Source organism: Strix uralensis, chromosome 5 (genome assembly GCF_047716275.1).
Source record: "Strix uralensis isolate ZFMK-TIS-50842 chromosome 5, bStrUra1, whole genome shotgun sequence".
Taxonomy (NCBI): Eukaryota; Metazoa; Chordata; class Aves; order Strigiformes; family Strigidae; genus Strix; species Strix uralensis.
The window spans coordinates 41,533,673-41,677,851 of NC_133976.1; the positions used below are offsets into that span (position 1 = coordinate 41,533,673).

The 144,179-nt window shown below is 39.4% G+C and overlaps 3 protein-coding genes across 3 annotated transcripts; all 3 read left to right on the top strand.

Moving 5' to 3' along the window:
* Nucleotides 1–4,612: 4,612 nt before the first annotated feature.
* RAB21 (RAB21, member RAS oncogene family) lies at nt 4,613–24,918 on the top strand. Its single transcript, XM_074870582.1, has 7 exons — nt 4,613–5,015; nt 12,176–12,235; nt 12,418–12,525; nt 14,076–14,139; nt 14,937–14,991; nt 15,428–15,516; nt 16,383–24,918. The coding sequence occupies exons 1-7, from the start codon at nt 4,869–4,871 to the stop codon at nt 16,520–16,522; spliced, it is 663 nt and encodes a 220-aa protein (XP_074726683.1). The 5' UTR covers nt 4,613–4,868; the 3' UTR covers nt 16,523–24,918.
* Nucleotides 24,919–33,362: 8,444 nt separating this feature from the next.
* On the top strand, nt 33,363–69,544 carry TBC1D15 (TBC1 domain family member 15). The gene is made up of 17 exons (XM_074870581.1): nt 33,363–33,531; nt 44,381–44,479; nt 44,723–44,797; nt 45,551–45,689; nt 47,272–47,482; nt 51,938–52,040; nt 53,025–53,222; nt 54,767–54,895; nt 56,756–56,859; nt 57,160–57,254; nt 58,667–58,783; nt 61,623–61,723; nt 62,471–62,570; nt 62,904–63,001; nt 67,719–67,835; nt 68,402–68,488; nt 69,187–69,544. Exons 1-17 carry the CDS (start codon nt 33,508–33,510, stop codon nt 69,391–69,393), a joined length of 2,004 nt encoding a protein of 667 aa, XP_074726682.1. The 5' UTR covers nt 33,363–33,507; the 3' UTR covers nt 69,394–69,544.
* Nucleotides 69,545–77,684: 8,140 nt separating this feature from the next.
* TPH2 (tryptophan hydroxylase 2) lies at nt 77,685–132,254 on the top strand. Its single transcript, XM_074870242.1, has 13 exons — nt 77,685–77,726; nt 81,538–81,828; nt 85,581–85,733; nt 88,010–88,193; nt 88,302–88,402; nt 91,541–91,608; nt 96,785–96,981; nt 98,749–98,884; nt 103,996–104,082; nt 104,304–104,430; nt 124,208–124,303; nt 131,604–131,737; nt 131,811–132,254. The coding sequence occupies exons 1-13, from the start codon at nt 77,685–77,687 to the stop codon at nt 131,983–131,985; spliced, it is 1,791 nt and encodes a 596-aa protein (XP_074726343.1). The 3' UTR covers nt 131,986–132,254.
* The last annotated feature ends 11,925 nt before the right edge of the window (nt 132,255–144,179 follow it).

Below are 144,179 nucleotides of genomic sequence, written 5' to 3' on the forward strand. Positions count from 1 at the left end.
ACATGTCGATGCATCTATGCATCACTCTGTCTTGCCCTCAGTTTCGCTCTTGCTTTTGCCCAGGTGTTCCTTTGCTAAAGGGTTTGAGGGATGTTCATTCCAGGGAAAGCAGAAAACTGAACAGAATATTTAGAGCCTGAGCAGAGCCTTTGCTCCTGCAAGTGAAAACACGAAGAGCAGGGGGTGGAGCAGCATGCTGCTTGCTGTTCTCAGGAGCGTCCAGGATGCTGCTTGACTGTGAGGGGAGCTATCAGGATCGCACGGGGATGGTATTTGGCATTGCCATATGTGCCACAGTGTATATATGAAAAAGATAATGCAAAGTGGCAAAGTATTCAGAACTGCTTATCCCGAGGGGGAATTACATTTACAGATCATTCTGCCCCAACATGGAGAATTTAATTTTCAAAAAATAATCATATTTTTCTTTACAAGAATAAATAACAGTTGTCCCTTGCTGGCGTTGTTTCTTAGCTAAAAAGCAGTTTCTATGTTTTACTTGTTTCTCCAAATTAGAAACAAATTTCATGCTGCACAAAGCCTCCAAGGACATTGATGAACCTGTCAAGTTCAACCCCACGGGTACATGGAGGCTCTCAGCCAGTGAGGGAGTGGGTAAAACATGTTCAGAAAAGGCCCTCTGGGTCAAGGTTCTTTCTGAATTATTTGTTCTTTTCTCTTCAGGTTCATATGCTTTGCTCTTCATCTTTATTATTCATCTTCAGAACCTGAATAGTAATTTTTCTTTTTGGAACACACCGCACCTTTTTACTACATTGACATTTCTTAACACGTGCTTACTGAATTATAATGATTTAAGCAACCTGAAGTATTGATCTCAGCCTAGATAAATATACCTACTGTGTTTTTGATGGGTAGGTTGATGTTACCTGTGATTGATTGTCATTTGGTAGAGCAGTGTTCACTGTCTCTCTGTCTAGACTGGGTGTCTGTATCAGTCATGTCAGAAGCACAAATACACACATTTCATTCTGAGCATCTCTTTCCTGCCAGTACTAAGACTATATTACTAACTTCATTTTAAGTGGTTTTTTTTGTTGTTGTGATTTTTTCCCCTGTTCTGATTTTTTGATTTTATGGACATCTATACAGTTTCAAGGAGTCACTTGATCTTATACACTGTACATGATTTGGCTGAGATTTCGTACTCTTTCTTTTCCAAGTAAATCTGATAAAATCAGAGCATTTTACTGCAGCTATGACAAATTATGCCCAGAAATATTCTCCAAGGGAAAAAATGCAAATATAAGACTGACACTGTCTGCAAAACAACTGCCACCTTTATAAATTAGAGGAAACTCATAATTATCCCAGAAATCAGTTGTGTGTTGTCAATGGCATGGGAGGCGTTCATGCTGTTGTAGGTTTGACTGAGTATCTCGTCTGTACAGCTACTACATGCACTTAAGTTTATACTGGAATTAAGACATCTAATATTTTTATAAGGAGATCTAATAATGCAAGCTGAAAGAACCACAATTTTCACTTTCAGAGATGACACTGTGAAGTAAAATGCTTGAGTAAAGTCTTACCAAGAATGACAAAAGGTAATGGCAATGGATACAATAGTGCAATTTGGCTTGGTATAACAACATGCAGGGTACTGTAGTTTCTTTGTGAAATAGAAAATATGTCTCAAAAGGCATTTCTCATGCAGATGTAATCAGCAACATAGTTAAAACAGAAGATCTGTAAAAGTATTTTTAGGAAGCTATGTAAAAAGGGGAAGTACACCAAATTAAATGAAAAAGAAGCATTATTTTCTCAAATAAGATGAAATAAAATAAACACTTCCCAAATTAAATTAACACTATTAAAATAAAAGTAACTTGATAACTATCGCAGATAGCTAAACCTGCAGATTTTCATGTCATATGTATCAGATTACAGTGAAAGTGACACTTAAGGTAGCTCTGACAGAATTTTCTGTTCTCAGACAGATCGGCTTTTTCACTTAGCACTGGTGGCTGAAGGTTTGGAAGGTACAGGACTACAGGACTACAAGAAAACCAGTAATCACAGGTTCCAGATGAGAGAGAGGAAAACAGAAATGATGGAATCGCAGCAGCCTACTGTCAGTAAGAAGATGCATCTTCTGACTCTGCATCACAGCAGAGGATTCTTGGAGAAACAGTCTGCCAGAATTGAGCTTCAGTTGTTGTCTTATGCTTTGCTGTGCCCTCTGTGAGAAAAACAATGCTCACAGTTATGCTGTCAGGTTCATTCAGCACATGGACTTCACATAGGGTGTCTTTCCTGTAGCCCTTTTCAAACCTTAGCTCTCTTTCTCACTGGGAGATAGTCTATATTTCCATCACAGCGTTCAGTATAATACTACACTTGACTTAAGAGTGATGAAAAATCACCCATGCAGAAAGAACCCTTTTAATCAGTAAGATGTAACTGATACCATTTCTGTTCAAAGGAGAACTGAAAAGTACAAATCAGGTGTATTCTTCAGTACAATCTTCTGCATTTATAATGTACGTAGAACCTGCTTTTGTTGAAAACAGTAAAAAGCTAGAAGAACAGGAAGGTTTTTTGCCAACAGTTTTCAAGACAGCCTTCCACACAGCCCTGTGTCTCAGCAGATGCATTTGTCACAAGTTACCCAGGAAAGTCTCAACCTGCTGGGCCCTGCAAGCAGCTTGAGCTCATGAGCATTGATTTCCACTGTCTCTGACAACCTTAATCCCAACCTGATCTAACTTCCTTTTTCTGAAAGAATAAACAACATGCCAGTTTTGCTGCCTGTACACAGAAGTCATGACTAACAGAAGCCAGCATTGCTTTCCAGCAAGACAGTATTTTTATAGTAACCTGCTGAAACCTCTTATGTGTTAATAAACTGAGTATTTATTTAAAGAAACAATACTGCTGAAGACTGTGTCTGCATTGATTTTTTATCTTGTCCCATTTTCTTTATTTACATCTGGATAAAATAAAAAGGTTTACTTTATTTACATCTGAAGAAAATAAAAACAATCCTTTTTGTATGCGAATGTAATATTGTTCAGTAACAAGGCTTCTTGCTTCAGGAAATTTGATCTTTGTTCTCCTGGACACATTCTCTGTTCTATATAATTTCTCATACAGCAGAGCATTAATACTATCTGACAAAGGAAATTGCAGTATGATGCCTTTTCATAAGAATTATTTTTCTTACCACTAAATGATCACTAGAGAGAAGTTATGCTGCAGATGTTTGGATTCGTTTGTGAGGATTGCTTTTATTTAAGGAATGATACCCAGTTTTATAAGGCAGTTATCTAGTTCTTGAGTGCATGAAACACTATCAGACCCCTACAATCAAGGAATTCAACAGAATAACACTTTTCTTGTGCCTTTTTCATCGCCTGCTCCCATATCTCCATTTTAAAGCATTTTATTATAGACTTTTTTTTGCAAATATTTAGAGACTCTTATAACTTAATTCACATGGATAGGGCCACTGAACATGAAACAGAACCCATGCTTGTGATATTTATAATTTGTTTGTTAGAGGTTTTGGCGTCCTGCTCGCAGGGAGATGTTTGGTAATATATTAGGGATATGGTGTAGCTGGGAACTGTCAATGTTAGGTTAATGGCTGGACTGGGTAATCTTCAAGGTCTTTTCCAGCCTAGACAATTCTGTGATTTGTTACATCAGAAAGCCTTAATATGACATTTAAAAGTGAATTCATATGTGCATATAAATCACAGAATCATAGAGTGGTTTCGGTTGGAAGCGACCTTAAAGACCATCTAGTTCCAACCCCCCTGCCATGGACAGGGACACCTTCCACTAGACCAGGTTGCTCAAAGCCCCGTCCAACCTGGCCTTGAACACTGCCAGGGAGGGGGCAGCCACAGCTTCCCTGGGCAACCTGTGCCAGTGTCTCACCACCCTCACAGGAAAGAATTTCTTCCGAATATCTAATCTAAATCTTGCATGGGTTTCCATCTCTACCGACGGTTTATTTCTAGATATGGTAAAGCTATTTGTTACGCTCGGGCCTGGAGCGTCACCCCCTCAGCGCTCTGCCTCGTGGCTCCCCCCTCATTACGTGTTTTGGGGACAGGCGGGTATTTTTACAAACCGCGCGGGGACAGACCTGAGGAGGAGCTCCCTCCCACCCCGCGGCGGACCTCTGCAAGCGGCTGCCTTCGCCCCAGCCGCCGCGCCGGCTGCCCTTCACGGGCAACGGAAAAACCCAGCCGCTGTCGGGAGGTGACTCACCCGCCTTCCCCCGGCCCCGCAGCCCGGCCTGCCCCTCCCTGAGGAGGCCGCCACCCGCAGGGCCGCCGGCGGGCGCGCACACCCACGCCCACGCCCACACCCACACCTAACTGACGCCGCTGCCCCCGCGGGAGCACACCGACGCCGGCCGACGCCGGCCGGCCCCGGCGCTGCCCGCCGCCCCGCCGGGGCGGCCTCTGGAGGAGGGGCCGCCGCTCGCCTCCCGCCCCGCCCCTCCCCTCCCCTCCCCTCCCCTCCCCTCCCCTCCCCTCCCCTCCGCGGCTCTTGGGCGGGGCCTCTCGCCGCCGTTGCGTCCACCCCTCCCATTGGCGGCGGCGGTCCCGCGTGACCCAGCGCCGCGTGACGTAGGAGGAAGAAGACGCCATTAGGGGGAGCGGGGCTGTCGGCCGCGGGGAACGTTGTTGGCTCTCGGCGTCTTTCCCCCGGTCTCCATCCCCCGGGGCCTCGGCGGTGCTTTCCTATCTCATCCCCGCTCCCGCCCCGCGAGTCCCCCTTCCGCTCCCCCGCGGGTCCCCGTCCCGGCGGGCGGCGGCGCCCCGCGGCCGCGGTGCGGACCGTTGATGTGAGGCGGCGGCGGCCCGGCTCGGCTCGGCGGCGGGGCGCGGATGGCGGCGGGGGCCGGCGCGGCGGCCGGCGGCCGCAGCTTCTCCTTTAAGGTGGTGCTGCTCGGGGAGGGCTGCGTGGGGAAAACCTCCCTGGTGCTGCGCTACTGCGAGAACAAGTTCAACGACAAGCACATCACCACCCTGCAGGTGCGGGCCGCGCCGGGCCGGGGGCGGGCGGGGTGGTGGGGGGGTCCGCTGCTCTTCTCCCCTTCCCTTGCGCACCCCCTCGGAGCGCTGGCCGGTGCCAGCCCTGTCCTGCGTCGCCCTGGGGCGCTTCCTGGCCTGCCTCTTCCGCCGTGGTGGTGGGGGGTGTTGCTCCGCAAGCCCGCACTAGGGTTTTAGTTCTCGTTGTCTTGTTTGCGGCTTAACGGTGGCCGGAGTCACCACTGCCGGTCTTTAAATGGTGGGTGCTCCCTGCCGAGTTTGCTGGAAGCTAATTTTCGGGTTCTTTCTACGCTTTGGACTTACGCTTTCAGTTTCTGGGGCCTTGTTTCTATTCTGAATACTAGCTGCTCGTTGTTTCCAGTTACCTATATGAATGTCTTAATTTGAATTTTGGAAAGTATGATTTGAAAATAATGCTGTTATTGTAATCATTGGTAGTGGACTGATGACTAATTGTTTCATATGTGCTGCATTTCTGTTAATTATAGTCTTCCTCACATTCTGGAATCTTAACACTTGAGCTACCTAAATACTATGGTTTAAAGAGAACAAAATGGCTTATGAGATTAAGGCTTATGATTTAATAACAGAAAAGATTCTTAAGGCCTACTTGCTTGTCACATTGTCTCCCTGAATTTTGGCCTGATTCTCAGTAGTACCTTCTGCGAATTTATAAAGAGCTAAACAGTGATGTTCCACTTATGAAATGTGACAGGGTGTCTGCTTGAAAGTCATGGGGTCTTACTATCTGTTAGTGCTGAATGGTATGTATGCCATGGTACAAAATAAAATGCGTATATTGTACATGGTCTCAGAAAATATGTTTTAAACTTCATGTTGTGGGTGGTATGTTAAGTTTTCTGGGATGTCTCTGCTTGCTTAACCAGTGTATTTGCAATTACACTAGTTGCACAGCATCTTCCTTAACAGTTGGGAGCATGTATATGAAAGTGTGGTTTTAGCACTGTAATGCATGCTGCTCTTAATTTTTTTTTTGTAAAGAAACAAACCATGCCACCATGTGGGCTGCTAGTGGGTTTTGAACTACTTTTGAGGTTCTGTGAATAGATAGTGTATGAGGTTCTACAGAATAAATTGTAGGTGGTGCCAAAAAAGAGCCTTAGGGTAGCTGTCCACTATTCCTGTGCATTTAGGGGTAAATGCTTGTAGGTTGGGTATCTCAGAAGTATTTAATAGTGAGACTTTACCTTAAAACCAAAGAAACATTAGAGATGCACTAGAAATGTCACTGTGCATGTTTTATAAACAGATACTGTTGTTTCAATTTTGCTATAAGGAGCTGAAAAGACCACGTTTTAAACTTCATTACCTCTGCTCGTACTCTGCTGTTAGATTAATCTATTGCTAGGTTTACTAGGCATGGTATAGTATTTATGGCAAGCTTACTGTAGCTCTGATTGTCATAGAGGTAATTGATACTTGCTATGCTACAGAAATTATTACTAGCTTGTAGGTGTCAGAGCTGCAGCTGAAGTGTAGCATGGAACAAACAATCATTTGAAGTGCCTTGAAATAATTGTGTATAGCTGAATTCTGATATCCCATGTAGAAAGAGAAGAGCTGAGTAGTTTGTCATGTGATGCAGCTCTGGTTTTGTTTTTTGTTAATCATGTTCTTTAAATTTGTAGTGGAAAACCTAAAATTAGAAGCAAAAAGTGAGTTGGAATACACAGGTCACAAGTGTCATAAAATGGACCTTTAAATGGCTCCAAAATGTTGACAGGAAAATGTCTCTAGATATAATGGCTTGAGAGCTTTTGGCTTTGACTCTCTGGAAGGGGGTGTGTGTGCTTGTAGAAGACTGGAAGCACATGCTCACACTTGATATACTGAGATTTTGTTTCTCCACTGTGATTAGGTTTCTGATTGCTACCTGTATCTTTTAACTGTCTACACTGTTTCTCATTTGCTTTTCTGTTCCGAGTCTCCTTAGCTGCTTATACATCTTATTTATTGTAAAATACAGTGTCAGTTGTTGTTGAATCTTACTGTACATCATGTGTACTTGTGAACTATTATCTTCATTGTTGTTTTTCTACATCTTACACTTCTAGAAGAAAGTTTTAGTAAGTTCTTCCACTAGCAAATTGAAACATCAGTTAAAATAAGGAGAAACTAGGATATCTGATTAAGCAATGAAGTGACACTTTTGGAAAACATATTTTTTTGATATTAAAGGCTTAATCTGATAAGGTGGCTTTGTTTCATGGTGTCGGTTCAGAGTATTGCACCAAATTACTCTTGTTCCAATAAAGCCAAAATTAGATAAATACTTAGCTCCTGATCCAGCAAAGGAGCCACAGAGATGAATCATACAAAAAGATTACTAGATACTGAGACAAGAGTGTCTCCATCCACAGGAATCTCTGATTTAGAAAAAAGTACTGCATAGTGCTGTATTCCAATATAATTGCAACAAAAAGGGTGGTGAGACTGTAGTCTTCTGGAAACTTCATTTACTGATGTTGACTGGTGCTGCCTGCAGTGTGAGCCCAGTGATGGGAAGGAGCGCAGGAAGTCTTTAAATTGGTCAGTGTGAATCTCTTATCTGATGTGTATCTATGCTTTCCTGTGTGAATTCAAACACTCAAGTATTATTGTATTGTGAAGTTAACCTGTGTACACCCAAATAGGAGACTTTCTTTTATGCTAGTAACAGAAGGCTTTTAGTGAAAGGGAACTGTTCTCTTTCCTCCATGCCCCCTTCTCTAAATGCTAGCTAGAGGGAAATGGTGAACTGAAACTTCCTTTGAGGTTAGGAGGCTGTTGGGATGGTTGCTGTAGTTACCTTAGCTTCAAGTCATGTACTTAAGATATGGATGACCTGTGAATTGAAATTAAGGTAGCCACTGATTCACAAAAGAAAACATTTATCTAGAATAATGTGAAAAAGCTGATGCAGAAAAGGTAGGGGGTTTTGCAAGCAATGACTACAATCTATAACCTTTTGTCAGACCTGGTGGGACAGTTAGAATTGGTTCCCATTGATTGAAATATCAAGGTCAGTGTTCTTATCTTGATAAAGTAATTCTAAGCTATAAATTGATGCCAACTGAACTGTGCTAGAATTACTCCAATAATAAACCTACTGTCAAACTTTTTTTTTAAAATTGGGTAGACCCTTTCTGTTAGTTACTCAAGATAAATACAACTTTTGTGTACTGATCTCAAATGAGTGGAGAACTGCAAAATATCCATCCCAAGAGAACTGCCGATGTGGTGCTAATCATACTATACAGATCCTGGTTGCTTTGCTGGACTTGTGTAACCTGGAAAAGCTATCTTGACTGTCTAAGATAGCTGGGGGCGGGGAGGGGAAGACAATGCAAGAAGGTTCAGTGTTATATGCAGTGTTCATATGCCTGGCTTGCCTCTGTTGAAGCTGTCAAGAGGCAGGTGACATACACTGGCTTTTATTCAGTGACTTTGAAGAGAACCTTTTCCAGCTGGGGTCTTCCTTGTGTTCTACTCAGGTCCCTTTATCAGCTCCTAACAGGGCCTGATGGACATGTGAAACTGAGCCCTTAGAAGAAAGAATTAAATGAAAGAAAAGATTTCACACAGGCACATAAAGAGAATGGAATTTTAGGTCTTATAATTGCATTATCCTTTTCTTCTAAGTGTGTAAGTATTCTTCAGACCAGTCATAAGACACTAGAGTCAAAATACCAAAATTAGTAGCTTACTTCAAAGAGTTGTTGACATTACTTACGTTTGAATTAACTGTGGTCCTATATATTTGTGGGTTTTTGAAAGTCCTAGCAAAAATTGTCATAGTAATGAAAATAACATAGAAAGGAATTACTCATTCTAAGTTGAGTCACAACTCAGACTTAAACCTGTAGTACTCAATTTGGTAAATTCTTGGGAGATTGAAAGAAATGTTGAATCCTCTTCTGTGTGTAATTACCTAACGCTGTCTAGCCTGTACTGATTACAAAGGCTTTGACACTCTTGGCAGCAGATTTTTTTTTTTTCCCTAAACTATGTCAAAACAGTAGTTAAGGGTCTTCTTTCCATGTTGGGTTCTTCCCTCCCCTCCCCACCCCCCCCAATTCAGAAAACTGTATAGTCCTGGTGTTCATGCGGTTACTTTTTTGCTCTCCAACTTCAGAATGAGTGAAGAGTAGCAACCTTGCTCTTCCATGAGACAAATGAAACTTAAAGGGATGCTGAGGGTGGGGTGGGGTGGGGGGTGTTAAAAGGTAGATATTGGGTGGTTTGTCTTTGGCATGTTTGCCACTGTGACTGTAAAATGCATTTTACTGGTGGTAAATATGCCAAATTTACTCATACCTATTAATTCAACAATGGAGCCTGCTAACAGTATTCTTCAAGTATATGAACACAGTGAAGAAGGAAGCATTTAATCTGTAATTTAGTATTGACGGTTTCTCGCAAAACGTTCATAAAGCCTTTCTGCTCGTTACTAACCATGACTACCTCAAATACCAGGTTCCAATCTTGTTATCAGGCAAGCTTTTTAGACAAACTTGCTTGTAATCAGGGTATCTGGTATAGGATATTGTCTCTGCCTTTTTGGTTAGGGGCCTAAGACTGTAGGTAGACTAAAACTTAATTAGTACAAATTCATCAAGTCTTAATACAGAGACCAAGTACAATAGCCCAGTGCTAAATACCCTTCCCGCAGTCTCCTGTGATTGTTTTTTTTAGGAAATACTAAAAGCCTTACTTGAATGTATGGGTCTCTTAATACTTGGGTATATAGGAAAGGAAGTACTATACTCTTACTGCTAAAAGGCAGTATTACTCTCAGAAGCTATAGTGACCTGAAGGACTGGTGATACTTAAGCAGAACTAAGTCTACTTTAATGTTTGCTCTGTCGGATGTCTGTGCTATTAATTGGACAGATGTGTAAAGCCATGATGATAAAACTTCATGGATACTGAGTTCTGTGGCTTTTTTAAATACAAATCCTGTTTCTGTGAAGGGTTTTCTGCCTTTTGGTTTAGAAATGTGGTTCTCAAAGATTTGTGAAATACGTATCACCTGAGCAGACTTGATTGTCAGTGTTGTGACAAAAGCAAACAGTGCTCAGAAGAGCTTTTCCTTTGAGATTTACAGTAGAGTATCAAGTACAGCAGATCAATAAAATACTATCAGATTGTGCCTGACCTTACCTTCTTTTAATATGGCCCAAGTGTCAGTGAATTAAAACTTCTGAAGTCATCTCTAAGCTTTTGGCTTTTAAACTCTGGTGTAGTAGAACAAATTATGATATGAAAACTAGACATTGATCAGATAATCCTTTGAGACAGCTGGCCGAAAGCCATAAACTACTTTATGCAGAGTTTTTGATTAAAGAATTAAAGTTTTCCTGAAGTTTAAGATTTGCTACTCTGCTGTCAAGCTGTTTGTTACAAGTTGGCTAGAGTGTTAAGTACTTTTAACATGCTGTCTGGAACTTTTTCTGAAGTTGACTTATGCCACTTCACTGTAGACTGAAGGGGTAGCATTAATGCTTTAGTTATGTTGAATACAAAGGTGATAATGATTAGTTCCTTTGCCATCTGCTCTTGGAAAGTTTCTGAGTGTTTTTCTTTCCTCAGGTCTGTCTTTATCTGTTCTGTTTATCAGACTTTGAGGAAAGCTTTTGGGGAAAGGTACAGTTTACTTCAAATAAGAAAAGTTTCTTGAATCATCTTACCTTAGGTCATACAGATGCTGGAGTTGGTGTTAGGAAAGTAGCTAAGAGCAGGAGCTGCTCTAGCAGTTGAATGTTGGATGATTTGAAATGTAATACAGGCAGCACTCTAGAGAGGCACTTTCATGGCAGTTTAGGCTGATGTAAATTGAACTACCATGATCTCCTCCTACATGCATGCTGGTTGCTTGGGTAGTTAAGTTAAGCAGCAAGCTGATTCAAGCAGCTGATCTGGCCTGTGACACTTTCCACATACACATGAATTTTAGTTAGTTCAATGCCTGGTCAGTGCTCATACAGAGAGCTGATGTTGAACTGCTACAGTTCAGCCTGAAATAATCTGGGATGAATGTGTTGTGAAATTCCACTGAGTACGTGTTTGTATCCAAATGCAGGTTGAGGTGAAGCTGAAAGGAAAACTGAGTTTAAGGCAAAAGACAGAAGTTAACCCTTGGCAACTGAATTGTCTGGTGTTAACCTGTCACTGCTAGTCTTCAGAATGGGGGGAGCAGCTTCCTAATGTATCAAGTCCTTCAGACCCTGTTCTAGCCTATTAAATTTGTATTAAATTATACCCCTTTTTAGCCACCAAATTATACACTTGGTAACAGAGGTGGTGTTTGAAAATGTGGATCATACAGGCTTGGAGAAGAACAGACATACTCTTGAATTACTGAAATTAGACTAACCTTGCAATATGTTCTGATCCTGTAAAATGTTTTCAGAATATAATGTAATGGAATTCTTAGAGCAGCTCGTATTCTGAGGCTTTTCCTATCCTGCTGCTTGGTTTCCTTTTGTGTGTTAGCTGAGAAGCATATCACTGAGCATTCAGGAACAGTATCTGGAAAAAACCAGACCAACAAACAACTGAAATGAACCACACCACTGCCCCCCAAAAAACCCCTCAAAACAGATGGGGAGAGTTGTGGGCTTACTTCAGTAAAAAAAGGGAAAAGATACAGACAAGGGAACTTGCATATTAGTATTCTGAGACTTCTAGTGATAAATTAAAACTATTTTATTTTTTTCTAGTAGCTCGCTAATAGTGAACTATTTTGACTAATTTTTGCAAATTAAAAATCCTGTTAGGCTGGTTCCTACCCAAACTTCATGTACTCTTGTGAAATGTCTGGAGTTCAGTTTAGACTTAATCAGTGTTGTGAATTCAGACTCTTTCCACACAGCTGTCTTATCCATCCCAAATCGTTCAAAACAACAGCAAAAAAATGTAGTAAATGATTGGCTTAAACCAAATTTATTTAGAACAGACTTTTGGCAAACTGTAGTGAAATGACTAACTGGTTTAGTATTGACTCAGCCTTCTGGCTTAAAGAGTATTTTGATCCAGAAATCTGTCTTTTATTGATTCAGATGTTTTTATTAGTAAATTAATTTGAAGTCAAATGAGACATTTGTGTGTAAAACTCAATTCTAATTTGTTTTGCTTTCCAGGCATCTTTTCTTACAAAGAAGCTAAATATTGGTGGGAAAAGAGTAAACCTTGCAATATGGGTATGTTTACTTTTCTATCTTCTTTCCCCAAGCTAAATAGAATACTTTAAGAAAAATTACTTCGTTTTGCTAGAACTCAAATGTCTGGCACTTCTGAATAAAGTAAAATTTCAAAATGTTTGGAGTTTCTTGAAGTATTGTTTGCTTTGTCTTAAGTGCTAACAAGTATATTTTAAATGCAGGATACAGCTGGTCAAGAAAGATTTCATGCATTGGGGCCGATCTACTACAGGGATTCTAATGGCGCTATTCTAGTATATGATATAACAGATGAAGACTCTTTTCAGAAGGTACTGGACAGATTTTTACCTCTATACGAGATGTAAACTGATTGAAAGATAATCTGGAATATTGAGTGTAAATGGGAATCTTCTGGTTTTGGCAATAGCAATACATATTACACCTGCAAATTTAGACCATATAATGGAAGTATACGTGTTATTACTATTCTTTTGAAGGCTGACTTTTTCAGTCTACTGCAGTTCTAGCAGGGTTATTCAAAGAACAACAGAGAAATAGATGTACAAGTTACCTGTGACAGGCTATAAACATAAACCAGTACTGTTGTGGTAGTATGTGATACTGATCTCTACTGAATAAACCAAATTACTAAAAGTTATTAAGTGACATGACCTTTTACAGATCTGAGAACTCTGAAATAGTAATGTTTCCACTATCATGTATTGCTTTCTCAGTGATAATAGAAATTTGTACTTCAAATCTTCATCACAACCTAAAATTTGATGGCTAATTACTTCATAGCAGTATTAGTTGATCAGTCTGAGTAGGTGAGTTTTTTCCAACCCTGTGTCAAATCAGTGCTGTGACTTTATAGTATGTTCCAGATGAAAACTGGTGACACTCTTTTTTTCTAAGTGAGTTTGTCTCAGATTAGTTTGTGGCAAACACTGTAGGATTTCTGTGTAGAGGGGTAAGAAATTGTGGTTGTATGGGCAAGGCTTGATTTAACAGTGATAGAAGTAGTATAAGGCTATAGTTCCACAACAGTTTAAGTAATTTAGATAGTCTGATGTGGCAAGTAAAGCACTTAGCTAGCAGTCAAACTCTTGCCCACCATCTGCAGAATTGTGATGACTTGAGTACTACTTCAACTTGTGCTTTTTAATGCTGAGCCCTACTTAATAAAATTCTGTGATACCAAAAAACCTAAATTCTCAGGAAAAAGAGGGAAGGTTAATCTGCAGAAGTTATTGCATAACTATGTCTATCATGCATCCTAACTATTTTTAGGTTCTTGAAGTGATTGTTTCTCTTCACAACTTAAATTCCATTAGACCTAAATTCCATTAGCAGTCCCCAAATGCAGTGATCATACAATTTAAAAGCATGACAACAAAATAGATAACAGATACCTTACCATCAGTTGACTTGACACTCTTGTCCCATCTGTTCTCTCAGGAAACAAACATCTGTTTATAATCTAACCTGAACAAGTCAGTTCAGGTACTTCTACCTTTAAAGTACCATTTGTGATCTGTCAGTAAGTGCCTGTTGATAAAAGATCTCATGCCTGACCTAAAGTGGCCAATGCAGTGAACTTGTTCTTTGGAGTGGGGCTAACACAAGTGTGGTGAGTTATATTTCTGGAGTAATTGAATAATTTTATCAAAATCACTTGCTCTTAATTTCAACTGTGAACTAAAAACCTGCTGAACAGGAGCCATGTGTAGCTATCTAAATAATATTTTGTCCACTTTTGTTGCTCTAAATGTGTTTGTTTCAAGTTCAGAGTAAACAGTTAATGAAGGAAATGGGTCAGTTCCGCAGTGCCTAAGCTAGTAGTATATCAAGAGTAATTAAACTTCTGTTCTTTTTGCAGGTAAAAAACTGGGTTAAGGAATTAAGAAAAATGTTGGGAAATGAAATCTGTTTATGTATAGTAGGTAAGTCCTCTTCTTAACATGTGGTTCTAACGACTGAATCAGAAACATTTCTTTTGATTAATAGCATCTTCCAGACACTGCTTTCACAGCTTGTATATGTGGAAGGGCATAATTTAATATTTAAAATTCAGTTGGAGCTTGAAGTTTCAGAGGATCACATTGAGGAAAATAAGAGTTAGTTTCAAAAAGTTATTTAATGACACACTGTGTCAGAAGTGCGTGGTACAGACACCTGCAGACAGTGGTTTAACAAAGAAACATAAACCTCAAATGTGTATTATCCTGTGTTTTTTACTGTTCTCAGTGTCATAGACTGGATGCTTGTCTGTCTTCATAATCAAGTGCTTGGAGAGGTAGAATGAGTCTTAAAGCTTGAATATTTTAATGCAAACAGAATGCAACAAATACTGCGTTTAGAATTAAAATCGGATCTAGTGATTAAAACACTTTCAGGAGGATAGATGTCTGGATATTCTACAAAAAATACCTCTGCAGCACAGATAAGTGCTAATAAATTACAAAAGAAAAGCAGAAGGCTGAATTGGTGGCTTATATGGAGACATTTAGCTATCCTGATCTCTCTACAGAAGTAGAACCACTTCTTCATTGCCTGTAAGTGCTTGAGTGAAAGGGGATTCTTAAATCATATTGTTGTGCTCCAAATTGAGACCTGCGTAAGAGCTGGTCTTTACAGGGACAGCTTGTGAGAAAATGATGGGGTACAGTGATTACATGACTGCTTGCTTTTGGGTAATTTTGGAGTACAAAGACTTGAAAGATCAACTTGTTTCCAACAGGTAACAAAATAGACTTGGAAAAAGAGAGACATGTTTCAGTGCAAGAAGCGGAAACGTAAGTCACACCAATTATTAATAGAAACAGTCATTGCCGAATTATGCTGGAGTAATAAACTTGTGATGCTGTTAACAACTGGCAGGCATAAACCAGCAGTGCCTAGCTGGCTGCTGTGTTAAGTGTTCTGTTTAGTATCTGAGTCCTGGAATGTCCTTACTGACCAAAGTGTAACTTGAGAGTTGTACATAATTAAAGTCAACATTTGAAGTTGAAATGCATTTCTAGATATGAAATTTTTTTCACTTCATCTAGTTTTTCACCAGTCATGTTGGTTTTAACCACATCATTCCCCTTTTGCATTAAATCAGCACGTGTAGATTAACTCTGAACTTGGAATAAAACTTCTTGTGATAATCTTTTTTGCTTCATGTAAAGTGGCTTAGAAAGATTGAGTCCTTGAGTACAGTGAAGTTTTGTATCTGCATTCCTACAGGTATGCTGAATCTGTTGGAGCAAAACATTATCATACTTCAGCTAAACAGAACAAAGGAATTGAAGAACTTTTTCTTGACCTTTGTAAAAGTAGGTATTAGTTTGTTGGTAAAGAGCTCGGTAACAAAATGCTCAAGGCTTCAGAATACTTAAAACTGTATAGAAAAGCTTTAATGTAAACTATTACTAAGAACTTACTTCATTTGAGTCTACTTCAAGCCACCTATGTACTGTAACATCTATGGAAGCTTGATGTATGGATGCTTACAATATTGCAAATTGATGTTTTACTCCAGAAATGTCTTTGTCATTTGTTGGAGTACTGACTCCTGTTTCATTCAGCATGTGTAAATAGTAACCTCAAATCAAACTTCATGTGACTGGCCTCACTATTGCCTGCTTCAAACTCTGTATTTCAACCTCTTTCAAAAACCTTTTTAAATTGTGTCAATTACAAATCATAAATTTGAAGTTGTAATGTTGCAAATTTTACATAAAGATCATGGAATGTAGGATAAAAACACAGGGAAGTTGTCCTATTCATTGTGTTCTTATGATACAAGAATTTAAGTAAAACTTCACCTGCATGTCTGAAGAGTAGTTGGAGGTTTTTTGGAGGGTGGGGTGGTACGTGAGGTTTCTTATTTGTTTTCTTTTTCAACAGAATGTTCTTGATATGGGTGGGTAAATGTAGCTTTTGAAGTACTAACTCCAGAACATCTGAGCACCTAAGGTCTCCCTTAGTCAACAGGAGCTGCTGGATGTTTGGTGCTTTAGGAAGAAGATTTAAGTATGTTCTTGCAGCTATGCTGTGTGATACCTGGGTACTTATTTCTGCATAATAAGTAGGAGAACCAGTCTTGCTGAACTTTGTGTATGTAACTCAAATAGATTAAGATCTTAGTCCTGTGTAAAAATGCAGTGGAATGTCATCTAATAAATTTCTTCCTTTACAGGAATGATAGAAACTGCTCAAGTGGATGAAAGAGCAAGAGGCAATGGTTCCAGTCAGTCAGGAATAGCAAGGCGAGGTGTACAGATCATTGATGATGAGCCACAAGTACAGAGCAGTGGAGGGTGCTGTTCTTCTGGATAATTATAAAACTGTGCATCACTGCCCTCTCGATATGAAGACTGCCATATTCCAAGTCACGCATTCTTTACCAATGGAGTAATAGAATTAACAGTATTTAAAAATAATCACATGTAATACTGCAGAGACCTTAAGTGCTAAACTAGTGGCGTCTGTGACCAGAGAATTGGCATTTTCTACAGTGGTTAACAAAGCAATTACCAATGGCCTTTTTACATATTTTTCTTTAATGAGGAATAATATGCATGTAGAAAAGACCTACTTAAAGGCTTCATTTATATTCTTTTAAATCAGATCATTATTTAATAACTTATATACATTGTTGTTGGAATGGTATACATTTTTGCAGCTCTTTGTATTTTGTGGTAGATTGAATTGTATCACTTCTAAAATGCAAATTGATTTTTTTTTTAAATTAGCAGATATCTGAAGTAATATTTTTGCAGGGCCTCCACAAGCCTATAACTGTCGACTACTTTGATATATTCTGTTCATCCTGTATGCCAAGCTGGTAAAATACGTTGTAAATTACATATTAAATATTTTATCTGCTTTTACAATTGCAGGTGCAGAAATATGTACATCAGTCTTGTCAGTGATTGTGAAGTGAATAAGTCAGTGAAAGATGCAAGCTTTTCATGTGTACTGTTGAATTGCTCATTCTATTCCCCCTACCTGAAAAGAGTTTTTTTGGTGCATTCATAGCTACAGCATTTTTTGGCAAGCAGCAGTATTTAGAGTACCCCTTTAGTGGGAAGAGAATGTTTCCTTAGACTGCTGTTTAACATTGAGGTGTTTGACTCCCAGCTAAAACACTTGGCGCATGTGTATGTCTTGCCTCTGTAGTTACTTTGGCCTCTTGGAATATTCCCAGAAAGTCAAAGCAACTTTAGCCCTCATATATCTGGTAGCCAGAAAACCAGATGCATGGGAAACTCTTAAGCTGCATTAATACATTTGTGTCCCAAGACAGCATTATAAACTATCAATAATTTTTTTCCCCTGTATTGTAGGACTTGAGTGAACAAATGAATTGGCATTAACTAGAAGTGATTCTGATTTGGAGTGATTAAATGGAAGCTATGAAACTTGCCAGATGTAATTGTTACTTTGGGGATGCTAGACAGAACTGAACTTACTCCTGATTTTCGTAAAGTGTTTTGAAGCCCACTTAAGGTTTGGGAGGAGGGTTTTCAGAAAAAGTGTATAAACTACTATCACAAAGGAACAGAAATGGTGGTAGCTGAAACTTCAACATGTTCTGTGCTCTGACTTTTTTTACTTAAGTTGTCATGCTTGGAAAAACAGTAAAGGTGATGTCTATGACAAAATAGAATATTCCTTGGCCTTCCTTTTTCTGAAGGGTAGTATTAGTATTGCATATGAATGCATTGAATGGTGTGGTATGCACAAAAGGAGTAGTAGTAACTAAGCAGTCTGAGAGAAGTGTGCAGTGTTCAATCTGATTTTTATTGTCTCTGAAATAATAGATGGCTTTGAGACAGACTGGCCCTGGTGCATTTTTTCCTTTTCTGCCTAAACTGTGATATAGATAGCTTAAGAGAAAGTATCATTGCTGTGCTTTTCTGACATGATTGTGTGCATGATGGACAAAGGTGATCTCTTCATGCTGATGAAGATAAAGTTTCTTGACTGCACAGAGTTTTGGTGTGAATCTAAAATTCATGATTATATGTTTGTGAATATATAGCAACACCATTAAGTTAACATTATGATATTATATTTAACTTAACGGTGAGCTTTGCCAAATTTGAAAAACAGGTCAGTTTGATCTTAACCCAATACCTTCAAATGCCTACAGTTAGATGAAAATCAGTCTTGTAAGTGATACAATATTGATACAAGGAGTGAAATTGGCAAGATTCTGTTTAAGACAGGAATCTCCTCATAATAGGAGTTCCAGATTCTTTGATTCAAATTCATTTTTTGCAGAGATGGAAAAAAACAACCAAACAATCCAACCTCAACTAGACTTGAGAGGCAGATGACTCATGAGCGTTTACCTACACCAGAGCATATGCGTTCTCTCAAGAGCAGAGCTTTCTGTCTTCTGTTGAAGCAGACAGATGCAATTCTAATCTGAAAATACTAGGAGTTTACCCAAGAGAATGTTATGTTTGACTACTTTGAAGTAGAAGCAGTATGTAGAATGTATCTTTCTGCCTGCACCTAAAGAATTTTTCTGTTAGTGTAGTGTGTGGTAGGGGCATTATGTGTGGCTTCTGTCTATTACAAAAATTACAAAGCCATGTTGATACTAACTGGTAAGTCTCTTACAAAATGAAAACTGTTACTGTTGAAAACTTCGGTGGTGTTAAGGAAGCCTGCAGTTTTGTATGACTAAAAAGGTTCTGGTTGCTATTAGCAAAATACTTTCTAAAATATATTCAGAAGTTACTTTTCTTGCTTAAGCTACAGCATGAAAAATACTCTCTGGAAACCTTCCTGTCTAAGATGCAGTTTGGTTGGACTTTATGGAATTTAAAGCCTCTGCTTAGCAGGGTGTCATTATATTACCTTACAAAAGTATAGCTTCATGAAGTCAGGGAAGTTGGTTTCCAAGACACAAGCAAAAATATGGGTTGTTTAGACTGATTAACACTGTTAGCAGACAAAATACATCAGTTCCAGGAAAAAGCATCTTTATTGAAGATATCTAGAGTGTTCTTTGCATTAAATATATAGGAAAGCACAGGTTTTCTATATTTGAGCAGAATCTTACTCAAGTAACCTGGTAGTACTACTGTGTGGCTTGGTTTTCAAGAGTCTTGCATTTGCTGGAATCTATTTAGATTGCCTGGTTTGTATGTCTTAAAACTTTTCTTGTTGTTAACTTCTGTTGCTGAAAACAAGCTATTTTTCTTTCTTCTGAGAAGAGTGCAAGAGAACAACTATGTCTGTCTTTAGAAAGTACTTCCATTGTGGGATAGATAGAACTAGCCAGACACCTGCTACAGCACGTAAGTCATTGAGCGTACTTCCTCAGAGTAAATCTTGACAAAGATTACTCATACACTATAATAATAAAGGTCTAACTTACTACAAATACCTTTCTAAACCAACTTTAAGTACTTGCTCACAGTCTTGCTGCTGCTGCTATGATTACTGGAGCTACCTATGAAACTTGATCACTTACTGAAATAAAATCTAACAAACCAAAGTCCAAATGCTTTAATGCAGCAGTATGTATCTCTTAAGTTATTTTTGGACACTGTCTTATTGCATTTAGACTATAGTTCAGAAGTTATGAAAAATCAAATGGACTGGTTCAGACAGGGGCACATTAATAAATTCACATGTGTAGTACTTGGAGATGAGTGTACCTAGCTGTAAATATTGGGAGTAATGACTTCATCTGGTTTGCAGTGAACTCGCATATCGTTCCAGGATGGGGTCATCCAATGTCTGGATGACCTGTATTGGCTGGTCTCTTGAAGCAGTCAAGTAATTAACTGTTGCCTTGATTACATGCTTTTCTTCAGTGTTCACGCATTGTCGACAGGCATTCTTACTACCACATTAAAAAGTACCTCTTAGCCCTTTTTATCCTGCCACTTTTATTCTAGGTGTTTAACTTGTATCTCTGCCTACAGCTCTTGAAGAACCTAGTAATTCCATTTCTACTTGAGATTCCAAGCCAGATGAAAAAAGCTTTGCAAAAAGGTATGAGGTCAAGGAAGGTGGTTGGAGCTCAAATGGAGTTCTCTGAAAATGTTGGATGCTGTCAGAAAAAGCAGTTTAAAGAAGGTAAGAGGAACGGGAGTTTTGCTTCAGGACAAGTAAGGTCAGGAATCTCAACAAGCTGAAAGTAGTTAAGTGTTATAAATGGTAGAGTATGGGAATAAGAGTTGGAGCCAGCCACCTCTTATTTTTGATGGTTTTTGTGAAAGGAGAAGTAGAAAAAGACAAGTGGGAAGAACTGAAGGTGCTGGTAAAACTGAAGGTGCTGGTATGGGCTGCTGAGTGAGGTGCTGAGTTAACCATTTCTTGGTGGAGTTGCTAGCATGTCCTTTTGGCAGTGGTAGTTGCCTAGTTCAGGACTTTCCTAAGGTTACTTCCTAGGTTGTTTTTACTTCGGTGAATTACCACTTTTGCTTCACTAAAGATAATACAACTAACTGAACAGGCTGTCAGACACAATACTAACCTACTTAAAACTTGATTATATGTTAATTTATGAGCTATTTACAGTTAACTGACTTTGTTAATCTTAATTTGCATCAAATGTTAGGAATTTTTTTCCTGACAAGTCAGGAAAGTGTATCTTGGCAGTGAGGATAACTTTTATTACAGTTGTGTCAAGAAGCTGCAGATGAATACTGAGATCCTTGGCTCTAGCTGCTGCACAAGCTCAACAAAGACAACCCTAAAACTAACTCTCTTTTAATGGTGCTGAGCACTTGCTTATGCTACTCTTTGGGGAATTCTGCTCAACACCAGCATTTTTCCTTTATTTAGGACAAAGTTGTGCATCTTGGTGATGTAGCCCTTTGAGTTTAGGCTTTTTCTACCAGATAACCATGTATACTCATCCCTCTTGCATTTGTGGAGCTGTCATTGCCCGCTCTATTGAGCAGAATGAGATGGAGAAACTGTTTTGGGAGTTATGGAGAATCTGCAATGTTTCTTGTCTTGAAATGGCTTGAAAAGTGAGAATCTATGAAACTGTCACCATTATGACAAAGGTATTAGTCTGTCCAAAATAACTGAAAATATTTTGGCTTGGAGAAAGTCATATTCTAATCTTACAAAAATGATAAATTGCTTTACTTCAAAATCAAAATTTATTTCAAGCTGATCTCTTCCAATTCTTAATTTTTTTCCAAGACTTAAGTTTACCAAACTTGGCCAAAACCTTCAATTGACTGCCGTATTCTACAGCCCTAAAATAATGTCAGTGACTGTAGGGAGGAGTTGTGTACTCATTCATATTCCACTGGACAGTTTGGAGCTTTGATGTATTTATTCAATACCAGGATGTTGAAAGATAGACTGCAAGAATAATTGTTTCCATCTATTTCCACTCCTTTGTGCACTTGGGCAAGCAGCATGACCTGATGCAGCTGCAGAGTGAATGTGAAAAGAGGGATTCTGTCCCTCTCTTCCCGTTTGTTGGCTGCACTGATAGTCATTGTTAATGAATTACTACTACAGGAAACATACGTGTTCTCTGCTTGCTTCTCTAGCTCTTCTAGACAGTGATAGGTACTACAGCAGTAATACCCAGTTCTCCTCAGTTTGAGAACATTGGTGGTTTTTTTTTTTTCAAGAGGAGCTTATTTCTCAGCAAATCTTTCTTTTTTTCAGTGTATCTAGTCTCACTAATCTCTTGCAAGGGGTTTTAATACTTTATGGTAGGTCACCCAGAAGCAATGCAGTTTGAAAATATGACAACAAAGAATGGTGAGTAGCAGTATTGCAACAATCTTCCCCAGCAATTGTTATATCCTGCCTCCAAACCAGTGAAGACAGAATACTGGAAGTTTAATGGTGAGTCCTTGTTACCTCTGGTACCTGACTCCTGACTCTTGAATATTGGACTTAGAAGAAATCCAAGTTGAGAGGATTGGAGAGAGCAAGGACTACTTTCTCATCTGTTGCCAAGTAGTTGATATCCTGTGACACATCCAAACTCATGTAACAGATATCTTTTGAGGTGTTGAAACTGTTATATTGCAGACCCTTCTTCAAGCTATCACTCCATTCCGAAAGGTCAACAAATTTGGGATTCACAGTGGAAGAGAACAAGTAGTTTCTCTTTTTCAGAACAGGAAACTTAAACTGCTTTATCAGGCTTTTCTTAATGGAAAGAGAATAGGAAAGCACTTGATACATAAAGATTTAAGTGCTGTCAGTGCTATTTGATCATTATAATCACTGTCTTACTGGATTTTTCTCATTAGATAAGCTCACTGAACTTACCAGGCTCAATAAAATAGAATACTTTTCTTTGAACCAGGAGAAAATGTTAGCAGGGTGAAAGCCAACACTGAAAAGGACACAGCATTTTTAATATCTGTTAACTTGACGTTGTCAAATGTTGTAGGAATATGCTATTTGGCATTTGTGGATAAATGAAACTTTGAAAAAAAAAAAAACCAAAAAACATTTTAAAACAGTATTTAGCAGAGGCTTCACAAACCTTAAGTTTCCCAGTGCATTGCTGCAGCTGGAGTTCTTAAATATGTCTTAAGACTATTTTATATACCAGTGCATTTACATGAAGATAGTTCTGTGATAAATTAATTCCAAATGATCAATCAGCTAGGGAAACAAGAACTTTAGCATGACTGTTGTTCTATCAATGCCAAATATTAGAAGTGAAAATGCATGAAAATGGAAATGGATCAATAGAAAGGGGAAAAAATGTGTACTGAAAATCAGTACAAGAAAACAGAGCTGGAAGTTCTTATTACTGTTATATCTGAAAATTGTTGTCTTATATTTTAGTAAGTCATAGAATTTGTAACCTGATGAACAATCTGTAATAAAGTGACCCTGAAAATTACTGGAGGTTGGGGGCAGTGGCCTGGCTTACAAAGAGATTTGGTAAAAACTGAGACTGCAATATGTTACAAATACAGTAACAAATTTCTGAACCCATCTGAGTATGACGTGATGAAAGATGGCTTTAAGATGTCAAACCAGGCTGAGTGAGGTTGCTCTGCATTATGCTAGCATATACCCCGGAGACAGTAGTGTGAGCAGGAACCCATCAAAATGCAGCTTTGATTCTTAAAACTGGGCTTTGGCAGTCTAGAACAGTTCATGAAGAAGAAGCAGTTGCTGTTGAACCACATTTGCCAGTTTAATGGTAGCCCCAGGCATGCTGCCTGTATGCTAAAGGAGCAGCAAAACCAAGTCAAACATGGAACCAAGGCTCAAGGCTGGGAATTTTCCAGCAATTATGTGTTTGTATCCTACTGATGTCCTACTTCCACAGTGAATGTTTGTGTGCACTTCCTTAGTGAAAAATGCTGTTCAGCTGATGCTGTGGAGTTGAACTGAATGGACATTATGAGTGAAAACAGCAAGCAACAGGAAAAGCGGGGCAAGATAAGAGGAGTTTGCACAGTTCCTGCTCTGGCTGTTCTTAGCCCTTTCACTTGCCTTTTTAAAAAGTCTAGCTATATCCTACTATCTTTGTCAGAAAGTGTATTTTCTATTTGAGAATTTTTTGGCCAAGAAACTAAAATCTTACAAGCTATTTAGAGTAAATGTAGTTCCTTCAAAGATTGTCTTTCCAAAGTCTGTCAGCATCTCCTTAAAGGGACTACATTAAATGGTGAAGATCAAGTGTGCTGCTTGCAGTTACACCCTGGAGTTGGAGTCCGATGGTGAATGTTTTAAATAGAAGAGGCAGCAGAGTATCCAATACACCTCTGATGGCCAGTCTACTCTCATGTTGGTTTGTGATGTGGAGTAATTGCAAAACAATCCTCAACTGTAAGATGTGCCCATACTGGTTAGAGAAGTTGGTTTGAGGCTTAAAATGACACTAAATTGTACTTTGAAGCCTTCAAGGAATCTTGACCATCCTTTCAGTATGTGAATACTAGGCACCATGGGACACCGTTTCTTTTTCAGGGACTTGGGGATTTTGCCTTGTATGGGAAATGGAGTGATCAGACTCTGAAGTGGATTGTGATGGTATGTTAAGAGAAGGAAGGAAGTATTGTGTTAGTAACCCTGACCCATCCTTAGCATTGCTTTTTGCATGGCTGGGATGAAATACAGCATTGACTGCCCCCACCATAAAACAATTGCTTCACTAGTTTCCTGCTCTTTCCAGGAAATGTTGCCTGTTAGTGGTGGTGTAATGCATATGTAGAAGTGATGGGGTTACTACTGTTGGTCTTAGCTTTCTGCGTTTCTAGCTCTGGCAGTACTAGTCTGTGCCAGTCGGCAAACAACAGATCAGTTTCTGTTTAGTCATCACTCTCGGATAGCTTCCAACTACTCTCTGTGGAGGCTGATGCAATCATGAATCTCTTGTTGCATGACAAATGTGGAGCACTTCATGTTGCTCTGCTGCTTTTATATTTGAAAAAATTTCTTGTCCCACTGAGAGAACAAAGCTATTGTAAACTTGTGATCAGTTGTACCAACTGTAATGTTTTCTTATGACAAATCTTGTATGTTTGGGGCTGTTTCATATTCTGGGATTCCATTAATACTTAATATGCATAGATTAAATACCAGGTTCACAGACAGGAACTCAGAGCTGTGGTCATGGGTATACAAAATGTGACATAGTGCAAATACTTGAAGAAAGCTCCTCATGCAGTGTACTAGCTTGATGTCTTGTTACATCTCCATGCCTTCACACTCTAAATACAAATAAATGCTGCTGGGGAATGGGATTTCCTTCCTTCTAATTTCAGTCTGTGTGTACTTAATTTCTTTGTCTCTATCCTTGCCTAACCTTGCGGCAGAAGGCAGCCAAGCGTAGAATGTTACTATACCTGCATGCTCTGCTTGTGCAGGTTAGATTTTTTTGTTTTCTTAAAGGAACAACAGAAAGCCTATCATATCTTCATTTCTCAGTTTCTACATTGAGGTAGAGATAACTAGTAAGTAGAGAAAATCCAAACTGGTCCCAGAGGCTACATTTTTACTGGCAAATAAATTAGGCCAGGGTGCATAAGGAGCTCTGGCCTCGAGAACAACTGGCACAGTACAGCTTTCATCTAGGTAAAGTCCTCTTCTGCCCATTAAATCATATTTACGTGCTGCCTTCTTGGAGTGGCTGTGCTGTGTCCCATGCTGCATCTAGGTATTAGTCTGAGAAACTTTAAATGGTATGGGCCATATATAAAAGAGCATGCTAATGATTACACAGCAAGGCTGACTGTAGGTCAGTACCCCAGGCTTACTTAATTGAATGAAGAATTGAACTGAATCAGCCAGAGCCTAATTTCCACCCCCTGCTCTCCTAATTGTGGAGTGGGACAGAAGGATTTTTCTTTTACCTCTTCTTCTTGTATGTGGAAAACAAGAGCATGTGACAAATCCTGGGATACCTCCTTTACTGTCTATAATATAATTCATGCTGAGGTCTGGTACCTCTTAGAATACAAGGAACTCAAGAGAAGCCTGATCTGCAGCTTTCTCCTGGTGTCCTGCTGCACCCAGAGTCCAGGACAACACCACATTTACTGTTGGCTCTCATAATCTGACAGACTGGATTAGCCTAGAAAAACTGAGAGTTGCATCTGTCCAAGCAAGGCTTGGAATATATTGATTTCCTGTGATCAGAAAAAAATGTCAAAGGGGAAGATATTTTGGCACTGTTTATCATTGTTTCTCTGCTGTGGGGTTTTTGTTTGTACAAATTAAGCCTGTGATGGAAGGACTTGACAGAATCCGCACTTGTCATGTGCGGTCCAGGTTTTCATGTGGTTGAGCATGTGGGCAGCTGACACTTTTGAATACAGGAATGGATCTTGGAACTCTGCTGAAATAGCTGTGTGAACAATAGCAGCTGCTGCTGCTCTTGGCATAGCAATAATAGCTACGCTTGCAGCTGTGACAGCAACAGAAACTGCAGGAAAGCCAGGAACAATTTCTGGTTGTGCACTTGATGCTGGCTGGGGTGCTGTGACTGCCTTTATGTGGCAGAAGATGCCTTATAGAGCAGTTGACTGCTTAAAATCCAATGAAGAGTAAGCCACCAAGCTGAAGATGCCCTTCTCCATAGATTCCCATCTGTGTAGTGTGCAAAGGGTTGGACTTAAGCATATTGCTGCAGCCTGCCCCATTGTGTTCTTAACGGGTTTATGGGGAAGAGAGAGGAACCTGCTAGCAATATGTCAGCCTATGGAACTCATGTTGTGCAACATTCAGTTTGTAAACTGAAATAATGTAATGCACTGTATTGGTATGACCTGGACTGGGAGCCCAGGGAGTCATAAAGGTTTCATGATCCCCTCAGGTTAAATTAAGGTGAAATGACACCAAATGACCTATTAAAATGTTTTACTTGCAGTAGAAACAACTTAAACTGGGAAAAGGATAGTAAGTGATGTGGTCTCTTATTGATAAATCTATAAGAAAAAAAGAGGGAGTCAATCCAGATCACCACCCCAGGTTCTAGCATTCTCTCAGGTCTGGTAATCTTGGGTGGGTGCACACCCAGCAGAGTTTTCTATTGCTTTTTAAGTTCATCTTATTGGCTGTTTTGCATACTAGACAGAGGCAGGTAATCCACGAACTCATTAGCATGAGAGGTAAGGAAAAGGTGGAGCATGGGTTCTGTGCATGTGTTGAGGGGGAATGGGGTGCTTTAATCCTTTTGTCCAATTGAGCTGGTGGTCGTGATCTCCCTCTGTCACCTTTATCTTTCCCCCAGTTTTTGATTATTGGGCAATTATCCAGCCTTTGACTCCATCTGGTGCTGGGTGTTTCTCTTAAGAGTCTTTTAGCTCTTCTGCAAGGGTACAGTTGTTAGCAAGGCCTACATAATTTATCAAGCTCCTAAATTAAAGTGCAGGTATTAACCTGAGCATATGGTTTTACTCAATGTGTCCCCACTTTGAGGCTTATCTAGGGAACGTGGCAATATAACAGCAAGGGAGTGGAGCTGTGCACCCTTTGATGCATTCTGCGCTCCCTAGGCTGATAGTTTGTTACTTAGACTAAACACAAAGGCCACAACTTGTCCTTGAGACTTTCTGTGTCAATGAATGTTTGATGCATTAACTCCTTCAGTTCCTCATAACCATTACAGGCTGGGGACTGACTGGCTGGAGAGCAGCTTTGCACAGAAGGATCCAAGTGTCCTGGTGCACAAGCTGGTGGTGAGCCAGCAAAGTTGGCCAGTGGCACCCCTGGGCTGCATCAGGAAGAGCACTGCCAGCAGGCTGGGGAAGGTGATCGTTCCCTTCAGTGCTGGTGAGAGACTTCTGGAGTGCTGGGTGTAGTGCTGGGCTCCCCAGTACAACAGACATGGACATCCTGGAGCGAGGCCGGTGAAGGACTATCAAAGATGATTAGGAGACTGGACCATCTGTCATATGAAGAGAGGCTGACAGAGCTGGGACTGTTCAGTCTTGAGAAGGCTCAGAGGATCTTGTCAACACTTAAAAATGTTATGAGAAGGAGTAAAGAAGGTGGAGCTGGTCTTTTCAGTGGTGTCCTGTGAAAAGGCAAAACAAAATGGGCACAAACTGAAATACAAGAAATTCTATTTAAGCATAAGAAAAATATTTTTCACTCCAAAGGTGACCAAATGCTGGGCACAGCTTGACTCTACCCTTGGAGATGCTCAAAACTCAAACTGGACAAGGGCCTGAGAAATCTGCTCTGGGCAGGAGGGTTGGACTAGACAATTTTTAAAGCTTCCTGCCAACTTCAACTTTCCTGTGATTTTGCAACCTGATAGCAAAGAGTCATTTTGCTCTCCATCTTGAATGATAGGCTCATTTTAATGCAATGATAGTTTGTGAAAGAACGAGAAGATTGGGCAACTATCTAGAAGGTGGTCACGCATCTTATGGAGTAAATTGGTCTGTGGGACTGAGATCTCTCTGAAACACTCCTGTTGTCTTGACAGTGAGACAAGTGGCAACTGGCATGCTGAGAGCAGCACAGCAAGACTGGGAGACCCAGGAAGAGTCCTGTAGGACCTGTTGATCATTCACTGAAGAAACTTAGAGCAGAAACTCCTTTCCTATGTTTGGTGGAAGGAGAAGGGAACTACACTGAGCACATGTCTCTCAAAGGAAAGTTTCAGTGTGAAGCCTGAGAAGTCTCAAGCTTGATTTTAAGGCACCTCTGAGAGAAGACTTATCTGTGAAACAAAAAGAACATGCCTGATTGTTGTGTGAAAAATACCACTTAGAATTAATTTCAAACTCAGGGGTGCAATTCAGTGGGATTGATACCTGTGTTTGGGCGTAATGGATGATTCCCAAGGATTGGAGTGGTCCTAAGGCCAGATAAGAAACAAATGTATTGAATTTTAATGCTTTAAATAAATGACAAAAGTTTAAGACTTTACACACGTACTTTGGTACTGCGTATGCCAGAGATGTTTTCCAACAAAATGTTATTACCTTTGGAAATGTTTTAAATGATGTCCAGCAGTAGTAAAAATGGGATTTATCTTTTAATTCTTTACTTAGTTGACAGCTCATTCAGGTAATGCTGTGCTGCTCCCTGATCTGGTTGTACAAGAGTGCAAGCTTTTTATCTCAGGCTTGTTTCACAGACACTGAAGGCTATCTCTTCCCCTGTTATGGTGCTTCTTGAGAAATTCTTGGGAATCAAAGCTTTAAAATATCTTTAGTTAAAGATAAATGTTATGTTTCTAACCACTTTTCCATTGGTATACAAAGTTTCTCTGTCAAGCTATCTTTCAGAGTCACTTATGTGTTGCTTTTGCAGTGTACCTGTATATTCAGAAAACGATGGGCCTATCTGCATGTATATTTTCAAGTCTATGTTTGAAGACTGCAAGAGCTTCTTTTCCTTATTCTAATCTCTTTTGAACTGCATGTTGAGTAGAGCTGGGCACAACTCAAGATCCAAAGGTCAGGAATGTTTTAAACATAAGGTTTTAGGTCATTTTTCTTCTGTGGTTTTTGCTCAAGGCTTATCCAGAACTCCATGATGCTTCTATAAGCATTCAGGCTTCTTTGAGCATCAGGAATGTTCAAGTATTTGATGGTCAATGATTTTTAAAAAGCTGTACCTTTCTTCTATCTTTTTTCTCCAAGTCTAGTCCCCAAAGCCCCAGCTGCTGCTTCTATTAAAGAATAATGGAGGATAGTTTTGTCTCTTTGATCAGGTTCTGAGCTGTAACTCCCTAATACAAACAGTGATTACCTTAGCACAGGTCTGGCAACAATAACCAGTCCTAACAAATTATATGATCTTTATCTAGATTAAAATGTTTAAGAAAATCAGTCTATAAATAATACACTATTTCCTGGGTATTTTCACAACTCCATCTCTCTCAAAAATTTATTCTGAGTTTCTCTGTGTTAGCCTGTCCCCTGCGAAGTGATCCTTTTCTCCCATCCTTCTTCTGAAGTAGCACTTCTGACATTACTTTGAATCATAGTTCCATGTTTGGCAAAGCAGCTCTGATTTTGTGTATAGATACATAAACCCATTGTGTTAAACCCCTTCTTCCCTCACTAGGGGTGTACAGTAGCTGTTCCTCACTTGCTCACATCTTATGTGGAGTCTGCATCTTGGTGTTCTCCAATTCCCACTCAGTGTTTCTGTTCTCATTGGGTGACCATACAACCTAATACAGGAATGCTTGAAACTTAAGGGAAAATGCACAGAGGAGCACAGGTTAGCTTTCAGTGAGCCTACAGATACACTGTAATTAACTGTTAATTAGCATGTTTTTAGCAATAAAAACACTGAAAGAAGAAACTTTTAGTAGTGGTAGTATTCCCATAGTACCTTAATCTCATAAAGGAACAAGATCCTGCTGTGCAAGATTCTTTAGCTTGGTCTCTAACTCAGGTAAATAAGCAAATTTGAATGGCAGTCTCTTGAACTGTCTTTCCCTTAAATTACCAGATTTGTTGAAAAGCAGCCATTAACCCTCATTTAGGTCAGGAATACACAAGATTTTTCAACCATCCTCAGTGGAGAAAATGGAAAGCACTTATCTTGCTCTGGACAGGATCTTCTGTGAGCACATCTCTAACCACCACACACTGGTTTTGGTGTCTCTTTCAGTCCTTCAGCTGAGAATCACACTTCTCAGCTGATTGCAGGGTGCCTCTGCAGTTGTGTTACTGAGTCAGCCAAGAGGTCATACACAAAGCAAAAGTGACCCTGAGCAACCTGACCCAACTACTAAGTTTGTCCTGCTTTGAGGAGTGAGGTGGACCAGATGATGTATAAATGTTCCTTCCAACCTAAATTATTTTATGATCATATAAAAAATAAGGACTTCATCCCGTCCCACTGACAATCAAAGAATAGGTAAGAAACAACACATGAGTGCAGACACACAGAATAGACAAGGAAACAATGAGACAATGTATTGGTCAGCAGCATCAGTGGTGATTTTAGTTCATCATCTACTAGATACCAGTTTTGGGGGTACCTTTTCTAGCAAAAGGGAGAATGGGATTCAAAGAAGAATAGTGAGACAGCTTGATGCACTTCTAAGGGAGTTTTTGCCCTCCAGGAAGGTCAGCTTGAAGAAAAAGTCTTCCATGCAACTTCTTGTGTGAAAATTTTACAAATAATAGGCAGAGTCTAGCACTGAGTTGACTTGATGTGGAAGCTGGACCTTTGGCAGTGAGAGTCAGAGGTAATCGTCCTCAGAATGAGGAAGGGTATTTTACACTGGGCCTTAGAGAAGGGTGAGAGTTGGTAGATGGACAGGAAGAGCTAGATGAGAGGGCTAAAGTAATATGGGCTAAATGAATGATGTTTGCAAGAGCATTCTGCAGGAGTCTGAACAGATCAAAATGGTGTCAGTCACTGCCAGCAAACAGAATGTTACAAGAAAAAAATGTTTAGCTGTGTGGATAGACAGGAAAAGCTATGCTTTGGTGCTATTGTACAAGCAAAATCTGCAAGGGAGCTAGCTATAACGTGAAAGAGAGAATCCAGAGAGAGATCTAAGACTAAGGCATCAACCAGGCTGTAGGCTGTGGAGACAGGTTGATATTGAAGAGGAATGGGTGCCAAGAGAGCCTGGAGGGAGACAGAACCATCTTGTCCATTAGTTGCCTGTTTAATTTGGATAAGGATTAATAGCTGTAGTAGAAATAAAGCAGTGAGACATGAGATAAATCTGTATTTATTAACACAACTACCTACAAAGAGAAGGAAGCTTTGATTGAATATGCTAATGATCAAGTCCAAGAGAGGAGAGCTGGAAGGTGGCAGTCATGCTAGTGAAGAGAGCAGACTTCAAGGAGTTTGTTGTAGACTGTGATACATGCTAACGAAACAGGTGGGAATCTTAATTCTGAGCTTCTCCTAAGACAGGAACTTCAAAAGAAACCTTGACAGTTTCAGTGGAGGGCCAAAATGAGTATGCAATGGAGCTAAGTGAAGGAAGTCCCCAGTGTTAATTGGAGACTTCAGGGAGCTGAGAGATGAAAAGGAAGTGGAGAGAGGAGTGGGATTACATGTAGGTGTTTAACTAATGTATTATATTGTAAGGGGAAAGAAATAAAGGAAAACTATAAGAAAGGGAAAGGATGAAAATGAACACGTGGGAGACCAAACGAGATGAAACCAGTGTGGGTATGGAAGATGACAGTGACAATTTCACCACTCAGAGCAATTCATTTATGGTAATGCATTTTTAATGTGTAGCAGCCTTCTTTGTATTCACCATAACACCCAGCTGTGCTCTTAATAAATTCAAAGAAAGGGACCGCCAGAGCTATGATGTCCATTTTTGCTATGCCCATACAGCTTTCCAGACCTAGGTATTACTACAAGGACTTGTGTTCTGATTGCGGTTTTATTTTCTCATCATTATGCATGTTTATTTACAGAGAGTCATAACAGGCTCTTGCAATTCTGAAGCAAATCAGTATTTGTCTTGAGAAATGTAAATCTGTTTTTCTATAAAAAGTACAGTATGGGTGTTAATATAGCCAAATGAGTTTTTGATATGAGAAGTCAGAAGTGAATTATGCCATTTTATGGTGGAGCCCAAAAAAATAATTATCTTTGCTCCTTCAGAGTAGCAAATCACTTCCCTGTGGGCATCTCATTGATCTGTTTCAAATAAACAATATTTGGGGATACACTATTTGCTCAAAGTATTTTAAGGTGTTGGAACATGGCAAATGTCTCAAAACCCATTGTTATTTATGGCTCTCAGCAGGATCAAATGTTGCAGACATTAAGTGAAAGGTAATTTTAAGTAATACCATACATGATATGCTTTTCCAGGTAACGAAGACCAATCAAAACCTGTTGACAGCTACAGACTTATTTCAGACTTTACAAATCTGTACATGTATGAATGCTGAATATTTGCTAACACTGATGAGATTGTAATTAAGATTTGGCTTTATCCCGTGAGTAATATGAATGTGTTGAAAGCCATCATCTTGAGAGTGGTGTACTTTTTACTAACAGTAAAAATTTGGTCCATGAATATTAGAGCACCTTAATGGTGTCTACGGGTCAGCATTTCCTTTATATTTACATTGTGCAACAGCAGGAAGGGAAACAACTAGAGAGAATACTCTGTATTTTATACCACATTTTCAACAGTCCTCAAATTGTAATTACACTCTCAGGTGGCTCAGAAAAGGTTTCAGGGTGAGGAAAAAAAAAATCCCCTCTTTTTCTCCTTACTGCCATACTTGCAGCATCTAGCTGGGTCACTCTTGCTCCCATCGCTGTGGAGGCTGGCCGGGGCCCCACGCCGGCACGTCCCCGGCGCACGGGCGGGCGCGTTGGCTGTTCTGCAGTGCCGCTGCTGGATGACCGTCTCACTGGTGCCTTATCCTTCACTGTCCCCTTCCTCCCACAACCCTCTTTTAAACCTCTGGAGGGGGGATAACGGGCAGCGCGACGCCCAGCTAAGGACGGGCCAGGGCCGGGCCGCGGGGCCTGCCCGCCCAGCCCAGGGGCAGGCCGCTTCCCCGCGGCTGGGCACCGGCCAGTTTCGCAGGGCGCTGCGAGCGAGGGATTCAAAATGAGCGAAAAGACCAAGGAAAAAGACCGCAGCCTTTGAGAAAAAGACAAACCAAAACCAACCGCCATTTTCTCCACTTTCCCGGCGGCGCCCTGGCAGGAGGAGAGGCCGCCTCTCACCGGCTCCCCGCCCCCGTGGCCGGAGCCCCGCCCCGCGCTGGGCCCGGCCGTTCCGCGGGGGCCGTCGCGCCTTTCCCAGCCCCGTCTCCGCCCCGGTGCGCCTGCGCCGCCCTCTCGGCCGCGGAGGGGCTGACGGGGGTTGTTGTGGAGCGGCCGGGAAGCACGTGAAGAGCGCAACGTCATCATAAACACTCGTAGGCAACATGGCGGCGCCTCCGAGCGGCAAGGTAACGGGGGTGGGCTGGGCCTGGGTCCTGCGCGGGTGGCGATGGCCGCCGTCCTCTCCTCACCTCTCCTCTCCTCTCGGGGGTCCCCGCTGTGTGCAGCGCTGGGGTCGCCCCAGTTGGCGGGAGCCGTGGGAGGAGGCGGCCGGGCCTCTGCGTGGCCGGGCGGCGACCTTTCCTACCGCGGTGCGCGGGTGCGGCGTCTCCTCAGCGGCCCGCGGGGCCCGGGCCCACCCCTCCGGACTTGGGCCGTCCCGCCCTGGGGCGGGCCTGGCGGTGGCGGGGGGCCGCGGGCCGCGGGTCGCGGCTGGGGGGTGGGACTTGGGCCCTGTCCGGAGCGGGCGCGGCGGCACGTCGCAGCGCCCGCCGCCCGGCCCGGCCCGCGGCCCACGCCGGCCCAGCTCGGCTCCGGCCTGCGCGGAGCGCCGGTCCCGGTGTTGGAAGAGGCCGCTCTCCGCCGGAGACGGGCAGCCCCGGCGCCAGGGGTTGGCCTCCGCAGAGCAGGCGCTGAGGAACGGGGCTTGTCCCGCCTACGTGGCCGCGTGGCCCAGAGGTGTTAATTGACGTTACTGGCCTTTCTGCTGGCCTGCGCGCTGAGAGTGTGCGAGTGCCGGCCCCCGGGCGGATACAGAGCCTTGTCAGTCGGGTAATTGGGTAATGTAAAGATTTTTACATGCTGCCGATCGTTGCCGAGTATTCTTGAATGAAACAGTAGAGCTTGCCAAGGATTCAAATGTCTGTCCTGGTTTGAGGTCACAGGAGGGAAGGTATTGGCAACCCTCTCTGCTTCCCTCCTCCCTCACCAATAGATTCGAGATGTGTCTGTATGGTTTTACTGTAGAAATATTTTTATTCCATGACTCTGTCTTCTGAGAGTGTTACTTTGCAATGTAGGGCTCCCAAGCACCTGGATCCCTTTCTGACTATATGTAACTAGGGTTAGAGTATTCAGTTTCACTTTTCCAGTATATGGCAGCTGATGATTATTTCAGCTCACGCTGATCTCAGTATAAGAGAACATGTAATTAGCCATGTCTGCGCTTCTCGGAGTGTGCTGAGGAGTGCATTTAGCTAGTGAGAAAATTCAGTAGAGATCTTGCTTGTGCCAGTTTACCATATCCATTTCAACCAGAACTGGTGGAGCAGGCAATTTGTTCACCTGGAGTTGTTACAACTTTTTTTTAAGTTCTTTACTGTTGTTAGGTGCTGTAAATGTAAAGATAGCTACACAGTCCTCCTAGCTGTTTCTAGCTATGCACATCCAGTTTTTATGTGTACAGAGAAAAGTTAACTCTTCTGGTTTTGTCCAGTTTAAGCTCAATCCAGAGTTTACTGGATGATGGTAAATATTTTCATTTTGTGGCTTTTCTTTTTCCACCCACCTTCACATCAGGATCTTCTTGAGGAAGTTTCTTCTGAAAGCAGCTATATTATCATAATTTATATAGAGACTAAAACTATTGTGGATAAGTTATTTGCTATGTATTCATTGTTCCTCTAAAAAAAACTTTGTTTGCCTAAGACTGTATCTCTAAGACGTTGCAAAACTTGCTTTCAGTTATTCCACATCCACAGTACTAATGCAACTTGTTAACACAACTTCTAATTCATTAACAATCTTTGTGGTGTCTTTTTTGATATAGAGAAAAAATAACAGTTGTGTTTTCTCAAACTTCATGATGTGTGCTGGGTGGGTTTGAAGTTTCACTGTTCTCACTAGGAGCAGCTCCATCCTTCTCTAGATCTCCCCACCTGTGTGTTGCACTTCTGCTTGATTAGAGACTGTACTCATTTGATCTCTCAGTGATTTGATTTAGCAAGCTGAAATAATATGTAAAGTTCTACTTATTTTTGGCTGGGTTAGTTTTCTCTTGGTCTAGGGAGCACATTAGATCACAGATTGTTCCTTTGGACGGCAGCAGGATTTTAGAAGGGCTCACAAACTAGTGAAACTTCACTCGAGATGGAATAAACACAGTGTAAGTTGGTACAGACCCAGCATTCTCACTTAAGGTATTTTGCACTTTGGTGTGTTTTCAAACTATGGGTGTCCTAAATTAATTACACTTTTCCTTCTGGCTGTGCGGTGTTGTAATGAGGTGTTTCAGGTGATAGGTTTCTGAAAGAGCAGTAAGCATTAGTTTGTGGGGTGCTTTAGTCTCTCTTATCACATGAAAGCAATGTGTTTTAATGTATATGTTCTTTTCTGCAAAATATTGTGCAAAGTAATTCCCATGGAATGAACATGGCAATATATTAAGCAGCTGGGATAGCCTGCGTTCTCTCAGCTTTCATGAAATCTGGTTTCAGCAAGCCATATAAGGTTGTGGTTTCTATTATACTTTTACCCTGTTTGCCTTCCCCTTCTCTATCACATTTTTTTAATTTCCTAGACATTGTTAATATCAGTAGACTCACAGCTTGGTTATTTCATATTGTCTCTGGTTTCTGCTCCATACATTAGTGGGCTATGAGTTATAAATTTGGTTACCTCATGTACTACTTTACTTGGATTTTTGTCCTTTTTGTTTTTTCTAACTCTTTCATATCTCAGAAGGTTCTTTTCAGTGTTTTTCTGAACATGGTTAACTTGATTCTGGAAAACTTAATGCTGTTGAGTTCTGGAGTCGTGACTCAGTCTTTATTAATGACAATCTGCACTAGAACAGTGTGATCTTCATTTTTTTGCCCTTTGTTAGAGTTGCCAGTTTTTTCTGCCAGTAACTTGGCAGTAAGGTCTCATTTTCAGTGCTTTATGCACGCTTTCAGACTTTATGCATGAAAGCACATATATTTTCTCTCTTTTTGTTGCTTAGCAAGTGGCAGTTTGTTTTCCTTATTTTGGAGAACTGACTCTGGACTCACCCTTATAACAGAAAACCACGTTAGAAAATGAGGCAAAAAGTTGTGTGTGGGGAGAAGTACAAACTTCAATTTTAGTGTATGGACTGTTATTACACCTGGACAGTAACAATTTTTGCTTTATTCTCTTGGAGTTCAGAGTATCTTCAGCACACGGGCTGTTAGATCTTTCTCAAGTTACCAATTGACACATGGGCTGTCAGAGAAATTATTTTTCACTTGCCTGTGCCCTTGGTCTTGAAGTTAAAGCTTCAGAGCTTTTCACTGGCTAAACGTGTGAGCTTCAGGTCTAAGCTCAGATGTTTGGCCAGTTCAGCAACTAGAAGTGTTTGACTAGCACTGTAGCTACTACTAAACAATAGTGTTATAAATGCTGTAGTGTTGGGGATGGGGTGTGTGTTTGCTGTTGAGGGTTTTATTTTTATAGCCAGGACCAGCAAAGAGATTTAAAATATGGTCTGTTAAAATTAACTTTGCATCCTTCAGGTAGTTTGCTGGCACAGATACAGTGGATTATTTTAGATGTAAATATATTCTGTGGTGTAGGCAGTGTCTTGCTGCACCTCCTACTAGTTAAATTTGGGGGCACAGAGACTCCTATATTATGCATTGTTGTGCCATTTTATTAACCACTTGACTTAAAAATCGTCATTATAACTTCTTCAGCCTTTTTCATCAGCTGCGTACAGAATCATAATTCTTCCTGAATATATTGTACTTCATAGGTTTTCTTTGTGAACAGAAGCCTTTACCTGCCTTCGCCTCTTTTGAATTTAGTTAAGTTTTTTTATGCTTGAATGCAAAGCAGTTCGCTGATAACTCTGAAATTTCTGTGTATTCTTCCTGTTTTCTGTTCATTAAGGATTTCTCTTGCAGAAGTGTTCACAGTAGAAATAGTGTGTTGCCACGTCAAGGTTTTATTTTTGGTACCCTGAAGAGACTCGTATTTTCACTGATATCCCACTATTGTTGCATAAGTCGAAGAAATACTTTGTGGTTCAGGAACTCTTCGGTGCACTTCAACAGAACTTGAAAAACTTACTGTTGTCAAGCAGGAAACCTTTCTTATGTGTAGTTCCTGGTGTTGCGAGCTTTCTCATATTTGTCACAACATGAAAAATATTTGTTGGATTCCCCCCTGCTCCCCTTAGAAACTTGGTGTTTGTAAGACTTTTACTCTTTTAAGACTAGCAGGACATGAAGTTTTAGTGTCATAGGATAAAGGTTGAGCTGTAGGCTCAGCAAACAAAAGACATATAAGATTATGGCTTTATATTTTTACTAAAATTCAAATGCCAGAAGTTGTAGCATATCTTCTGTGGAGCAGATCACATGTTGGTCAAGTAATGTTAGCTCGATGCTTTGCCAGTGTGCTGGTATCTGGTCATTGAAAGCAGACTATTGATGTAGGTAGGTACTTGTGACATGTCCAGTGGCAGTTTTAACAGCGGATGTGTGAATAAGCTCTGGGGAAACCTCAGCTATTCCAGAGAGGGAGATGGAAATGAAAGCAACATGATGCAGATTTTAAAATTCGGTTATAGTTCTTCTAACTTAAAGCACAGCTCTAAACTAAGAGACTTTCTTTTGTGGTTGTAAGGTCTCTCAGGATAACCAATGCCTAAATTGAATTTATTTTATTGGCCTGAAGTTGTTTCCTTACTGTGCTGCATGTTTTCTGTTTACCTTCTGTCAGAATCTGAAAATAAGATGCTGCACAGCTGCTATATCTGTTGTTAATGTTTGCGGACAGACCCATTTTTTCTTAATTTGTAGTCTGTGGAGCATACAGACTTTCTTACTCAGTCACTTTCTGAGCATGCCTGCTTGCTGCTTTAACTGTTGAATCCACAGTGAGGATCCACCTGATTCTCTAATATGAGGCAAAAATGAAGTAACTGCTGTTGAAAAGTTGTTAGAATCAGGATTTGCACGGGGCCATAATTAGTTGATGACTCCAGAGCAGTGGCTGATTCACTGTAGAAGTGCTGCAAGCTGCGTCTGTCATGAGAAGCTGGATGGCAACTTGACAGAGCAGTGCTGGTCCCGAGCTGTACTCTCTGGCAGAAAAGGAGAGTGAGATGGATAAGAACACAGGGAGAGAGTATGAAGTGTCTGAAGGATGGGGCTAACTAACTAGCTGAGAGAGTTGCAGTGCTGCTTCATTCTCTCAAATGTCCTGCGTTTGGCAGGTTGTTAGCATGTGACAGGGGTAAGAACAAGTGTATATGGTATGAATAGTCAGTGCACATGACATCAGCTAGTACTTAGGTGCCCAGCACAGGCAGGGTGGGAAATATGTGGGGGAGGAGGGCAGGACCACCCTGTTCTGTGGTAGCCCGGGATCCTAGCTCTCCTTTTTTGTTGCCTTCACCCCCTTGTCTTTATGTGCAGTGTTGTCGTCTTTCACTAGCAAGTAGCACAGGGCCATAAATTGCCATCAAATGGCAAGCATTTGATCCCAAAACTTTGCTTGTGTTCTTGCATATATTGTGATTGTTGATGTATGAGGTATGCTGAAGTCTGCCTGCTCATGTATGCCCTGGCAATAAAAAGCTACAAACGTTGCCTCTTGACTGCTCATTGTAAGCAGTACAATGAGCTGGAGATAAAAATTGTCCATGATGTGTCCTTAGAGTATTAAGAATGATAGAATTTATTTCTGAGAAAATGTTACTGGGACAACCGTGGGACTTCAGAAAGTTATTTTCTGCTGGACATGGAATATAAATACTTGAACAGTTAGTTTTCCAGAACCTTAACTAGCATATGCCATGACATGTAAACTGAGCCTACGTCCAGTGGCTTTCCTTTGTTTTTTATAGTAGGTAGGTAGACAACTATGGTTTCATGCAGTTTTCCTGAATTTTGTGCTGTGGTTCCCTGTTTTTACAGACCCTGTGTCAGTATATGAGATAGAATAGCTGCTGTCTCTGCGTAGCACAGCGCTTTAATGACTGATTAGAATGAATTGTGAATTTGCTTTTGACTTCCGTAGCACCTATGAAAAAAAAAAAAAACAACAAAACAGGTCAAGGTGGCTTAGCAGCATTTAGAAACTCTTGCATCAATTTCTATCTTTTGTAGGATTCTGAATCAAATAGGCAACGGATCTAGTTTTCATTCTATAGAACTGGAACAATAAACGTGGTGTAAGTCATGCTTGCAGATGGCAAGTGTGGTCTTGCTTGACAAGCGGGAAAGACCTATGAACATAAGCTTCTCGGGTACATATTATTTAAAACTTAAAATTTTAAGTAAGTTTGTTAAAAAGTAATACTTAAATCATACAAACTTTTTCTCTACTTTCTCAATCATTTATAGAAAAAAGTTGTCTACTGAGTGCTTTTACAGTGATAAATTTCCTTAGGTAGTCATGCTTATGATTTGAAGCCTTCAGGGAACTTAAGGATGCCACAGATGGATAAATCTGGGAACTGTTTTGCTTAGAACTAGCTTTAAACTAGTAAGATGGCTGAAAACCTTTTGAGTAATTCTGATACATGTACAGCTAGCTACAAGACAGGATTAAAATTTGAGTAATTTTCAAAGTTCTTGAGCTCCTGTCAAGATTACATCTTCATTTGCTTTGGTTGTGTTGGTGTGTGCTTTTGACAAACACTCTTCTGTTCTTTTTTCATTTGTGTTTTTTGTTGTGGGACCAGCTGGGTCTGGCTTTCATGTATGTAATAACATCTAAACCTGAGGAACATGCATGTCTGTGGACAGTTCAACAGATGTTTGTAAATAGGTATAGAAGAAAACAAACCAACCATTGTTTAAATCTGTAGTTAGGCCTTTCGTGGCTGGACAACTTCTTTAGCTGCAAGCGTCTAAGCAACATACACTGCTTTTTTTCCCTAGGGTTCTATTTCCATGACCAGTGGGTTGACTGTGCAGAGCACAGGATTCTTACTGGGTGGATGGGTGGAAGGGCTATAATATTGGGGTGAGCAATACTTTGGGTTTTGATAAAAATCCTAGTGACATGGCAACTTACTTAGTCACCTGTGGTGTGCACTTATTAACATGGAACTTGTCTTTTTTTCATAATGGGTTTATTGATGTTGTGTAGACCTAGAGGAAGAGCGATGGCTCTACTCATATGAAAATTAAGGATTGAGCTTGACTTTACCTACTTCTCACCTTTGAAAAAGAGACCAATAATGAATAGTACAAAACCAAGGTGAGCCACGTGTTTTCCTGTCTCTTAATACAAGAAGCATAATTGAACAGATGACGTTCTTTAAAACTCTTGAATTCTTCCACACAGTGGATAATGTGGCCTTTCTATATCACAGACGTCCATTATTGAAGGCAAAAAGTTATCAAGGTTTAAAGGAGAGTGGGTTGCTTTCCTATGTAGGGTGTGTTGACAGGTAATACTGATGCAGGTTTTGGTTGGATTTGGGGAGGGGTATAGTTAATTTAACTGCTAGTAAGGGGGAAACGGTCTCATTGTCCTGCCCTGCTCATATCTGGTTCGTTCTACTGTCTACATACGTACCAGGATCTCACTAGATAGATTTTGCGTTCACACCTTACACAAGTCCTTAGTGTTTTAATGATGCTTCTGATCGTCCTCCAACATTTGCTGTTCTCCCACATGTTATTTCAAGATACTCATTTTACATGTTCTGCAGTAACCTACTGTTTAGGCAAGCAGCAGCATATGCTGCTATTGCCTGGTTTTGAAATGTCTGTTTTCCTGGCTGCTTAAGAGGTCCATGTGTGCTGACTGACCAGGCATTTGCCTGACTGTTGGGCTGCGGAGGCGCCTTTGGGCCACATGGTGTGTGGGGTTGAGATGTACAGTGTTACAGCAGTTGTCTACTGATGGATGGTTTTTTATTCAAATTTAACTATTGGTATACTGTCTTTCAGTTTGATACTTTCCTTAGTACTTATTACTTGTATGTGTAATTTAATGTTACTTTCCCTCTTTGAATTGGCTAATAGCTTGCTGGTGGTATAATACCAGAAAACAAAAATCTATCACAAACTACATTTTACTGTAAGGTGCTATAAGAATACTTAGTAGCATTTTTGAATTTTCAACTTGCTAAGAACATTGTGTGAAATATAGTCTGCCCAGTGTATCTGATCTTCAGGTGCTACCACTATAAAACCATATTCTCAAAACCAGTTTATTCAAATTCAGTTATGGAGTTATCTTACAAAGTACTGCTGAACAGAGCAGCTTAATATTTCAGATAATTCAAAGATGGTAACTTCCAAAATGTTTTGCAGTGTTAAAGCACTTCCTAGATAATACTTTGTAAGATTAATGGTATACCTTTCTTCAAATTAGTTACATTATTATATCGTCTAGACTCTCATCTACGTGTGACAACATTTTTCTTTGATGATACTAAAAAAATTGCACTTTTAAAGCTCAGTTGTATGAAATACCGTATAACAGTTGGAAAAAATAACTGCAAGATTGTATCTCTTGTTGGATAAGAACAAATCCCAGCAGCTTGGAGAAGTTTTTCTCTTGAGTAACAGTAGGAGGGAAATAAGCTGCATTGTGGTAACTCCACTGTTTTACAGATGCCCTCCAAACTTTTGAGCATGCTCTTGCTTCTTTGGTTTTATCACCTATTTTGGTGGAGCACGGCGCAGGGACCTGGATCTGTTATGAAAAGCAATGTAGAATTTTTCACTTGCGTGACAACTGTGGCATTGGGAACATATTTTCTTCTGTGTGTTGTGGTTTAAACCCGGCTGGCAACCAAAAGCCACGCAGCCACTTGCTCACCCTCCCCCACCCCTGGGGAATGGGGGGGAAGTTGGAGGGGTAAGGTAGACTAATAGATTGAGATAAAAACAATTTAATAATTGAAATAAAATTAAAACAATAATAATAATAGTATTAATAGAAAATACAAACGGGTAATGCACACACAGTGTGATTGCTCACCACCTGTTGACCAGTGCCCAGCCCATTCCTGGCTAGTGATCCCAGAGAAGAGACAATCCTGAAACCACAATCCTGGAAGCTGGAGTGAGCTTCCCGATCAACTTTCATGTATATACTGAGGATGACATTATACGATACGGAATATTCCATTGGCGAGTTCGGGTCCGTTGCTTTGGCTGTGCTCCCTCCCAGCTTCTTGTGTCCCTATGCACTAGCATGGGAAGCTGAAAAGTCCTTGATTTCTTAGCAGCAACTAAAACCATGAGTACATTATCAATATTCTTCTCATATCAAATCCCATACTGAATCCAAACCACAGCACTAATCTAGCTACTAAGGAGGAAAAAAAACCTAGCTGTACCCCAGCTGAAACCAGGACACAGTGAAGGGAAACATTTGTCCTTCTGAGATGAATGAATAGAAAATAATAAAAACAATTATTAAATTGCATACCTTTTAGTTTGAGAAGGTATACTTTGTGATACTAACATTATTGATGGACAGCTGCTTCTACCAGTATAACTCTGATGCAAATAGTTTCTTCTGGAACAGGTGTCCCAATGATTGATCACTTTGGTTTATACTTCTGTCTAGTTGTGGTGATAGATCAGGTCCAAATAGCTAGAAGATAAAATTCAAATAAATTCCAAAGTTGCCTTGTTTAAATAGGGACTGAATTTAAAAAGAGGTATTGGTAGAAAGAGAGGGATGATCTTCTTTGATAGAAAAAGCTGTAATAGAGAAGAAGGATAGCTTTGAGAAAAAGGCTGTAACAGAGAAGAGGAAAGAAGGCTTCCAGTATTTGAAAGGTAACTTCATGCTAATAATCCTTCAAGAGGGAGGTTATACTAAGTGACCTCTAGAGGTTTCTTCCAAGTGATATTTCTGTGATTAAACGGGACACTTGAGAAATTTGTTGCTTGTGTAAAGGGAAGAGAAATTTAAGTAGTAAATCTACACAGAAAGGACGAGTTAACTGAATTTCATTGCTGTTTTTAAGCTCTGTATTCTTGTCTGGCTAGTTAAGCTAAACTTCTAGTTTACTGACCTGACTGCAAATATGATGATTTTAAAAACCTGAAAAGCGGGTAAGTTGAGAAAAAGAGATAATGATATTTTAACATCAGAGAAATATAATATGTGTCTCTGATTAGTTAAGAATTATTAGGTTTTGCTTTTAAAAATATGTATTTCTTAAGGCAGTGTTTGCAGCCTGGTTTAAAAATTAACATGGTTGTTAAAATTTTACTGTTACTATTTGACATATTTCACTTACACAAAATCTAAGTTAGGGACTTTTCACTCATTTAGAGAGTGGTTTAAAACTGTTTACATTGTTTATAGAGTTGTTTTAAGAGTGTGTATAGTGTGTAGCTTTAAAGAGCCTGCTGAATTTTGACAGATGAGTTCTCTTTTTTTTTTTTTAAGCATGATCAGAACACTGAAGAGTTTTATAAATGCTTAAATGCAAAAGTTACGTGGGCAGTGTGTACTCCTGCAAGCCTTTCATCTGACTGTCACATATTCTACCTTTGAAATGGAACCTTTGCCATTCACCCTGAATGTAGGATTGGGCCATTATTTAATCTAAAGCTGCAATTTTTTTATTTCTGTGGAGTTCATCTGTTGTACACTAGACTGCCCAGTTTTAATTTAAATTAAGGTTATAATTTCAACATGCTTAAATGGCAAGTGGAGGAAAAGCAGGCCATGTAAGAAAACCTTTTAATGTTTTAAAAGCTGTGTGGTATTTCCATATGAACCTTTGCCTGCTGATTTGAAAAGTACTACATACTGAATGCATTTTTGTGATTTACTGGTGAAGTATTAATAGTATGTTGCTTAGAGAGTTAAGTTTAACAAGTTCCATTTTCTATTGTTTCTTGATTTAAGTGAAAGTCTGAGATCTTGAGGGTAGGGAGGAAGGAAAGGTAACAAAGCCCCTAACAAGGTAGAGGTGTTCACTTCAGCTTACATAGGTGAGTCAAAATGATGACGAGTACCACAGGAAAGAGAAACAATTTTAAAATCTTGTTTCTTTTTATTTCAATACCCATTTTGTTATAGGTTTTATATGAGCAAGAAGGAGTTTTCATTCATTCATCCTGCGGCAAAAATGATGACCAGGACAGCTTAATATCAGGAGTATTACGTGTCATAGAAAAGGTATTTGCATAATACAGTTATGGAAACTTCATATATTTGTTGGCAAAGCATATAATGTGTTTGGCAAGTCTTAAATGTCTTTTTAAATATAGGATTTTGTAAATGAACAAACATCACATAATGTTTCACATCGTCTGCATCATTTATATATACGTGTAAGTTGTACCACAATTATACCGTGAGCAAATAGGGAGGTGTGTACTTTGTTGTGTAGTATTGAATTTTTTTATGATTGTATTGTAGGAAAATGAAGTAATAGTAGACTGGAGACCACTGGATGATACTTTGGATACTTCTAATATCCTCTGTGCTGGAAAGGTATATTTGTTAGTTATCGGTGTTCTTCATTCTGTTTCTCCAGAGATTTTATTTTGTGTTAATTTATGCATAGGTGATCTCATAACTGGATGCAAAATCTATTTATGTGATTATCATTGTTATTAATAGCTACGTGTAGGAATTATATTTATGGACTGCAGCCCAGTTCAGGTTATTTGGATACATGCGTAGGTGACTGTATTTAGTTTTTACTTGGTTCATATATAAAATAGAAGGGGACTATCTGTATGAATAGTAAAGACCAAATGAGTGTAAGTGTATCATGATGACCAGTCCCCCTGCATCTACTATGTTGTAGTCTGATGATTCACTCTTCATAATTAGACTCAAAACAGAGAGGTGTACTGTTCTAATGCAAAATAAAAATAGAAGTCTATGGGGGTTCCAAGATGTAGTCATATGTGGTATTTAAGCAGTGTTAAGGGGATGTGACTAAAGAAGAAGTATTTAAGTTTTACATTTAAATAAAAATTTGTTATGTTGGTGGTGTCTGTAAGAGAGGCTAGGTTATTTTAGTACCATGTTGAATTTATTAAGTAAAACTTCTTAGTATTAGTCATAAATCCAAATTTCCTGTGTTGAACTGTATCAGGTTTCTTAGGATTTAATAGTACAGATTCTTTTAATCTGTGAAAATGAAGATACTTATTCTTTTTGTTGAATCTGAGAAACTAGCTCAATTTTCATGCCTTGTGTCTTTTGATAGTTGCTCTTTTTTTTTTTTTAACTCAGGATTCCAGTTCTGTTGTGGAGTGGACTCAAACTCCTAAAGAAAAATGTTCCCGAGGAGCAGACCGTCCAAGCAGTTATGAAGCAGAATGGGACATGGTCACCACAGTCTCCTTTAAAAAGAAACCTCATTCAAATGGAGGTACTTAGAAAATAATTGTGGGGTTTTTTGTTTTGTTTTTTCCTCATGGTAACTTGTAACTGAAGAATTGCCTTTTAGATGAGTAAAATGGATTTTGTAAGGAATTGAAAAGATGGGAGTTGTTTGTGGTAAGAGGTGAATCTCTGGGTGTGGAAAAAATTCAGAATGGAATAGCTGCTGTCTGCCTCCAATCTATTTTTTTTCTTTAAATTACTAGAGAATTGTATTGAAAATAAATGCTAAATCTAACTTCTTGCTGTGACGATCATTAGATGATGTCACTGTTTTATCTGCATTAGCCTCTTGCATTCTTTTATACAAATGGAATTTGAACTAGATGTTGTGTTAGAAAGGAAAATGAAAAAAGTGGTTTACTAAAATGCCTTTCCATACTGCAACAGCAGGGGGAGATGGAATGTACAGTTATGTGGTACATAGGTCTTTTTTTATATGATGTCCTTCAGCAAAATAATTTTATAGTTACATCATTTTTGTAACAGTGTCTCAGTAGAGATGTTGTGGAAAAAAAAAAGTGGAGGAGAAAGGACAATGATTCTCAAGTCATCTTTTTTTTTTCTCTGATTCTCCCCTAGTATTTATCTTTATAATACTTGTTTTCCCTGTATTATTTCTCAGCCTATAACTGGGGACCATTGTGCTTGTTTCATCATATCTGTGATGGCTTTAAATGTCATGTATGAGTGCAGGGTTTGGATTTAAGATTATGAATGGTTTAGGGTAAAGCACAGTCCTTGCTTCTAGAATACTGTGAGAGTTTTTAGTGCTATCGTGATATAAAGCTAAAACCAGCATCTCTGTCTGGCATAGGGTGGTTTATTACATCAGTGGTTTGTATTGATCTTTCATCTTCAGGCGTTGGAGTACATCTTCATCCAAAGAAAGGAGTGTCAGTGAGCACTACTGACTTGCATTATGCCCTTCACCACTTCTTGTCCCAGTTGCTGTAATTTGATGGGGATGGGCCAGGGGGCGTGCCAGATTCCCTCCAGGCATGCTGGCAATTTTGTGTCCTCTGGTGAAGTAAATGTAATCCCTCCTCTTGGAATGTATACAGTCATGCCCAGGGTATATACATGCTTGCACAGCCTGGGAGAGGGTGATGGATGGGGAGACTTTAAATTGCTTCACCCTTATCGTGGTAGCAGTCTTGCAACACATGGCTAATACTGTGTGCAATATATGGCCTCCAGTATTGTAGTGTATATCACATTTAGTTTGTTTAAGTAGTACTGCACGGTGGGGATGCTGGTGGGATTCAGCTTGCTGAAATTTGGTGCAGCAATTAAACATTTAACTGCTGGATCACTTAAACTGTAGGCAGAGCTTTAGGGGAGCAGTCTAATGGACTTACTCATTATTTTAGAAGTCTGCAGAAGATGAGGAAGCACAAAGAGAAATCCAAGAGTAGTAGTTACAGTAGTTATGGTACACATTTTATTATCAGAACCAGTGCTGGGTTTTGTGATTTGGGGTTTTTTTAGGAACAGTGACAGATACAATGCATTTGTAATTGCTAACACTGGAAGTCAAACTAAAATCATGTGGTAATTTTGTTTTTAAGATGCTACAACTCATGCAAATGGAGAAAGCAAGTGGTCCTTCCTGTTCAGTTTGACAGATCTGAAATCAATCAAACAAAACAAAGAAGGCATGGGATGGTCTTATTTGGTGTTCTGTCTGAAGGATGATGTGAAGCTTCCAGCTCTTCACTTTCATCATGGAGATAGCAAACTATTGATTAAATGCCTTGAAAAGCATGTTGTGCTAAATGAGTAAGTATCAGACAACTCTTAGTTCTGATTTAAAATATGGATTATTGTTTACTTTTTAAATTCTGTAATGAATTTCAGATTAATGCTTCCTGATGTATTTTCTCTTCCCTTGTTTATTGGTAGAATCAAGTTTCAAGGTGTCTGAAACTGTAATTTCACATACACATTGGGATGTAGACTGAAGTTTTAAAATTGTGGATCTATTAATGAAATAGTTTAGAATTGGTTGAAGTGTTATTAGCTCTGTAATACCTCAGTAGCTCCCTCTAGCGGGTACAGAAGCTTCTCATCAACGCTCAGTGTAAAGTCAAATCCTTCATGAACCACTTCTCTCAAGATGTGGTGTTGGAGTCGGTGATAAGCAGAAGTCAACTGCTTGGAGAAAGTAGCATGGTAAGTGTGACCTGTTGGTGAAATGGTACTGGCTGTAGCATTGTATGCAAGCTTTTTAAGGGGAAAATTCAAGACCAATGGAGAGGCTATTAGGGGGACAAGATAAAGGTGTAAGATGTTCCTGGTACAACTGTAGATTAGGAAATCCTGGATGACAGCTTCATCTTAAATCCTGAGGTTTTTTTCTCTATGTTCCCTTCGAGTTCTTCCTTAAACCTCCTTTCATTTCTTTTTGTAATTTCCCTACTTCTGCAGGCACAGGGGATTATTGTTGGCCTGCCAACCCCTTGCCTCCCTCCCCTCCTCCCCCCCAATGAAATTTTTCCTTTTTGAGCGTAGTGCTCTGTGTTTACTTATTTGTGGATATTTTTGGATTAGTTGCTGTTAGGCTAGGGCAGATTTTTGAGGCAACCGATGTAGAAAACACCAGAAAAACACCTGTGTTGTATGGTGAGTTGCTGAAAGCCTTATACTCCATCTATGTGATCTGTTGCCTGTGTACTGCAGCAATTTATTTCAAATTTTCTAACTAATTCCCATAATGTATTTAACAACAGGACCAAGTTCTAAGGAGGCATAGAGAGAGTACATTTGACAGTGTAGCAAACTGGTTTGCATTGACTTAAAACTTTGTTCTTGTGATTAACTGTCAACTAGAAACTTTAAAATTTTAGATGAATATTTTCCCTTATGCCTTCTTTCCAGACAGTCCACTTGAGGCTTTAACAAAAGCCATCTAAAACTGATGAGTTAATGCTGCTGGTTTTTTATTTAAAAAGCTTATTATTTGAATATATATATGTGTATCTCTGTGCAATAAGCAACAAGACAGTTGATAACTAAAATGCAGGACTGCAACTACAGATCTGTAGCTATGCTTGCATTAATTTTTTTGGAGTTCCGTGTATTTAATGTTGAGACACCTAGACCAAGCTTATTTTATATTTCATATTTTTGCTCAAAAGCGTAAAATATTTACAGGAAGATAATGCTCTGCTATGTAACAAGTTATTTCGTTTTTTTATATTCAGGAAGTTTTTTGTATCTTTTGACTTCACGGTTGAAAATTTTTTTAAAAGAAACAGGTACCTGAACTAACATGCTGGAATACCTTAGACCATGTTATGAAGTTGGACAGTTAACCTCCTGTAAGTCAGACATCTAGGTTCTGTCCAGCATTTAGTTGTCAGTTTGTTACTGTGCATAATGTAGACAGTTTGTGTTACTAACAGGCATTATTTCCGGTTTTGATGAGTCATGTGCTGCAAATAATTATACTTCACATTGCTATGTAAAAGTAGTGCTTATTGGCGAGTCACTGAATGAAAATGAAATAGGTAGTGATTTTGGTTCCTGTTTCAAACAGTGTGTCTTTCAGATAGCTTGCAGTGAGTGAGTGGGCACTTAATTTATTTGATCTAGTGGATTCTTAGTTCTTGTCCTTTCTAGCCTCTTGCCAGGTGATGTGGCATTCCTCTTGGGACAGTGCAAAACAGTAGCTGTCAGAGGGGGAAGAAGCTCTACGAAGAGAGGCAGTCATGTCCTCGTGTCTGTTTTGAAAAGAAGGCAGTGGTGTAGGATTTGTGCAGTCTGACCCAGTAGCTGTGCACTGGGATGTCCAGGAATGCTTACCAGATGGAGTTCCCTGCTAAAGTAAGACAGGGAAACTTGTGATGTTCAAACATTCTGGATGTGCTGAGCTGCATAGTATTGCTACCTTAAATAGTTCTAAGTGTTGATGAATGCAACAACAGATACTTTAGGAACTTTAAAGCAGAAAGTTGAGGCAGCTATGGAAATTAAAATTGAATGAAGTTAAGCATTGAGCTGAGCAGGAACTTCCAGTTTTAGTTTTCTTACTTAGATTCTTCTCTTCCAGTTAAGGTCTGCTTCTGGCACCAAATTCTTTTCTGTGTTCTAGTCATGAATTGTGATGATTTTTTTATTCTTAAGGAAAGAGAAAAGAACAAATATGCTGCATAAGTTGTGGAAATGGCAGATTTCAGTCTGTACATTTGTTTCCTAATGGTTATTTATGCTTTGGTACATGATGTATTATCTAAGCTCACAACCTCTTTTAGGAAAAGATGTTTACTCAGCTTTCTGGATGCCACAAGGAAATACTTGGCAGCATAATTACTTGTTATCCCAACTTCTAGTTTATAATACATGGGATCTTGATGTTAAGGCAGAAAGTTTAGCTTTTCTTTAAAATATCTTTCATAGGTCATAGGTATTTTTTCCCTCTGTTCCTGTAACCTCAAAAGTTTTTGCCCTTCTCTAACACCATTTCTTATAAAATGTCACATCATTGCTGAAATCAGTGTGTGTGAAGTGGCTAAACTTGAACAAAATGTTTGTAATTTGTTGCTTTAAAGATTATGTGCTTCCTGGTTTGGTGGCACCAGTCTAATATTGAGAAAACACAGTGTGTACAGACGACACTTTCTAACTTGCAAGATTTTGAGTAAGTGTAATAAAGTGACTAGCTCACAAATTTGTTTTGAAGATTACTCAAGTAGCTGCTGATACCCAACTGGCTGTCCAGAGAGAATGTTTAATTAAAATGGAGATATGGTATAAAGTTTTTGTTCTTTTAGTTAAGGAAAACATAATACATGACTCAGCCTTTGCCCTTGTACTGGTTTTTAACAAAAGCCAAGTGAGCTTCATTAACCGTTGCTGCCTCAAAACTATGACTGTGGTATCTGGCTGTCTCAAAATGAGATCTCTTGTTGCATTTCATATCCGTCAGTGTTAACAGTGTTCTGTCCTGTTGGAATGGAAGAGAGATAAGGCATATTAAAGTTCTTATCTTTGACTTTAATAACACGGTAGGTGATGCAGGTGCTAATAAAAATAAAAGTAATTTTTCTTTCAAAGACTAGAAGTAGTGGATTTAAACTTTGGGAGAGAGCAGTAGAGAGGTATCTTTATAAATGTGTGTGATGTATGAGAGTCAGATGGCAAAGTGCTTGGCTTTCTTCTGCTTAGCTACCAACTCTGAGGCTTGAAAGTCAGCCTGGCTTCTGGGCTGTTTTCTGTCACATACTGAGCTGCAAATTGGTGATTCAGGAGTTGGTTAATGAATTGATGGGGTAGCTGTGCTGGAGGAGGGGAGAAGATGGGATGTTGCAGGAGAGGGAGTGAGAGCAAAAGGACAGATTAAATACTAGGAGCAGCACAGTTCCACTGTCTTCGTTGTTACTGTTTTCTTATGCCTGTGCAAGCCTTCAGAGAAGCAAATGTTATATTGAAGAATGAGAGTGTACAAATACAGTGAGTTAGGCCAGATCGGGTTTGTGTTCATTTAGCTGTTGGAGTCTCCACAGGAATACATTTGCAGGGCTGTACTGAGATGGTTCTGTTTCACAATACGATGGCTGTGGTGTTTTTTAAGCTCCTATCAGTATAAATCTTAGAATATTTCTGACAGTAGCTGTTGTAATACTGTTGGTTAGAAATTTGTTAATGTGCTTTCATACATTGAAAAGCAGTTTGTATTCCTTTATGTAATGTTTTACAGGGTGTCATAATATAAGATTTACTAATTGGTAGACAGAATTCCTTAACTGTATGTGGTGACACAGGCTCTTTTCACTTCCCCTGTTATGTTAAGGGAGTGTCAGTGTATCTTGTGTTGAGGTTGACCATGTCTCACTAAACTTTCTTTGCTGTGTCACCTCTTTTTTTTTTTTTGTCCGTTTTCACATACAGAAAACTATAGTTGAAGAAAACTTTATTTACATGTGGGTGACAAAAGGTACCTTCCAGAGTAATTTCTCAAAAAATTCTCAAAAGCATGATGATTTTTTTCAAAGAATGAAAGAGTACAATTCAGAATGAGTATGATGATGATGACTAGTATTTTGAAAAATTAAAGTCCTGTTTTGTAGTGTGTTAGCTTGTGAACTTGTGCCAAGAACTAAGAGTGATCTTGCATCAAACCTGTCTTCTTTGCACAAAACCTGAAATGTGACTTTAAAAACCAATAAACATTCTAAAACATTTTCAGGGAAAACTGGTGGTACTTATAGAAACCCTTTTTAAATTTTATTGCAGATCTCCACAGGATAAACGGATTCTTCTTGTGAATTCTCAGAACAAGTCTCTGTCCCAATCTTTTGAAAATCTCTTTGATGAACCATCATATGGCTTATTACAAGTATGTATTATCTTTGAATTTTTTATTCTGAAGACCTTTATTAAAAAACCCCTCTCTACTGTGTCACACACATATTCCCTGAATCATTGCCATTGTAGAAGCATTGATTGTATCCTAAAACAAATGCTTACTGTAGAAAGTACACTTACTTATCAGTTGCTTTCTGTGTTCTAATAATTCTTAACTTCCCCATGGTACCATTTCAAACCTATTCATGTTAATGTTGTCTGTGATTCTATACATTTGGGTACAGATAATTTTAGAAAGGGGAAGAACAAAAAATTTTAGGAGTTACCAAAACATATTAATTAGGATTTTCTAAATTTTCCTCAACTAAATATTCTTTTCCTTAATATTTTCTGACACTTTGGAAGGGATGCTGGAAATAGAGCAGCAAAGAGCACAATATTGCCTAAAAGAGGTGTGTTTTTTATGCTAAAACTGCTTATCATTTGGTGGGGTTTGTGGACTTGTGAAAGTCAGCAGCAAAATTTCCAGTTACTTGAATGAGGCCAGAGTTTTGACCTACTGATTTCTTTAATTAAAGAAAAACTTTGAGTGAATTACATTAGTTTCTGGACTTAGTTGTTAAATCAAGTTTTGTGTGAGATTCCTAGCAGAGTACGTGATGATTCAAGATGTGTTTTTTCTATTAAGGTAGAGAAGCAAGTAATAAGGAAGATGTTTTGTGGCATTAATCACTGGAAAGTAAACAGTAGATCAGATCCACTTCTATATGTAGGTCAAGCTTACTAAGCACACTGCTATCCAATCTTTCAAATCAATCAGTAGTATTATCGTAATACTTAAGATATCTTTTTTAAATCATATAGTGAATGTACTGTATGAAACTACTGATACATGAAACTCCAGTGACTTTGAGACCTACACTACCTTTCCTGTTGTTTTGCTTTCTTTGAGTACAAGAATTCCAAATAATCTGTGGTTTTTTGTATGTTACTTGTTTTCCTTGTTATAACACAGAAATTGAAGAAAGATCCATACACAGTAACAATGGGAAGATTTTCCAAAGTCACAAACTATATTTTTGACAGTTTCCGTTTAAGTGACCCTTCAAGTCAAAGGCGTCCACCATCAGAAATGGCAGACTTTCTCAATGATGCTATTCCAGGGCTGAAGATAAACCAGCAGGAAGAACCAGGATTTGAAGTCATTACACGAGTGAGTGTGTAAATGAATATGATACAGATGCATTGATTCTTATTATGCACACCTTTAAAGGCAAGGTAGGACTTGAAGCTCAGTGAGTTACACTGTTTATGTTTGGCGATTGTGGCGTATGCTGCCCTACCATTTGTTCATGAGAGTAAGATCATCAGCCTCTTCTAGAAAATGTTGTTTTTATGCATGCCAATATGAATTTTGCTTTGCAAGTAAGTTTGTCAGTACTGGAATGGTGATTATCATTATCTTAGGCTCACTACCCTGAAAAGTGACCCGTTTCATGTTTAGTGTTTCTTCTGTGGTCAGATAGAGCTATGTTAAGTAAAAGTGGGGTATGCAGGTTAACGACCAACTTTCTTGGCTAATCACTTTAACATTTTGGTTTGATTTACGAGGGCCAAAAAATTAAAACAAAGTATTTAATAGGATGATTAATGTCTAGGTTGTATAAGTGTACAGATTTATGTATGACTTGAACCAAAGCTAGAATGAACTTGTAATGGGATTATGAATCACTTTGGGCTCCTGTTGGTGTCTTACAGATAGGTAGAAGTTTATTTTTAAATGCTTGTGACTACTGTCTAAGGCTGACATGTTTTTAGAGTGTTAAACTGTTTTGAATGTTATTTTTTACTTGAGTTCAAAATAGTGTTAATATCTTAGCAGTAGCTGTATGAACTATGTAATTCTAAGAACTTACTGCTTAGCACTTAATTGGTTAATTTATCAGTGAGAAAAAGTATAACAAATGCTACATACTGAAAACAACACTGATCTGTATGTCTTAATCTGGCAAATGCCTTAGACTTCTAAAGAGTTGAAACACAAATTGACTTGGTGGTTGCCATCATCAGAATATTTTTAGAAAGTAAGGAGTTGCTGTCTGCTGATTTCTGCTGTGTTTAAACATGCAGTTTGGGAATTGAGAGAGACTAACCACAAACCGTGAAACTTTGGTGGGTGTTAGGAGTTCTGAAAGCACATACAATCTTGGCTTTTTTTTTTTTTTAAGGAGTGATGTACTTAAATTGATCTTTCAGTCACACTGTGCGGTCTGTGGGGGCATGGCATCTCTGAACCCAAGTCATTTTTCAGTTCTCTCTTAAGATGCACTAATGTGTATCAGGAATGTGCTTTTGCAGTGAAGTTCCATATTGTCCTTGTTTGCTGTATTGCACGTACCTAATACACTTCCAGTTGCATAGAGGCTTTTAGACTATGGGGAGCTAGCTCAGGTATTTGTGAGGGTAGAAGGTTATTTAAGACACACACATAGATCCTCCTCTAAAATCTGAAATATTGACGTCTGTACCCAGATCTTCAGCACAGAGTGTCTTGCTCTAAAGATCTGCTTGTGTTGGTCCACACTACTTGCTAACATGGTCACAGCCTTAGATCCTTAGTTGCTAACTGAGGTATTCACATGTGAAAATGTAATTGCACTGAATATAAGAAACTGGCAGCCTTAGTACTGTTTGTGCAGTTTAAAACTACTGAAGCACTTCACTGGGATTCATAAAACGTATTTGCATGTTTTTCAGATTGATCTAGGAAAACAGCCTGAAGTTAGTAGAAGAGAGCCTGTGTCAGCTGAAGAATGGGCTAAGAATATGGATTCTGAAGGAAGAATTTTAAATGTCGACTACATAAAGCAATTGATATTCAAAGGGGTAACTTGTTTTTCTAAAGTCAGCAAGACCTATGGCTTGATTCTGGTTGCCTCTTTCTTTCCTTCCCAAACCATGTTTATGCTGTTTTCAGTATACTTGTAATGCTTCGTGCAGGACTTTGAGCATGAGACAGTCAGTATTATTGGAGAAGCTTCATAAAGCATGATTTCATGCTAATCAAATACCTCAGCAGTCTTGCAAACAGACAAGGTGCTCTACAAGGGGAGAGATCGTGTGGTGTCTGGTTTAAGTGAATGAGTTGAAAACACAAAGGCTTACATGATAAAGAAGAGAAATCAAAGTGCCTTTCAGGAGAACACCAGTGCTTCAGTGTTAGGGTATCGGGTTTATTATTTTCTTTTTGAGGGTTTTTTCTTACCCTTCTCCAAAAAAAGCTTCTCTTCTTTGCCCAGCAGTTTGCCTGGATTTGGCCTTCATCAGAGCAGTCCTAAACACTTTTTCTGGTATTTTTTATTGGACTGAGGGTTTTTCCAATATGAATGTGAATTTAGTCTCAGTGATGGAAATTTTGAAAGCTTTAGTTATGTCCTGTAGCTGTTCTACCTAATGTTACTTTAGTATTTCTTTTTTTTGGTGGGAATCCAGCTGCCTTAATGCATTCTCTGTGTACCTGTTTATGCATGTTTGCAAACATGCAGTCTTGCATTCTTGGAGTGTGAGCAGAAGTAGAGGATGATAACATTGATATTACCCTTTCTTTAAAGACCTATGCATAATAAGTAATGTACTGTGAAGGGGGTAGAGTGGAACTGAGGGCCTTTTCAGTTTTTGTGACTGTTCTTTAATATACCTGTGCCTGAGGTGCCCAATTAAGGACACTTCTGCAATGAGAATTACTACAATCCTTTTCTTCCAGTAGCCCATTACCCTGTCATTTCTGTTCTCCGTTGCCAGAGGAGTGAGCACTTGGTGTTATTTATGACTCAAGATCCCAATAACTTCCAGTACATTAAGTGCAGATGCTCATTAAAGAAAAAAAAGAAAAAAGTTAAAATGCCTCTCTTAAACTGTTTGCCTGTTACTGGAAAAGTTCCAGTTGCTACTTGTTTTTGCAGTGGTTGATGCTATTTGCTGCACCATCTTCCTTGCCTTAATCTAATGGTAAATGAAGAAATATAGTGAGGAATCAAGCTGGCCTTGGTCTGGTAAACTGGGGAGTCTGACAGCAAAAGTGCCTTATTTTCATGACTATACTGCTGGGGTTGAAAGAAACTCTTTTGATGAGAGTGGGGTATGATTCACCTAGTACATTTGTCATCTACAAATGATGAGCATTACTTACAAAGATTTCTGACAAGTGGTGTCCTTGAATGGACGCTAGTATTTTTAATTGCTTGGAAGATTCATCTGCATGTTGGCCATGTCTTGTTAGATGAAAATATTTATTAAAAATAAATAAATAAATAGAAGTCTAGTCCTCAAGATCAGTTTGTGGTGAGACCAGAAGTTTGGCAGTTAAACAGCAGGATATTTAAATATATAAGTTTTAAAGGTACTTTTTTGCATTTTAAAGCTTCTCTGATGCCCAGAAGGTTTTGATTTCCAGCAGTGAAGCAAAAAGATAGGAAGAAAAATCTTTTGTAGAGTTTCTTTTTTATCCTGTGAGGATGAATCCAGTGCTTCTGCACTTTTCTGTTTAAGCATATTCTCTTCCTCCTGTTTCCTTCAAGTGTGATACCTAGTTAGCAGATAAGATTTGGCTTCAGCGTAAAAATAAGCTTCCTTAAAAGAGAATTTTTATAAGTTGTTACTTTAAGAAGTGTTGTATCACTATAGGAACATTTCCTCACAAAATTGAGATAATATTTTTGTTAATGTTTCATATCCATTTTTCCCTAGGGTCTCTGCCATACTTTAAGAAAAGAGGCATGGAAATTTCTTTTGGGGTATTTTCCTTGGAATAGCACTAAAGAAGAAAGAGCACATCTACAAAAAAGGAAAACGTGAGTACAGTGGGGGTTTTGTTACAAAATAAATTTAAAAGCTGCTTTTTTCTTAAGGCATATAGTGATGTAGAAAGCATTTTGGAAGCTTGAAGGACAGCTGCTAAGGATTGTTGAATGCAAAGAAGTGTGTGAGATGTTCTTAAAAATGATTGTTATACTAAAGTAAAAATATATAAACAAGGATGGTGTTATCCCATTATGACAAAGAACAAATGGAATGAATGAATGCTTAAATAAAAAAGGAAGAGATTTAATAATTGAGCATGTTTTGGTTTCAAAATTATCTTTCTTCTGCAGGGATGAATATTTCAGGATGAAACTGCAGTGGAAATCTGTCAGTGAGGAACAGGAAAAACGAAACTCAAGATTAAGAGATTACCGGAGTCTTATAGGTAAGTTTAGATTTAGAAACATACCTAAGTGTACAAATTCACACACTTTTACAGTTCAGTATGAAGTTGAAAAAATGTAACCTTTTGAGTAACCTACGTGAAGAATCACTAAGAACATGTTGCTGTTTTCAGAGGTGTCTAAACTTTGTTATATACTTAATACTAAAACTCTCTTAACCAGAGTAATTCAGAGCTTTATGTGTTAGTGTTACAGAATGGCTGGATTTAACTTCCTTTACTTAATACCAAAAGGCTCTTTATTTCATTATGTAATTTCACTGGGAGTGTCATTAAAATAGTGATGTAGAATAAAAATCTGAAAATGTGTTCTGTTTATATTTTAAAATTTCTTACAGGGATTTGTATATGTGCATTCTGACTTGAGGGTTTTTATACCTACTTTTAAAAATTTCATCAAGTTCTGCTATTAGCAGTTTGTATCCTTTGTATCCTGTATCTCTTTGGTAGTGAGATTCGGGCACCAATGTTTGGGTTTGCTAAAGTTATTTCAGGAGACAGGATAAGATTTTTGTGTTATTCTGCGATATGGACTAAACTTATTTCAGCCAGTTATTCAACAGGCAAGCTGAAAGGTTTAAGAAAGTTTAATTTTAGTAGATTAGTAAACTTCCTTTTTCGAGAGTATGTGTGTTAACAGGAAGAAAAAAATACTCGGAGTTCAGAAGAGGCTGAAGTTTTGTCTCTGTTGAAGCAGTTCTGTTCCTTTTTAAGTGTTTAAAATGTAAATGGCAATATTAGGTTTATGTTGCAAATAGGTCCAAAACTACAAAATACTCCTTTTATTGAAGTGCACTCAAAATTTTACTTATTTCAATACATCAATCTTGAATTTCACATTATTAAACAGTATACTGTGTGCTTGGTGTGTTTGAGGCATGAAAACTGCGTGTTGAAACAGACAGTTTCAGCTCACTATGAGTTACAGGAACTTGTTAAACTGAATTTATAAGCATGCTGCTGTGAACTACAACAGTGTCTTTGAGCTGATCATGTGGTAACTCTCCTACTATGGCTTATGCTGCATTGCATAAGTATAAACGGCATTGCATAGCTGACTCACATAAAATTGTTCTTAATCCCTGTAAGTGTTAAAACATTTTCACTGAATTATAATCAGGAATTTTTCCATAAAAAGTATTAACAAAAAATAAGGCAAAAAGCTTTGAAATCTGTCTATACGCAAATCCTTTTATTGCAGACAGGAAGGATTTTCTTTCTTTTAAAATATTATTCATTTTGAAATGACATTCAGTTATGCAGTTGTCTTAAGCACTTCAAAGCTTTGTGACAGTGTTTGAGGAAAAAAGCAGCTTAAACACTCTGAATTCATTTGATGCTGGCTTTGTAGAACTTGTTTTGAAAATGTTTTTAAATCTGGACTGTTTTCTTAGAAAAAGATGTAAACAGGACAGATAGAACAAATAAATTCTACGAAGGTGAAGATAATCCAGGATTGATTTTACTTCATGATATTTTGATGACCTATTGCATGTATGACTTTGACTTAGGTAAGTTGTGTTCCTCTGAATGTAAAAACCTTTTAAGTTTCTGATATGTGGCTTTGCTTGTGTTAAAGCCTGTTAATACACCTGAACTTGTATTGATTACAATGCTTTTTGTAAATGTCAAGATTTATATTTTAATAATGTAGATAACTTTGTTCACTTTCTCATCCTATTTCTTCCTCTCTTCTATCTGATGATTATCACAGGCATCTGAATTCGTCAGCTGAGGTGGGATTGGGAATGAAGTGGCACTTTGTCTTCACCATAGCCTTACTGTTGTGTTTTTGATTGGTTTTTTTGTTGTTGTTGGGTTTGTTTGGGTTTTTTGGGTGAGTGTTTTTTTTTTTTTTTTTTTTTTTTTAGAATTAATGCAAGTTTACTTTTTGGAGTTTTAAATGGGTTTAGGTCTTTGGAACTTGAGTGTAATATCCATTTTTAAGACTGATATATCAATAAAAATGATAAACCAGCTGCCACTGCTGTAATTAAAGTTCAGCATGCTGAACCAGCTGTTTGTAAACATGAGTGTTCTTATGAATACTTTAAAAGCTGGTTCTTGAGGAGTACACTTAACAGTCTGTCAAAAATTACACTTTAGTGTATGCATCTGTTGCAGAAGGAAGAGCGTATAATGTCTTGTGTTAATCACAGTGTATATGAGATGTCTAAGCCATTGCTTTTGTTAATTGCATTGGAAGAGATGGAGGGAAAAGATAATTCTAGCTGGTTCCTCCCTCCACCCCTGGCATGACATTTGGCTGTTGTCTACTTGAGTGGGTTTTTTTGTATTTAGTCTCAGAAAAGTGTTGGGATTCTAAAAGCCCACTTTGTGCCAGATTTTGAAGGCAAAAAGTAGGAATGAATCTTTAATCACTGGTAAACTTGCTGCAGAGTTGGAGTACTTGCCAGCTTTTGTTCTTTCTGTCAAGTCTCTAGAGAGACTTGATCTTTGGCTTGAAAAACAAGGGAAAAACTAAAACTGATAGAGACTGTTTAAACATGTAGGTCTGTTTCACATCTTTCCACCTTCAATCCTCATTAATGCACAGTGACATATAAGCGAAGTTAAAGCACATTCACCACCCACTCTATTAAAAACATTGTTTAGATGGCTTAAATGTATGCAGTGGGTAAGTTCTGTTTTATAAACAAGCAAGAATAATGGAAATATAGTACATTTGATATTGTATCTGTGTAAGGCTCCTAAGCTACTTAGATATTGGTACAAAACTGCTCTTAATCCTTCGTCAGCAGCTGTGTAGAGGTCTGAATAATGCCACAAACTGCTGGACAGGGGAGGGGACAGAACAGCTGTTAATACAACATTTTTCTGAATGAATTCCTCAAGTCTGCGTTAATGAGACTGGTTTTATTCTTTAAGAGACTTTTAAACTGTCTTGAACAGAACTTTCTCAGGATGTATTTTAAATTGGCTATAGTATTAAATGTTTAGGGAATAATTTTTTCTTTTGACCTTTTAAATATTTACCCATTTTCTGTTCCTTGTTCTATTTTTCTTCTGATAAGAAGCAGGCTCTATATTTTCAGTCATTGACTCCAATCCTCTTTTTCAGTTATTCAGTTACAATTACATCATTAAGAAATGGAATCAGCCAAGCTTGAGTCTGAGGAATGTCATGTCAAACCAATAACTGATGATAGACGTACACATAAATCATGTCCTCCCTTACTTAGGGAGGTAGATAGGCTGATTTGAGCATCCGTGGTAAGGTAGTTGGAAGAGTTGGGAAGAAGGGCTCTAAAAATCCTTGTCCTCTACTCTTCTTAATTGGGCTGTTAATTACAAATGAGGAAGCTGGAAGAAGCATTAGAAAGCTATAAACTCTTGAAAATGTTTTGTATACCACTAAATTTTCTAGCTATTTGTAAAAATGATATGCTCTAAAAATGGCTGTTTTATTCTCCAGTTAAATGTAAGCTTTTCTTATAAGGCATGTGAGTACTTTTTAGGGCATATGAACTTGATTCACCGTTTCTGGGCACAGAAACCTAAAGGCAGTTTCCTGAATCAGGTCTAGATACGTGTTTCTTTCATGCTTCTCATAAGCAATACTTTGTTGTTAATAGCCTTCTGTAGTTTGATAGGTAGTAGTCTTTGTTGTTGTTGGCTGCTTGCTTCCATAGGTGGTCTTAGGCTTTAAAGTATTTAAAATACCATCCAAGCAGAACAGTCTCTACTTCCCTAAATAGAGGAATCCTTGAAGGATATTCAGTGCCGGAAAAAAGAAACGTTAAGTGTGAAATTTTCTTTGTAAAAGCTATTGCACCATATGTTTTCCTGGAATTGAAACTCAACATCTCTTCTTCAAATCTATTTGAAAAGAAAATCTTCAGTTGGCGAGGGGGGAGTGGGAAGACGTTAAAAGATTTTAAAGTACGGAAGAAAGCAACCACTTACAGGTGGAGAGGAAAATAAATATGAGTCTGTATTTGTGATGGTGCAAGTTTATATATTTAATCATTTAAAAAATATCAATACATGCTTCTGAGCTCTAAATTGGAACTTTTTTTACTAAAAATTTATTCTGGTGCCAGCTCAGTTTGCACGTATTTTAACAACTACAAAACCAACACATTTGTTTTATGTTCTTTTTAGACTGGCAGAAACTGCTGTTAAATCTTGTTAGATCTGCTGGATGTTGGTTATTATTAATACAAAAATGCCTTTACTGGTGGTTGAGTTGGAAAATGATAGTATCTGCACAAACTTGCAATGCAAACATTTGTTTCACTCAGTCATTCAACACACTTGAAAAAGTACTGTGTAACTGCTGAGTTTAAATTCCTATTTGACTTTTTTTTCCCCTTTTTCTCTATCAAGGTTATGTCCAGGGAATGAGTGACTTGCTTTCACCTCTCTTGTATGTTATGGAGAATGAAGTAGATGCCTTTTGGTGCTTTGTATCATACATGGATCAAATGGTAAAATAAGGCTTTTTTAGCCCATGTAAACAGATAAGCTATGGATAGCATTTGGGATTAATTTTAATTTATAAATTTCATCGGGTTTTTTTTAATTCTTTTGAAGCAATCATCTTATGTTTGAAGTCAATATGTTTTTTCTGATTGATACAGGTTATGGTGGGTTTGTGATACTATTACTGTGCAGTACAGACAAATTCAGCTTTTTGGAGATTCTGAAGTAACTTAGAGCCATCACAGACAAATCTGTATTAATTGGGAGTCCTCTAGCAGGATTTTGTTCATGATAATGGTTCCCTGTCATACTTACCTTTTGGCATTTGTTAAATGCAATTTAGACTTTCCACAAATTGAAGCTTTTATGAATTGTGCATGTGGCAAAACAATGTGACTGGTATGAGAATACAAAAAAAGTTGTCGTCCTGCTTTGAGTGCAGTGGTGCTGCTTGGAGGTACAGAGCATAGGCTCTGTATTACATACATATATATTACATATTACAATTACATATAAATATTACATATTACATACATACACAGTTGACTGCTTTAGTTAAACTTTTCAGTAAAAGGCAGACATTTCATTAGATAGAAGTACAGTTAAATATCCATCCATATGTTAAATACCTAAAAAGATGAGAACCACTGTTGCAATAACAGAACTTTTTTTAAAAATTAAAAATAGCTGTAAATCTCAAAATTATAATTGTGTTAATAAAAATGACCGTGCTAATATTTTATTCCATCTAGCATCAGAATTTTGAAGAACAGATGCAGGGTATGAAGACACAACTAATTCAGCTGAGTACTTTGCTTCGTTTACTAGACAGTGGATTTTGCAGTTATTTAGGTAGGTGTATTATTCATGCACAATAACTAAAAGAACTTGCTGCATTCTGTGTGCATTGATATCCTTATGAGTCTTTAAACTTAATTTCTAATTAGTAATGCCTAAAAGATTTCAATAATTCCTCCATGCCTATTGAAAAACAGGGTCATCTTGTTGCTGATTTTAAAAATATGCCATCCTCTGGCAAATACCTTTGATTCTGAAAAGGGGCTACCATCTTAAAAATCAATGGTATGACTGTGTAGCTGTAAAGTGTGGGTTGTTGTTCCCTCCACCCCCCCCATTGTCTTGACCAAGTTTGGTGTTTATGAAATGTAACACTCTTATTCCTAGAATCTCAAGACTCAGGCTACCTTTATTTTTGCTTCCGATGGCTTCTTATCAGATTTAAAAGGGAATTTAGCTTTCAAGATATTCTTCGACTCTGGGAGGTAAGAAGACATTTCATCACACAAACTCCAGCAGTCTTTGGACTTTAGAACAAAAAGCATGGATCATTCTGCAAAGTGATTAATACTCTAATAGATTTTTTTTTTTAACTGATTCAGTGCAGTGAGGTGAGGACATATTAGCATGTGTTATGTCTTTATAGCCAAAACAACAACTTGGGAAGTTAATGAAAACATACTTACAAGAGTTGGTGGGGATAAATTGGCTTTTTCAAAAAGGTTTGGACAGGATCCTTCAGATGAGGCTGTTAAGTGAAAGTAGGAAGTGGAGAGTATCAGTTAACTTTTAACGGAAAAGAGCTTATGCTAGAAGAAATAGCATTTGTCTGTGTGCCTGATCAGTTCCTTGATGTTGGTAGTACTTTATAGATTAAGTGGAATGAAGCACTGGCAGGATAGTTTTTGTGTTAGCCAAAACCATAAAGAGGATGATGTCAGAAGATCCAGTTAATTTTGGTGGTAAGGCCTCATGATGCCAAATAACATAATGTAAAACATCAAAATGTGAAGGTTCTGATAAGTCCAGGTTAATGAGATCTTTTTGATTTAGGTGATTTTGGGATTAGATGGAGTAATTAAGATGAACTCAAGTTTTTGTTGAACACTTTAATTCTTCAATTCAAGAAGACTTGAGACCTGTGTCACCAGTACAGGTTTATTCTCTAAGATGCATTTAACAACAGTACAGTATCCACTGAAAACTCCCAAATGAGGATAAATGTTCAGATGACTAGAAGGAGTATTTTCTAGGAGATAACATTATGTATAGTGCTGGGGAACAGAAGGGTAATGAAAAGAACGGGTCTGAGATGCATAAAATTTCTACTGTAATGAAAAATAATGCTGTTTCTGGTATAATGAAAAGTAATGTTGATGCTTTTATTCACTTTTTCCACTAATGAAAAAGGAGTCACATAAAGAGGAGGACCAGTATGTAAAACTGTCTAAAGTAAATATTTTTTAGCTTTTTATCATCAGTTGGTGGAATTTGCTATCACAGTGTATTGAGGAGATATTTTAACTGAAGAGGACTAAAAAGTTTATGAATAACATTCATAAATAAGGGAACCAAAATGTATAAAACCAAAAGAATTCTCTTATTCCAAGGTATAAATGATAATGATTTTGTAGGGGAAAAAAAATCACCCATCTTGCTTTCCCCCCTTAGTGTTATGTTGTCTTCTCAGTATTTTTTAAAGACTAATTTTTCTTTTTAAATTGATGACAACAGTATTTTTATTTATAGTTTATAGTCCCAAGTTAGCGTGGTTTTTATCATCTCTGCTTTAATGTGTGTATGTGCGTGCATACAGAAAAGAAACACTGTATTTCTAAGTCTTAAGTATATTTTTTCTGTCTTACGAAGATGATGGAAACCTATTGATATATGATAGTCTTATAGGTTCCTTCTAGCACATCATATTGCAGGTATTCAATTTCTTTGCAAGGAGATATGGAATGGAAAAGGGGATATCCTGTTTTCCTTTTTAAAATTAAGGCCCTATGTTTTTATGTGAAAGCTAGTGTCACCTTTGTCACAGCTGAGGTCCAGTTTACAACAGTGTTTGTTTTTGTTTTCTTCTTTTCCTGTTCATAGCTATGCAGTTTCATTGGCATCAGTGGAGTGTATATGTGGGATTTACAAAGGCAAGTTATAGGCACAGCAGACCGTTTTCCCAGTTGTAATCAGCAGAGAGAAATGAACTGCTTTCAGGGTATTTCAGTCTGAGCAAAAATTTCAGTCTGACCAAAATTCATGTACTGTTTTGTAATAGCATGTGAATTGAGGGAACCCATTTGAAGGCGATGTTACCCTGTGATGTATTCACTTGCAGAGGGTAGAATGGGAGGAAGGGGAGGTGCCATCTGAGATTCCAGTCCTAATTTCCAGGACTTCTGGGGCTTTTTCTGTCTAATCTATGAATTTCAGCGTGTTCTTTTGTATCTCCATTTCTGTCCTCTGAGTTGCCTGAACCATTACGGTAGCATCAGATACTTTTTCCTTGTTCCCACTGGCTTCATGTCTTCCAGTGTTTCAAGAAAAGGAATGAAGAAGATTCTTCACTAGTCTGGTTATTAGACATTCACTTTAGAGATGGGAGATACCAGTCCTCATCAGCTGCAGTAGAGGCTAAAACCAAGCCCTCCCACTTACTGAGCAAGAGCCGTAATAATCAAATTGTGGTAGAAAATGTGGGTGGTTATGGTACAGCAGCATGTGTGAGGCAGTGCATGCGCTAGAGGGGTGGCATTCTACCTTCAGTGGATAAGTTGAGACAAATGATGTGATGGCAGTTATTTGCAATGCTATCCTTTCCACAGAAATATGAATGCAGGTTAAACTGTTCTGTCTGTGGGCGGGATTATTTGCAGTACATTTTAGCACTGTCTCTCAAATTCAACCCAGATGGACAGCACACTGAGCCACTGCTTAGAGGTCCCAAAATTGAGAGCAGTTCAGTCCCTCCTTCACACTGGAGGGACAGACAGTATTACCTGGTAATTTCAGCCAGCTTTTAATCTTTCCTTTGCACAGTGAGCCGCTTCATTCTCAAGATGGTGTAGGAAGACTGGGTAGAAAAGAATCCCAGAAGAAAAATCCTGTTACAGAATTGCACAGCTAATATACAGTTACCTCCAGGGTTATGCTAGTACAACTCACGTAGTAAAACCAGAATGACCTAGTGATAAATTACATATATGCTAGTATTGGTTACAAATATTAATGGATGCTGAGGTAGCACTAGAACAAATGAGTCCTTACTTGCATAGCTTTATCAGAAAGAAATAGGAGGAAAAGAGTTATCGCACTTAAGTGGTATATTTTTATATTCTTAATTTAAATGCTGTTTTTCTTTAATCCTTTTCCAAGCACTTCGGGATGCTGCTTTTACATACATAAGCTTAAGTGCATGCTCTGCTCCAGACTTTGAAAGGTGTATCAAAAATGGTAACAAGAAGTATGGATTTTTTTGCAGCTGGTATTAGCTGGTGACAGCTGCTGATTTTCCTCAGAGAGGAGAGAATGTCTGTAAACATCCTTGTTGATATTTCTGGGGTTTTTTCCACTCTTGAAGCCAGATCCAGCTTCCACTGAAGTTACAGCTTGAAGCAAATACTACTTAAAGTAGATATTCCAGTACGATAGCATTAAATTGTAGATATGAAAGTTAAATATTCTGTTAATGCCTGTAAAAAGCTAATCTATATTTTGGTTCAGTTACCCCTATATCCTGCATTGTCATGTTTCCTCATCTATGTTCTGGTGTAGATGTAATGCCAAGAGGCAGCCTCTTGTCTGATGTACTTCATTAGTTATTGTTGTAGATAGTTCAGAGTATGCATACCATGAGAATTTGGGTGTACTGGAAATGTGTAAGCAGTAGTTTGCTCTCTTTATGTGCAAGCTTGGTGTTGAACCAAATCCATGTACAGCTTCCTTTTTATGAAGTAGGAGTAAAAAAAAAAAAAAGGTAGTATGTAGACAGACTGTACTTGGTAGACTATGGACATTTTCATGTGAATTGTTATTGTTTATCAGCCTATTTACATTCCAGGTCTCTTTCTGGAGTGAGAGAGTGCTTTAACAGAGTACTGGATACCTGAAAAAGATAAAAATTTTAATTCTGGACTGAGTGAATTGAATCTTAATTGAAACATTCAAGATTAATTGCACTTTGTTTTAGGTGAACTTGGTTTGGCTATCTTTTAGATTTATGCAATTCTGTTTACGGGCTAGATGCACTAGTGATAAATGTTCAAGTATAAGTAAGCTCTTGTTGAGCTTCAAGGGTGTGTACTATGAATAATGAAGCAAGAAAATTGTAGTAATTAAGACACAATCTTGATGAGCCTGCTTTTTTTTCCCTTTTTTGAGAGTAAACCCATTGATTTAAATCCATTGACTTAAATCCCTTTGTCTGTTTGTCAGAGTAATTAATGCAAACAATTTTTTTCTTTTTTTTTGTTGTCAAAACTGTTCTCCAGCTTTCTGCCCACCACACACATTCTCTTCAAATACCTTTTTTTTTTTTAAGATTTGAACATGCTAAAATAGGTTATTAATGCTGAGATTGCACATTTTGGTCCCAGTGAACTTGAGAATGATTATCTGTGACCTCTGTGGGATCAAAAGCCAACGTGTCTTCAGTCAGAAAGTAATACCCACCCACCCCCAACACCTACATGCACACGTCTTTGGGCTTTTGTAGTGGGGGGACTGGGAACAACTTTATCACCTTATTTATAACTGTTAGAACCTTTTAGAGGGATTGCTGAACATGACATACTTCTACCAATTCACACTTAATGCAGACACACTAAGCCACACAAATAATTTGTCAGTTTTAATTACTTCTGTGTAGTTAGTAATTTTGAGTAGGAGAATTTCACATGAGCTGAGGCAGAACACACACATTCACAAGATGGCAAGCTCAGGCAGCTTAATAGCATGATAGCGGACAGCCTGGTAGACACAGAAGTCTTAAAGAACCAGCTGGGCATTTGGTGACTCATACTTGCATCTGTCACTAGTTGGCTAAAAGAAAAATTGCAAATAATTGTACAAATACTGAGTGGCCTTCAAAAATACTTTATTATTAGATAAGCCGCTTGGGTTGAGGTCTTACTTTCCAAGAATGTCCTTTCTTTTCAGAGGAAAAGCATAAGCATTTCAGAAGTGGTTTTCCTATTTTAACAGGTCATGTGGACAGAATTGCCTTGCCAGAATTTTCATCTTCTCCTTTGCTGTGCTATCTTAGAATCTGAAAAACAACAAATAATGGACAAACACTATGGCTTTAATGAAATATTAAAGGTACTAAATTCTTATGCATTATCTAAATACTAACTAACGTTTTTGAGTTAATGCAATATGTTTGTATTTCATGGGGGGGGAGGGGAGGAAGAGGTGTGTACTGTCTTGTGAAGGGTTAAACGTGAACTGAATGTCTGTCCTCCATGCTTTCAAAATGGTTTATTTGGTGTCTGTTTAGTGATAATATCATTATCCAATGGAAAACTGTTCTCCCCTTTAGACTACCACTTAGTATGTTTAATCTTAATTTTTGCTTTTTCTTCTGTAATCTTACTTGTTATCTCTTTGAAAATGTGAGCTGGGAGTACCTAGGAGGGCTAGGTAGTTTGTCACATTTAGAAGTACCATAGATTCCTCTTGCAGATCTTGGGTACTGGTGAAAAGCAGCTGTTGCATACTACATCTTTCAGTACCCATTTGTCAAAGCAATAAGATTATGTTTAGCACTTCGTAGCTTAAGGGTCAAGCTTATAAAGTGGTACTTATTAGCAGTGCAGTACAGTATTTTACAATAAAGTGTATTTACCATTTATCACACTTACTATTCTTTGTGAATGTATTTTCAGCATATCAATGAACTGTCTATGAAAATTGACGTGGAATATATACTCTGCAAAGCAGAAGCAATTTCTATGCAGATGATGAATTGCAAGGTAAAGATATTTTGAATGTATCTACTGTGAGCATTTATAGACAGTAAAAGTATGCAGTTGGCTGTAACTGTACATGTATGACTTGTGAAATAGTTGACTAAATGCCTGGCTATGATGAAGGATGTGCTGTATCTAGACAGCACCTATTTTCTAAAAGTCTATAAGCAAGAGTGATTAATTTTATAGGGTAATATTATTCACTGGGGGAAAGCTGGATTGTGCCTTTTGGTCATGATTTCTTAACTCTTACTAAATAACCTCAGTACAAGTAATTTGATGTTCAGTGTGCTTGAGGAAGATGAGGTGAAAGGTGCACTGCACTGAAAGCATACCGGACTTAGGCAGAAACTGATGGTTCATTCAATAAAACTAATTTCAATAGCACGAAGTGTAATTGTAGTAGTTGTTCAGACTTTTATTTTTGTAATGAGAATTATATTGTTAATCAGGAATTGAATCCTTAGCCTGTCCTCTCTGCCATCTTTTTGAAAAGCAGATACAGAAAAAAGTAACTTTAATGGAACTGATGCTGAGAGAGATGCTTTCAGTATAGCTAAATTCAAATGAAAAATTACTTGCGGGGGTGGGGCGGAGGTCAGTTTATGACGGGGATGGGACACGGATGACCTTTTTGTTGACTTTTTCCATTTAATTACAGTGATTTTTAATGTTTATATTTTTCCCTTCCTCCTTTCTAGGAATTGCCTCAAGCAGTTAGTGAGATCCTGGGGATAGAAAGCAGTTCTGTAACACCAGATTCAGATACTGGAGAGGATGAAAGTGGAGCTGTGTTGAGTTGTCCTACGTCGTCATACCAGAGTATCTCAACACCTGTAACTGCTGCCAATGGAACAAGAGACAGCACTCAACAGATGTCTGAAACGCAGAGCTTGACACCTGCGTAATTACAGTTGGTTAAATTGAAGAAAGACTTTTACTGAGCACGTTTTTTCAAGCACTTGAGAGATGGATATTTAAATTCGGTGTTGATTAAGCTTTAAGGTTGGAAAGAAAATCTGTACTGTAATGCTCTTGCATTAAAGCTTTACAACATGACTCAACTATTTTTGTAGTTTCTTCTACCAAAATAGCCTTTTGTTTTCAATAACATTCCTTAATATTTTTGTAGCCAAGTGCATTTTCTTTTTGCTGGTGAACTGGAAATGGATGGTGATTAAGAATGAATTTGAAAACTATGCAGTTGCTGAGCTTTCACACATACTGATCTAAGACAGTGTGAGCTCTTTGATTTGAGCAGATTCACAACAGGCCAGCTGAAGCTGCTGTACAAAATTTTCAAGCTGAAGAGATGCTGATGTGTTAAAGAAGGATTGTTTTGTAAATGAATGGGTTTCTCTATCTCAAATGTTTACAAAAATACTTCTAAGTATTTGTTGCTGGTTGAATGTAGATTTGAAATGGACATTTATACTTAACACAGTTTAATGTCCAAATACTGAATTTTGTGTAACTGGGAGCGGATGAACAGTATATTTTTACATTAACATACCTTCACTTTATATATAAATATTTACACACATACACACACTATATACACAAATGTTTGTGAATACTAAAAAGGATAGTCATATTTTCAATATCTGAATAAATTTGACTGTTCATTCGTATGAATCAGTTTGACCAAATTAATGCACAGCTCCAACTTGGGCTCTTTTTCAAAACTTTTCTAACAGAAGGTAACTTGCATGTGAATATATTCAGTCCTACACTTGAGGTAATTTTGCAATTGATTTCTTGCAAACTTTACTAATGTTTATCTTTGCTAATATATTAACAGATCAATTAACTACTTACACTGTTTTTATGCCAAGATTATTTGGAGAACTAATAAGCAGGATATAAAAAAAAAACCCAAACCACAAACCAAAATAGTAATCACAATTAACATCAATGCATTTTTTTGTATACGTAAAAGGCAGTGTGAATTTATTCCATGCCATGCTGATGTCCTTGACATTATGTGAAATTTAACATAACTGATTCAGTGTATTCATTATTTGGTAACTATTGTACATATATAAAATAAAAATCAAAGCTGATTTAGTGTTTTTAATTAAATCATATTTAGAGAAAAAAGTCTAGTTGTCTGGTTGTTGATATAAGAACATAAGATAGAAGGGGATAGCTAACAATGGTTAGTTCCTTGGATGTTATATATTTTGTGAGTAATGAAGAGCACAGGGAATACTTGTTTATTACAGAAGGGAACATGCTTTTCATCTCTAGGCTGTTGTTGTGTGGGATATGGCAGAGCTTTCTTTTCTTCTGGAGCAGTTTACTTTTACAAATGTTATTTGTACCATCTAAAGCAAATACAAGTAATATAAAAAGGCTTTAACAGATAAATCAAGTTGTTACAATAACTTGAGACCCGATTAAACTTCTCTCACCAGTTATAAACAAACACAGGAGAGCGGAATCAGTATAGATTTTGTTTTTAATATCGTCAATGTGTTGTTATCTCTCATCAGTTAATAAGAGTCGTCTTATGTGGTGAAAGTCCACAGCTCAGCGCATCTATAGCCTTTCATTTCCTGTCCAGGAAATTACTGTAAAGCATCATGCTTTTGTTCACTACTGAGCATTGTGCTTCTTGGCAGTTCATTTAACGTGGCATAGAATACATAAAGGCATTAGAACTTAGGTAATCAACACTTTAGTTCAGAGATACTAAGCAAGTTAGTTTCAGTATTTTTGGAGCATCTAGTTCACTTTGAAGTGTACTTGCAAAATGTTTTTGTCAAAAATTATGTTAAATTGAAACTATGGAAGTGGGGAGGGAAATGTCTAAAACTGATAAATGCAATGGGCGAGTCTATCAACTATGCATGGTTCTGAGTTATTCAGGATATGGAGCCACAAAAAATTATATGTAACATTAAGATTTTGAAGAAAATCATAATTGACTGAACATGAATATTCAAATGCTTGGGAAAAGCATATTTAAGTGCAATTATGTCATTTCTTAGAGTTAGAGCTATGGCTGCTAAGAAATGCTATCAGCCCTTAAAGTTTGCCTTTCCTTTTTGGGTATAATTGTTGATCTTTGCCTTTGTATTAAGCACTCAGATGTCAAGGATGAGAAGGCTGCTCCTGAATTAAGTGAGCAGCTGCTGTGGAAGGCTTGGAGTAGGTAGGCTTGTTCTGCTTGCCAACAATAAGATCAAATGCCCTTTGCAGTGTTCTTTATCTGTAGTTTCCTTCCTGCTGACAGGCAGCCTTGCAAAGAGCTGCAATCAAGAGGAACCTCACCCTCCACCAAACTATTCCTGACTGTTAGGGATGGATTTAGTCTAAGCTGAGACTACAAACACTGTGAGAGGCCTTAATCAGTATCACGATGGCTGAAAAAATGCCATGGGTTGGATGTTCTGGATGCGTAATTATGTATTTCTTTTGTACGTGAATGATTTAGATGGCTTAGAATTAACAAATATGAATTATCTGAATGCATTTTTGGTTAGAGTTGTCAGGCTATAAAAGAGGCAATACTTCTTTAGTTCCTGCAAGCCTGTTTTGTTGTGGGTTTTTTTTTTAAATATTTGACTTAATTATCTTTTGGGGGTGAGCGTTTAAAACCTCATACTTCTCAATCATAGCAGTATTCTAGTGTTATGTGTTCCACAGTAAAAATGACATTTATGTTGGTCTCTCCATTTCCTTTATTCTGCCTGTTTGGGCAATTTTGTTTGTTTTAAAAGTGCATTCTTGAGGGCTTTTGCTTCCGTTTGAGGGCAAGAGGATAGCTTACAAAAAGGAGAATCAGCTGAAGCTTCTTGGAAGCTTGGACCAATGTGAATGTTTCCAGAATGATTTTCATACTGAGAGGTTAAAAAAGACTATAAAAGGATGATGCTACGCTTAATTGCCCATAGTAATCAGTTAACGCTTCAGCTGTACTGACATTTAGCAAATGTGTGCCTGCATCTATAATGACTGCGTTTGCATCCAGTGAACACAGTAGCCAGTGGCCTTCAAACCCATGTCAGGTGTGGAGGTTTTGTATTCATTGTTGTGGGTAATCTTAAAGAACATAAAGGCTACATATATGTTCTAACAGGTCCTGATTGCTTTAAGAACCAGATGTGGAAATACTTGTGATGTTGATTGTATTAGTAACATTTTTGGTTTGATCTGTAGTTTAATTAAAATTAAGGTGTTGGTGTTCAGTGAGCCCAGTTTTGCCACTAACAGGTTTTTTCTTAAAACATTTGCAGTTTTCTAGTGGACAAATTTAAGATGCTGATGGTGCCTCTTCAATTATTCTCTTTAGATTTTCCTCACATATTAGTCTATAAAATTCTTTAGCCCCAGTCAGCCAAAGCAGTAAGGAATCAGATTCCTCACTACTTTCAAATATATTCTTGAGCACCCAATCAAGACTCCACTGCTGAAACTTTTCAGAAAGCCATAAAAGGTATCCTAGCTTTCACTTTTTGAGATGTTTTAGTTCAAAATAAGTGAGACACTTTTCCCTCACTTTTAAAAATAATTTTGTGTTACAGGACTCTAGACTAATTTGAAAAAAGATTTTACTGTAAATGGTAGAATTTGGACTGTGAACAAGATTTAGTACCACTGGCATGATTCATGCATCCTAGCGTGATGCAAATGAAGCCTTACCAAGTTTGGGATTGAAAATCTACATTCTCCTCAAACTGTTCCTTGTTAGACAACAGAAATGACAATGCTGTAGATGTTAGAGAAATTTTAAAAGTGCATCTGCAATTTGATTCACGTTACAAATGAGATTGGAAAAAAGTAATGTAAGTGGGCTGCGTGGAGGAGTAATAATCTTTTTAGGAAATGTGTTAACTATTCCTCAGTCAATATTCCTGTACAGATGTGACTTAAAACTGAAGTTTGGTCCATGGGCAGTAGAAAAGTGGCTGGTAACCTGATTTTGTCTGTGGCTGGCTAAATATCTTAAAATTCATTTTTTAAATCTCTTGACTGTTTTCTGAACATTTCTAGTCAGTGGAAATGTGGAAGAACTGTGGCAGAGACATCAGTGCTTGTTCTAATGAAATTCCATGAGCTGCTAGCTCAATAGTTGACATGACTATATAAGCATTGATAAGGTGATGAGACACAGATACATAACTGAGCACTTAACAGACAGATTTCATATTTGTGTGCTATTATATTTGATTTAAAGATGCTTTCAAATGGTTTTTTTATGGTGTTAAAAGATGAGTTGTGCTTCATGTTTAGTGGGACTTGAAAATGTCTGCTATTCAATTAAGTAATGTTATTGCAGTGCAGACCTTGTATAAATTAAGCTTGAATTTAATTTTTCATTCAAGTGGGGATTTTAATCTTAAACATTTTTGAGAGAATGTGTGCTATTTTTTCATGTTAAATCGCTATATCTTTGGCACAAATTGAATTTTCTGATAAATTGCAAACAAAAAATGCATTGTAGGATGTCACTTTTTGCCTCATTCAAAATGAATTTCACAACTGAATCAGACATATTTCAAGCTGTCCGTGTAATTCAAATAAATGAAGTCTTCTAGACGGGTTATGTTTTGAAGGAATTCGATTATAGTATGTATTTTGAGTTACACAGGCTACGTGTACCCTATCTTAACATTAGTTCTTTGACTGTTTCTACATGTGTATCTCGTTATTAACCAACTAACCCCAGAGCCCCATTGTGTAGAGCTTAAGTTTTTGCCCAGGCTAGCAGTTCAGCAGATGGTGGTCACTTGTTTCCTCTCTGTGTGTTGTGGTTGACCCTGGCCCGCAGCCAAGCACCCACCCAGCCCCTCACCCACTCCCCTCTACCATGGGATGGGGAGAAAACAGGAAGAAGGCAAGAAGGCTCATGGATTGAGACAATGCAGTTTAACAGGGAAAGCAAATGCTGCTCCCGCAAGCAAAGCACAAAGAGGGTTTCATTCGCACTGCCCATCGGCAGGCAGGTGTGCAGGCACTTCCTGGAAAGTAAGGCCTCAGCACAGGTTCCTCAGAAAGATAAACACTATCACCATGAATGTCCCTGATTCCCCCTCCTTTCCCTGAGCTTTTATTGCTGAGCACAATTGCATATTGTATGGAACATCCCTTTGGTCAGTTTGGGCAATGTCCTGGCTGTGTCCACTCAACCTCTTGCCTGCCCCAGGGAAAGAAGCAAGAGCTCCAATGCTGCGCAGGCAGGGTTCAGCACCAGCTGAAACACTGCTGTGTTGCCAGCACTCTTTTGGGCACAAACCTAAAGCACAGCAAGCACTGTGCGGGCTGCTATGAGGGAATAACTCCATCCCAGCCTGAGCCAGTTGGGTGTGATGACAGCCATTCTTGATGGTGTCGTGAGATCATGTTAGAAAAAAATCCTTCCTGTTGAAGAGGATGCTTTAAGTGCTCATCTAGGCATGATGAAAAAATAGTTGTATTACATGCAGGCAACTTATATTCAGCCATTCTGTTGCCTGTCATAATGAGATGCAACACCGGAAATTTTTCCAAAACACTCTTGGTGTACTAATTGGTCCAAATGTCCTTTAGGTTACATGGGTGCATAGCACCTTTGGGCATTGGTCTTGGAGAGCTTCCACACTTCTGGTTTTACTGTAAAAGTAACTGATGGAGGAGACCAAGAAAGTCTTTAAAGTACAGATATTTGCTTGGTAATTCCTCAAGCAGCAACACAGTACAACTACTGCTACCAAAAGTGGCAGTCCCAGTTCCTTGTTCACTACCCTGTGCTGCTACATCTTTTATGCTGGTATGATTAATTTGTGCAGTGTATGGTGAACCACATAAAGGAGATGATAAATTTCAGACTTAACCAGTTCTTTTACCGTGATCATCATACCACACATTTTTTCACCATGAGGTATATACCTGAGTATATACATACAGCAGGATTGTCAAAATCATAGATTTGCAGAACTTTTAAAAGCTTGTCAATAATAGACGAGCTAGACTGTTTCCTATTGGAAGGTATGTCTGTCTTCTGCCAGATGCTCGTCTAACCTGTTTGCAGGATACCTTTGTAGATCCTGCAGTCTATTATGCAAGCACTTTTCAGGTGTTTGTGGACTTCCAGGGCACACTGAATGACCGCATGCAGCTGGTGATTTTCCGTAACTTCTAACTCCCTTCACATGAGCTCTGCCTTCTCTTGTAATTGTGCAGCTGTTCATCTGTAAGTAATCCTTCCCCTGCAAAGATCTGTTTAAATTTTGTAACTTACAGCATCACTGAGGTAGGTACAGTCTGGGAATTTACGGGTGGTCTTTACACAGTCATTTAGGCTATTATTAAACAGTATAGGAGTGAGGGTAGGTACTTGTGGCGCTCCTGTTCTCCGCACCCTTCAATTTAACAGTGAACCCACCCCTTTGTCCAATCTATTAGCTTCATCTGGACCTAGTTTCCTTATCCGATTTATGAGAATGTTATGAGACCATGCCACATGCTTCACTGCCATCAAGATGAATGACATGTATTGTTTTGCCTTGGTCCACAGGACTGTCATAAGAGGAAATGAGATTTGCTTGACAATTGGTTTGCAGCAAATCCATCCTGGCTGTTTAATCACCTGTTATTTTATAGGTCTTTACAGCTAATTTCACTACCTCTGTTTTCTCAAACAAATGAAATTATACTGGTCCATAATTCTTCAGCCCTTCCTCCTCTCCAATATGTTCTTGACAGTGGACATAATTTTGGCCTTTTCCTAGCCTTTTGTCACTTGTCCATCCCCTGAGTTCTTAGAATAGTTATTGATGGCAGAGATATAATGAGCCTACTCTGTAAGTGTGGTTTCTGTGCCAAGCCATTTGCTATGATCAGATTTATCCCAAGTATTCTCCAACATTGTTTCTGCTTGTTAAAAGCTAAGAGCTTACCTCTCTGTCCTTGCTATTAATTATGATAGTCCCCTGGTCACAGTTAATTCTTTTAGCAAAGAATGATGTGTAAAAAAAAAAACAAAACAAAAAAAAAACATTAAATACTTAAAATACTATTAAGTTTTTTCTGTTTTGTCTTTTCCTTGTGTTCAATAGTGGTCCAATACTTCAATTCTTCTGGCTGCTGCTGTATTTACAGAAAAAAATTGCTTTTGATGTCCTATACTAATTACTTTGAGTTTTGTACCATAGCCTTTGTCTATGCATTAATGTGTTATGCTGCCTGTATTTAGTAGCTTGGTCCTAGTTTTCATCTCCTGTAAGCTCCTTTTTTGAATTGAAGGTAATGCAAACTGATGACTTATGATAATACTAGTAAAAGCATAATAGAAAACTCCGCTTCCTCTACAGTGAAATAGTTTCATGATGGAAACTTTGGGTTTTTTTCCTGAAGCAAGGAAAGAATTGTCTTTCTGCTCTAGGTTTCCTCCCCTTTGGGGCTGTAATAACTGTATTTATTGAAGTCTTCTTTTCTGAAATTGTCAGTTTCTGCTTTCTTAGAACCTTTTTTTTTTTTTTTCTGGAGACTGTGAATTCATTTTATGTTCATTCTCACACAGTCTACCTTCTGTATAATATTTTCAACCAATTACTCTCTGTTGGCTCAAATCAAATCTACCAGAGCCTCTCCTTTCATGGTTTTCTTCCAAATCCTGGATCAAAATTTATCATTTGTATTCCCAGATCTTCCTAGCCAGTTTATCATTTGGTAGATGTCCTTTCCCAACAGCTTTTGGTTGATTAAAATCCCCTTAGTCCTACTAGAACTTGGGATGGTTTTGCTGTCTGCTTGAAAATGTGTGCTTCCCATATCTTCATGACTTAAAAATTAAGTCTTACATTCACATCACAGTTTTTTTCGGCAGACCTGTATCACTTTGAGAAATGGAGTTTGGAGTTCATGTGTGTATCTCTGATAATCTGGGAACAGATTGTACATCTTTCTTTTCCTGTTGAAGAAGCTCCTTTGGCTAGTCCACTTGTCAATTATTTCACAAAGTTGTTTTACCAACTAAATTGTGATTTGGTTAGGTATTGAGACTTCTGTTTTCTACTTGTCAACATCTCTTGCATTAATAATAAGCGTATCTGTTCTCTTCCTTGCCTTTTTGACCTTAAATTGAATAATGTTATCTTCATTTTTAGGTCCTTGTGAAGGCCATCTTTCTTTTATGCTTCTTTGATACTTTTTCATAGCTTTCTTTCTCTGTTCTGCTACCTGATGAATTGGAAGTTCTCCTTTCTGCTGTAACATGCCGGTAGACACAGTTGGTGGTGATCTGGGAGAGCCAGAAGTAAATTCAGATTATTTCTTGGTGTACACTAGCTACTCTGCACTGTAAATTTTACCCTCCCTTTAAAATCTAATGGAAGGTCTTAAGGTTGCTAATACACATCATCAAACTACAGTAAATGTTACAAATAGTTTTAAGGGAAACTATGCTGAAATTGACAGTATCTCTAAGGGGGAAAAATGACTCAAACATTGAAAGCATCTCTCAGACTTGCTTTGGATTTAAATTTCCACTTGAGAATTCTGCACTTTTTTAAGCTTAAAAAGTGCATAGCTTAGGATTTCAGACAATGGTGACTCTGTTCTCTCACGAGAGACAAAAATATGTGTACATAAACTAAAGAGGATCTTGCAGTTTCTGAATTCTGATTATAGGCAGTAAGATGCCTTTTATAATAAATAAATAAAAGTAAGCTTATCTCTTTATTTCTTACTATCAGCATTAACTCCATTTCCCGAAGTGAAGTAAGATTGCCGTGTGGCACCCTGACATAAGTTCTAGAACAGATATTTCTGAATAGCTGCTTCAATGAACTTCCAATTTTTTGGCCAGCAATTTTAAGTGTTCACCTGTGTTATGTATACAGCACTATGAACTACAGAAAAATTAGTTGATCTCTAAACAAAATCTGTAGTTTAGCAGTATTCCCAGAGCCATATGCCAGCTGTGTGTAATGTAGCTAGAACAAACAAAAAAAAAAAAATTCAGTCTATAAATGTATGTCTTTCAATCTGGCACTGATATGGGAAAATCCACCTACAAAATACAAGTTGCAAAAGAAGTAACTTCCTCTCCGTGGGAACAACTTCCTCTCTCTGTGGGATTCATGGGCAGGCAGCATGGCTAAAATGGTTGAATGTTAGTCTTCCCTGCCTAATACCTGCTGACATAATGTACCTTTGTTTGTTTTGCATTAATGAATCATCTGGAAGAGGTTATGAGAGACAGAAAACCTTTACCATGCTTTAGTTACTGCACAGAGCTGTGATAGATAGCAAGCCTACTGGGCAGTGGGATCATTGATTCGTGTGATGTCCCAGCTGCAGAGCTCACATCTAACAGTAGATAAAATCATGCTCTGTCACGCCGGTAGGAGAAAATCCTGCTCAGTAGAGCTTGGTTTCGTCACTGGAGCATGCAGAGACTGCTCAGTCTCCTGTGAACTGTTCAACTGCAGAACTGTGTCTAGATTATCTCAGGCAGAGCAGATACGAATATCAAAGTTCAAAGACTCTGACATCCTTTCCATTATTAAAAATAATGAATAAACATGACAGAGAATATCTTTTAATAACTTAGGATATGATTGAAGTATCACATGTAGACATGCTTTCCCCTAACTGGGAAAATGAAGCAAAACTTTGTGGGTTAGTGTCCTGATCCAATGTTGGGGGAGGTTTCAATATGATCCCAAGAGCGAGATTAAGTCACAAACAAGGTCAAATGGCGTATACCTAAAACAGGTTTTTATTATTAAATAAAAAACGTGAAGAGAGGTTGCAATAGGACAGAACGGAAGGAAAAGACAGAAATAAAGCAAGGATGTGGGATAGGGATGCAAGAATAGTCACCACCATGGATCCAGCGGCGTCCTGTTGGTCCTCAGTCTTCAGTTCTTCAGTGGTGGATGCACACTGAGCAAAATTTTCTGCTGCCTTTTAAAGTTCATCTTATCTGCTGATTAGCATATCTGCCCACCTTTAGGTTTTTTTTTCTCTGGTCCAACAGGTTTTGTTGCATCTGGCTTCAGGGCAGGAACGTTTGCCTCTTGTCAGTTCATTAGCAATACATGCATGGGGTCTGGCCTACACAACAGAGCCACAAATGGCTACAGGACAATGCAACCACAAGGAAGTGGAGGGGTGCATCCTTCAATACACTCCCGCTTCTCTGGGCAACATCCCCCCAGACCCAATTCACAGGCCGCAGCAGCTTCTCTTGGAGGTTTGCACAGACACAAGCAAGCTTTGAGACAGTCTTATGACATTTCAGTCTCTCACAGTGTAACAAAATGGTTGATTTGCATTACAGGAGTAGGTAGAGGAACCAAATATTATTACAATCTTATTGTCAAGCAGAAGGAAGGATCCTTGTTACATTTCACATGTGGAAAACTCTGGAAAAGTGAAGCTGAAAGGGTTTGCTTTGGGCATCCCACCAATTCTGAGGTAGCTGTGAACCTGTCACAGTCCTGAACATTGAGCGTGACCATCCATTTGAAGATGGGGGTCATCTGACTGGTAATAGCCAGTTTAGGCTGGAAGCTTTTGCTGGTTTTTGTTAGTTGCAATAAATGGTAAAATTCTATGAAACTCCATGGGAGATATGAAATGCTCTCAAGTTTTCTGTTGTGCTTCCTGTCGGTCTCTTTTTAAGAGCAAAATTAATTCTGTGATGATGCTGATATGTAAATGCTAGCTATAAGATGCTGAGTCTAGCAAGGCTGAAGGAGTTGAGGTTGTGAAGGCAGGCACTCTGCAGCTGAGAGTTAGATGGGACATGAAGTTTAGGACTATGAGTGGTATTGCCTCCTATTTGCCTTGTGCAGCTCAATACTCAGTGCCTCAGCTTCAGGGGATCTGATTTTAACTTTTTCCTCTCAATCTGTGTGATGGGTATGTGTACCAGGTTAAGGCGTTCAGCTAGGTTGCCCCTGTTCAGAGAGGCTGCAGGGCTAGTCACCGATGGTGCTCTTCAAGGGGAAGCAATGACCGTTTCCCCTGCCTGGTGCGCTGGAACAGAGACAATTGTGTATGTATTTGAAAGAAACTTACCAAAACAGTGCTCTCAATCCAGAAATAGTGCTCTCAATCCAGGTGCTGTTCAGTCGCATGCTCTGTGAGGTAACCTGTTTATTCAAAGTAGGTCATGGGAAAGTTTTGGAAAACGGGAGAAGCGGGGAGGAAAATTATATAGGGAGAGCAAGTGAAAATTATGACAAAATGAGCGTTTGACCTCAGTATGTTAGTGCAAGAGAAACTAAAAATCCTAAAACAATTTCACAGGTAGATTTGAGAGACTGAGACAGTACCTTAACACTGCAGCCAAGTTATGTTTCAGCAGTTGCCTTCTGCTCCCTTACAATTTCTGAACTAATAGTAGTCTGAAATTAAGTAGTAAACAAATTCTTTAAAAAAAAAAAAAAATCATTACCCCAGAGCTACACGTACTTCAGAGAGAAGTTGCCATTTACATATAAATATAAAAGACCTCCAGGATCTGTATGGCGTTGTTTTACTGTTATGGTGATTAATTGCTTTACTGATGTGGTAGAACAGAGTCTTATGATGGCAGCCTGGCCCTTACACAGCTCAGGCAGAAACCACAGCCATTGCTGTCTGATTACAAAGCTGTCTCCAGTTAAGCATTCCCTTTCAGTGGAAGTACTCTTTGCATGTCACCACTCACCCTTCAACATATAAGGTATGTTAAGTCTTTCACTACAAGATGTAATTCACCTTCTCCAAATGAATCCATCCTCTCCAAACCAGCCCCTTTTCCAAAGCAGTACTACATAAAAGGGGGAGAGATGAGTTTCTACATCAGCACCTTTCTCACGTCAAAATCCCACCGCAACTTTTCTGTGTAGAAACTCAGCCCCTCTTTTTCTTTAGCATATGGTCCCCACGACCCCCCTGGGCCTACTCCCGCCCAGGCCCCCCCAGAGCTGCCGGGGCCGCGGTGGCAGCGTGCCCCCGGGCTGAAAGCCTTGCCCTGCCCGGTTGCCCACCCTGCCCGCGGTGGAGGGAGAGGGCGGGCTCCTTCGGCTTCCTGGGCTGGGTTCAGAGCGCCGTTTCCCTGCCCGCGGTAGGCGGCCGGGCCGGTTGTGCCCTGCAGCGGGGCCGAGGCGCGAGGCGGCGGCGTGAGGGGACGGCGAAAGGCCTCGCCCAAGGGCCGCCCGAGGGGCGGGCGGCCCCGCAGCGGGGACCTCCGGGGTTGCGGTCGGCGCAGCTCCCCTGGGGCGCCCGCCGCCCTCCAGGCCTCGGGGGGGGTGGGGGGGCTCCTGCCGGGGTTGGGGGCGGCGAGGCTGGGCAGCGCTCGGAGCGATACCGCTCCCCGTCCCGTACCCCCCTGGCGGCGCTGGCGGTGCGCGGCGGCTGAGGTAAGCGGGGACCGTGGGCGTCTGTCTGCCGGCGGCTCTCGTCACCCGGAGACGGGTCTCCCCTAATCGGGTTTCCATCAGTCTCCGCGGGGGCGTATAAAAGGAGCCGCCGCGGGGCGAGGCGGGCAGAGCGCGGTGCTGCCCCCCGGCCGGCCCCATGCAGCCCGCCATGATGATGTTCTCCAGTAAGTACTGGGCGCGGAGGGGCTTCTCGCTGGACTCGGCCCTGCCGGAGGAGCGCCCCGCCGTCGGCAGCCTCACCGTAAGTGGCGGGGCTCCGCCGCCCGGCCCACCCGCGGCGGCGGTGGTGGGGACCCCCGCGGGGGCAGCAGGCGGGGGAGCCGCCGTGTCAGGGCAGCAGCGAGGGCGGTCGGGTTCGGCTGGCCGGGGCTGGGGGGTTGCGGCCCCGGGGAGCCGTTCCCCTTCCTCTTAACTTTAAGGTCAGGTGAAGAGTTTTTCAGCAGTTGCAGGGGCCGATGAAGCGAACTTCGCAGTCTAGTCGGTCCCCGTTCAAAACGCCGCCTTAAAAGTGTCTTTGAATAATAGTAAAAGTTTCGTTAGAAATACATGCCTCACTGCAGAAATGAACCGTATTGCTATTGGAATGATATAAAACCACTAGGGTCCGGTTCAGGTGGTTTTAAGTGCTGGAATTTTGAAAAGCTTTAATTAGTCCTGCGGACTGTATGCATCAGCAGAATCTGACTTTTCAAGGCACTTGTAAACCTCACAGCGCGATATATAAAACATTTTTGGCAATAACGCGAATTGCATGCACTTACGCTGCATTGGTGCCTATGGCACTTTAGTTGCTGAGCAGCTGGCTTTGAGGTTTCCCAGTTTCTGCCGAGTAGCAGGAGCACAAGAACTTGCGGGAGCATCGTGCAGGGGATGTGCAATTTCCCTGCTGAAAACCCTGTTAGGAGGTGGAAACAGTTCTCTGTAAAATGATGGTGTGGGTGCAACAGGTCCTTGGGTGATTTCAAGAATGGGATAAACTTCTGTATGCTTAAGGTAAACGTATTTGAATAGGTGGCTTTAATAAGAGTAAAGAATGTTGAAAGGTGCTAATGTAATCTGCTCTGAATATGTGAAATATTTAGGATTATGAAGACTTTGCCTCCTAAAAAATTTTGCAACACGTGAAGATTCAGATCACTTGTAGAACCAACAGAATGCACCAGTTTGTACCAGCTGTGAACTGGCCTATTTGTCTTTATAGTAAAATATGAAATATCTCTCTTTATACATGATTTGCTTCTGTTGGAACTTTGTACATTGTTTGCTTCTTGGAAATACTGGATTAAATGGGATAAATTTGTTTTACTGTCTTTATATTTGAGTTACTTTCTTCACTGAGTTCTGCTGTAGACGACTTCTATTCCTGAGTACTTGTGCTTGCTCCAGATAATTCATTTTCATTAGGAGCTAGTTGACCTGCTAGTCATTATTTAATTATGAAGTATACAGTGTACTAATGAGCATGGTGGATAAGATTTGAGTTCTTGCAATATCACAGCCTCTTCTGCTGGGCTCATAACAAAGAGGTATTCTAGTTTTCATGTGTTTAAGAGGGTCTTTCAGTCATCGCTTCTGGTAATGCTTGCTTGAGAGTATTAGGAAACCTGTGACATTCTTAGAAGGAGCCAAGTGCTCTCTTTTCCCAAAGAAATAGATGGTATTGAGATTCTCAGACACTCGGTTGACTACATGATCCTTCTTACATAGCTTCCAGAAAGCAGCACACAGTGAAAAGTCACGGATGCTATAAAAATAGCACCTTTGTCACTTCATGTGGAGGTTGTGTGCTTGATGTAAGTGAAAAGGACTCAGTGAAATCCCACATATTATTGAAGTTAAAACAAAAGTGACCTTCCCCTAAACTATCCCTGAGCAAACCTCCTCCAGAGCAGAATCATACAAGCTCAATCACTAAAAAATAAACATGTTTGAAACCCTTCATATATCATTCTACAAACATAATTGCTTTTCCAGATTGTTTCTGTGTAGTCTAATAAATGATGAGAAAAGACCACAGAGACTTTTTATCATGTGTAGTACTAGTTTAAGTGTGGCTGGTTTAACCTGTACTGTTTAAAGAGTGGCTGTTGGTAAGATTTGCATTTTGACTAGCCCTCTTTTTAATTCAGTGCCTTCTTGTACCTTAAAAAAAATAAATCTCAGAAGATCCAGTGGGAGCTGACTGGAGAGCTGTGGGCTGAGGGAGATATTTCAGAGTGGACTAGGATCAGGTAAAAAAAATAAACCCGTTTGACATGAACCATGTGGATGCATTAAGATGGATGTGATGCAAACACTTTGTCGCTGTCAGCGATATCCATTTTTAAGAAAACTATTTTATATAATCCGTTTTGAAAAAGAATCAGGCTGAAGCTTACTAATTTTCTGCTGGGTCATGAAGCACTTGATAAAATCTTGTAAAATCTTCTAGAAGCACAGGGAGACCCTTTGCTGAAGTCCATCATCACAGGTCCACAGACATTGTGCAAGTGGGATAGCCTACCTGTAAGGAAAAAATAAGAACAGAGCTTTAATTTGGCTTTCATCAAGTGTTATGAGACCTGTTTAAAAATTCACTTTTGGGTTATTTTCCTTAAGCTGCTTTACAATTTACTAGAGGACAGTTTAATCCATGTGGAATAGTTGTATATGATTCTTAATTTCTAGTTTCACATTTTTTTAGTGACTATATAATGGATGATAAAAGAGCAGTTAACATCTCACTGGAGATATAATTCCTTCAGGAGTCACAAGGTGTGTGTTGGAAAACACAGGCTGTTCTTGAAAATCATGGTCAATCTTATAAAAGTTGTCTACAAAGGCTGTGCTGTTGGCATCTCAACAAGATTTAAGGTGATAAAATTACATTTTTTTTGGAAAATGCCAACTGAAATTTTGCTTAAAGCAGTCTTTGACCCCCAGATTGTGAGAATAATGTAGGAGCGGCCAAGGTTGGTGTAATTTTCTGTATTTTTTTGAGTTCCTCAACCAGCCCATCTTCTACAGGAGGTACAGTTTTTCACAATGAGAACAATCAGCCATTGGAATAATCTCCCCAGGAAAGTGGTGGATTTCCCTGACATTGGACACTTTTAAGATTTGGCTGGACAGGGTACTGGGCCATCTTGTGTAGACCGTGCTTTTGCTAGGAAAGGTTGGACCAGGTGATCCTTGAGGTCCCTTCCAACCTGGTATTCTGTGATTCTGTAATACAGTCTGTGCTTGTATTTCTGTCCTTGTTTGTATAATCAACAGAGGTTTTGTTTTCTCAGGAAAAATTACATGACAATATTAATTGTACTACAACAGAGAAGATAAAGTTTGTGTTTTAATGGTTAATACAAATTTACAGACCAGTGTAAATCATCGTAGATTGACTGGTATACGTTAGAATAGCATCACTGCAGGCTTTGCAGTAATTTAGACTGTCTCAATTTCCTTCATATTTATTACTAATGATAGCACTGCCCTAATAGTATTATCATATTTGTATCCCAAACATTCATATGCTTTTCCTTAGGCTTTTTTTTTTTATGGACTGGCCTCTTGCACAATCATCTCTAACAACTGCCTTTGACCTGTGATTCTGGTTCCGCATTACCTTTAAAATTAAGGCTGGATGAGTTCCATTCAGCTATTTTCTAACAAAAATTTCTCCTTGCCTAAAAAGACTTAATTTTGGGAAATGCGCATTTACATCTGAGATGATGCTGTTCTTTATCCATTTGTAGCTAAACAGATCGAGTTCTGGGAAAAATGAGGAAAAGAAAGGGAAGAAGGGAAATGGGAAAGGTGAATCTGTTTCTGAAGGTGGAAAGACAGCTGTGGTGTTTTCCTTGAAGAATGAAGTTGGTGGATTGGTGAAAGCTCTCCGACTCTTCCAGGTAAAGCTTACAAATCCTTATGCTGCCTGGACTGAGGAAGGCTACTGAGGTCAGGTTGTTTATTGGTATAAATCTAATGGACTGTGGCAGAAGGAATAGAGTGCAGTTACACCCTGCAGAATTGAATAAAAGTAACTTAAAATTTTATGGACAAAGCATTTTGAGCTCATGAAGGGTTTTCTGGAATAAAGTTTCACAGTGATGCTGATGTTCACACCATTTGCTTTAGATTTCCAACGTGTCATTCTCAACACCGTAAATGAGATTTGAAGTTGTCTGTGCAGGCCACAATGAAAGGGGACACTTTCAGAGAGCAGTTCAGAATCTAAATTACATACAGTCGGGTGGTGGTGGCAGCCTTGCTGCAGGACAGTGTTCGGTCATGAAGTTACATGCACCTTTAAGTGCTTGTAGAGTCAGGGCTTTAAGTGTCTAACTAGAATGTAAATTGTGAAGTATTGGTTCCCCTGTAGATCCCCACGCAATCAGTGGTTTTCAGTCAGACTGCTGGTACTGCATGTAGTCTGTGTGCCTTATTCATAATTTGAAGAGGGCTTGGAGACATGTCTGAGGATAGCTAAAGCAAAGCAATACAATGAAAGTCTTATGTTGTTCACTCTGTGCAGTGCAGTGAAGAGAAAGTTAGGAGGTGGCTGGCAGCCTACCTCAAAGGCCAAAACCTCGGAGGGGTGTAAGTACGGGAGCACTAGGTAATACCCATCCTAACTCACAGGAACTGGCTCTGGGAGCAGATTCCCAAGGCTGATGTAGATACTTAGATTCCCCAGCCAAGGAAAAGGGGTGAGTTAGACCCCCAGGAGGGAGGCTGCCAGGAAGCAGGTGCTTGATAGAAAGGGGAAGCTTAAGTGAACTAATAGGAGTTGCAGAAGTGTCATGTTTTCAGTGCAGCTTCTATCCAAGAGTTAAGTGTCTAACTGCAGCTCTGGCTTAAATGCTTGAATGGGTTCATGCATGAAATCTTGGATTTACGCATCAACTCCCCCTTCTTGGGAACGGACATATAACTCACTCTGGTCTCCTAAAACATGGCTGGAAAATTTTGCATATATATCACCCCCATTCACCTAATTAACAATTTGAGTACTGTGAGGGGGTGCACAGGGTTTTGTTTTGTACTTCACCTAGGGTAGATCAGAGTGAATTTGTTACATGAATGGGTTAGCCAAGGAGAAACACCAAATACATACCTTATGGAGCATGCTAGTGGAAGAATTATGTACGTATATTGAGAGGTTGTAAAAGCAGAGAGTGCTGCTTGGCTGTACCAGAGGGGACCTTCATCTGAAATGGACATTTATGTAAAATACAGCAGGCAAATGGAAGTACAAGCACAGATTTCTCCCCATTTGGAAGTCAAAAAATGTTTTATTGGCTTCACTAAGTAACTGAAAGAATAGTTGTGAAAAGTAACAGTAACAGAAAAGAAAAAATCAGAGTCAACACAAGTATTGGTTGAAAGCAGTCATCTAGTCCAACCTGCTGTTTTGAAGCACGTCTATCACAACACTAGATCACATCAGCCTTAACACGTTATGGTTATCTGATGTATGACGCCCTGAGCAGACCAGTAGTTGTGGTGGGAGAGATATTCCGCAGGAAAGTTTTCATGCCAGAAGTATTTGCACACTCATGTTTGTTTGTATCATTCAGTTTTGATGGGGACATTGTAATAGAGAATAAATTGAATTAGATTTTAGTTTTATTACTGTTAACTCTTTGGGTTATTGATAATTACTGTGAGAAAGATAGATGAGGACTGATACACAGTTATCCTCAGAAAAATATTTTCTTCTTCATGAATTCATAAGAGATACTGAAGTAGTACACGTTTAATAGCATCTATGTAAAGAAGCACACTCAAATCTAGTTAAATTAATACTATTATTGTGCACATTGCCTAATAAAATTTCATTAGAATTTAATATTTATAGCAAAGGTAGATATAAAACTGTTAGATTTATTTTTCTTTTCAGAAATTATATTGGTATATTGTCCTCTGTAAGAGATTGTCTTGGTAGATAAAATTTAATCATTAGTTGACCTTCTTCATTAAGTACAAATTTTATTTTTACTTTCAGTATACAGACATTTTTTGTCTTGGGTATTTATTAAGCATCACTAACTAGTTGTGTAGTGAGTACTTTCAAGAAAATGCCTTTTAATAACTGGGAAAAACTTTCCTGAGGAATATGCCATCTGTATTGCTCTTCTAGCTGGTATGTCTGTATTTCAGCTGTTATTTCATCTTTCCACAGGAGAAACATGTGAGTATGGTTCATATTGAATCACGAAAATCGAAGAGAAGGAACTCAGAGGTGGAAATTTTTGTGGACTGTGACTGCAGTAAGAAAGAATTTAATGAACTAATCCAGTTGCTCAAGTTTCAAACTAATATCGTATCTCTCAATCCACCAGAAAACATCTGGACTGATGAAGAAGGCAAGGCTGCTTTTATATCACTTGATTTAGACACTGACAAATGTTTTGCACAAGTATCTCCATAGTCTTACACTCCAGTACATTCAACTCATATTCTGTCTTCTACAGATCTCGATTGTGTCCCTTGGTTCCCCAGGAAGATATCTGAATTAGACAAATGCTCACAGAGAGTTTTGATGTATGGATCTGAGCTGGATGCAGATCACCCTGTAAGTGTAACATAAAGTTGTCTTGTAGATCATTTGTTCAGATTATTTGCCAGTCAAATAAAAAGCCCGTTGACTCCTGATTCTGAGTACCTTTTTCAGGATATGGTTTTCAGAAGATGGGGATTTAGTTCTCTTCAGTAGTTTCTGTAAATAATTTCCTTTTCTGTAGAAGGACACCCAAAAAGGAGGTCCTCCAGAAAACTTACTTGCTCTTTAACAACTCTGTCCCCTTTTGTTCTGCTTTCATTTATTCATTGTTTTAATTAACTAGTTGATAGAAAGGTTTCAAACTCTGAAGAGTTTAGATCAATGTGACCTTCAGTTTTGTCACAAGTAGCTCTTAGGTAAGAATTGATATTAACCTAGGTGTCAGAGAAGAAAGAATTATGAAAGAAGACATCCTTGGGCACTGAGAAGGTAATTACAAAATAAAACAGAGCAACATGTTCCTGTTTCTGCATGAATGCAGCAGATGGGAAGGTGTCTCACATTGTTTCCTGACTTTGGTGACAGAAGACAAGCCTGCATTTCAGACAAGCTGTAGTGCCAAATGCTCAATGCAAAAGGCAGAAAAATAGATTTATTACTGTTTTATTTCTTTTGGCTGATGTCCATAAATGCTTAACCTCTCTGAGTGTTTAGATGGCAGATGATTGCAAGCATTTGTGTCACAACATTTTGACTTGTTATAAATCCAAGTTTCTACCTTTGGATCACTTGGCTGAAAGACCCTGGTGGTAGCTAGTTGTATTAATTCCTAAAATAGGCTGTATTAAACTGGTATTGTAGGAAACTTCCAGCTGAAAGAAAGTAGGTAATGAACTAAGATTTCTTACCATAAGACTGTCTTGTAATAGAATCAGATTAAACTCTAGCTGTAGGTGATAGTCTCCTTTGTTTTTTGTCACACACATTTTTGTTGGTATTGTCCAGTGTGGTGAAAAATGGCCCTGAAGAATTTGTAAGTGACTGCAGAAAGATCAGTTTTGTCTAAGGGACTTTCTAGTGATGCATCTGTATACTGTGGTACTACAGTGCCTGTGTAGACTCCTCCCTGGTGACTGCCTTGGCTGAGGAAAGGCAGGTACTCCTGGTGGCCCTGGGTTTGGGGCTCTACGCCAGTGCAGAAATGTCACTGAGACTGCTGCCTTCTATGCTGTCTGCTCCACAGCTCCTACAGCGGCTGTGCCACAGTGGGAGCTCAGGCACAGACCCTCATGCCTGTGCACACAAGCAAATGGACATCATCACGATGTCCCCTGGCAGCCCCACTTCCTTGTCTCTGGTGTCATCTGCCCATGTATCAGCCATGATGCCAGTCATCAGCTTGCTTGGTTTCCAGCCACCTCTACCATGTGTGAGCCCTTACCACACTGTGGGCCCACAGTTGGGGAGCACGTTCCTGGATCCTGGGTTCTGCCATGTACTTCTTGATGACAAACCTCACATTTTCTCAGAATGGAAAAGTCTGTTGATTACCTTCAACCACTAACAGTAATTTGATTCAAACAGAGGCTGTAGTGGCAGCTCATTCTAGCCTTGAGTTGATGACTGTGATGGGCCATTTGATACTGTTTTATGTTCTGAGCTGGTGCCTTCATTAAATACTTGAGTGCTCTGCTGAAAATGTGCTTTCAGTTTTACAGACAATGAAAAAAGACATTTGCATTATATGAATATATATTTTACACTTGGGAAAACTCTTATAAACATAATTTACACACCATTTGTTAGCCTATGCAGCATGTTAGGTATTAGAAATGGAGGAAAAAACCTGTAAAATGTGTGACTGGCCTTTCAAAGGCCACTTCTGGTGCCTGCCCCGCTCCTTAGCGGTGGCGTGTAGGTGCCAGAGGACCAAAGAGAATTACCCTATTACAGAACCAGTATAGCACCACTTCAGCAGCATAGTCCTAACCCATTCTATATTGGCTAATGTTTTCAGTCTCAGTTTCACTACACGTGACAGGCTTTTAAATCCCCTGTGCTGTCTTCCGTCACTTTTCAGCTCTTGAATGGCCTGTGGCTGAGTAATTCAGTGCTTATGTCAAAAGGTATTAAGCAGACAAGGAGGCTCCCCCAGATTACAGTAACTTTTTGCCAGTCAGAAAGCTTTTCAGTGTAGGAGTGGAGGCTTGAAGGTTTTCTGCAGTCCTCTGACATCCTCCCTTACTCTGCCCCAGCAGCACAGCTTTGGTTATGGGGCAGTAAAATGCCTTCTGAGTTTTCTGGAAGCTCATACAAATACTTCAAATCACACGATGTTATCTTTTCATTCCCTTCAGGGATTTGCATTTGTGTATGTGAGCATTAAGGAGAAAATGCATTTTACCCTTCACTCTGACTAGGGGAAACTTAAATGCACTTTCTGGGCTACTAACTGGGGAACTTAGATAACTCTTTACCCTTTTTCATCTTCAAGAGGTTGGCAGTTCTGCCTTGAAAATAGATAACTCTTTTTGTGATCCAAAACGTGAAGTGTCTACATCTTTTATAGGTATAGAAGAGATCTTGTTCTAGTTTTGAATAGCTCAAAGGGCTGTAACTGGCTGGTGTGTATGTGTTATACAGCTCTGTTGTGCTTAATATGGAAAAGGTGTGAGCCAACTGTAGCCCATGAGGTAGACCCCTTCCTCTGTAACTCAGACTGGAGCAGCAATATGCATATTTGCTGCTGGAGGCTGATGGTTCAGTCCCTAATGTGTTGGTTAAGATGGCAGCTGCTGAAGTAGCATCTTCAAACTGAGTTGTGTATGAATTCTGAGCACTTGATTCTTCTAGTGAAAAAAAGATGTATTAAAGATAGGTAAATTACTCTGCTTTGTACCTGCGTGTAGATTTCCATTCAGATTAAGGAAAACCTGAGTGAGATGAAATGACAAGGAAAAAGTTTCCCTTTTTCAACATCTTGGATGAATGACTGTACCTATGTACAATCCTGTCTCGAAAAAACTCCTGTGGGACTTTGGTGGGGAAAAAAGTGAAGAAATCGTTATTTTCTCTTGCAGTCCAGTAGATAGTGTTAATAAAAATGCAATATAAGTAGGTACTAAATAAACGCTTTAATGATTTATTTTATAATTCTTACAGCTGATTTTCTGTCCTTACTGTAAATTACTCTCCTCTTCCTTGCTTAAGGGATTTAAGGACAATGTCTATCGACAGAGAAGAAAGTATTTTGTGGATGTTGCCATGAGCTACAAATAGTAAGTACTGGCATAATTCTTCCCCATGCTGCTGACTAGTTAGAATTCATGCTCTACTTAGTTCTGTAGGATGAAGTTTAACAGTAGACAAAGTAATCCTTTAAACTTTGACTAGTTTAGTGTAGGCTATAAATGACAAACCTGATGCTTGAAATACCGTTACATTTTAGGTACAGATACAGGCAAGTAAAGCATTTGAAAGGTAAGCGCTATCTCCAGTATTTTATTCATAGCTGCTTAAACTTAAGCGTTTTACAAGTGCTTGCATGTCTTAATGACAAACTGATGCACTGCTGAATCTCATGTATCTAGCATCCCCACATAACTGGACGAGCTCACTAAAAAGCAAAATTACTATTTTCTTTTCATGTGCTTACTATACTGGATGCTGCAAAATGCCATTTACCAATTTTACCAACGCAGCTCTAAATCTCTCAGAATTCAGTTAGTCAATTTCTCTGTAGTTATTGGAGCTGGTGACTGCACAAATACACTGCATGTGATTTCTAATTTTGATTCCCCCCCCCCCCCCCCCCATCAAGTCAGTATTTTCAATTTGCTACCATCCCTAGAAGTTAGGAAACTTTCTGTGCTACCTACAAATACCTACTGTGTTCCATTTTTCTTGTCACAGAAGCATTAAAATAATTCTGATCATACTCTAGGTTTTATTTGCAACAGGCCTAAGCCCTCATTCTCAAGGGAAAGAACATAATAATTTCATGTTCTTTTCCATTTTACCACACTTCAGGTTTTTAATTTTTCTCCTTTGAGATTTCTACCTATGCTGTTTAAAGAATATAAAACACAACAATTTTTTTCTCCCTTTGTAGAAGGCACATCCTGTCAGGAAGCAATTCAAAAATGGGTTTTTGAAGGTTTTCAGTTTTGTTTGTTGTTTTGTTTTTTTTAGTACAAGGCTAGTATACAGGCTGCAGAAGTCTGGGGTGACAGGACGATGAGCTCTGCTTTGTGACCATGTAATCCTGATTATATTTCTCCTTTAATTTTGTCTCATTCCTGTCGTTAAGCTACTACCAATCTAATAAATGTGTAAGTGCTTGTGTTGGTTCCCTTTTTTCCTGCCTGTCGTGGCATTTTTTTAGCTGGGTGCTCATGACATTCATCCAGCACACTGAGCTGATGCCTGCTGGGGGCAGGGTGCTCATTGGTAGAGAAGCTTCCTAGGCTGACCAGGTAAGTCCTAAATTTAGCCAGCTTTCAGATGTAAACAGAGACAATTTTTTTGTTTGTTTGTTTATAGCTGATTGATTTATTATCTCTTTTTTCAGTCTAATGGTTGTGGTAGAGTTAGTGCTTCTTGCCTAGCATTTATTGCAGTGTGAAATGTCAGGCAGGTACCTGTGGATGAAGGCAGACTCTGTGTGCTCCTAAAGTGCTTTCAGTAAGTTGGATCGTTCTCCATTTACCCATGACAGTAGCAGTAGTGCCATGCATTTCACAGCTGATAAGTTGCTGGAAATATTCCCCTCTTTCCCCTCTTAGCTGCCTAAGTGCTGGAAAGATCATGCAGCTGGCTCACCAAGCGGTGGTTGGTCTTCTGCTACAAAGGGTTTTTTTTTTTCATCCTGAAACCAGTGAGAAACATCTTTTCACAAAAATCACGTAGAGTAATCCCTGCATATTCCCAGAAAAACAGGGAAAGGAAAAAATTTTTCATTCTTTAGGTTTTGAAGGCTCAAGAACCATTTCTGCAGGCACATTACAAAAATCAAACGACCCAAAGGTTATTTGCAAGCCAGTCTTGTATTTTGGCAAAATTCTCAGAAGTCCTTCTTCATCCCAGTGATCTTGTCAAACCTTTAAAAGATTTCAAACTCTTCCTACTATTAAAAGCAGAGGGAAGACAAGATGCTTCAAGTATTTTTAGCCAGGGACTACGAAATGACTGGGAGGCCAGTGCTTAGGGCAGTTACCTAAGATGTGACAAAGTCTCATTCATACTCCTCAGGTCTCTTGCAGTGGTTATGTTAACCCCAGGGATGTGCCATATCCACTGGGCTGTGCAGTCAGTCTGTCTCCGGGTGTGCCTGTAGGGACAACCCGGGGAGACATTCACTCTCAGCGTCCTGCAGCTCAGCCTAAGCCATGCTAAGGAAAGGCTCATCAGCTCAGGGAGGACTCCATGCTGCTACAGCTAAGCTATTGTTGCTACCCATGCTGGGGAGCTCAGAATTAATACAGGTGTCTTGACACTACATTGCAGTCTCATCACACTCTCTTCTGTGGTCTAATGACTATTTACTTATTTATACAAAAGGAACAGCTCTGTTGTAAGGACTGCTTCCCTTAGGGATAAATTCAGAGCATTGTCTTGAACCTCTCAGTGTCTTTCAGATAAGTGACCTTCCTAATCGCTTACTGAGGCTTGATGCCTTTTTTGCTTTATGTTTTCTGGTGCAAAAAAAACCCAACCCACACTTGTTTTCTTAAAAAAAATGACTAAGACATTTGGTTGCAAACAATTGTCTTCAAGAAACTGGCTCTGTAAAAAAATTGTTGAGTTGAGAATCCCAGATCAGCATTTCCTTTATGAATGGGTGTTAAAGGGAAAGACATGTTAATAGAGCACAGCAGTGAAGATCAGCTGTATGAAATAAATGGACCAAAAAAAAAAATTCCTCCCTCCTTCACTTAGCTTCTATCCTAAAGATAGTGAAAATGTGTTAATCTTGCTAATTGGTCCTTTGAGACTGATTAGGGATTGAAAAAGTGTTGAGAAAATTAAATCTGTAGGAAAAATACAATGTTTAAGTGGGAATTCATAATATGAGTTGATAGCTCATGACCATTGCAAAGTGGAAAGACCCTATTTTAGTAAGGGGAAATAAGAATTCAGAATAGGTTAGCTTGTAGAGTCATCTTACTCAGCCACAAGAAAACTAGCTATGCAGGCTGGCCATTTCCATGATTCATTGAAATGTTTGAGCTCAAGGTGGGTCTTGCTTGTTGAAATAAGAAGGTGAGAAAAATGAAATTTGCAGAGCCAAGTGAGAAAGGCATAGGTCCTCCCTCAAGTCTGACTGCCTTGATCCTCTTGATAAAGAAAGCAATATCATGATCAGCTGGAAATAAGATCAGCTTTCCCAGACATAAATCCTATTAAGGAATTAATGTTCAGTGAACCTTACTTCAGTACTAATGAATTAATTGAAACAATAAGTTATAAACCTTTTAGTGAGCAGTGACCAAGCTTCAGATCTTTGATTGTGTTTATACCTCTCTAGTGACAGGCTAAATCGAAACCTGAGTTTTCCCACTGGTGCACACATTTCTTCCTCTTTGCTGGGCCAGTGCTGACCTGTACTGGCAGTATCCGTAATAGAGGTCAGGTCTAAGGAAAAGGGACGAGGCTACTGCACAGTATTCTGGCAACCCCACGTGGATGAAGTAGCAGCCTGCTTATATCTGTCATGTATGGTACAATTCAGAATAGCTGTGTTGTGCTTTCCATGAGCTGGCAACCAGCTTAAGGCTGATAAGAGTGTAAAGGTGTAGACGGATACTAGACCTGAAGGACTGACTCCCACTGCAGAATGGGTACAGACCCAGTTGATGAGAAATGCTTCACTAAATCTGTTGCAATTCTTGTCGTGTCTGCAAAAGAGTTTCTGAAGGGGAACTAGTGGATGTATTGGGTATTCAGTGAGTCCTTAACAAGTATGAGTACCTCATACAAAGTAGCCTTTGACTGACAGATAACTGCCGTGGATCAAAATCCTTTGATATAGTGAAAGGCAAGGGGATTAAATGGTAACTTTTCAATAAAGATGAGGGGACAGCCACAATGAATGTAGGGCAGATGATCCTCTCTTGTGCGTGTAGGGACTGCATAGGATCAATTGCATGTGACGGGAGGGCCCATTCATTGTTACCTCGTACAGTGGAGACAGGATTATGAACTGGGCAGCAACCGAGATGGAGAGTCAACCCCCAGCAAAAGCTCAGCACTGCATTTCTCCTGCTTCAGTGGGATTCCCCATGTCAAATACGCCCATTCGGCTGCTGTCTGCAATACTAGGGAAGCTGCAGTCCTGGGCTGGGAGTGCCCACGTTGCCAGCCCTGTGGCAGGGGAGTGGGAGATAGAGACCAATGGGGTGGAGGAGGATCCTGTGAATCCCTTTGCCAATCTGTACTTTGTTACAGTGCGGAAAAAGAGGATACCCGAGGAGAAGGCAGATTGCACGGATTACATACTCTAGATTGTGAACATTAAATCCAGAGAAAGATTATAAAGTTTCTAGGGGGAATTAATGATGTGAGATGATGGCCTGTGACCATGGCATGGGAAGTTCTTTACAGCTAAATACAAGGTAGTGCAAATTGGAAGGAGCCCTTCGCATGCTTGACACTGTTAGTCAGTTTTGAATTAGCTGTAACCACTCAAGGCAAATCTTAGATGTCAGAGACAGATTAGCAGGTACCCTGGAAGGCTCCTGCTTTGCGATTTCTGTACATCTGTGTGAGGGGGAGGAGGCAGGGGAACGGTGCAGAAAAAGAAAAAAGGAGAGATTTATTTTTAGATCTAGGCTACGCTGTTGGCTCTGAGGTGAGCTTCCTCATGATGATGTCCTGCATGAATTTAGGATTCCAAACATATCTGCACATGTAAGCAACAGTCTAAACAATAAATATACATATTTTAATTGGATCCACACATTTCTAGACATCTGTGTAATTGCCTAATCTTTGCTTTGTAAAATGCTAGGTAATTATGCTGTGTGAACATTATGTATTTTAAAGAATGCATAGAGCATGCAGTCTGCTGGTGGTCTTACTGAATCTGCGAGTTAGACTGAATCAGGATCTTCAGCTAACCACTTGCAAAGGCATCAGTGGCAGTAAATGGAGAAATATTACTCTGGTATAGGAGCATGGCATATAAGAGATCCATATTTGTCCTATAAAATGTACAAAGACTAAGAAATAATCTCATTGTTTAATGAGAAATACAGGTCTAAAGAAATTAATATGTACAATGTGACATCAAGATGTAATTCTAAGAAAAAGCATCTAGCTGTCATTTAAAAATAGTCTTAATAGTCTCTGTTTGCCTTTATTTAAATAATACTTTTCACAGAAATTTTGCCATTCACAGTCTGTCTAGAATCTGATTGTATTTAAATGTGTTTTGTATTATTTTATTTTTTATAGTGGTCAACCCATTCCCAGAGTGGAGTACACAGCTGAAGAAATTAAAACATGGGGAGTGGTATTTAGGGAACTCAGTAAACTCTATCCCACCCATGCTTGTCGTGAATATTTAAAAAACTTTCCTCTGCTGACCAAGTACTGTGGATACAGAGAGGATAATGTGCCTCAGTTGGAAGATGTTTCTATTTTTCTTAAAGGTAAGATTCATATTTGGTTTGTCAATAGTTATGGTTTCATGAAAACACTCTTTTTTGTTAGTATGAAATACAAAGCACATTGAATGAAAAGACTCCCAACGTTGTTTGTGGACTTTGGTTTAGCCTGAAGTATTATTCTGTTTTTGACATTCTCCATGGCAGAGAGTTTGTTGAGTCAGGAGGGTTTTATGTATGTATTAGCAAGTATGAAGTTGAGAGGCATTAAACAGCTGAACATGTATCACATGATGTTATCTTGCACAGGGAGAAAAGTCCTTCAGTGCAATGAAAAGAAAGAGCAGAGTTACCTCTACTCTTCTCATGGCTCCAGAGTGGGAGTTCTTATAACCGCAGTGGGCATCCCCCCAATATCCAGGCAGGTAAAAGAGGGAATATGCCAAGATAACTGAATTTGAGGAGAGCAGGTTTGGCACATTGTTGTACAGCCTGATGAGTATGAGGCTTTCCTGAGTGCTCAAGAACTCATGAAACTAGTCATTATATGTTAAAAAAAAATCAATGGGACTCCATAGGTGATCTGGTACTTCTCTTTCATGTTGTTTTTTAAGTGATAAGTATATTACATATTTAGTTTTGAAAACACCCTTATTTTTCATCTGTATTGGAAATGTATCCCATATGGAAGAGCTGGCAGACATATACCTGCTGGAGGAAAAGCCACCAAAGAGTTAATTTAAGATTTTAATTTCTCCTCAAGGGTCTCTTCAGGTACATATACTTGTTCCTTAATTGTCTTGCTCAGGAGCTCCAGGAGCTCAGGAACTAAAATACTATAAAGATGTGTGTTTGGAAAAAAATGTTATGTGCTGTTAAGTGTTACAAGAAAAATTAGCAAATCGTTTGTCCAAAATATGTATGGAAAATATTTAGCTAAGAGAAATACAAAATTTGTAATGAAAGACTTACTTCCCTCAGTCCCTGCTTTATTTGTAACTCGTTTGTGAAGACCTGCATTTATTAATAACTGACTGATCATTCTTTGAATTTGGTTGTGTCTTTCATATACTGTATTATGGTCTCTAAGGAATGATGCCAAAGTGTACAGGTTCTTTCTCCCTAACTAGAAACTCAAAACCTCACACTTATTTCAGAAATACGTTTTCAGACTAAAATACAGCAATAGTAGTAGTGTCTGTTGAAGAAAAATTTGGAACATTCTCCTGTAAGCACTTGGAAAGAGTGAAGAATGAATTTGGGAGAGAAATGTGCTTTTCAAAATCATTGACTCTGAAATTATTCCCCACTGGGACTAATCTGAAAAAGGAACACTTTGTTAGATATTTAAATGAGGACCTCAGCTGTGGAAGTCAGTATTTTACTGTCACAAACAGTATTTTATCTGTAAAAATAAGGACAGATTTGATTTAATCCTATTCTGTTCTGTTAGTTTTTAATATATTTTAGAGAAGTCATCTTCTGTTTTGGAAACTTCTTTCCTGTTTAGTACCAGACATAAATATCAGATACTCTGTGATTTGAGAACATCACTTATGGTACCTTACCATCTTTTCTAGACAGACGTATTCAAACCAATTTTGAAATACCTCAAGTTGTTTTCATTAAACATATGCAGACAAAGCAAAATAGTTCTTGTATCTAATAGGTGACAATGATGTGTGGTGTTCTTCAGCCAAGATTTCTCATGTCATGCTTCTGGTAGAATAATTAACAGATCATTACCTGTCCTTAGAAACTGATACAGTGATATATCTATAATAAGGTCTTTTATTATCTCCTTCACTTCAGAAAGGTCTGGCTTCACAGTGAGACCAGTTGCTGGATACCTGTCTCCCCGAGATTTTTTAGCTGGCTTAGCATATAGAGTTTTTCACTGTACTCAGTACATACGACATGGCTCAGATCCTCTCTACACACCAGAACCGTAAGTTGCTACATTTGCTTTAGTGCTGAAAAAATATACTCAATAGATTCTTAAAAGACCCAATTGAATTTGCCAAGATTGAAAAGAGGAACATTCCTACAAATGTAAAAAATCTACGTACACTGTTGATGACAAAACCCTTCACACCGGTAAGCCAGAATTTAATTCAAAGGCCTCTTTTAGACTTTTGACAAGGGTCTTAAATAACTGGGTTATTTATATGGTGGGTCAAAAAATTCTATCTATCTGGATTATATTTCGGTGGAAAATGGAGTTTTCAACTAAACATTTTGAAAAAGTGTCAAAAAGTTTACTTTCTGTTGGACAACTAAGAAAGAAGTTGGGAAAAAAGCCCTGAATCTGCTGAAAAAAAATTGCTTTTAAAATTATAGTTTGGTCTTCTCGTATCCCCATTTATTTTTTTTGGGCCAGACTCCACAGCTGAACTATGCTTCTCTCCTATAACACAATGCAAGCAAGTCATGAAACTATTCTCACACACAGAGAGGGTATTAGATATGAAGCCTGTTGTAGGGAACATGATAGAAATAAGAGACACTTTAATTATGACTTTCATGGGACAGCATTGCAGCTTTTCCAAAACAGAATATTGCGAGTTTGGATGAAATATTTTGGCATTCAGTCTCTTGATGAAAAGCAGGGGAAGAAAAGATGGAAGCGATTGTAGTTCTTGTCTTGTATTATATATGGTGTGCTCTGTGCAGTAATAACAGAACAATACATGTCAGTTAGATAATATGAAGGTAGTTTTACCAAAGGCATCTGCTGATCTTGTAACCACAGGAATAACATTTTCACAGTGAATCAGTCATCAGGCGGTTAACATGGAATTGTAGCTGTTGTTTAGTCAGCTTGGACTATTTGAGTGTATTTTTTTTGGCCAAAATTTACAGAAGGGGTTCATACATATATATTCAGATCCAGTCCTGTAAACATTTGGACCCATGCCTAACTTTGATCTCATGAATAGACTGCCAAAATCATGGAGTAATATTTTTGGATATAAAAGGATTAATGGAGCCGCATATTAAGCTGTATCTAAAAATGCTCTAACGTTATTCTGGCAGGAGTCACCAGGTGGTGCTGTTACACACTTACCTACTTTATTCCTCGGCATGTGAACTGGGCACAGTACTTGCTGGAATGCTATGAGGCTAGTTCTGTGTACGTGTTTCTTTTGGGAGAGAGGTGGTAATCCCTGAAGGGATTCACTCACTTCTGTAACCTCTGTAATTAGAACTTTAATCTCTTAAATTTGTAGGCAAATGCTACAATGTAAAATCCTGAAAGAAGGGCTTGGATATATGATGCTGGACCTTTTCTGGTCTATCTGAAAATATCTGTAGATATTTCAAAAAAGAAATTACAATTAGGAAGTACCAGGTTTTGCACCAATGACTTCCTCTCCTGGGGGAAGCCAGTGTCTCAGATTGCAGTACCGACCAATGTTCAGCAAAAGAATGATGACATTTATTAACTTAAAACAAACTAGAAGAACATTTTCATCTATTGATAGGGGATTTAGGTAGCTAACTCCAACAGGAACAAAGGAGGGAACATCTTCCAGGAAACAATTAAGTGCGTGTGTGATTTTGCTGATGTTCTCTGGTTCATTAATTTGAGACCCCCTGTAGTTTTCAGGATGCTGCTTAGATTCAGAATTGTGCAGTGTATCATAGCTGATCCTTAGTAGTAACAGCAGCTACTCTTTTTGTAACCTTTCTGGTCATGGTGTCTGGAAAGTCACTGTTTTGTAATAATAGTTCAGTTAGAATGAAGATTTTTATTCCTTGTTTGGGCTGAACTTAATCCAGATCATGGTCTTAACACTTCTAAATATGACTAACAGAGGAATTAAGTTGTCATTTTCTAATGATGTTACTCTCTTCTTGCAGACCTCATTGTTCACATAAGTTATGTGTACTGACTATCAGGAACTCCATAGGAAAATTTTGAAAATCCCTTTTTAAATGTGTTTACTTTTTTTCATAAGATAGAGCATATAGTAAGTGTTATCAGAAATGCAGGGTGAAATCCTGGCCTTTTTGAAATCAACAGCAAAACTAAATTGACTTGAGTGGGGACAGCTCTTCATCTTCCACAGTAGCTGCAGTGCCCTGATATCTGCTGGTTGATATATGGGGGCCATAATGATGTTTGCTGCAGGTCCCTGGCTTGGTGAATGTTGCATTTCAATGATATAAACCTGGTAAAAAGACTCCCTTTGACTTCAGTGGGCTTTCCATCAGATTTAACACCCAGGCTATAGAGCTAGATACAAATTAGAGAGTTCATTTGGTGTGATCTGTATCACTACTGTATGCATTTTAAAACATTTCCTCCTGTGTTTCATTACGTTTCTACTACATTTACAGAGCTATATAGATTTTCTCTGCTCTGCTAACTAATTTACTCCAAGAAAAATCTTTTGCTGTGAAAAGTGCATTACAAAAATCTTATTTTCTCTGAGCAATGTGTGTGAATAAATTAAAGGAACGTAATTATTTTCTGAATAAAACAAAAGTATCAAGCCTTGGTAGTTAAGCGAAGAATTATATTGTTTAGACTATCTATAAAGGGCCAGACTGGCAGGGAAGTATGAGAGACGCCAGTGACAATCCCAAATGCTCGTTCATGGTTCTATCTGGAAGATTTCTTTTTTTGTTCTTTTTTTTTTTGTTCATGTGCTTTTTGTTTCAAGCTCCCCTCTTTATAACTGCATGTTTAAAATATTACTTTGCATAGTTTTAATGGAAGAACCTACAAGTTAAAGGCATGAGAGAAATAGCTTCTGCCTCCTCATCCTCCTCCCTTTGCCAAGAGAGACAAGTTAATGGGCCTAGGCTTTGTCTGTTCTCATTTTGTCTGCAAGGGTGAAAGTGACACAAAGAGCCTGTGTCCAAGTGCAGAACTAGGAATAATGCGTCTTTGCTTATTTGTTTCTGGGGGTTGTGGCATCAGCACAGGAAAACAGAGATGTAGACACTTGCTGAGATAGCAGTAGTAGTGATGTTGCTGTAGAAGCCTGCCTGGAGACAAGCATGCTTACCTGAAGCCAGGAACTTGTAGCCAGTTTGACTGTATCTTTGCTCTTACATTTAACTCCACATCAGTAGTTCAAATAGTATCTGGATTGATGCAGTGCAGCATAGGTAAAGTGCTCTACAATCTGTGTTGATTTCTCCAGTGAAAATAAGAATTGGAGTTAGAGCTCTGAAATTCCAGAGAACGGGCTTTGTGGCCCATTTCTGTGTTGGAAAGTGATGGTTGGAGGAGTCACGTTCCTCCAGTGAATTGTTTGGTACTGGGAATTCTCTGGGTGTATCTATCAGACTGCAAACTCCATTTCCCTGCTGTCCTTTATATTGTTAGCGAGCTAAATCTTGCAGGAGATGACAGAAGAAATTGTTGTGACGGGAATGGAATTAATTAAAGAATGGTCATTAACCTTCGTTGATTATCCCCTCAAGTAATGCAAACCATCTCCTCAATAAAGAGATGGATATTGTGCAGAGCCAGCCAGTTTTTGAAGTCTGAGCTCCAGTGAGGAAGGGAGTACTATCTAAGCTATGGGTCTTGTGGTAGGGAGCTTTGATCATCTTTTGAGACTCAAGAGCATCATCAGAGGGGTGTGGAGGTCATAAAGGAGAAGCCTTCCTTCCAGCTGCTTTTGAAGAAACTGGGAATTTGCCAGGCTGTGAAGGGACATACAATGATGTAGAAACAAAGGAGGAAAGATCTTACTTTCAGGAGGAAGGACAAGCTTTACCAGGCAGTGGAAGACAAATGCAAACAATTTTCCTTACATGTCTGATACTGTTCCTGGTCAGCTGTACTTATCAAACATGTTTCATGGATGTTGACTAAACATACTGGCGCACAGTAAACTTGCCTATATTGCTACAAGTGAATCTCTAGTCAGTGTCCATGGACCATGTTTGTTTTATCATGTCAAGCACAAGAGTATCTGTTTACCTCCCCTGCTTGTTTGGAAAATACATATATCTAGGAAGGAAGAGAAATGAGATTTGGTACTTCCTCTGTACTGTTGAATGAATTACTCATATATGAAATTGGCTCAGACTTGTCATGCACAACTTCAGAGTGGTGGTTGTCTCACCAAAATGTGTGAATATAACATGAGCAAATGTTGCTAAGCATCTGTCAGTGAGGCCATCTGGGCTGAGAAGAGAGGCTTGTATGTAGCCCTCCAATACTGGAACTATATTTGATAAGCTTTTGGTGAGGCAAACTAGGAATGCCAGAAATGCTAATCTTCATTTGCATGTGTTCAGAAACTACTATTTACTACTATCTACTATCCACAGTTGGTGCAGACTTCTTGGTGAAGAGTACTGAGTAAGAAGACTTGAAAATCTATAGAGGGTTGTTTTTCTGTTCATGATTTATCTGAAGTGTCAGGTTCTGTGTCTTTTCAAACAAAAATAGTTTATAAAAGACAAATTGGATGATTTTGGATAGAAAGCAGAAAACTTGATGTTTTCTCCCTGCCTTTAAAACAATTGTTTACAGCTGAGGAAAAAAAAAAAAGAGAGAAATGTCTTTGAAGAAACAAAAGCAAAGGAAATGTCAGATCCGATTTTTAAAGTGAACTTTACTACCAAGTCCATTATTTTCTGTGAACAAATGCACCAAAACTTTCAGAATTGTTTGAGAGCTTTTGTAGATGATGCATGTGCACTTTTGTTAGGTTGGTTAGCAGTTTTTTGTACACTTGTATCTCCACTTTGTCGTGACTAATAATGCACTTACAGGTGTGGACAGCAGTTCTTTCTGAAACTATTTGGGTTCTCTGCTTTTTCTGAAATCTGCTAAGTGAAAGGTGGACCGTGTAATAAAAGTACCTGGTAATTGCAGTAGGAACTCAGGACTAAATGATAAATTAAGCACACAGAAACCTCTGAATTTCTGGTGGCAAGTGACAAAATCTTTGGTTGTGGAGCTGTACCCAGGTGTGTAAAGGGGAATGGAGAAGGTGAAGAGGGAATGTGTTAGAGTTTGGACTTGATTCATGTGGAGAGAAATGCTGAAAACTGTACTTGTGAGACATCTGGCTTTCCTTTGGGCAGTTCAATCTTCATGCTACTAAGCCTGGAAGACAGCAATGATCAGGTCCTCCCACTCAATCTGAAAATGATGGGGAAATCATGGAACAGGTGGGTTTAAATGACATATAGCCCATTTGATAGAAACAAATGTGTATGTTTCTGCAGAACCATACATAGGGAGGAACCACTACACTGTGAAAAACATGTTTCATGGTAAGACTTTTAAAGTAGAGGTCAGACCTATGTAAAATGTCTTATGTTAAATTAATTATGGAATGATTATGGCATTAATTTCAGTAATGACCCTCTTTTCATTTCCATTCCCTTAGGGATACGTGCCATGAACTCTTGGGACACGTGCCTCTACTTGCTGATCCCAAGTTTGCACAGTTTTCACAAGAGATAGGACTTGCTTCACTGGGAGCATCTGATGAAGATGTTCAGAAATTAGCCACCGTGAGTCAAAAATCTTTTTGTGGCGTGCTCTCTCATCTGTCCTCCTGTTTGGTTGATGAAGCAACGTGCATTGTCTTATTAGAGCTAACTGCATTTGCAGATTGCAGATGACTATGATGTGACAATCACAGAGCTTTAGGTATTTTTCCATTGTTTTTAATAACAGTAAAGCTGAACACACTAGTCTTCAAGTAGTCAGTTTTACTTTTTATGTGCAATAACCACCAGTTTTCAGAGCTAGCTGAGATGGATTTTGTCTACTTTAAGGTGCTGAAAACAAGCAAGGTAATTTTGAAAAAAAAAAAGAAAGAAAACACTTTGGTGTGTGCTCTCAGCTCTACACTGTTAGCTCCTCCACAGGTGGCCACTTTGGCTCTTAGCACTGCTATTTCTGTACTCACTGTACTGTTTTGCAGCTGTTCACTGTATTGTAGCGTGTGATGGATTTTAAGATTACCTTGCATCCTTGCTTCTGCTTCTGTTGGAGAATATGTAGTTACTAAGCCAAGACTGTGCAGCTGTAGATCTAGACCAAGGTTAAGTGTGTCAGCCGGTGGCTGTGAGATGGATTCTATGTTGCATCAAATGAGGCACATGCCAGTAGATACTGTGAGCTGGAAGAGGCTGCATGTTAAAAGGTGTTAGATGCTACTGACCACCCGATGGAGCCTTCTTGGCCCTTGTGTGAGGGACCCTCAGTTTGCACTGAAGGGACCTGTCAAGTTGCCAGGACTCTCGGCTCCTGCCCACCTGTCAGCCCTGCTGTATTGCCACTTTCAAATAACTTGTATGCAGCCCTTTGCAGTATGACATAGGTTACTGACCCCTGGTCTATACCACTTACTCTGTTCAGTTGTTTTAACTTACTACATGTATGCTTCCTTTTGTGGCTCCTGTTAGAACTTATGCTGCAAATAACTTACTGAACTATTTTGTATTAAAAACCAACTCCATATTTAAATATTTTATCTCGTGAAAAATTCTGTGAAATCCATCAGAATTGGTTACTTTAAAACTTATCCAGCATACTACTGCTTTTCTACACGAGAAGTGCAGTGAGAATTTAAAGGGTTGGAAATAACTTGGGCACAGTGTTGAAGGTGGATTCAAACCAGGTTCAATTAAACTGTAATAGTTTTGATGCACTGGCTTAGTAGTGGCTTAGAGTCCCATCTGCTGAAAAAGGCATTTGTACCCATTTGTTTGATTTTAATCCTGTAGCCCTCCAGAAGAGGCCACTAAATCTGTTTAATCAAAGTGACCTAACTACTTACTTAGACAGGCTTGATGTCTTGCTCATGGCCTGTTCCTCTCACATGCTTCAGGGTGTGTTCCTTGGTTTTGTAATGGATGTCTGCTGAGAAGAAAGTGTTGTTTGTATGGAGGAATCATGACAGTTATGTGTCTATTTGCACATTTGCTAGGAAGGGACTTAGTAGGAAGCAGACCTACCTTGTCATGACCTGCAGCCTCAAGAGAAACTATCTAACTGGCTGTCCCCATAGGCACTTTGAGGAAAACAGTATGTTCAAGTCTTTCACCCCAAAATAGCCTTGGATGACATGGGCCTATTGTAGAGGACAGTGTTGGAACTGATCTGTTTGGGAAGGGTTATTAATATAAAGGGACCTCTGAATATTATATAAATGCTTTTACTCCTCCCCCTCACAGAAGTTCCCAGTTGTGACTGGCTGTGTCATCCAGACAATGAACTGCTCCTGAATCACAAAGCCAAAAATAAGACAGCTGAATCACTTTCCCTTATCACACTGAGAATTTGATATGAGTCAAAGTTGATTTCTCCTCCCATTCTGGAAATAGCTCTTTCAGGCGGAAGAGACATTTGGGGAGACTTAAGGTAACCCAGGTGGTGGGGTTTTTTTTGTAGAAGCACAATGAGGGGCTGTACTTCCTGGGGCTGGTGCCTGAGAAATACAGAGATGTTACTTGCCCTAAAATTTGCAATGCAAACAGTGAACTTGAGAGCAAGTAGAAAAAACATCTCTCAGCAGTGAGGGTGAGGAGGCCAGGAGATTAATTCATCTGGGCACCAAACATCACCTGAGGTGCTATTAACTGACTTTTGCAACATTCGGTCATTTCCATCCTAGATAAAAAAACAGACGCAGCGAGCTGAGAAATGCCAGCCAGGAGTCTTAACACAGAAAACAGCGCAGGTTGCAGCGAGGCAACTTCAAAGTAAATAGAGAAATAAATGAATGGAGAGAGAACATGCATGTTAATGAGCTTGAAGCAATATGCCCAAAGCAAGCTTGCCATTAGCATGACCTGTTTGAAAAGATAGTGACATTAACAGCTGAGCCATTGCAGGGAGGACAATGGCTTTAGGAAGAGAGGAGAATGCCTCTTAGGAATTCAGACCAGAAAAGGAAGAATTATTACAGGTGATTTCATAATTTTTCGCTCCATTCTGCTTTCAGAAGCCACCATGTATCAGCCTTGATAGATCTGCTCTTTGTGCCCCATCAGTCCTGAGCTGCAAAGGAAATGTGCAGCTGCAAAGCTGACACAGTGGATGTAGAGCAAGCTGGAGCCTGGTCCCTGGGCAGACTAGAAGTGTTTGCCACATCTGTGCAACCCCACTGAGGGCAGGGATTGAGTGGGAGAGCATTTCAGACACCCTGGTGCTGGCCAGCTGGAGGGGAAAGGACAGCTGCAGGGTAAGAGGGTTGAAAAGGAAGGATGTGAGCTTCCTGCTCCCCTCATCCTCTTGTTTTGAGTCTGATAGTCAGATGGGTACAAGGAGAAAGGAATTGTTTCTGCTTCTTTTTTAACTTAAGCATTCTTACCATGAGAAGTGGAATATTGAAAGAGCCAAGCAAATGTCTTTGCAGTGTTTTTTTGAGAGATGCAGTTTCCTTTACAATGTTTTAAGAGAATGAGGAAGAGGGAAGATACAAAAACCAAGTGACTGAGAGATGCATTACCAGAACAAAATATTTGCACAGTCCACTTTTTTTGCTTGTAGTGTGGTATAATGTGGTTACTAGTTGAGGAAATACAATATTGGCCATGCATGTCTGGGTGATAATTATCATCATCATCACTAATGTCTTGTGCCTTTTCAAGCCTGCCTGGTCTTTGTACTTTCACATAGTACAAAAATAAAAGCTGTCTTTTCTGCTTACCTATCAAGCTATAGGCTGTAGGGAAGATTTGACGTGAGGTGTTTCAACTAATTTATATAATATATCATTTACAACACATTTAACAGCACATAATGTAAGGTTTTGTCAGGAAAATTGTACAAAATACATACCTCGATTTACATTTCGGTATTACCTTGTAATTTGTGGACTTGGGAGCCAGAGAGCAGCTGTCTTTGTAAAGCTGCAAGTTGATAAGCAAGATCCTGTCTCTCTTGCTTTAATGGCAGAAATGATTCCCAGCTCCTGCTGAGTTGTTTCAGAGCAGCTCAGGTTGCCCCTTTGAGATACAGTATGTATAGGATGTGTTTGTGTATACAAAATTCAGGGGGGCATGTTAACTGATGGTGGTTCAGAAAAGAGGAGGCTAGCAGAGTGTGTATGGTTGTTATGCAGTTTATCATCAAATTTATTCACTCAAGAATTTGGCCATTAGAGACTAATTAGTCACTATTTTTTTTTTCCAGTGGTTTCTTACTGAAAGTTATGTATAAACCTTCTCTAGAATATAAAATTGTCACCTTTCAATCTTTCTTGATATTTGTTCTGGTATTTTAACAGTGTGGGACAGTAGAAATCAAGAAATTTCTCTTGTTTTTGCTAGCCTTTATGCAGAAAACCACAATAGTGACTTGCTTCTGATTTTGAAGGAATTGTGTGTGATGAGGTCTTGTAAATGTATTTCAGGCTTGTTACAAATCTAAATGTTTTACCTTGCCTGGATGATGACTGAGGCCAGTGGTTTACTTCTAAAGCTGACTTTAATTTATCTGTATATGTATCACAAAAAATATTTTAGATATATACCCTGGGATAAAAATAACGTTCAGAACCGCCTCTCTGGGAGAAGTCAGCAGTAATTCATGTGAGCTTACTTGCCAGCTTCCTCTCACGATCTATGTTATCTGGTCTTGTTGGCTTCATTCTAGTTCTTCTCCCACACTGAACAACTGGCACGTAATTCAGGACAATTACATGTTATGTTTGCCAAGGAGATAACCAGAATGGAAGGAAACGGGAGCATTGCAGATAAAGACTGAGTTGCATTTGGTAACTTAGGGTAGATACAGTTTTTGTGGTCTCACTAGATAGAGCAGACTGTTGCAGTCTCTCATCTTCACAAACAACAGATTAGATTTCCCAGAGGGCCTATTTGATAGTGCTAGGCCATAAGTACAGTTTGTGAACTGGATTACTGTCTTTTTCCATGAATGAACAAATGGAGCCGAGAAGAAAAGTATGAAAATATTTAAGGTTTTGAACATTCCCACTGTGCATCTGAAAAATCAAGACTGCTTGCATGTTTCTCATGTACAGTTGCAAAATGATAGACAGTGAACTGACCACTGTTGTAAGTCTGTGATCAGCTCTCCTGCTGAATCTATTCTGATATATAAAAAAATTATGTATTGGCCAAGTGAAACCTGGTATTACAGCCTAAGAGCTATGGCAGTCACTGAGCACATTGAAGTTTAATATTCAAATCTCTGCTCAGTCTTTTCCCTATATCCCAATCACATGCCATGATTGTGTGACAAATGCCAAGAGTGAACACGATGAGTATCCTAAGTCCAGTGGTGACATAATGTAGTTTCTTGCAAAAGAGTCACTTCCAGTAACACCTGTAGTTAATGAATAAAGGAGCTGCAGCATGAAGAGCTGGGAGTGAATATGATTTAAAAACTGCTTGAGCAGATTTTGATGGACAACATATGAAATTATATGATTTGGGATGTGTGTCACTTAGGGAATATGAACCAATTCTCAGGGTGAAAGCTAGGACTCTAAACCTGAAGTCAGTTATGATGGATCACTACAGCCAGACATTGTCCTGCCGCACATCATGACACTGGAAATACCATGATCCGCATTGTTCATCAGTAGATGGCCTGGGCTGTGTTTCTGTTCCTGACTGTGACCAGGCAAACACCCGTATGTGGATGTATCTGGAAATTGCCCAAGTGCAAAACCTGAAACTAATACAAGAAGTAGAAGAGAAAGCTGATGAAACCTTGTGGCTTGCTTAAGCATTACAAAGTCATACAGGTCTGTTTGAATCAGAAAAGAAGGATAACTTAGTGATGGATTACTTTCCTTTGAGTGGAGAGGTGTTGCTGGGCTCTTAGACTGCTGCTCTGAAAGCATGTCCTAATTTGTGGGTTTGCTCTACGTACTGTTCTAAAGGAATTAATAACAGGTAATAGTCTCCATTTTTTAAGGGCTTCTTTCAGCAATACTTTTTGATAAAGTAGCTGAAGCACTGATGTCAAGCCCTTCCTACAGTATGCGTAACCAAATAGGTGAGGAGAAAAGATAGTACATATATCACAGAACAGGACTAAAAGGGAAAAGACCTTGTAGATTCCAGGGATCAATAGTTAATATTTTAGAATACTGCAGTGTTGCCCTGCAGTGCATTTTCACGGTCATCACATCAGAGATTCATGGCACAAGAACAAAATCTCAGCAGCAATACCTAACTAGCTTTGTAGCTCAAAACCAAATGCCTCTGTATTACATAAAAATAAACTAGCACTCTGGAGAAGTTACTACAGGGAGAATTTGAAGAGTTCTGTTGCTGAAATGGGAGCAAATGCTCAGTGTTTTCTGCAGGAATTATGACAGTTTGTTGAGACCTTTGTTCTGAGTTTGAAGTCTGTTTCCAGGTTTGGATCTGTAAGTGTTGTGCTGATCAGGCTGCATGGCTGGTGCCTTGTGCCCAAGTGTGGTCATAAGTAGCTGCTTAGGAGGGATGTAAGAACAGGATGAACATACCTGATTGTTTTAAAATGTTTTCCAAGTTTCTGACCACTCAGAAACTTGGGGAACTCTTGAGCCAAATGTGGTTTCTGTGTATTTAATTATGCTGAATGGATTTCTGTCCAGAGACAGCTGTTTATCTTTGAAGACATATAAATTTTTAGTACCTGCAGTAACTCTGGCAATGAGCTCTATGGCTCAACTATTCACTGTCCGGTCAACTATGTTCTTCCGTTGATTTTAACCTGATTCCTACTAGCTTTTTTGTATATGAAGAGAGAATGATCAAATCATCCCTGTATGCTTTCTCTATGCCATTGTGACTTTACAAACTGTTAGTTTTCTCCTTTAGTTGTCTCCTTTTTTGGATTGAAAAGCAATTGTTTGTTTAGTTATTCGTCAGGTGGAAGATGCTCTGTAACTTTGAGCATGTTATTCCTTCCCTGAACCCTTTCTACCTTTCTAGCTAGAACTGGAAAAGAGAGAGGATATCTCAATCACCAGGCTGGGGAGTGGGGTAAACAAACATTTTGAACCCTAATCTGAGTTTTGGTTAAGAGCAGCACTGTGGAGTTAAGCTAGTTTTGGATGTGCTTGCTATAGAAGTGGGCAGGAAGAGTGGACCTGATGTTGTAGAGCTGACATGGTTTGCTGCTTAGGAACAAGAGAAATGGGCTGCAAGCAGAGGGAAGTAGGATTCAGTCGATCTATCTTTATCAGCCAGCATTGTTATTCAAGGTTATGAAACCCTGCAGTTTCTGATCAGCAGAAGATACAAAGGGGTGATTCCGCTCCTGTAAATTGTGTGAGGGCATGGGAGAAGTAATTTAGGTGGAGAAATTGTGAGTCAGCCACTGCAGTGAAGGTGGGGAGCTGGACTACTGATGTTGGAATTGTGGTGTTTTTTTTATTTTATTTGTAGGATGTCATATAAAATACTGGTTTGCAAAACATTTTTAAATACAAAGCTCCTGATTTAACTAGGTTCTGGGGTAAGTAGGTCAACACAGGATGTGTTACATCTGGAAATGAAATATTTTGTGCTTTGTACTGTGTCAAAGTTAAGAATGTGAAGAAGGGTTTGCCCCTTTCTCTGAGGGTGCCCAGTTGGTCAGGTCAGTGACCTGCTTCTTGAGATGATCTCAAGTTGCCCTAACAGACCAAATTTTGCACTCACAGGTAACTAGAAATAGTGTTGTTCTATAACATGCGTGTATGTTTGTATGCTTGGGCCCAACCCTGTAATGAGAAGCTAGATGCAAGAGAACTAATTTGACTTAATTGGGAGCAGGGAAGGAATTAGAAATTTTGCTGTAGAAATAATATCGCTCCTTTTAGACAGGATGCGGTTTATGAAGATCAAGCCCTAAGCAGTTAGAAACGCTAAAGAAAAAGCCTCTAATAAAATAACAAATTACAGCCAGACACTGGATTTGTTTTTATTTCTTGTAGCGTTATGCTTCCAAAAGTGGTTAGATCATAATCGGTGAGGTTACTGAACTGAAAATGCAAATTTACATGCACACAAGTAATACATTTTGACATATAGGTTAACAAGAGAATGCTGCAAATTTCACACAGCGCTGGCTTGCTAATTACGTTTGTATATTTTCAGAAGCAACTTCATTTTCATTAAGAAATTGCAGATTCTGCAATAGTAATCTTTGCTGGTAGTTCAATAGCTCATACTCTGAACATGTGCTCTGCTACCACAGTAATGAAAGTGAGCCTCAAAAAAAAGAGCTGAGGGAGAATTTGTGGAATTTAGGAGTTCACACAAGTGGCAAGCATCTACTATTTTGGTGTTGGATCCAGTTGAGATAGATTGAGGAATAGGTGGAGGGAATCTATGAATTTTGGTTGGGTTTTTTTTCATATTTGTTTTCTCTTTTGACCTAGAGTAGGAAATGTATTAGCAAAAAGGCATAAAGTGTCTTTTATAGAACATAAGTAACTGGGACAAAAAGAAAGGACCCAGCATAAGCTTCCAGTGAGCAACAATAGGACAGGCGTTTTGGGTAACAACTACAAACAAAGCACATAAATTATGGGAATACAGGTTTAAATAAAGAAAGTGGGGAAAAAAAACAGTAGAGGAAAGGTTGGGGATATATTGCTACTGCTGTTCATGACTGCCCCTGTGCTTTCACCGTTGTGTTGAAGGGAAGAGATAATCCTAGCCTCTGTGTAGATATCATTCATACTGACACTGCTACATGTATTTTTCTTCAGTTGTAGCACATGTGAAACTCACTTGTAAAATGTGTTCATGTACAGTCCAAAACCGCAGGGGTCTCATGCTGCTAAAGCTTTATTTGTGTACCGTAGTACATCCCATACTACGTTAAGAAGTATTCTCAGAGGAATATATAGGTGTTGAAGAATACTAACGAAGTAAGTTTTATAATGCTCGTTGCCTTTTCTGTTGTGTTTGTTTACGTACTTAAATCTGTAAGATTCTGTAGCACAGAGTGATAATTGAGTCATTTGTACAAGATGTGGAGATCCTCTGGCAGCGGCACACAGGTGTATGGGGAAGTGAAGGAGTTCAGCATGTGGCAACTCATTTCAGCCATGTCTAGGTCTCATTTAGGACCGAGGGAATGTCTGTGCTGTGGGCGCACATGTGGAGGAGTGGGCTTTATCCATGCTTTCCCTGGAGCCAGAGCAGCTGAGAAGTGCTGTGCAAAAGAAGCTTTGGTGACTGCAGGTGGGGTTCTCTTGGGAGCAGCTCCCTGAATGCAGCTGTCTGGTTATCTGGCTGGGACCTGCAGTACTGTTGGGGTGGGCCAGCTCCGGGTTCTCCTCGCTCAGGGATCTGTGCACCCTGCTGCCCTGTGCAGTGCAGTCATTGCTGTGAGCCTGCACACGTGGCCCTTCTTTTGGGGGTTGGTGGGCCCATCAGGAGAAGAAAGCCAGGACATTCTGCTTTCAGGCAGAAACCAAAGCAGTTAGGTGTAATGAAGAAAGTTCTCAAAGCATGCACTTATCTTTCTATTGTCTGGAATATTTCAGTAAATAATTTTGCTTCCAGAAGGGACATTCATACGTGTAGCTACAATGCATAACCCAAATACCATCTTACAGAAAGAGTCTTAAAATTCACGTCTGTACAGAGCTGAAAAGATCCGAACTTAATATTTACAACTATGCGCTAATCTGAGTTGTTTTAAATACTGGTTCAGGGACTGAGCATTCCACATGTGTTTAGTCTAATTCTCTCACCCAGCATGTTCCTGAGTATTTTCTTTGTATGCACAGATAAAAGTATGAAAGTAAGACAAAATATGGCAGGTATCCATAAAGAGCTAACTGTGCCTAGGGCTTAATTACTTAATGCTACAGCTTTGGAAGTGGTTCTTGTGCCTGTCATCATCTTTCTATCAAATGACATCAAATTGCTGGATGGAATATGGTCCCATAAATTTTTAATTGAGATATTTTTGGGTGATCTACCATAATGATTTTGTAAGTATAGCTTAATTATATATTTATAGGTCCAACTCTGATACTACAGAAGGCCAAAGGGAGATTTGCCATTGCTTTAAATGGATTTAGGTCTGTGGGCTAAACTCTACCTTCATTTCCATGTATACAGTCTCCTAAAGGTCAATAGGGTTGTGCACATGCAAATGAAAGTAGGATTTGTTGCTGTAAAATTACTGTTAATCATTTACTTGCCAGAGAAAAAATCGACTCCAGAGGACACATGATTTTGCAGTTGTGTCTCTTTCTCTGTTGAAACCAAGCTTACACGGTACAGCATGCAACAAATTCTGTTAGCAACTTCTAGAGCTGGCAGGCCTTCTGTAGTTATTCTAAAGGCTTTTTTAATTTGTTGATGATTTTGGAAAGTTAAAGCAAATACTCAAAACCTGAGAGCATTGTTGAAGCCAAAGAAAAGTTTACAGAGAAGGGCCTTATGTCTGTTAATTTTGGTTGTTTTAGTTTGATGCCAGCTGTGGCTGAAGTTGTTGAAGTGCAAGGTCAACAGAACATCAACATGATGGTGCTGTTTCAGGCACACTTTGAACACCCCCCCACTCCCTCAGTCTGTTAGGTTCAAGCTTGGCTTGGGATTTTGCTTTTGCATCAGACAAAACGTTAGTTTTGACAAGATAACCTTGCTTCAGTTAGCATCTGTAAGCTTTGTATTTTCTGTACATTATAGAGAACTTTCTATAGATTGTCACTGTGGTGTTGATAAGATGGTGTCTACTAATAGTGCTAGATAAAACAGTTTGAACTCAGAGCTTTTTCAAGACATATTGGAAAGAGTGTGTACACCCAGATTATCCTTTTTTCCCCATGAAAGATTTTACTTTTTCTAAAGGCTTTTTTTCCCTCCCTTGAATCAGTAGGTTGTAATTGTTACAATTATATAGTTTACGTATATAAAACTGGCTAAAATTATAGTTTAACGAGACATTTTATATTTCTAGAATGTAAACACCTTTATAGGATTAATTTTTCAACTTTGAATGAACAAATTAGTTTATGAACAGATCAATATTATACATTTGCAATGAATTTAGGGCTCATACGAGCACAAAAATCTTGCATAGTGAGCATTTCAGAATGATCTTCACATTCAGTAAGTCACTCCTAGACCACAGCCACTGTAAACTCCTTGGACTTTGGTACAGTGAAGAGCTGTGAACTCTGCTCCCAGGTACTTGCTCAGTATAACTTTTTTTCCACCTTGCTGAATACATGTTCATGTGATTTGCTTTGTGTTTATAGACTTCTGGCAGGTAACTCAATGATGAGTCAGTTGACTACTCTGTGGTTATGATAGATTCATTTTACATGCCATCACTGCTGAAAATCAGGGAGCTACAAGGAGATGCTCAGCTATACTTGGAAAAGATCTTGTTTGGGGCTGTGAAAAACCTCTTCAAATTGGATATATTTTTAGTAGTAGCAAAATTAATAGATATTTAAAATTCCCTGAGCTACTTTTCTTCTTTGATGTCTGTCAGCTTGACATGAATAGAACTTACAGTTTTGTGCTGATGCCTACTATCTCTTTTTGGGTTTTTTTGCAAGTCAGGTTAAGCAAATGCTTTCAGAGCCACAAAAGCTTTTGGGAGTCCCTTTGCATTTATGTGATTAAAAGAACATTGAGTTTAAATGCAGTGTTGCTGTTGGAAGCGGTGATGTTTGAAAACAAGACTTAGCTATTAAATCAGTTTTCAGTAAATAGATGCAAGAAGTTAATTTTCTTTTTTTAAATGTTCAGAAAATTAATGTGGATTCTGTTACTTTTGGAATGAAGTCCTGCCCTTTTTTTGCTCCTCAAAAATAAATTTGAAATGGATATGACTGCAAAGAAATAGTACGTTTTCTCCTTGAAATAAGAATTTTAAAACTTCTGTGGCCATTTGTCCCTGTCTCTTCAATGTGTTTCTGCCCACACAATTTCAGGGCTTGCAAAAGTTCTGAGATCCTTCCATCCCCACGAGGCTGCTCCCCTTTCTGAAGATAGGACTTCCCCTCATTAGTAGATACATTAGGACTTTTGCCGCTGATCATGTACACAAGAACCTCATACCCCTCCTCAGCAAAAGTGTCATGGGAGGCTCAGTGGCTTTTCTGCATCACTCCTTGCAGTGCAACTGCCATTACGGAGTAATTGGCCTGGCAATTAGGGGGGACACAGCCCGCTCCAGGGAATAGCAACATGAGAAGCACTATACTTGCCTGGTGCCTTCCCCAGGGGAGGGTGTTGGGGGTCTGTCTCTGGGCTGGCCAAGGATAGTTATTAAGGAGGCCTTGCAGCCCACAGTAATTAATTGTGACAGTGGACTGGCGTAGGGCAGTGATTCAGTAAACTCTCTGCTTATAAAATGAGGATTGCTTGTACTGTGATTTGTTACTGCACCTTTGCTTTTTGTTAATACATGGATTTACCGTGCCAGTCTATCAAAAACTTCTCCTGGGATGAGTGGAAAAGACTGTTGCCGGTTTTCCAATTACGCAGTTTCCTTAGAGCACTGCAGCATGTTCAAAAGCACAGACTCTGCCTCCCCAGCTTCGAGAGGTTTTACTGGTATTTCAGGGAGTGTTGCAACTTTATGCCTTCTCTTCTGAGTCTCCTTCTTAGTGTTCTTGCTGGGGAGTGGAAAGTGGTCTTTTTAGAGAAGGGGAAAACTATGTTGGACCAGTGTTGAGGTCTACAGATAACTGTGGGAAACGGGTCCTGAGAGCTGAGCTAGGCTTTTGTAGAGATGCTGGCCCTGGATCCTGGAGGAAAAAAAGTGCAGAGGATGTTCTCGTCTGTTCTTTGAGTATTCTTCTAAGCAATGCAGTTCACAATTGGGGCAACAGTCCTAGTGTTGATGACTCCACATAAAATGTGAATGCTGTCAGGTGGACAGCTAAATGATATCTTGTATGTGTATTTGTTCCAAATTCTGCTCTCGCTTGGGTCATGCCAGTCTGTCAGTGTTCAAGTTCCTGGCCCTTTGCTAGAGGAGTCATAGTCTTCAAGCTGTAGCATAAGCTGAGGGAGCGCTTCTGGGGTGCCAGCCCTTGGCCATGTGGCATATAAAATCTGAATTGCTTTTATAGGTTTTGTTAACGCGGAGTCATCATTTGAAAGAGTAGCATGACAAAGATCTCGAAAACAGGAATGGCAGAGCCATAATGGTGGATCAAGTGTGTCACGTGAGGCAGCATAGACTGAAGGGTGTGGTTAGACAGCAGACATACGTTTACTCAGCTTTTTTTTTTTTTTTCCTTTTTAGTTTGACTTTCAGGGGACCCTGTCTCTTGGAGTCCCAGCTAACATGTCAGAAGACCTGACTGTGGCTCTTATGTTAACTGTGTGAAATCTCTAGATGGCCGAAATTTGAAGCAACAGCTTGAAAAAGAAATGAGCACATACTCACTTCAGCTACTGTAGGGAGTGCTGAACATGAATTCACATTGCATGTTGTAAAATAAAGTGGAAAGGGAATGGCTCATTATTGCACATCATTTGTTCTTAATAACTCTGTATGAAATTAATAAACCTTAAAGCCCCAGGTTTTAGAAGTTGTTCAAAGTAAGAGTCAAATGATAGGAAAGGGGAAATAGAAAGGGTAAAGCGTTAGGGCTTCAATGCCTTATGTTTCACAAATGATCTAAGCAGCAGCTCATGGTTTCAATGGTTTTATCTCTTTAGCTGCATATTAAGCTTCAGCACTATTAGTTAATTATGTTGAAAAAACTAGGAGTTCTTTGTCTGACAGTGTCGAACAAGTTGAGGCAAGTGCACTTTTGTGGGATTGATTTTTCGCATCGTCTCTGTGACAACTAGCTTTGGTGGAGGGGAATTGCTGCCTTGCCAGGAAACACTAGCCTTTTATGCAGAAATATTCTCTGCCTAACTGTTGAGGTTCCTGATTCTGCAGTTCCAAAGGTCTCCAAGGCTTTCAACTGAGATGAAATGAGAGGGGCGGACAGACATCATCTTTGTGCAGAGAAAGCCTAAATTCAGATTATTTAGGAGTAATTCAAACATGGAGTGGGATATCCAGTGGCTCCAACTCTGTGGGAACTACTTTTGGAGTGGCAGCAGGAGAAAGATCCCAGAAGTGCTTCATCCTCCATTCTCTCTGCCTGCTCTTCAGAGTAACAAGAGGGCCTCCTTCATGTGAGAATGAATAACACAAAGACACATTCTCTCAAGAGCCACAAAGGTGTTAGTAGGGATGTTCTCCAGATCTTATTCCAGAAGATGTATTGCAGCTGCAAGGTGGGCAGCTGCCATAGACATTGTATTGTCTTGGGTGGGCTCTCCAGTGTTGGAAGTGTAGATTTACCTGCTTACTGATACCACTGCAGCATTGTGTTGCTTGAGGTACGTTTTCTGCTTCCGTACAAACTTATGATGATTATTTTATTTTGGTTACTAGTATGAGTTTTTCTCCAGAAACTCCTGAAAAAAGAAATACATGATTTCAAAGTATTCACAAGGGGTTAAGCTCCCCTGTGCTCACTATAGTGCATGCTTTCTCTCAGTATGCCAAGCCTCTGCATTAGAGGAATTTGCATGTAGTGATGCTGTATGCTGTGGCTGTCAACAGAAATACGAAGGCTAGTGTGCATCTTTCCCCAAGTGCTCTAATGAGTGGCACCACGTCTACTGAAACTTCTGTTTATAAAGAGATTGTTCCAAGCATTCACCCTTAGTGAAAGGTCTGAATGCAAAGTAGTCAGATGAGGGAAAAAGGACAATATTGTTAAATATATACCCTTTGAAATCCCTGAAGGAGACTTCCTTTCAGTGAGCTAAATACTTCAGAGTGGGGGACTAAACACAATACTTCAAGAAGGTAACTGAAAAATTAAACTTTGTTTTCTTATTTAGAAATGCTGTTGGCTGTGAATAGGGTCAATGCCTTTGTTGGAGGTAGGTGAGTCATCTATAATGAAAGACTTAGCCATTGAATTTTACTTATTTTCTGCTTTTGATCTATTCACAAGCTCATCATGAGATTTATTTGTTGTTCAAAAATCTCCCTTCATTTCTACTCAGTAATGTTCCTGCATGAATAGCTGTCAAATAGCCTGTATTGCTTGATGTCTGGACTCCAACATTGGGCTGTACTGGCTAGTTGCCTGGGTTACCTGTGTTATATCTATCTGTGTCTTGTAGTGGAACATTCCTGATGCTACTCAACAGACTGTGAATTTTGAGTAATTCAGTCAAATGTGAAATGCCAGGTGTTTTTTTGGTGACTATTGATGTCTTTGAGATTGAAAAATAAGCAGCTATTCACGAATTTATTTGCATCAGCTCTGAGTAAAGAAAGAAAGCACAAATGGGAGTCACTGATAGCTCTGAATCAACATTTGCTTGCAATTTGAGCAACTTCTACAGGGGGAAAGAAAACACCTTTACTTCATTAATTCTTAGGATTCATTTCTAACAGTGGGATTTTTGAAAGTCTTTCAGTTGTGTATAATGGTCTTCTTACAAGATAATTACAACTATATGAGAGATTCAATCTCTAGGTGAATAATTCTAGAGCTAAAATATCAAAGGTCTTCTTCTCTTCTAAAGAAAAAGGAATTAATCTTTGCATATTGTGAACATATCACACGCATCTGAATTAAGAGTGGTCTATTCCAATATCCTCTGAAACCTTAAATCCAGTAGAAAGAACGTAAAGATGTTTTCTTAAGGATATTTATTTGGCACTGGTCTTGCAAGTATTTACACACATTGCTAGTTGTATTGGCTTCATGGCAACTAGTTTTATATATATATAAAGTGATTGATTGTGCTACTACATGTCAGCTTGAGGGCTGTAGCCCCATTCTATTAGCAGTTCCTGTAGTGGTGAATATTCCTGTCCATGTACTAGGGTTGCAGTCATGCAGTTACTCAATCTGTCCTTCTTCCCCCTTGTGACAGGGAGTGTAAGTGAATCATCTCTTGACATGGTTGGTGTTCTCAGGAGTCAACCTGAAAACATCTCTACAAGGTACTTTTAGAAAACAGATGAAATCTCATGTTATACATCATGCTGAAAATTGCCAAGTGAACACAAATATCGGTCTCTAAACTATACCATGAGGAAATTAAGCGAAGTGGAATGGCTTGAAAGGCCTTTTTATGGACAAGTCAGATTTTGAAGTAGTAACTCTGTGACATTAGCACCCAACACCCTGCGCAAGCGCTTTACACAGGTCCCAGGAGGTAGATTCCCAAATCCAAAGTGATGTGATGTGAGGAGTGATTTTTCAAAGCCTTAGAAACCAGTCAGATGAGGAGAGTTGAGCTTATCAGACCTTTTTTTCTGCCTTTGGAAATTTCTAAACACCCATGAATAACATTTTTTTTTTTTTTTATTAACTGTCATAGCTGTCACTGATTTTTTCTTTTTGGTAGTCTATGTCTATAATGCAGGACAGTACCTGAACATGAAGAATAGACATTGTGTTTACCAGGCTTGCAGTTTGCCAGGACTTGATCTGTTCTGTATCTTTCCTGTCAATAGTAGGACAACTGGTCTGATTTACAATTGCACATATCCTGGGATGGACCAGGTACCCCAGTATCTTGTCTGTGACACTGGCAAATTGCGACAGTGTAGGTCTAAAGCCATACAGTGGTGATATTTTCCTGGTATGCTGCTTTAGTTGCCAATGACTTTTGTTGCAGGGACTCTGAAGAAAGAGATCTGCTATATTAGTATTTAGTAGCCCTTAATAGGATTTTCTTCCATATATCTATTTAATAATTTTCAAACTCATGTAGACAGTGTTTCATGAGCATTACTAAAGTATCTTTCATATACTTTTGTTAAATAAGAGAAATAAATTGAAATCATATCGTATACTGTTTTGTGCTCCTGGTACAGTCTTGATCATTATATTGACGTCTCTTGGCTTAAAAATTATTTTTAATCCTTCATTTGGCAATTTGATTCTTCATCTTATTTTGCTGATTTGGCTAGTGGAGCGGCATTTTAGTGTAAGGCTCTCTAAGAAATGCAGGATTTATACAACACGGGAAGACACCTTTCCTACTTCAGGAGCCTACCTATAGGTTGTTGCAAAGCCACACTTCACCCCAAAGATGAGGTGGAACTGGAAGTAAAGGGAGATGACAGGATATTGCTGTAGCTTGTAGAGGAGCCGCATGTCTGGGGCTGCAGGCTGCGGAGTATACCAGAGCCAGGTCCACCATTTGAAATCAGAACGTGAGAGCCTGCATGTGACCAATCAGCTATTTGCCTTCAGGTTAGACTGTAAAAAATGTATTAATCTCAACAGCCATTTCTTTGTTCAGTCATTCCCACTCCAGTGCAGTTATCCTGTATATAATAGAGAGTACCACAGTCAGCGTGGTTTACCATACAAAGAGAGGCATATAGTGGGTATTTATGCATCTGGTCTATAAAAAGTGTCTCTATATAGTTAATATTTAACCTCCTTATCAGTATGCTTTGGTGTTTGTAGACTTGAGAGCACAGTTTGCCAGAGGCTGCGGAGTCTCATAACGTGCGGAGCCTCCTCTGCATGTCTGTCTGTGAGTGGGAGGGTGGGGGAAATGGTGTATTGCTGACTAATGATCTGAAGATGGCAGCATTGGGTGAGCTATGTCATTTTCTTAGCTAAGCAGAGCTCTCTTAAATAGAATTTCTATCAGAAATTGTAGTTGTTGCATATGGCAAATTTATAAAAAAAATAAGCTTTTAATTTGAAGGGCTTTTCTTAATGCTGTAGCTTAATACCACAAGTTAGTAGTAGGCAGATGTATTTTATCATATGGTCATTTTGTATGCATTTTATTTGACTGAGTTATACTGAGAGTGCAAGTCTTATCAATACTGAAGATAGGCTCTCATCAGCAAGTGTTGGCTCATAAATATGACTCCCTTTTATAACAGTAACAATTATAATAATTTTTGAATGTAAGTAAAAAAGGCTCCCTCTTTGTGTGCTGTCTATCCATCAAGGAGGAAGTGAAATTGAGGTCTCCATGAACACCCTACCCCTGGGCGGCAGGGATTGCTCTCTCCTGTGCCGGTGTTAGCTCTCTGTCTTTTGCCTCTTCCTTCCCCATGAGTGCACATCCTCAGGGAAGTGGAGAGCGTTTCTCCTCCCTCCCTCTGCTGGTCCTGTAGATTGCCAAGGGGGCATTCTTCCTGGAGCCACATGACATTGGTTTGGTCCTCCTCAGCCTGAGGAATGTCTACAGTAAAGTAGACATACAGGGACAAAGTCATGGCTGCTTTTACGGATCAATAACAGGTAAATGCCAGACCCCTGCTTTTAAGCTGCTGCTGGTTTTAAGAATGAAAATGGCTGTGATCACTGTGTTTTATCAGGAGCCTAGTTCTGCCGTGTATCAGTCAGGGTGTTCATGTTCAGAGTATAAGAGCTACTACCTGATGGGTTCTTTTCAGAGACTTGAGGGTGGAGGGGGCAAATTCAAACATGTTAATGGGATTTAAGTGTAAAGCTGAGTGGTTCATTGCTGACAGTGGCAGCATGTACAGAGCAAGAACTATAGCCTCCTGAAGGTTTTTCTGGCAAAATATTTAGGCAGGGAAGCTAAGCTTGTACTCTTTTTGGTGGTAGGTCTCTCAGCTTCACTCATCACTCCTGCAGCGATGCCTTTGACATTTTGTGTATCTGGCTGTTTGTCCCTGAGATGTCTTTTTTGGAAACCAGTTATCTTGGCCTTCCTCTAAGTGGTGACATCAGCTCATAGGATCAAATGAAAAATTTTATGCCAGCTTGGCTTATCTGAGTCAACAGCAAAGCCAGAGGTGGAACTTTGATTTTTTTTTTTTTTGTTTGACGATGTTGTGCTTTCACCTTCTCTTGTGGATATCTGTGCCTTTGACTGCTGTGATGGAATCTGACTCAAGACATTTGAAGTCACTGCAACCTTTCCTTCTTCCCAGCTGACTTAGCAGGTTTGGATCCGACACAGGGCTCATGTTTTTATTCTTTTTTATTACATCCTTCTACATAGTGCCATGCTGCATGAATCACTAGCTCTACAGGAACTTTTATGAGAGGCAGAGAAATGAATCATTTCTCAATTTCTAAACATTTGTTGGACTTAAAAAAACCTGTTAATTTCTGCTCTTTTGCATTTAGTATGATACTCAGCCTGGAAGAGTGGGGGTTGTAAGGAGAAAGTGGACAAAAAAACCCCATCATGTTAGGAACCATTCTCAGGTTATTCAGAAAACCTTAAGATTTAGTATCAAACATTGAATTGTTTCTTATCCTAAATTCGTATTTTCTGCAAAGACACATAAATCTGTTGGGTTCAGTGGAGTTATGTCCCTTTGCACAAAAACTTAAATTGTCAGTGTAATAAACACACACACATACATATTTTTGTATAAGTTAGAAATCAATTTCTTAAAACCTTCATATGTAGAAATAGTTACTAGCTTATTATCATCTGTTTGATCTAACATCAAAAAGCAGTCTTGATGTGTCGTAACAACACCAAACGAAAACTTGGTGACATAGGAGCAGAAGTGACTGTCTTCTTTTGCGTTTAGTGGACAGTGAGCTGTCTATCTGTGCTTTTTACAGTCTTCCTAACATTTAACTTCGTTGGGTGGATATAGCAAAGTTAGATACAGCACTGTTGTGCTGATTTAGCACGTCTCTTTCACAGCTTCTCATCAGTTTTACAGCTCAGATAGATATATGTTACCTGTTTGAATGGAGACCTAAAGAACAATTGTAATGGATTGGTCAAGTGAACTCATTCGACTGACTGTAATTTTCTTTCTGTAATTTAAGAAGCCAAGTGACATATTGGTTGTTCATTTACGACAGAGTAAAATCTAGTGAAGACTGAGGCCTCGGCTCAAGAAGGCTCTTAAGCACATACATATAAGTAAGTTCATTCTAAGTCAAGACAGCACTTAAATACTTGCCAGACTTTAAAGTGGCATCAGCTTGAGCTTACAGCTGAGTGTTCCGAAATAGATCTCAGAGATCTTCAGAGGTTCCTAGACAGGCAGACCAACTACCAACTATTCTGAGCCACCTCATTTATTTCAGAAGGTTTCAAAAATATCTGCAGAATTATTATCAGTGCCTTTGATACCTAAATGAACTTGCTTGTCTGTTCCTCACTGGCCATTCCTGTGAACTGGTTGGGTGTCCAGAAAAATAGCAGAATTTCACATTTTTGTGCAAAGTTCCCTTACACGACATGTAAAGTACTTAGCAGTAATAACATTATCTGAATTTATGTTAAAGACATGACATTCTGAAGAAATGGGGCAATGAAGTGAATATGGTACCGATTGTCATTGCTGAAGTGCCTGTCTGCAACTACACTATATATATCTGTATATCTGTATATTTTACAGTGCTATTTTTTTACGATTGAATTTGGTCTTTGCAAGCAAGAAGGACAGCTACGTGCTTATGGGGCAGGACTTTTGTCTTCTATTGGTGAATTAAAGGTATGTGCCCTTAAAGCAGAAATCAACTTTCTTTTAATCTTAACAAAATAATATTTGGATGTAAATATTTTGACTTTCAAATAACAAAGTTCTCAAGATAAAAAACTTACTTTAAAAATGTGATATTGACCTAAAAGCTTTGTTTGAAATATCAGCTGGTGCTTGAAGCGTGACATGGATTTGTAAGGACCGAAGTACCAAAGAAACTATGAACTATAAAACTTATTTCTCTTTGAATTTGCATTTCTTGTAAAAGGAGGCTCATAGGTTAACAGGTAAGGGGGGCCTTGGGCTCTGAAAGCTTTGTTTAGAAGAAAAGTGTGTATTTTTAATACACAAAAAAAAATTGTTTTGAAATTGGACACAATTCTTTTGTAAGTAATCCAATGTATTTCAGTGGATTTTTTATTGATATTAAAAGAACAACATTTATTAAGGTCCTGATTCAGTACATTAATCATATTTAAAATTAAAGAATGCATATACTAGACTTGAAGTACATGCCTGTGTGACAGTACATAGAACCCTGTTCTTATAAAGGTGAAAGTGTTTAACCTTGCATGGTGTGAGTAGTTGTAGTGGATCATTTATTGCCTCTTTTTATGCCTAGAAGACATGGGAAACAAGCTAAAGGTATTTTGTCACAAGTGTAGTACTTTGGGACATAATACTCTGTTGGCAAGGTAGTAGGGAAGGGGAAGGAGAGGGAGGAGGGCTGTGTTCTGGGACCCAGATGAACTCTTGGTGGCTTTTCAGGTAAACATTTGGTTTTAGAAAGCATATATAGAATAGTATTTACAAACTGTTTTGCAATATTTCTGCTGTTTATTGTGTTTAAACATCTTTCCACCCTCCTAGGCAGGCTTTCAGTGAACTACCTGGCAGTTTAATAGAAGTATCTCAGTCTCTTTTTGCTGTTTGTTTCACCTGTAACTGAAGAGCGTTCATGGTGAAGCTCGTTAGTCAAGTTTCTGTTCTTGCATTAGTAGAAAGAAGGCCAAAGAAAAATTCTTTCTCCGATATTTTTTCTTTGATTGCTTTACAGTTGCTCTAAGTTCAGTGCATGCTTCAGCCACAGCAGCATTTTGTATCAGCCTGGCAATATTTTATACCCACAGTGCAAAGGTGGTTAAATGCAAAGAGATGAATGTGTCCCACTTGTTTTCTCTGGCCCAACAACATTCAGTGCTGAGCCCCAAACTCTGTGCAGGATTCTGCAGAGAATCAGGCCTTTTATTTAAGCCAACAGTTACGGTCGTTAGGTGATGACCCTGAAAATACCTATCACATAACTTACAAAATCTAAAGGCATAAAACCGAGGAAATTAATAGTCAAGAACACAATAAATCTTCTATCATCAATGTCATAAACAAACACATTATTCTTGTCAAGTGTGCATATTTTGTTATCACACATTTGCGATCACAAATCTGTGTTCTTCACTCAGCAATAATCTCAGACTATAAATGCAAAGAATAATCCTTTTGAAAAGCAACAGTAAAAATTAAATAATGTGCACATTAATGGACTATATTGATCTGCTTCAAAGGTATGGCCATATATATATCATAATAATTTTTTCATAAATCAATAATATTATACGCTTTTCTATTACACTACATATATATTTCATAGATGTGAAGCCAGAAGGGACTATTAGATCATCTGGTTTGACCTCTTGTGTATCATAAGCTATTAAATTTCACCAGATCTTGCATCTACTGAGTGTAGGGACTTAAGTTAGACATTTCAGTTATTGAGAGACTAAGCACTTGTGTGCCACAGGCACAGAACAGCACCATACCACAAATAGCCCTAGTCTCCATGAAGGAAATGATAAGGTGAAAAATGTTTGGAAAGTCTTTGTGGGACTGTGCTCTAGGGTAGAAAAGAAGGTAAAAGGTAAGGAAAAAAATGTGAAAAACCGAAGTTTTCTGTTGATCTGTGGGAGAAGCTCTTTCTAGACCAGAAACCTGGCAGTGAGTGTGCTTCTTGTCAATAAGTTACATCAGACAGATGCTTAGGAAGGAGAATATCTGAGCACCTGTGACACTGGTGCACAGCCTTGCATCAAGCTGTTGCCAGTTTGTGATGTTTTCTGGGAAAGCAACCTCCCTTACCTCCACCCTTATCTCCTAGCTCCTATTAGGAGGCAAAATTTCTTCCTTGACCTGAAGGTATCTGAAAGATAATGCTAATATAATAGACTGTAGTTGAGATCCTGATGATATAAATATTCTGATTGTAACCGAAATCCTAATGGATGACAGCAATAGCTCTGAAAATGATGGCAACATTACTGGCTGTTTCTGTGGTGAGTGGGGATGAATAGGAGACTTAGGTTGCACAGCCATGAAGTCTGACCCTCGTGTATGCAACACCCATACTTCTCATAGGAGTCAGAGTGAAGGAGTCCTTTCAGAAATAACTACTGCCGTTCTTAATGGCATTTGTGGGCCCATAGTCCCTTCTATGAAGAAGTTTAAATATTTATCCTTGTCACTAGTACAGTAGATACTGTTTCAGTGCTGAATTTTACTACCTTGACTTTACAGGCATTTGATACTAAAATGCTTTTGTCAGCAAGAACAACCTTTCTCCAGCCTCCCTACTAGCTCTCTTTTCAATGCAGCAGTGTTCACAGGAAACAAAACGGTGGCCAATTTTATGTATAATTTCTAGAAATTTCTAAAAATAAATGAGTTGCACTATTTGCAGGGCAGAAGTGGCCAGCAGTATTTGGGCCTTTCAGATAATCAGTCATCCCTGTTTCTATATTACACTGCTCTACTCTGCAAATCTGGTCAACAGCTTTAGCAACAAGGAACTATAAAAGCTAGAGAAATGTGGGCATCAGTCTATCAATATATCAATATAGGATTCCCTTCAAGTCTTTTTCCCCACTCAGTATGTAGACTTCAAAGTTTGGATACTGAAAAATGAATTTCCTGATGTGTGTGCTATGGAATCATCAAGCAAAAAAATTTTAAAAGCACAACAAAATAAGGAGAAAGAGAAGATTAAAAATGAAGCCTAGGGGGAAATGAATGATACAGTAAGTAGTTACAAAATGTTCTGCCTAATATGGTCAGGTTAACTCTAGCTAATGCTATTACACTGTATATTTGGGGCTTAGAGATAAGGCAGAAATAATGTACATTTCAGTTATTAAAACTATTTCTAAAAGGCAGTCCAATTGTCTTCGGAAACTTTAATCCATTTACTTTGTATGATGCTCTCTTAAACTCTTTCATTAAAGGAGTCTCCTATCAACCTCAGCTGGCTGTAGATCAAGTCATACATCCCTCTTATATGCTTCTATATTTAACAGAGAGGTAGACTTCAAATCTTTCTGTATAGATTTTTAAAATCAAATACGATATCCAGTCATATTTTGTTTTAATGATAATTTACATTAAGAAGAGCCAGCGTTAACCTTTATAACCAAAAATGGTTCAAATACAAGTTTTGGCTGTGTTTTCTGAAGAGGATGAAGATGAGAGAAAACCATTCTTGGATCCCACGTGCTCATTTTAGTGCTCTTTTTAAATGGAGAGTCTTTTCCTTATTTTTCTAAACAATATATAAAATTATACTGGTGAAAATAAAAAATTCTGGTAAAATCAGGATACTGTCAGATTTGTAACCTATGTTGTAGATAAGCGGAAAAACATTTAAGAGCAGGTTTTCCAAGACTCTGTTCCCCCTGGAATAACAAGGTGATAAAATCAGTACTGGCACACAGACAACTTCTCACCTCTGTTCTTCTGTGCTCCTGTACTCTTCAGACAGTGCAGTATTTATAACTCATCTCAAGTTTTTCCCTTGCTAGCTGAAGATTTTGCTTTTTGGGTTTTGGGGTTTTTTTTGTGAAACTGAAAAGCTCCAAGTTGTATTATTACTCTACATTTTTTATACTCAAAGGAGACATTACAAGACCAAACTCTTTTTTCATGTGTCAGTAATAGTGGTCACTTAGGAAATGATTTACGGTTGCTCAGTGTAAATGCCTGGTGCCATCTGAGATGCCCCAGTATATCTGACCAGCTCTCCAGCTGCTGCTTCAGAAGCATGTAAGTCATCTTTAGATCCTGTCCTCTATCTTAGTCCCTGTACAGATGCATCAGACATCCTAGGCCCTAGAGACCTGTGGTTAGGTCCTCAGTCACTCTTTTAACCTTTGATCTAGCAGGGAGAGGAGTCATTTCTTTAGTGTTATGCTTGTTTCCATTATGGGTAGTTGTCTAATTCTTAAGCTGTCCAGTTGTCTGGTACTGCCGCTTTTCCTGGGAATCAGTGCTGATTCATTTGGAAGTTTCCCTACAAACTCTTTTTGCTTGAACTGAAGGAGAGTCACCAATAGCTGCATTAGCATAAGTAGAAGTAATACAGGTTGTGTGAATGGACCATTAGAGACAGTATCACAAATCCACAAGATGGTAAGATGCTCTATTTGACCAAAAGCTGTTTTCCATATGATTGTTAGCCTTGACATCTCATTGGAGGTGGATAACTGAAGAGGTTTCTGATGGACAAATCCGTATTGGATACTTACTCATTAGAGTTCACTGAAGAACTGAATGTCCAACCAAAGCATAAATGAATAGCATACATTAAAAAAAATACAGGCCTGAGCTTGAAAGCTTTCAGACTCACCAGACGAAGTTTTTAATTGAGATTCTATACTTCATAATGTTGAGAGTGCCATGGACCAACATTTTAGAGCACTGTAATGTTTCTGAAAAAAACTCTAGTTCAGCTTTGAGTCAGTGTCCTGACTGTCCTAGTTCACACTAGAGAGTTTATGGTCTGAAGGTTTGTCTGCAGGCTCAGTTCAGTTGCTGAACTCTGGTATTGCTGGTGTCAGCATATCAACTCAATAGTAGATGTTACAGATGCCAGGCTGCAGAATTTGAAAACATCATCCAGATTTGCAAGGATATTTCCCATTGCTTTGGTAGCCATGACAATGCCTACTTGATCCAAAAGCCAAAACACCATATCCTAGAAGGGTTATAGGTATCTTGGGTGGGAATTCATCAGAATTCAGGCACTTCATTCCCAAACAGCAGTCCCAAGAATAACCTAACTTTGAAGGTGTATCTGAATTCTTTACCCTCTGTTTCCAGGTTGTGTGTTTCCTGGTGTCTTCACATCCTAGTCTCTGCATAGTTGCTTTCTGAAGCAACAGCTCTGCTCACATAAACTAAACCTCTATCCAGAAAGTAGGAGTCATTTCATATAGATAATCTGAGGAGAATAGCTAGAAAGGTTTTCTCAGAAGACATTCACTGTGATAAAGAATTAGCTTTTGCTTCTCTTTAAGCTCTTCCCTTTTATAAAATTAGAGCTCAGTGATTAGAGCAGTTCACAATGTCGGACCCACAGGCTGAATCCCTTCTTGCCTCTGGTGGCTTCAATCCCAAGGAGTAGGCCAGGCCTAGCAGAGGCCATTAGTGAGTGGAGGAGGAGAGGACAACACTGTCACCCTTTCTGTTGAAGCTGTCACAATACAGGAAAGAATCCATGAACCAGAAGTGGTCATCTTCTGATACAGTTCCTAAGAAAACATGTCCCATATTACTCCCTTGATTCCTTGCACAGGGCTTCACTCAATCTACTCAGAGTTTTAAAACTTTGTGCTTTAGACATTTGAGGCATCAAGTCTCACCTGGAAGTACAAAGACACCTTGAGAGATGTTTTTATCTGTAGTTAACCTCCCAGGGAGCCTATTATAATTCCCAGTTAAGAAAAACAAATTAATTTCGATAGAAGGAGGTAAATGCCTAAATTTACAGGCACTCAGCCACATCATGGTTCTGCAAGGAAAAAGTGACAACAGGGATATAGACAGGGACCTAATAAGATGAGCCTGTTCATGCAACCCGTTTAGAAGATAATTTTTGATTTTTGTTTGCAAACCTGTTTAACTGATGGCTGGCTAGAAACAGCAAACCTTGTGAGAAGGAAAAGATACATGTACTAAAGAAGGTTAATTCCCTGACGTTTTAAGATTCCATGCATTAATTTTTCATGTATTTATTTTTGGAGAGAGAGGAGGTGGGAGGAAGAGGTTTTTGATCCAGTTTTATGTCCTGTTATTTGGAGACTGCAGGTTGAGAGCTAGTGTGATATTTTCAGAGCCTTTCACTGGGATTTAGGAATGAACATTAGCAAGAGCTCGGATAAAAGGTGTGGTGAATACCTTAAGGTTAATACCTTACTCTGCTATAAAGAATGTCCGTGCAGAAAGAAAGTAAAGGGGTAAGAGGCACCTTTGGACCTCAGGGATCTGCTCCATCCCTGTCATTTCTCTATGCTTTTCATGCACATCTTCACTATGGATAGATACTGGGGGACTAAAGAAGGTTGAAAGTTGACCTAAATATGCTCTCCTTCCTTACCTTGTACTTTTGTACAGAGCACTGAGAATGAAAATATGTGTGTTCTAAAAGTTATGGTAGATCCAAAAGCTAACACGAGTATTCCAAGTAGAAAGGGGAGCTACAAAAAGATTGTGTTGGAAAACGTCTCGGTACCTGATTTTCAGTTTTGAAACCAGTGTCCTTTCTAGTGGCTTGTGCCAGTCATGTAAAGAGAAAGGCTAATCAAAAATTTATTCTCTGGGTAGCAGTATTTGATGTCTCATCTGCCCACTGTCTGCTCTGTACTTGTCTATGCCTGTTTATTTAGTTATTTTTTCCTTGCAGTACTGGATGGAGCGTTATTGCTCAGGTGTACGTGGTAGAAGGGTAATGCGTTTCATCAGCAAGCAATAAATAGTCGTTATTTAATGGGTTTTCAGATATATATAATTTCACTCTTAAACTCACTGTCAGGAAAATAGTGTATGATTTTGGCCTGAAAATGTAAATCACAGATTGTATGAATGATCTGAGCAGACTCAATTCACCCACCAAGACAATGATCAATGCTGCCAGTTAAGTGACATTTTGGGGACATACATACTTGTATTGATAATTTTTCAGGAATGGTTATTTGATGACGTTCTTGTTTCCAGATGAAGATTTAGGTCTGTATGCCTACATGGCAGGTGCATTTCTAATCTTCTCTTTATTATTTGAATAATTTTTTGGGGGAAAAAAATTACTCTCATAAAAAGAACTTTAAGTAACTAATTATTTATTCTGCTTAAACTGAAAAACCACTGTATGTAAAACAAGAGAGGCTACCAAATAATGGGAGACAGCACAGCAATATAAAAGTATATATGAATGGTTGTGTAGATACAAAGCAGTATCAAAATATGGTTTATATACCTGTGGTGTATTTTGCAGCATGCTCTCTCTGACAAGGCCAATGTGAAAACATTCGATCCAAAGACAACCTGTTTGCAAGAATGCCTTATCACGACTTTCCAGGAAGCTTACTTTGTTTCAGAAAGTTTTGAAGAAGCCAAAGAAAAGATGAGGTAAATTACTTCCCTTGACTCAAAAATCTAATTTTCTTTTCTTCAGTCGTGTTAATTTTCTTTTTTCTTTCAGGGACTTTGCCAAATCAATCAATCGTCCCTTCTCTGTGTATTTCAATCCATATACACAAAGCATTGAGATTCTGAAGGATACCAGGAGTATAGAAAATGTTGTCCAGGACCTCCGCAGCGATCTAAATACTGTATGTGATGCTTTAAGCAAAATGAACAGATATCTAGGGATTTGATATGTGTGACACTGTGATTTGCTGTCAGTTGCTTTTTCTGTAGCCAGTCTAGTAACATCACGTGATATGGCTAACTTCTCAAACCCATCAATTTTCCCTTTACAGCTTGGACTGTGGCTTGCATCATTGTGTAGCTCTGTCTAATTGTAATGCGCAGACAAACCAAGGCAATGCTAATTCGTAAACGCAACATGGAATGTGGCAGAATATAATCATCAATTCCTCAACACAATGTCATGTACAAGTACACCATTAAAAACTTGCCTAGCAATGGTTTTGTTTTCATGATTCACTTCGATGTATAAGAAACTGTTGCTGTTTTCATTAAGTCTGAGTTTATTTCTTTATAATCCCTTTCCTCCCATAAGAATCCAGAAAAAATTATTTACAACATTCTCATTTTCATTGTAAGAGAATCTGTGTTTCTTTCTGTAGTGGTGAAGACAATGTCTTGCCCATATATCTGTAACAGAACTGAGTGTCTCTTGTGTCTGAACAATACAATTTATATACCAGTGCTGAGTTCAGAAAGGCTATGTATCAGTACTAAAAGGTCTGTGGAGATTACAGATTATGAGAACTCACAACTGACAAATGTTCAACGTGGCTGAGTAATTGCAACACAATAAAAAAACCACTCTGACATTTCACATGAAAAGGTAGGTCCATGCATGTGTTAACTGTGAGAGTCCTGAGCATATATACTTCCTCTGCGAGGGCTATTTAGGAATAAGAAAAGAAGTGCTTGTGTTAATTCTGGGTTGTTAGATGTGAATATAAAGCCCTTCTACATCATTGTGTGCTTTCCACACTCCCTTGTCTGTTGAACATACGCCTCTTGCATTTCATGCATAATTTGCCTTTCCTCATTATGCCACATTCAACCTTGACATGACCATGCATGACTGGGTCCACGCTGTGTCACTATCAGCACATATAAAGGGGTGAATATGGAAGTTGTTATTTAATTATAGCCAAGACGATTATCAGTTAGTAGATTACTTGTGGGGCGATTAAATCATAGAGACACCCAAACCAGATGGATGCAGGTAATGCCTGAATTAATAAACTCTTAAGTTAGGAAGCTCTGACAGAAGTACAAGCTCTGTCTGGGGAGCACAGTGCAGAAATATTTGAGCCGGCTCTTATCTGGAAGCAATAATTATGCATGTCTTTCCTTTATCTGGGTTATTCTGTTCTCCTATTAGCCAAGATAATGGAGAGGACTATATTGTATGGACCCTTCTTAATGGAAACCACGTGGCTTATGCAGATCATGTCAGTATGGATGAAAGTGTCATAGCTTGTCTACCTGTATGGAAAATAGGTATCTATTGAAGCTGCTCTCCCAGCTGAAAGAGTCATGCAGATACTTGTAAGTGTTGCAGCAATTCAGCATAAAAAGAGCACCACTTGATAGTACCAGTTTATCCTTAAATAAGAGGCAGTCTGTAAAGATAATTTTCACAGGGAAATCTGCCACCTCCTCAAAGATAACTATGAGATAACAGAAAACGCTCTTTCCTCTGGATGGTCCCAGCTACGTTCTAATGCTGCTGTTAATAGGGTGTGGAAAAATCTAGTTTTAGATTTAACTGTGACTGCCATTGGTTCAAATGAAGAGCTGTTGAATTATCCCATGGGGATCAGCATGCCGGAGGAGTTTTTAACTTCCCAACGTTAGTGCTGACTCCATTAGCTAGCACTGATCACAGAGGGATTGCTGGCAACCTTGGCATGGAAGTTTCTCCCTCTTTCTTCCCATGGAATCTGATGAACCCCTTGTAGCCCTTTCTGGAGAAAATGGACTGTAGTGAGATTTACTTTAACTGGTCTGAATCAGTTGTGCAAGGAATAGTAGATCTTACTCAGTTCAAGAACTGACAAAGTATTGCCTGCCTAAGTAAAATAAAGCCACAATGAGTAACAAAGATCCAAAGCTTACAAAGTTACTGAGGCTTTCCCTTGAATCAGAATTACACAGGAAAACTTCAAATACTTATAATATCTGGATTTATTCTTGACTTTTATGAATAGCTTAAAATAAGAATTCCACAGCAGTAAAACAATAGAAGCATATCTTTGTTTTGTTTTGTGCTGTTAGCAAGTAAATCTTATTATGGATTAGGGAGAAACCCTTGAAATCCAATAGTCATTTTAGGACTAATGATGGCAAGGAAACTGTCTACAATGAAGATATAATGTCAATGAAACAGAACATTGTCAAAGGATAATGGGCTCCTGCTGCTAGATATATGCTTAATCCAATGATTTTATTTCTATTATACAACATGATTAAAAATAAATTAAATATAATGGGCTACAGAATAATAGTGATTTAGAGAGACAATTGCTCATTGTTCTTACATAGCAAAGCTGCCTTCTTACAGGCTGCAGAGCAAACTGGCTGTGGGCTTCAGCCAGTCAGGAGCCAGGACTGGGAAGGAACACTTTAAAAAGTGCACTATTGCACTTTTATGAATCAAATAGTTCCAGCTTAGTTGAAATTCTTCTCTGCGGTTTTTATTAGCAAATTAAGATCAGCCATGCGGCAATCTCCTTGGATGACAAGCTCATTTAGGCATAATGAGGGAATTATTGACAGTTATCAAATTACACTAACGTTTCATTTAAAATAGGCCATATTTATCTAAGGTGCTTGTTTAGCTTTAGTGAGCTGGACTCTGGGAATTGGACTTCTGGTTTACGCTCATTTATTTCCTGTGTAATTCTGAACTGATGCTTTATGGGTCTGAGATATATGTACTTGCTTTGCCTGCACACAGTAAATGGGCCTGAGCTTAATGAATGTAAAGCATTGCACTGTTTACTACCATGCAAAGTCTAAAATGAAAAACAACACTGAGACATTGCAGCAAATACAAATACCAGGTTTCATTTGCAAACCAAGACATGGTTCATGCATTTCATTTCATTTGTTAGGTAGAGGGGATGGAGTGGGGAAGGTGTTAACACTATATATTGCTTTCTCCCCTCTACTCTTCTAGACATGTTTAGAAGCCTGTTCTAAGTTTAGTCTTTCAGTACACTTTCACGAAATAAGGTGTCTTTTCCTTTCTTCTTCTGATATTCAAATGTGATGGAGAAAATTCCAGAAATTTGCTGTACTGTAATGTATATTTACTGATACGCAGTAATGGATTACAGAAGAAAGTTTCACGTCTTTGAGAGGACAGCCTGGCTCAGAGAGCTAAAGCTGCTGAAGGCTTTCACCTACAGGCTGCTGGTACAAATCCAGCCCAGTCAGCAGTTACTGAAAGCTATCACCAGCCAGCAGCAGCCTGGCTTCTGTGTGATGAACTGGGAAGCTGGGATTGCTTAGTTTGGAGTAGAGGAGACTGAGGGGAGATGTGATAACCTTTTTCAAACACATAGAAATAGCTGCAAAATGGAAGGGACAAACTGTTCTCCGCCCTTAAGAACTAATGGACTTAAATTGCAGGAAAGGAGCATTAAGTTATGTAACAGTGAAACATGGGGGACAGATTGCCTAGGGAGAGAGCAGAACCTCCGTCATTTTTTAAGAGAACAAGTTAGCTGCTATTTCTCAGGAGTGGTATTAGCACAGTTGGTCCTGTATTGAAACCAGGGGAGAGGCTGGAGTCTCCTGGAGCAACTGCCTGGAAAAGGCCTCAGCCTGCTCATAAAAGGGCTCCAGCTGGCTCACAAAAGCAGTAATGGTCAACAGCCACCACTGCAGAGCATTTGTACATCACCTGCACCTCTGCCTCCTCCTTCAGTCTTTGACCGGTTCTAAAGAATGGTTCTTCATCTTTCTGTCTTCCCTTAGAGAATGAATAGGATCCATAGTCAGATCGTAGCCCTAAATTTAGCTGACTGTGGTGCTCTGTTTTAAGTTCATAGGCCATTTGCGAGAGCTTGTGTGAGTTACCTGCTAGTTACAGCCACCCAGAGGCAGAAGACTGATAGTGAGCAACCAGTGTTTGTCCTTTCTGTAAACAAGGTTTAAAGCTGCTCAACTTTATAAACAAAATAGAAATGTATATTTCATCCTATCTGTGCCTGCATTTGGGCTGTCAGGAAGACTGTAGCTCCCTTGAACAATCTGAAGAACCTGGAGCTCTTCCAAGTTCCTGAGCCTGAGTGGTCGAGCCACGCATCAACCTTGTGTCTTGGTGAAATCTGGGCACAGAGCAGCCTGTTCTCCCTAGCTTCCCTGGTTTCCAAGGGAAAGAAACCAATTGGTGTAGTCCAGAAGGGAGCTTTGGTTCAAGCCCCTGATGTAGCTGGCCAGGGAACTTGGGGACCACACCTGCTGCTCAGTGTGGTGTCACATTAAGGGCCACATAAGGATCAATGCAATGCTCTTCCATTCAGGAAATTGGCTTTCCACCCCAACCTGGAAACTTCTCTTCTTGTTTCAGCAGGACAGTCTACGCCTCTTTAGAAATACGGCAGCTTCCCTTCCATCTCAGTAGGAACTATTATAATTTCCAAATAATTTACAAAGGGAGTAATTCTGGTATTGTTATATAATGGCTATGCTCTGTGCTACCAGTCAGTCCAACTCTGAGATGTTTTGCAGACAAATTCTTTCCTTCTTAGTGAAGAATAGGACAACAGTGACAAGATTCCTCTTCTGGACTTCGAAGTACATTTGAGACATGGTGCTAAGAGAGAGGTTCTGGTTATACTAGCAAATATGTATCAGTAATGAGTCCTTCCAGTTGACACAGTGAAGGCTGTAGACATGTCCTTGGCGTCCTTATTGGCAATTTCCTGTGACTTAACTGAGCTCAGAGGCTAAATAATGACCTCTTCAGCTGAAATACTCCATGAAACCTCTGTTGTTTCATTTTGTATCTGGTCCTAGAAAAAACGTAAGTAAAAACAAAATAATCAGAATTCAGTGATGTCTATTCAAAACATTTTGCCACAATTACATTTACTTTAAGAAGGCCCTCCAGCACCTTAGAGTAAGCATTCATATTTCTTTGCTGACAGCTGAGATGTTAAGACAAGACTAAAAATAAGTGCTGGCATCTTTTTGGGATTTGGCCTGGAGTGGACTATTCAGGTGGAATAAGTGTGAAATGGGTTACATAGTCACATACTTTAAAATGCAAGTGGGTGATGGATATTCAGGTGGACATTTTTTTAATGTAGTCAGAAATTTCAAATGTCGGGGAAAAATAATGGAGAAGAAGCTGCTGTTGCCACACTCCACCTTTGGAGGAGGAGTTGAGTTTCCAAAACAGCAGGAGGTAGATTTCAGTCTGTGTTAAACTGGCACATGACCTGAAACACAACCCAAATACGCCTACATCACTGGCTTCGGCACGAGCTCCAGCGTGAACACAATTCTGAGAACAGAGCGGCAATAAAGCACTCCAGAGCCAAACAGCCCTGCTTCCCCACAGGAGAGAAAGTGGGTGATTTGAGACCAGCATGGCACAAATAAAATCACTTTTATTTCCTATTAAATCAGGTTTTTTTCTATCTCTTTTGAAAAACACCTTTTGAAATGTGTTACTATTTTATTTTTCCATAAGGATTATAAAGAGATATGTTAATTGTGGAATGGTTGATGTTCTTTGCACTTTCTGCCTTGAGCTTTTCTTGTTGCCACCAATCTCCCTACCCAGTCTTGCTTCTTTACATGAAAGTAGAGTAATGCTGAAGATGTGATGCTGTCATTTTCCAGGGCTTGACAATGATGGGTACACATAAAATGCTACCCTCTCTCACCATCCTTCCCTGTCATGAATTGCTAACCTCAGAGATGTGAATAAGGCCAGTTAATGGTAAATGAGTTTAAGGTTATGCACACAGTGGATTTGCCACTCTAGCAAAATTTGTCTGGAGGACCAGTTTGTTTGAATTCCTTTTTAATGATTATCCCTGATAGATCACTTGCAGGTAAAGTGAGAAAGCAAGTGTCTCACATCTGATGGGAACCAGGGAGTCAAAATCTCAACTGCTGCAAAACCAGCATGTGTTCCAAGAGACATTTTAGTGCCAGTGACAATCAGTTCAATTAGAAGTAGCTCAAAATAGATTTCATAGTTGCTGAACTGAAAGGCTACATTTCACCTTCAGGTCTCAATTCAGCCACTGTTTTCTGAGATGGATCTGTGTCTGCTGGAGCAGGAGCTAAAGCCGTAAGTCAGGCACGCAAGGCCTGTTCCTTATTTCATTTGCAGGCACTTTTTAAAAGCCTCTTTTGCAATGTTATCTCCAGAATAAAAATGCAGTGTGCAGAAGATGCAGAGGCTATGAAGTCTGATCTTTTCTGAGATCTGGTTGCTTCCTCTCAGTGTTGCTCTGCATAGTTCATGCATCCAAGGGAAGACTCTTGGCCCATGCTAATTGACATGGGCCAAAGTTACGAAGCCACCTGAGTCCCAGAGAAGAGCTCCCTCTCTTAGTGGCTTCTGTGGCCTCAAATGGCCACTGTTTGTCCTCTGTGACTTGTTTTTACAGAGCAACTCCTCAGGCTTTGTCTGTGGGTGGCTGTGTAGCGGGATCAATTAACGTGTGCTGCTATATGTGCAGGAAGGGCACTAAAGAAAGGGTAAAAAGTGCCAAGAATTGTATTTTATAGCTGTCCTTTCAAATCTTTTTCTTCTCATACCTGGCTTCTGCTTGACAAAAAAGCACAACAGAGGCACACCAGCACCATCCCTGTAGGTACCAGGCGTAGACAACACAGTCATCCTTTCCAGGCCTCTCTCCCATTGCAGTCATCCTGCAGAAGCTGTGCAGGTGGTTGTTCTTGGCTGTCTAGTGTAGCCCACCTCTTCTCTGAGGCCAGTAAAAGTGAAAGGTGGATCTGAAGGTCTGCGTGAACTCTCACTGCTGTGCACACCCAGGGCTGTTGCCCCACAGGACATTGCCATGCAGAGGTAGGCAGCCTCGTGCAGGTCTGAGGGTGAATGCAGCATGGTTCTGCTGGGGATGGTAAGCCCAGCCTCACTGCTGGAGTGAAGCCCTCCGGGATAGTCAGGGCTCTCAGTTGTACGAATGTAATCTTCCTTGCCCCATTTCAGAGGCAGAATTGCTTTAAATAGCTTGCTTAGGAAGCCTAACACCTGGGGACTTTTAAGAATGTCAACAGCTTCCCCAAACTTACAAACACAAGGAAAGGGCATGAACAACAGTGTGGTACCTGTAGGCAAGTATTGATTTTCTCATCACAATGTCAGCACAAAATCTGGCATAAAAACAACATGGGGTTCATATGAATTCAGTTTTGATACACCATCTCCCAAAAAGCTCAGGAGAATCAAAAGGGGGGCTGTCTGCAGCAAGATAGGCCCAGGGGCCGCTATATCATTCTCTGTTTTGCTCCCATTACCTTGTTTCCAAAGGAGAGGAAGAGCACTGTATTCATGAATGCTATGTAAAAGCTGTTGCATTTTCACTGAGTGATAGCTTGGTTTGTCAGAGTTGGGAATGAAAACGTGGTTAGAGGGAGTGAATTAAATCTCAAATGTAATGCCTCTGATTTGCAGAAGGGAAAGGGGAAGTGCTAAGTGAATATAGGAAATTGCAGCATTATGCGTTGAGAGCAATTCTTTCCATCCTTGTAGCTAATGGACTGAACAGAAAGTGAACAATTTGTTTCATACTATGATTCACCAACACTCTGACAGGGTTTCCAATTCTGAGCTCAGTTTCATATTCAGCTCCCTGTTTACTAGTGAAATAGTACAATTATCTGTCTACCTCTTACATTTTATAAACAGGCAAGGCTGCAGTATCTGAAAAGAATAAAAATAACTGTATAAATCCTGGTTGTTTAAGGCTGGAGGGAAGGGAAATGAAGCAAGTGTTATCTTTCCAGCGGTCTGTTGGAACACTCCTCTAAAAATGAAGTTAAATTCCCTGGGAAAATAGGTCCAAAAGAAGAATGCCAATGGAACTCAGTTTTCAATTTCTATTTAATGTTTTCCCCATCCAGGTTTGTGAAAGGAAATCACAAAACGTTTTATGTTTGAGTCCACTTGTCAAATTGTCGATAGTAAAGTAGCCAGAACTGTTACAGCTGAATTGGCCACATAAAGCTCTGGTGAAAATGGGATGCTTCTCCCAGAGGCGTTTGGTAAATGTGCTAAGCGGCTTTACAAGACAGGATGACATTTTTCTGCCTTTAACCCCAGTTTTATTGAGAATAGAAATCACTTGGACTATTAGGAGTTTCAGGTTTTAATCTGGAAATGTTTTTGAGCCAGCCCTGACTGCATACATTTCTTGCTCATGGGATCAGAATGTTTGCATGAGGGAAAATCTAGGAACAGCTTTCCAGAAGAGTGTAATTAGTTGTTTGTTAATATTGACTATTTATGATACATTAATGCTTATCAGGGCTATTTGGAAGGAGATTCTGGACACAATCCCAGTAGAGCTTTTAAAATCCAGTAAGAGTCAGTGGGTTGGGTGAAAGATGGCGATGGCTCTAAAGATCATAGAATCATAGAATGGTTTGGGTTGGAAGGGACCTTAAAGACCATCCAACCCCCCTGCCATGGGCAGGGACACCTTCCACTAGATCAGGGTAATCAAAAGCTCTGTCCAACCTGGCCTTGAACGCTTCCAGGGAGGAGGCATCCACAGCTTCTCTGGGCAACCTGTTCAGTGTCTGGCCACCCCCAGTAAAGAACTTCTTCCTTATACCTAATCTAAATCTACCCTCTTTCAGTTGAAAACTGTTACCCCTTGCCTTATCAGTACACTCACTGATAAGGAATCCCTCTCCATCTTTTCTGTAGGCCCCCTTTAAGTACTGGAAGGTTGCTATAAGGTCTCCCCAGAGCCTTCTCTTCTCCAGGCTGAACAACCCCAACTCTCTCAGCCTGTCCTCATAAGGGAGGTGCTCCAGATCCCCGATCATCTTTGTGGCCTCCTCTGGATCCGCTTGAGTAGGTCTATGTCCTTATGTTGGGGGCCCCAGAGCTGAACACAGTACTCCTACTGAGGTCTCACGAGAGCAGAGTAGAGGGGGAGAATCACCCGCCTCGACCTGCTGGCCACACTTCTCTCGATGCAGCCCAGGATATGGTTGGCTTTTTGGGCTGCGAGCACACATTGCTGGCTCACATTCAGTTTTCCATCCACTAATACCCCCAAGTCCTTCTCTGCAGGGCTGCTCTCAATCCGCTCATCACCCAGCCTGTATTTGTGCTTGGGATTGCCTTGACCCATGTGCACAGGCCCACCTTTCAAGCCTGTCCAGGTACCTCTGGATGGCATCCCTTCCCTCCAGTGCGTCGACCGCACCACACAGCTTGGTGTCATCGGCAAACTTGCTGAGGGTGCACTCAATCCCACTGTCCATGTCACCAACAAAGATGTTAAACAGCAGCAGTCCCAATACCAACCCCTGAGGAACACCACTCATCACTGCTCTCCACTTGGACATTGAGCCGTTGACCGCAACTTTTTGAGTGTGACCATCCAGACAGTTCCTTATCCACTGAGTGGATAGATATGAAAGCTATTAATAAGGGTAATATCCTGTATAGTTGAGGATTTAGGAGTCTTATTTCAAATTACATGGCTAAAATATAAGAAAATTAGAAGTCAGTAGCAGCAATTACTTGTTGCAGTCCCTTCTGCTAGATGGTGATGAGACTGTGACTTCACGGGAGAATCTGAGTCTACCCCTTATGCTTACCATAAACAAGGAGTATAAAGTTGATGCTAAAAATGCTTTTAGTCTGAGAGCCACTTAAATTGATGGCAGCAGCAGCAGTCAATGTGGGTGCTGAAATCTACGATCTTGCTGAGGAGGTAGGGCAGGCAGCAAAGGGCACCTGCCTTGCTGGGAATGACACCAGTGGATTCAGAGCAACTGAAGAGCATGAATTTCATAGCACCCATTTTGCACATTGTTCCTGGACACCCAAGGGGGAACTCTGCATAGTAGAGTATCTGTCTTTTTCCTATAGATACAATGGAAAAGGGACAGAAGTTAGAAAAAAACAGCTTGCATGACTTTGGTAGGGGAGAGAGATTTAAGATTATCAATAGCAGAAGAGTTGGAGTTACCTAATCTTAGCATATTAAGGAAAAAATGTCATTTCTTGTTATTTTCTTACAAATCCCAAGCTATCAGTAGCTCTGTCCATGCACAGGAGGAGAATCCTCAGTTCAAAATCAAAATCAGCACACAGGGCTACCTCCTTCAATGACACTGGGATAGAAGTGCCTGGTTAAATGTCTCCTGAGTCTCTGGGTGATTTTACTGCTGCCCTTTCTGGAAGCAGTACACCAGGCCTGGGTTTGCTGGGCAAGCCAGCAGTGCTGGCTTCATGGCTGCAATTTGCAGTGGTACAATGAATCCACTCCCTGTAAAATGGAGAAATGCAGGGTTCCTTTTGGTTTGCAGGAGTGAATACAGGGCAACAGGGGTGAATTTGTCCTATGAGGTGTTTACTTCAGGACGTTACGAAATGTAATCTGTGAGTGCTTTTCTCTATAAAGTTAACCTTGAGTAGTTACTGCAAATGTAGCATTTCTAGGTGTCTTCAGTCAGCTGGATGGCTCTCATCCTGTATCTTTCTGACCTTAGCAAGTTCCACGCAAATCTTGGCAGTGCAGTGTCTGAATCTAAGTGAAACCTTTCATTTTGTTTAGCTCTGGAATAAATCACATATCTGGAGGAGCAGGAGGAATCTGCCTGAAGAGTTACCATGCTGTGATGGTCCTTGGCACTTTGGTAACTCTTTGAGCTAAGGAGTATAGATCATGGCAGCCCAAGGGCTGTCTTAAAGTAAGTCTGGGCAGAATTTGTACAAAGATGTTGCTGTGACTAAGGAGCTACAACAGATTTCTCTGGATTCCCTTAAATTCCTGAGTTTCTGCTTTCTACTGGGCATAGCGTAAGGGAAAGAAACCACAAAAAAAAAAAAAAAAAAAGTGTTTTTCCTCTGTTGGTAAGCAAGTGGTTTTAACAGAAACCTTCCCTCTCCAGCACCACCAAGTTCAAGAGAGTGCCTGCTCCACTTCCAGCTTCGCTGGCGCTCTCACCCCAGAAGTTGTTGTACACAGCATTTGTTCCCTGTGATTCCCTCTTGTAACCTTATTTTCAGTTGCCTGCAGTGCTACAGCATGATGAAAGATGACTAGTGTTTCCCTTTCAGAAGATGGCTTCATCTTTGCTACTGCAGAAAGGACCTTTATTTCTTGCAGATTCCTGAAAAACGTTTTGTGGTGAGATGACAGACAGTGCATCTACTTTCACACATTTGCTTAAGCGCTTGCAGCCTGCACATGCCCTTCACTGTTGGGCATTTCCCAGTACTGGGATCTGTAGAGCCCCAAAAGAAAACTAACCTATTCTAGTCTTCCTAGAAGGTAAATGCAAACAAGAAAACTGATATTATATTGCCCTCATTCCCTTCTGTGTTTAAATTACTGTTTGCCCTAATTAATCTTGTGTGTGGCTCCTCAGTTAGGCAATACAGTTTTTTGGTGTGCGTATGTTTGTATGTATGTGTAAATTAAACAGAGGCCAGATTATTTTCTGAGCAGATTTTTCCACAGTCTCCTATGTCGTAATTGCTGCCCAGAGTTCTGTGAAGTTGCACATGTGGTTCTCATGCAGAAAACAGAGCAAACGTAACTAATCCATATTGACTACCAGATGCCTCAAAAAGTTCAAGACTTGTAGGAAATTGCTGTTTTCTTTGGTCCATATTCACTCTGCCTTCTGAGGCTTTTCCCTTTGATGCCCTGTGACCTTCCTGTGGATGCAGTGCCTTCTTCTCAGTGTTCGCATGGACAGATGGACAATGGTGCCAGCAAGGGGTCTCAATAGTCAGTCCACTAGACTCTGGCTTGTCATTCCTTAGAAGGGTGATAACTGATTAGCTAAAGTTAATGGTTTCTGACATGTGCTTAACTAGACTTAAAGAAATACTGCCTCTGTGAAACCAGAGTATTTTGATAGATATTTAATATTTCACTTCTCTGCCAGATGCATGTGTTAGTAACCGTACTTCACCAGCTGATCACATCACATAATTACAATTACTTGTCCTAGCCCAGGGAAAACCTCAGTTCATTTGTCCAAGTATTGATTAACTGGTGTAGTCAAGATTACTTTACTTCACAGAGGATGGATAACCATTAATAATGTTGTGATTACAGACCAGAAAGTATGGTGATGAGGGGCTAGTTTGGAACTTCAATAGATAAGGAGACAGGCA

Excerpts from the sequence above, each read along its gene's own strand:
- RAB21 (XM_074870582.1), top strand. The coding sequence starts at position 4,869 with ATGGCGGCGGGGGCCGGCGCGGCGGCCGGCGGCCGCAGCTTCTCCTTT. Across the intron at positions 14,140-14,936 it reads AATCTGTTTATGTATAGTAG|GTAACAAAATAGACTTGGAA; the intron begins GTAAGTCCTCTT and ends TGTTTCCAACAG. Across the intron at positions 15,517-16,382 it reads TTTTCTTGACCTTTGTAAAA|GAATGATAGAAACTGCTCAA; the intron begins GTAGGTATTAGT and ends CTTCCTTTACAG.
- TBC1D15 (XM_074870581.1), top strand. The coding sequence starts at position 33,508 with ATGGCGGCGCCTCCGAGCGGCAAG. Across the intron at positions 47,483-51,937 it reads AAGCATGTTGTGCTAAATGA|ATCTCCACAGGATAAACGGA; the intron begins GTAAGTATCAGA and ends ATTTTATTGCAG. Across the intron at positions 57,255-58,666 it reads AGATTACCGGAGTCTTATAG|AAAAAGATGTAAACAGGACA; the intron begins GTAAGTTTAGAT and ends CTGTTTTCTTAG.
- TPH2 (XM_074870242.1), top strand. The coding sequence starts at position 77,685 with ATGCCGGTAGACACAGTTGGTGGTGATCTGGGAGAGCCAGAA. Across the intron at positions 88,194-88,301 it reads CATCTGGACTGATGAAGAAG|ATCTCGATTGTGTCCCTTGG; the intron begins GCAAGGCTGCTT and ends TGTCTTCTACAG. Across the intron at positions 96,982-98,748 it reads TGTTTCTATTTTTCTTAAAG|AAAGGTCTGGCTTCACAGTG; the intron begins GTAAGATTCATA and ends CCTTCACTTCAG.